This window comes from Vigna unguiculata, chromosome 3 (genome assembly GCF_004118075.2).
Source record: "Vigna unguiculata cultivar IT97K-499-35 chromosome 3, ASM411807v1, whole genome shotgun sequence".
Classification (NCBI taxonomy): Eukaryota; Viridiplantae; Streptophyta; class Magnoliopsida; order Fabales; family Fabaceae; genus Vigna; species Vigna unguiculata.
In genome coordinates this window covers 65,123,988-65,268,166 of record NC_040281.1, presented here as the reverse complement: position 1 = coordinate 65,268,166, position 144,179 = coordinate 65,123,988, and the positions used below count along the sequence as shown (strand labels likewise).

Below are 144,179 nucleotides of genomic sequence, written 5' to 3'. Positions count from 1 at the left end.
GATAAATTTATATTCATTAACAAAGTGAAATATATATTTAGACACATCTATAGGTATGGGCTCACCCGTCCTTCGCTCAGGGGGAATTCTTGCCGCGTGCACTAATGTGTTTCATTTATCCGGTCATATCAAATTAGAATTACATCAAATTAGTATTAATAAGAAATGTAGTAAGAAAAAAACAAAACAAAGATTTATCATACCTTTTAGATCTCTAAGAGTCCTGTGGTCTGCACCCGAGAAAGCTCGTAGCTTAACCTTGCGACACCTCCTTAATGGTATAAATGTTATTAGAAAGTCAGTTATCCACATACAGGTAAACTGATACTAATATTATTGATAACATCATACCTCTCCCATCTCCAAATAATTCAACCGTGCGCACAAGAGCATCTACCTCATCGATGGAGAGTAGTCTCCTTGTTCGACGTTGCCCAATTGTATGACTTGAAGGACCCTCTCGTTCATGGGTTGAAGGAATATGCACCGAGACACTTTCAGTTTGATGCCCTTCATTGCAGAGTTTCTCAATTTTGTCAATCAGTTCTGCTACATGTCGTTTCATGGTGCCGCCCGCTTAGAGTTGCCAATTATGGTGTATGCTGTGCACATAAAATTGGTAAGTAAAAATTGTAGTACCTTTTCAATTAAGCATGGCTTATTCATAACCTGCAATCACGCCATTAACATGATAACATGCAAAATGCATGACATTAATTTAATAATAGAGTAATTTAACATGTAAATCTAACAATTATTTTAATGTACCCAATTAAAGATATTAATTGATAAATTACAAACTTAAAAAATAGTTATACAATTAAATATGTTCTAAATATTTATTTATTAGTATATATATATATATATATATATATATATATATATATATATATATATATATATTATAAACATAATATATATAAAAATTTGAAAGTAATCTAAAAAAAATAAAAATATTAAACAATTTTACAAAAATGGTGGGTCACCCCGCTAGCTCATCCTATGGTGCAGCAAGCTGCAGATTCTAACTCGTTTTCCACTGGCAAACTAGCTTGGTCCAATCAATTTTTGGCAAGTGAAGAATAGAACGAATTAAATTGGGTTGGACAGTCAAAACAAGCTAGACAAACCCGTGTTGTCACCCATAATTTTTCCCCTTTGTATTATTTATAATTCCATTAGTTCTTCCTAAGTCTCTAAAAGCCATGACTTATCTGATTTTGGTAACAATGAGACAAACACAATTTCTTTTTCATATCCATTATTCAAAATAAATATGTGTATGAAATAAAGTTTTATTGTCTTTCAATTTGTTTTTACACCTTTTAAGAAAATGAAAAATAAATTTTTGACAATTTTTTTTTACAAACTTGACAAAGTTTTTATATGTAAAATTAAATTAATTAATTTTTTTGTATTTGTAAATCAAAATAAAATAATAAAAGAGTACTTTTTTATCTTTTTAAACATAAAGTAGTTTGTCAAATGTATTAAAATTTTATTTGTGAAAATATCATACCCTAAGAAAATTTCAATCTCTCATGTATTATTATATCGTAAAATAAAATTCATGAGTAAAATTACAAAAAAATTACTTATTATCCCTTTATTTTCAATTAAACATTATGACTATTTTTCTCTCTCTCCCTATCTCTCTTTTAGAATTACATCTCATATATGATTTAAAATAATTTATCCCAATCATCTCTCACTGCCATTTTTTTATTCCTATTTCTAAGATAATTTAAAAAATAAAATCATAATTAGTTAAAAAATTTAAATACTACAATTCATAATTACATAACCCTTGAGAATTTTGTTATGCATACCCGTAGATATTGTATTGATTCTAAAGAATTCTATCTATGAAATATAAGATTGATACCTAGACCCACAATAGTCCTCGTAACTAAAGGTTCTATTAATAAAAAAAGTTTTGATTACACATCACAATAATCATAAGTATAAAGCACTCAGTTAGCTCATAAAATTGATATAACCTTCTCGTCGTTAATGCTTATATCAAATATAATAACACCTTCATCTAAATACCTGCAAAAACATATTCATAAAATACATCATATTCAAATAAAGGTCAGAACAGAAATACAAAGACTGCTTGTTACCGTTAGTCCCTTAGCATCAATGAACAATTATAAAAGAATATGTATTATTAAGTCAATATATTCACAATGATAGAACAGGCTGACGACCAATCAAGTAATCATCCAAAGATCTCCATAATTAATAAGAACTATATTTAATCACATTCAAGTAACTCTATATATAATAAATTCAATATTTCATTTAATCCTCGAGAAAGTAAAATATTATTTTAAGTCGTGACCATAATTTCAGTTAGTATTCAATATTATTTTGCATGGTAATTATAAATTATCTTGCATAATTAATTATCTTGCACAGATACTTAACTATCATTATTCAAAACATAGAATAAGATAAATTGTTTTTATTTTAACAAATATACCTACATACCAGGCAGTCTTCTAGATTTTATCCATATAGACTCTATCAAAGAGTATGAGCAGTTAAGACTCTATCAAAGAGCTCCTGAGGTATGGGCTCACCCCTCCTTCATTCAGGGGAATTCTTGCCGTGTGCACTAATGTGTTCCATTTATCCTGTCATATCAAATTCGAATTACATCAATTTTTGGCAAGTGAAGAATAGAACGAGTTAAATTGGGTTGGACAGTCAACACAGGCTAGACAAACCCATGTTGTCACCCATAATTTTTTCCTCTTTGTATTATTCAAAATTCCACTAGTTCTTCCTAAGTCTCTAAAAGCCATGACTTATCTGATTTTGGTAACAATGAGACAAAAACAATTTCTTTTCATATCCATTATTCAAAATAAATATGTGTATGAAATAAAATTTTATTGTCTTTCAATTTTGTTTTACACCTTTTAAGAAAATGAAAAATAAAATTTTGACAATTTTATTTTACAAACTTAACAGTGTTTTTTATAAGTAAAATTAAATTAATTATTTTTTTAATTATTTTTTAATCGAAATAAAATAATAAAATAGAACATTTTTTATCTTTTTAAAAATAAAGTAATTTGGCAAAATTGTTAAAATTTTATTTGTGAAAATATCATACCCTAAGTAAATTTCAATCTTTCATGTATTATTATATCGTAAAATAAAATTCATGAGTAAAATTACAAAAAAATTACTTACTATCCCTTTATCGTCAATTAAATATTATGACTATTTATCTCTCTACTTATCTCTCTTTTAGAATTACATCTCATATATGATTTAAAATAATCTATCACAATCATCTCTAACTGCCATTTTTTATTTCTATTTCTAAGATAATTTTAAAAATAAAATCATAATTAGTTAAAAAATTTAAATACTACAATTCATAATTACATAACCCTCGAGAGTTTTGCTATGCTTACTAGTAGATATTGTGTTGATTCTCACATATTCTATCTATGAAATATAAGATTGATACCTAGACCCATAATAGCCCTCATAACTAAAGGTTCTATTAATAAAAAAAGTTTTGATTACACATCACAATATTCATAAGTTTAAAGCACTCAGTTAGCTCACAGAATTCATATAACGTTCTTGTCGTTAATGTTTATATCAAACATAATAACACCTCCATCTAAATACCTGCAAAAACATATTCATAAAATACATGATATTAAGATAAAGCTCATAACAGAAATACAAAGACTGCTTGTCACCGTTAGTCCCTTAGAATCAATGAACAGTTATAAAAGAATATGTATTATTAAGTCAATATATTCACAATGATAGAACAGGCACACGGCCAATCATGTAATCGTCCAAAGTTCTCAAGAATCAATAAGAACTACATTTAATCACATTCAAGTAACTCTGTATATAATAAATTCAATATTTCATTTAATCATCGAGAAAGTAAAATATTATTTTAAGTCGTGATCATAATTACAGTTAGTATTCAATATTATTTTGCATGGTAATTATAAATTATCTTGCATAGTTAATTATAAATGTAAGGCAATTATTAAGACAAATACTTAACTATCATTATTCAAAACATAGAATAAGATAAATTGTTTTTATTTTAACAAATATACCTACATACCAAGCAGTCTTCTAGATTCTATCCATATACACTCTATCAAAGAGTATGAGCAGTTAAGACTCTATCAAAGAGCTCCTGAGGTATGGGCTCACCCCTCCTTCGTTCAGGGGGAATTCTTGCCGTGTGCACTAATGTGTTCCATTTATCCTGTCATATCAAATTCGAATTACATCAAATTAGTATTAATAAGAATTATAGTAAGAAAAAAACAAAACAAAGATCTATCATACCTTTAGATCTCTAAGAGTCTTGTGGTCTGCATCCGAGAAAGCTCATAGCTTAACCTCGCGCCACCTCCTTGATGGTATAAATGTTATTAGAAAGTCAGTTATCCACATACAGGTAAATTGATACTGATATTATTGATAACATCATACATCTCCCAACTCCAAGTAATTCAGCCGTGCGCACAAGAGCTTCTATCTCATCCATGGAGAGTGGTCTTCTGGTTCGACGTTGCCCAATTGTATGACATGAAGGACCCTCTCGTTCTTGGGTTAAAGGAATATGCACTGAGACACTTTCAGTTTGATGCCCTTCATTGCAGAGTTTCTAAATTTTGTCAATGAGTTCTGCTATATGTCGTTTCATGGTGCCGCCCCCTTAGAGTTGATAATTATGGCGTATGTTGTGCACATAAAATTTGCAATTAAGCATGGCTTATTTATAACATGCAATCATGTCATTAACATGATAACATGCAAGATGCATGACATTAATTTAATAATAGCGTAATTTAACATGTAAATCTAATAATTATTTTAATTTATCCAATTAAAAATATTAATTGATAAATTAGAAACATAAAAAATACTTAGACAATTAAATATGCTCTAAATATTTATTTATTAGTATATATATATATATATGTATATATATATATGTATATATATATATATATATGTATATATATATATATGTATATATATATATATATATGTATATATATATATATATATATGTGTATATATATATATATATATATATACATATATATATATATATGTATATATATATATATATATTATAAACATAATATATATAAAAATTTGAAAGTAATCTAAAAAAAATAAAAATATTAAAAAATTTTACAAAAATGGCGAGTCACCCCGCTAGCCTGTCCTATGGCGAGGCAAGCTGCAGATTCTAACCTGTTTTCCATTGGCAAACTAGCTTTGTCCAATCAATTTTTGGCAAGTGAAGAATAGAACGAGTTAAATTGGGTTGGACAGTCAACACAGGCTAGACAAACCCGTGTTGTCACCCATAATTTTTTCCTCTTTGTATTATTCATAATTCCACTAGTTCTTCCTAAGTCTCTAAAAGCCATGACTTATCTGATTTTGCTAACAATGAGACAAAAACAATTTCTTTTCATATCCATTATTCAAAATAAATGTGTATGAAATAAAGTTTTATTGTCTTTTAATTTTGTTTTACACCTTTTAAGAAAAAGAAAAATAAATTTTTGACAATTTTTTTTGCAAACTTGACAAAGTTTTTATATGTAAAATTAAATTAATTAATTTTTTTTTAATCAAAATAAAATAATAAAATAGTATTTTTTTTTATCTTTTTAAAAATAAAGTAGTTTGTTAAAATTGTTAAAATTTTATTTGTGAAAATATCATACCCTAAGAAAATTTCAATCTTTCATGTATTATTATATCGTAAAATAAAATTCATGAGTAAAATTACAAAACAATTACTTACTATCCCTTTATTTTCAATTAAATATTATGACTATTTCTCTCTCTCCCTATCTTTCTTTTAGAATTACATCTCATATATGATTTAAAATAATCTATCCCAATCATCTCTAACTGTCATTTTTTTTATTTCTATTTCTAAGATAATTTTAAAAATAAAATCATAATTAGTTAAAAAATTTAAATACTACAATTCATAATTACATAACCCTTGAGAGTTTTTCTATGCATACCAGGAGATATTGTGTTGATTCTAACAAATTCTATCTATGAAATATAAGATTGATACCTAGACCCAATATAGCCCTCATAACTAAAGGTTCTATTAATAAAAAAAATTTATTACACATCACAATATTCATAAGTTTAAGGGAAAATTTTACACTTTCATAATTAATTAATATAGGACAAAAGGAGAGTCGCTTTTGTAATGTGCGTAAAAAATGTCACATCCAAAAGTTTTTTGAACACCAACACCACAATCGTGGCAAATAATATATTTATAGACACAAATAATAACATGTCAGGCAACATAATAATATCAGCACGTAAAAGATTTAATAAATACAGATTTATCAGATAAAATTATATATATATATATATATATATATATATATATATATATATATATAAACGACACATTTATTTTAATTATAAATAAACATGCATTTAAAGAAAATATTGAATATTTTACAAATGTCATAGTTTTCATATGTAGTTGAAGGATAACATTAATAATATTATCATTTATAAGAGGATAAAATAAAAATACTACATATTCTATTATATATTAGTGAAAAAGAGCCTTCATATAAACCTAAGAATAATTATTATTATATAATAAATAATAGTCTATTATACTGTTCGAAGAGGTTATTTATTTAAAAGTGTAAATAGACTGGAAATAAATTGATAAGAGAATAATAGTAATAACAATAACTATTATTATTACTAGCAAAAATACAGGCGCGAATGTTCGCATTTTTTTATTTTTATAAGAATTTGAGTTAAGATCAATAATATTTACTTTAGAAATATATATATATATATATATATATAATAAATTTTAAAATAGTTATTAAATAAAATAATTGTTAAAAAAAGAATTTTTTTAATAACGGTAAAAATAAAAGATATTTAAAAAATGGTTAAAGATAAACTAATTATAAAATAATTAATTTTTAAAATAATAATTAAGGATAAAATTGAAAAACGAAAAGTGGACTTCTATCGTTTATACTAAAAATTAAATATAAAAATAAAAATAATAATAAAATTAAACAGTATTGTTTTATCGTTTATTTTAAAAAAAATGAACTTCTATCGATTAATTGCTCACTAATTGAATTATGTATTTTATTTTCTCATCTTTCTTCGATGTTCTCTTATTCTAAACATCGCGCACACTTCATTTTTTAATTCAATCACTACGGTGTGAAAGGTCATGCCGCCTTGCTCTCGTCATCTCACCATACCGCCTTCAGTATAATTTAAACACCTCACACCCTACTCAACTAATATGTTTTTGTTTGAACCTTAACTCTAACTAACATTTTATCATTTTCTTATGTCTTTTATATTTTTCTCATATTTTTATACTCATTGCTTCACTACTCCCTTTTTACCTTTTTTTTTCATCGTCTTATAATATTTTTCTTAAATATCTAGGTTTTTACCGATTTTGAAACTCTATGTTTTCCACTTTGACAAAATAGTTATTTGTGTGAAAGGTGAATACAAATCAATTTAAGTTTGTCCTTTGAATTTTTTTTATTGAAAGTTTACAATTTGTTTATGTTATTGTTTATACACTTGCTATATATAATTTGAGGAAAATCATTATGTTTCAATTGTTTAAGAGGGACCTCACTATTATGGTGTTGGTGTTCAAAAAGCTTTTGGATGTGACATTTTTTACGCACATTACAAAAGCGACTCTCATTTTGCTCTATATTAATTAATTATGAAAGTGTAAAATTTTGTGATGTGTAATCAAAACTTTTTTTATTAATAGAACCTTTAGTTATGAAGGCTATTGTGGCTTTAGGTATCAATCTTATATTTCATAGATAGAATTTGTGAGAATCAACACAATATCTACTCGTATGCATAGCAAAACTCTCACGGGTTATGTAATTATGAATTGTAGTATTTAAATTTTTTAACTAATTATGATTTTATTTTTAAAATTATCTTAGAAATAGAAATAAAAAAATGGCAGTTATAGATGATTGGGATAGATTATTTTAAATCATATATGAGATGTAATTCCAAAAGAGAGAAAGGGAGAGAGAGAAGTAGTCATAATATTTAATTGAAAATAAAGTGATAGTAAGTAATTTTTTTGTAATTTTACTCATGAATTTTGTTTTACAATATAATAATACATGAAAGATTGAAATTTTCTTAGGGTATGATATTTTCACAAATAAAATTTTAAAAATTTTGACAAACTACTTTATTTTTAAAAAGATAAAAAAAGTACTATTTTATTATTTTATTTTGATTAAAAAATAAATAAAAAATTAATTAATTTAATTTTACATATAAAAACTTTGTCAAGTTTGTAAAAAAAATTGTCAAAAATTTATTTTTCATTTTCTTAAAAGGTGTAAAACAAAATTGAAAGACAATAAAACTTTATTTCATACACATATTTATTTTGAATAATGGATATGAAAAGAAATTGTTTTTCTCTCATTGTTACCAAAATCATATAAGTCATGGCTTTTAAAGACATAGGAAGAACTAATGGAACTATGAATAATACAAAGAGGAAAAAATTATGGGTGACAACACGGGTTTCTCTAGCCTGTTTTAACTGTCCAACCCAATTTAATTCGTTCTATTCTTCACTTGCCAAATATTTATTGGACCAAGCTAGTTTGCCAGTGGAAAACGGGTAAGAATCTGCAGCTTGCCGCGCCATAGGACGGGCTAGTGGGGTGACCCGCCATTTTTGTAAAAGTTTTTAATATTTTTATTTTTTTTAGATTACTTTCAAATTTTTATATATATTATGGTTATAATATATATATATATATATATATATATATATATATATATATACTAATAAATAAATATTTAGAGCATATTTAATTGTCTAAGTATTTTTTAAGTTTCTAATTTATCAATTAATATTTTTAATTGGATAAATTAAAATAATTATTAGATTTACATGTTAAATTATGCTATTATTAAATTAATGTCATGCATCTTGCATGTTATCATGTTAATGACATGATTGCATGTTATAAATAAGCCATGCTTAATTGCAAATTTTATATGCACAGCATACCCCATAATTGGCAACTCTAAGCGGGCGGCACCATGAGACGACATGTAGCATAACTTATTGACAAAATTGAGAAACTCTCCAATGAAGGGCATCAAACTGAAAGTGTCTCAGTGCATATTCCTTCAACCCAATAACGAGAGGGTCCTTCATGTCATACAATTGGGCAACGTCGAACCAGGAGACCACTCTCCATGGACGAGGTAGAAGCTCTTGTACGCACGGTTGAATAACTTGGCGTTGGGAGAGGTATGATGTTATTAATAATATCAATATCAGTTTACCTGTATGTGGATAACTGACTTTCTAATAACATTTATACCATCAAGAAGCTGGCGCGAGGTTAAGCTATGAGCTTTTTCGGATGCAGACCACATGACTCTTAGGGATCCAGAGGCGGAATTACGTTGGGACTAAGGGGGGCCATGGCCCCCCCAATTTTTTTTTTTGTTACATTTAATTTAATATATGATTTTAAATAATTTTTTTCAAATTTAATATTTTAATAAATATTTACACATTTATATTTTTTATGTTTTCTTTTTCACATTTATTTTTTAAATATTTTTTAAATAAAAATAATTATTTTATTAATATTATTTTCAAATGGTTATTTGTTTAATTTAATTATTTTTTATTTTTTAAAATTGAACCATTGATTATACTAAAATTATAAAAATTATTTATATCTAATTTTATAATTATAATAATAATTATTGTAATTTTATTATTTTTTATTATCATAAAAAAAGTAAATACAATGTTTTGACTAGTTTATATAAAAATTTTAGGATTACTCTTTTTTTCCTATTTTCGTTCAAAAATATTAAGTTGTTCATCTAGTTTTTTTTAATCTCAATTTGGTCCAAATTTTAAAAAATTATGTAATTTTGTCCTTTTTTGTTAAATTTATTAAATCAAATCAATAATTTTTCATCAAAATTCGATTTGCTTTGTTGGTATAATTGGCATAATCGTAGTATCAATTTTGATGGAAAATCTTTGTTCCGCTTGAAAAAATTTAACGAAAAAGATAAAATTGCATTAATTTTATGAGATCGAGACCAAATTGTAACTAAAAAACACTATAGGACCTATATAATATTTTTAGACAAAAAAATGGACCAAATAATAATTTAACCAAAATTTTGACACCCCCAACATATTGTATGAAGTTCCGCCACTATAGAGATCTAAAGGTATGATAGATCTTTGTTTTGTTTTTTTCTTACTACAATTCTTATTAATACTAATTTGATGTAATTCTAATTTGATATGACGGGATAAATGGAACACATTAGTGCACGCGGCAAGAATTCCCCCTGAGCGAAGGAGGGCTAAGTCTATACCTCAGGAGCTCTTTGATAGAGTCGTAACTGCTCATACTCTTGGATAGAGTCTATATAGATAGATTCTAGAAGACTGCCTAGTATGTAGGTATATTTGTTAAAATAAAAACAATTTATCTTATTCTAACTTTTGAATAATGATAGTGAAGTATCTGTCTTAAAAATTGCTTTGCTTTTATAATTAACTATGCAAAATAATTTATAATTAACCATGCAAAATAATACTTAATGCTAATTGTAATTATGATCACGACTTAAAATAATATTTTACTTTCTCGAGGATTAAATGAAATATTAAATTCATTATATATAGAGTTACTTGAATGTGATAAAATGTAGTTCTTATCAAATATGAAGAACTTTGGACGATTACTTGATTGGCCGTCAGCCTATTCTATCATTGTGAATATATTGACGTAATAATACATATTCTTTTATCAGATAAGTCATGGCTTTTAGAGACTTCGGAAGTACTAGTGAAATTATGAATAATACAAAGAGGAAAAAATTATGGGTGACAACACGGGTTTGTCTAGCCTGTTTTGACTATCCAACCCAATTTAATTCGTTCTATTCTTCACTTGCCAAAAATTGATTGGACCAAGCTAGTTTGCCAGTGGAAAACGGGTTAGAATCTACAGCTTGTCGCGCCATAGGACGGGCTAGCGGGGTGACCCGCCATTTTTGTAAAAATTTTTAATATTTTTATTTTTTTTAGATTACTTTCAAATTTTTATATATATTATGTTTATTATATATATATATATATATATATATATATATATATATATATATATCAATAGTTGACATCTTTGTAATTGTTCATGAAATATTATAAAAATATATATATTTGTATAATATTAAGAGTCCTACGTCAGAATAGAATATTATCTATATTTTTAATATCTCCTAAAGATTTTAATTAAAATTATCCATGATTCAATCTTCAGAATATCCACCAATAATATCCCGAACAACTCTCACTGAGTATGTTCCTCTTCTGCTCATGCAACAAGTACATATGAAAGAATAAAAAAAGAGAGGAGTGAGGTTTTTATAAGCATTAAATATCAATCTTAATAAACTCAACAAACAATACGAACACGGGGGACTGGGGGCCTAGAATTGGACCTACAACTCCCCAAATACAAACACTCTGACATTGGTTTAATCTCAACTTATTGAAACCAGACTTAATTGACATAGTCTTGGATATTTTCAAAGGTCATAATAGAATGTGATGACTATTAAATCATGTCATTGTATAAACTATACACAAAGAATATAAAACAACGTTAATTTGTACATGCTATTTTCTTTTATCCAAGCTCACTGAATAAAATAATATTTACTTTTACTTTACATTCATTTATTTATTTATTAATTATAAAATAATGATAAAATAAGACTCAAATCAAGAACTTTAAATAAATAATTAGATAAGGATTAGAATGTTATAAATGAATATAATAATAAAAATATAAATTAAACAGGACTCGTACGTAACTGGAGATATATTAAATGAAATAAATAAAAAGGATTAGTTCATAACTAGAGATAAATAAAATAAAATAAATAAACAGGATCACTAGATAACTGAAAATAAATAAAATAAAATAGATAGTAGGACCAATGCATAAATGGAGATTAAATAAAATAAATAAATAGGACATGTGCATAACTGGAGATTAATAAAATAAAATAAATAAGCATGACCGATGATTAAATAAAATAAATACATAGGACTAGTGCATAACTGAAAATAAAATAAAATAAGTAAACAGGATCAATGCATAACTGGAAATCAAATAAATAAATAGGATTAGTGCATATTTGGAGATTAATAAAATAAAATAAATAAACAAGACCAATGCATGAGTGAAGATTAAATAAAATAAATAAACAGAACCAGTGCATAACTGGAGATAAATTAAATAAAATAAATAAACAGAACTCGTGCATAATTAAAGATAAATTAAAATAAATAATCAGGATCAGTACACCACTAAACTTAAGATAAATTAAATAAATATAAGATGACAGACTTATGTGATGATTACAATTTTCATCTGATTTAAGTAAAATTTAATTGTCATGTCTAGTCTTGTACTTGATTAATAATTAAATATTTTACTTAAATAAAATTTAGTTATCAGGTCTCATCTCGAACTTGCTTGATAATTAAATATTTTTCTTAAATAAAGTTTAATTATCATGTCTAGTCTCAGGCTTGCTTGATAATTAAATATTTTTCTTAAATAAACTTTAATTATCATGTCTAGTCTCGGATTTGTCTGATAATTAAATGTTTTTCTTAAATAAAGTTTGATTATCATGTATAGTCTCAAATTTGCTTGATAATTAAATATTTTTCTTAAATAAATTTTAATCATCAATTATGTCTAGTCTCGGACTTGCTTGATGGTAAATCTTTATCATGTTGACTCTCAAATTCACGTGATAAATAATACTTATACATAAAAATTTAAAATAAAAAAATAATAATGATAAAAAGGATATTAATCAAATTGAAGTTTTTAATAATTTGTTTTTATAAAAAAACTACATAACCCTGATTTCTCATTTTGAATGAGAATACGTAGGAGCAAGGTCAAACACCTTGTCGGGATCAAATATAAAATTTAAAAAATGTTTTCTTCATTCATATTAGTATGTTTTGTTTTGTTTTTTTGGAAAAATAAATATATTAAAAGGGAACCGTCTTAGACGAAGGTGTGGTGCCACACATAACTGACTCCCGGACCTGATACGGTTTCGGAGACCACATTTTAGGTTTTACATAGTTTCCCAAAAACTATGGTGGCGACTCCCCTTTGTATGATTTATATTTTAAAACGATGTTATTTTTTATGTCCGCCGTACAATCGCGATTTTTTTCTGAGGTTGTGACAGTATTAGAATGCAATGTGTAAATATAAATACACAGTTTGTCATATAAGAATGGATCGAAGAAAAATATTCTCTACACATCCGTAATTCTTCCACATCCCCACTCACACATACATACATCCTTTTTATCTCTCTTTTGAAAAAAAAAACATATTGAAGAAGGTAGTAAAAAAGAAAAAAAAATGAGAAAAGATAGTTGTAATGTAAAAAAAAAAGTTAGATTGACATAGAAGAAGAGGAATTCAAGAGTTTGGAAGGTATGTCACTCTTATTTTATTCTTTTGATTTGTGAATTCTAAATTTTTATTATATATTGTTGGTTTAATCATGCCTTTTGTCCCCATTTTGGAGTCAAAATCTCAAAATGGTACCCGAATTTTTAAAAGTCTCAAATTGGTCCCCTTTTTTGTTAAAACGTCCCAAGTTTGCCCTTTCTGTTAAGTCAAGGTTGATGCCGTTAGAGGGAGAGCCACGTGTCAGTTCCTCAAATTTTTTATTTATTTTTTTTTTGAATTTTTTTAAAAAACATTAAAAAATTGCCAAGTGTCAAGCTGTCATCGTGCCATGTGGTAGTGACAGAGTGATGTGACAGTAACAATGACACGTGTTAGTATTATGCCAGGTGTCATTTTCTTAGTCTCAATTTGGTCCCTTTATTTTAATTTTTGTCTCAATTTAGTCTCATTTTTTGTAAACATTAGCAATTTTGCCCCTCTCCAAATTGAAATCAAATTTAATTTCTATATAAACGTACACAAATATTTCCATCAAAATTGATATCTCAAGTTAATATTTTTAACCAAATTAAGTTCATTTAATTAATATTTTACTTTTAACTTTATTTAAATTTGTTTTAAAGTTGTTAATAGAAAAAAATTCATAAATTAACTAGTTCATGTAACAATAAAAAACATATAAATTTAAAATTTGAAAACAATTTTAAGTAAAGTTGAATGTGAAACACAATTTTAAATAAACTTAGCTATGTTAAAAATATATAATAAAAATATAAATTTGAATAAAAATATCAAATTTAATAAAAATATTTTTATAACATCTATATAAAATTAATTTTTGTTTTAATTTGGAGAGGGACGAAATTGAATTATTTTTACAGAAATAGGAACTAAATTGAGACAAAAATTAGAATAAAAGGACCAAATTGAGACTAAGGGAATGACACCTGACATAATACTGACACGTGTCATTGTATTGTCACTGTCACATCACTCTGATACATGACACGATGACAGCTTGACATGTGGCAATTTTTTTGATTTTTTTAAAAAAATTTAAAAATAATAAAAAAAAATTCAAAAAAAATAAAAAAAATCAAGGAACTGACACATGGCACCCCATTTAACGCCGTCTAGCCAGACTTAACAGAAAGGGCAAACTTGAGACATTTTAACAAAAAAGGAGACCAATTTGAGACTTTTAAAAATTTGGATACCATTTTGAGATTTTGACTCCAAAATGGGGACCAAATGCATGGTTAAACCTATATTGTTTTAGTATTGTACATGTTTTTTTTTTCACATAAATTTGACATTTTCTATTAAGGACATTCTTTTCTAATATTCACTAATATTTTACTTTACAAATCATAAGAAAATATTTTTTTCCTATTTCTTTTACTTATCGGTCTCAGCATCGGGTGACACCCATTTTCAAGTTTCTTTTATATATATATATATATATATATATATATATATATATATATATATATATATATATATATATATATATATATATATATATATATATATATATATATATAAAGAACCAAAAATAAAAAAAATATTTTTTTGTTTACTTTTTGTGTTTTCTCGGTCATTTGCGTCGCATGACACCTATTTCAAAAAAATTAAAAATACTAAAATTGCATAAAAAGATTTCAAAATTATAAAAAAATCAAATCAAATCTTTTCTCAAATAAGTTTTTCATACAAACCATACATGTCACCTTTATTCTCCATTATAAATGAGATACTCCATAGGAATGATGATTAATTTTTATCGGGTCCAAAAGAGATAAGAAATATGAAATAAGATATAAGATATAAGAGATAAGAGATGAGATATAAGATGTAAGAGATGAGATATACAAAATACGTGATAAGAGAAAAGAGGTACGAGATAAAAGATAAGAGATAAGTAAGAACAAAAATATTTTTTTGGTTTTAAGGGACCCAACAAGGATAAGTGATAAGTGATAAGTGATAAGAGATAAGAAATAAGTGACAAGTGATAAGCGATATGTGACAAGGGATAAGTGATAATTGATAAGTGATAGTGATAAGTGATAGTGGTAGTGGTAAGTGATAAGTGATAGGTGATAAGTGGTAAGTGGTAAGTTGTAAGTGATAAGTGATAAGTGAAAAGTGATAAGTAACAAGTAATAAGCGATATGTGACAAGGGATAAGTGATAAGTGATAAGTGATAGGCGATAAGTGATAGGTGATAAGTGGTAAGTGATAAGTGGTAAGTGGTAAGTTGTAAGTGATAAGTGATAAGTGATAAGTGATAAGTGACAAGTGATAATGGATAAGTGATAAGGGATAAGTGCTAAGTTATAGTTGATAAGTGATAAGGGATATGTGATAAGTTATAGTTGATAAGTGATATGTGATAAGTGATAAATGATAAGTGATATGTGATAAGTGGCAACTAACTAGAGAGAAGACAAATAAGACACAAGAGATAACAGATAATAGATAACATATAAGAGATAAGAGATAGAAGATATTTTTGCAACCGAAATCGCAACGACATGACAAATTAAAAATAAAATTTGAAAAAATTGAATTTGGAGTCGTCACCATAGTTTATTATGGAACACTACGGAAAAACCAACAAGACAAGGTCTACAAAATACCAGATTTAGAAAAAAGAAACTTGAAAATAGGTGTCATGCGACACTCGGACCGACACTAAAAGAAATAAGAAAAAAAATATTTTTTTATGATTTTTAGAGTAAAATATTTGTGAATATTAGAAAATAAATTCCTTAACAGAAAATGTAAAATTTATGTGAAAAAAAACACACGTATAATGTTAAAACAAAATATAATAAAAATTGAGAATTCACAAATCAAAAGAAAAAATAGGAATGACGTACCTTTCAGTCTCTTGAATTCCTCTTCTTCTCTATCAATCTCACTTTTGTTTTCTTTACATTACAACTACATTTTCTCCTCTCTTTATTCTTTTTTACTACCTCCTTCAACATGTTTTTTTTTTCAAAAGAGAGATAAAAAGGATGTGTGTATATGTGAGTAGGGATGTGCAAGAATTATAGATGTGTAGAGTTTTTTTTTTATCTCTTCTCATATGACAGACTATGTATTTATATTCACACATTGCATTGTAATACCAATGTAATGTTATCCTTAATGGTAATGAACAATAAAAAGAAGGAATTGGTCATTATAGCACTGCATTACGAGAATCAAATCACAACAAATCAAGGCACAATATCAATCATCATCAATAATATTGATTCTAATCATTGGAAGAGATGTTGCTTCTAATTATTAGAATCATATCACTGTTTCATGAACAAAAGGTAGAACATCAAAGAATAGGGGTGAAAATATCTTGGTTTTTGAACTCATGAGAAGGAGTATGATAATTAAAAACAAATTGGGCTCTTCCTTATTTTATTTTTTTCCTTTTTTGGTCTCTCTCTTTTTTGTCTTTTTTATGCTAAAATTAAAATTTGAAAATCTTTGAAGAGACAAGAGATAAGAGATGAGATATGAGATATGAGATGTAAGATATAAGATATAAGATATACGAGATAAGAGATAAGAGATAATAAATACGAGATAAAAGATAAAAGATAAGAAAGAACAAAAATATTTGTTTGGTTTTAAAGGACCCAACAAGGATAAGTGATAAGTGATAAGAGATAAGAGATAAGAGATAAGAAATAAGTGACAAGTGATAAGTGATATGTGATAAGGGATAAGTGATAAGTGATACGTTACAAGTGATAAGTGATAAGTGATAAGTGATTAGTGATAAGTGATAAGTGATAAGTGATAAGTGATTAGTGATAAGTGATAAGTGGTAAGTGGTAAGTGATAAGTGATAAGGGATGAGAGATAAGTTATAAGGCATAAGTGATAAATGATAAGTAATAAGTGATGAGCGATAAGTGATACGTGATAAGTGATAAGTGATAATTGATAAGTTATAGGTGATAAATGATAAATGATAAGTGATAAGTTATAAGTGATAAGTGATAAGTGATAACTGATAAGTAATAACTGATAAGTGATAAGTTATAAGAGATAATAAAATAGTAAAAAGAAAAATGAAAAAAGAAAAAAGAAAAAAGAAAGAAGAGATAAGCGAAAAGAGAAAAGAGATAAGAGAAGAAATATGAGATACGAGATAAGAAATAAGAGATAAGAAATATAAGAGAGAAGAGATAAGAAATATAAGAGAGAAGAGATAAGATATAAGAGATGAAAGATAACATATAAGAGATAACAGATAACACATAATGGATAACATATTAGAGATAACACAAATCAAAGATAAGAGATAAAGATATCAGATAAGATAAGAGAACATCTCATATATCATATTTCATCTCTCATAGATCATCTATTATCTCTCATCTCTCATAAATCATCTATTATCTCTCATATGTTATGTTTTATCTCTATCTCTTTTTTATGTACTCTTATCTCTAACACATTAATACTTTATTATGAGATGTTATAATATCTAGTAATAATATAAAAATACTAAAATATTAATAATAATAATAATAATAAATAAATAAATAAATAATTGAATATTAACATTCTTAATAAACAAAATAATAAATACCATATAATTCTTTCAAAAAAAAGTCAATCTATATTTCAGTACGTCATTAAAATATCTATCTATTACTTTCTCTCATTTTTATAACGTAATAATGGTGTTAGTATGAATTAAAGTTTCACAACATAAAAATAAAAAAGGTGAGCATGATATAAAGATAAAAACTCGTGAGTTTATTATTTTAAAATTTTAGATTCAAAATTATGTAAATTAAACTTCTATTGTATTTTGTCAATAAAACATACTTAACAGACTCATCAAATGAAATATCTCGTGAAACTACACTAACAATCATAAAACTCTTGTGTACACAAAAAAAAAAATGAAAACCTCAACAACGAAATTTAACAATTTTTATCATTATCAGTTGGTCAAATAATCAACACTTATCAAACTTATTTAACGATGTCATGTCCATGAAAACAAATATATTAATGTGTTTAAAAATAGTTACACAAATATTGAACCTCACTAATATTGAGGTAAATTAATATATTTCATTTTTTATATTTAAATATATGTCAAAAGTAAAGGAAAGAAAATTTTAATATATATATATATTTAATATATTTAGATAATAACTTTAACATTACTTATCTTATCTATTGGATAATAATAAGGCACGGTTGTATATTGAAAAAAAGTAACTTAAGAAGATAACAAATTTAAGGCTGTTGAATAATAATTTGAAATATGTAACTTATTTTGAATATTTTTGTTGTCTATTTCTCAGATTCTTTTTTCTCCATCACACACGTGTATGTATATATATAAATATATATATATATATATATATATATATATATATATATATATATATATATATATATATGGTAGGTTTTTTTAACTTTAATTCCACCATGGGAAAAAAGAAAAAAAAAAGATATGATTCTAGTAATTACAGACAATATTTCGTTAATAATTATAATCAGTACCATGTATATTATGCAACGATTTAATCGATTTAATAAGACCAATTCCTCCCCGTATATTTTATTATAATTAAAGATTAGGATGTCAATGGTACCCCAAAAGACCTATATAAGCGCAAAATTTCTCTAATTCAAGAGGACAAAAATAAAAATAAAAATTCGAAAAATCCTTCTCTTTTTTATTAGAGAACACACACAAAAGGAGGTCACTTAAGGTAAATTTTTTTTCTCCTAATGCTTTTCATGATTCTCTTATAACATCAAATATATGATCGTTTGAATTGTTGTATGATTAAATGTGTTTGTGGTTCTCATGGTAGATGACTTTGGGTTTGTCATTGATGTGCTCAACCTTTCTCTTTTGCTTTATTTTTATCTTGGTAATTAAAAAAGTGTTTTTTTGTAGGCTTTAATTCTCTAAAAAAAAATAAAATAAAAAAATATATATTTTATTTATATAAGTTTTGAATGTCATGTCAAGTCTCGGACTTGTTTGATAATCAAAACACTTTTTCAAGGACTTTTAATTTTTTTTTTCGAAAGAAAATTAGTAATAATAAAAAATAAAAAAATTATAAAATCATTTTAAATATCATGTCAAATCTCAGATTTGTTTGATAACTAAATCTTTTATGATGTAGAATCTTGGGTTCTCTTGATGTTAATACAAAAAAATATATATTAAAATTTAAAAAATTAAAAAAACAAAATAATAATATCAAACACCAAATTTTTTTATAAAGAACTACGTTATCCCTGATTTTCCAAATGGAAATACGTAAGAGGTACACTGCTCGTCGGGCCAAAAAATAAAAAAAAAAAATTTTGTTTTAATCTTTAATATTTTTGTATGTGTTTTTTATTTTGTTTGATTTTTTGGAGAATAATAAATATTCTAAACATCAACATTCTACCTTGTACACTTAATTAAAGAGGGAACCGTCTTAAGACGGACATTGTGGATGATAATACCTTCCCACACGTAACCGACTTCCGAATCCAAATTTGGTTGCGAAGACCATTCTTTTTAAGGTTTGTCTGTAGTTTTCCATTATAAACTATGGTAGCGACTCCTCTGTCTGTTTTTTTTTTTTTAATTATTTTCGTCGTCCCGTTACGATCTGGGTTGCGACATGTCACAAAATATTAAACCTAGTATTTCTCTTAAGAGAAAAGGATAATAAAGTTAACTGAAATTTATATTGTGGCAAATAATATATTTATAGACACAAATAATTACATGTCAAACAACACAATAATATATGCACGTAAAAAATTTTATAAATACAAATAAAAAATAAGTTGGATAGCAGTCTATATTTGTTATGGTGTATCATGACCGGGAAGAAAATCATTTGTAATAATATTATAAGTAAGTGTTCATAATTTAAACTATAACATTATTTATATTTATATTATTTAAATTATAACATTTAATTCACAAAAATATCCTTTTATATATATATATATAACAATATATAAAGAAGATTCTCTCTTTTGTATTTACATTTCATAATACGAATTCTACCTTTACAATATAATTATTTATTAAATTTTTTAAAATTAATGTTTATTTTTACCTATTTTTTATAAAATTGTTTTTCTTTTTTTCTTTTTTTTATTCATCAATAATTAATTTCTCTATTCATTTTATTTTTAATAAATATAAATTTATTTTATATATTAACTTAATAACATTACATTATTATGACCTACTAACATACTATCATTCATATTTAAAAAATGCGTAATGCACAATACACTAGTATTAGTCAAACATATTCTGACCTAATTTTCTCTAAGTTACACATCGTGTCTTTTGTCTTCATTCTTCCCGCTTCAAGCATTGGTATGTTGTCTTCTTCCAAGTACATCCCTTAACATTATTCTCTTTCTTTTCTTTGAAATTGGGCATATACATCAAACTTTATATAAATAGTGACGTTTATGGTATGCTTGTTGTCAAATGATGGAATCAAAATAAGAATACTTTGCAGTTGAGGTTTATTATTTGTTTATTTGTTTATATTTTAGGAATCAATCGGAGAAAATGAGCTTGTTGATCGAAACACTAATTAAAGAATTTCTATTGTGTTGAACGTCATTTTATATTTATTTTTATAATTATTTGGACTTGTATAAACTTGAGTTTATTTAAATTTTATTTAAAATTTATGACAGTAATGTATTTTATTTTATTTGAATTTATGATTAAATATTTGTTTTTTAAATAATTTTGTAAATACCGCAGTTATCCGTAAAATCCGTGAATTTGAAAAAATAGGCGGATACTCGACGAATATGGATACAGATACAGCAGAACATATATTTATCTAACAGATAAAATACATGGAAGCTACTACTCGTACCCTACCTATTTTATTGACATCTCTACTTGTGACATCATTGATATGTATCCCAAAATTGTCAATACTCTTAGGACTTCATCCAATTTCGTAATAATTTTAAAAACAGATTCTTTGTGTAAATTAAAAAATAAATCGAACCATTTCCGTGAATTAACGTTTACTGACGTGGGTCAAGCTATATTCCTTCCTCGTCTTATATTTTCTTTTTCTATTTCTCGTTTCTCTTTTCCGAAATATAATAAATAATTTTGGAAATTTTTCCTCTGAAAATCAATCTCCTATTTTTTTACAGAAAATATTTTACGGAAGTTTTTTATGAGATGGGAAGTGAGATTTGATGGGTGCGGAAAGCTTTGACCTGACCATTATGCATTACTAGGAAAGTTGGTTTCCACTGTCCCATGATTTTGAATGGTCTTTTGAGAGATGGTTTATCAACGAAATAATCTTAAGAATCAAGAGAAATTTTTAAAAAATAATTTCTTAAAAATTAAACTAATACAGAGAATCAATAGAAAGGGATTATGACAACCTAACCTGTTCTAAAGCAAAGAGCTTTCGTATGTTCAGCAATATAAAAAAAAAAAAAAAAAAAAATCCCAGATTGTGGATGTGTCTGACATTTCCCTCCTACCATTTAGGCATCTTTCAGTGTCATAAACCACTTGAGTAAGTGTGGAACTACAAAACTTCTGAAACTAATCTGTGTAGTTAGCTTATTTGATTTCTTCTAGCACTGTTGGATTTTGAGTCACTTCGAGCTGTCTTTGCAGACATGCAGTGGCGCACATGAATTTGCCGACATGAAGTTTGGACGGAAGAACTGCCTTGTACATAAACAATCAAAATCACTTCCTTATCTCGGGTGTCCTCATTCCACCAGGTCTGTGGCACGCCATTTGCAGATTCTTCTGGGTTATGAAGATCTTCATGACGGACTGAAATCTCTACATTTTGCTCCGGTTTAATTATGCCGGCAGCTGGAGTAACCTAATTAAAAGACATTTTTAAGTAGCATCATTACCGGTGTATAAACTCCTGGCAGTTCATATAAGCCATTGAGTCCCTTGCCTCAGTAACAAAACTCTCTGTATCTGTGCTTACATAGCACGTTAAGATTACTTACAAGTAACAACAGATCCTTATTTTACTTTATTTATACTATAAAAAAAATCATTGTTGTATTTTTAAGTAATATGAATCATACTGAATATTAAAGGTGTTTTGTGAGTTGTGGGTGGACAAGACTGAAGAGGCTCTCACGAGATCTCAACAGTCACTATATCAAGGATAATTTGATATAGAATAAGAGTCATTGAAAACCAAAGCGTTGTTTAATACAAGAGTTTTTTTTTTTTTTCTCTTTCATTTACAGAAAATGCACCATGTATGTAACACTCATGTTCCTAAGTTTGTTTAAAGGTAAATATGTTTTTAGTACTGTAGAGTAAGTTATGATTTAAGTTTTTGTCAGAAAAAAAAAACGTTTTTATTCTTTCAAAATAAAAATTACTATTTTGTATCCTAACATTATATGACACAAAAAATATTTTAAAGAGCTAAAACTAAAACTCATACATTTAAAAAAAAGTGACTTCAAATTTTATAAAGATAAAAAAACATTTTTTCAAAACTCTGCCTTCTTGATGGATTACCCATTTGGAGTGGAGCAAGTTTATGCTCAAGCTAAAATCGAACTCCAAACTTTAGTTAAGGAATTCATTCTCTTAACATATGTTTGAAAATTGTTTTACTGTTTTATTTTGTACGGGAAGAGGAAGAGGAGAAGATGAAAAGGGACACAAGAATCTGAAAGGGGTGAAGCGGATTATGGAGAATCCAACCCACTAACTCACAATCCATGTCCTGCAAGTTAAGTAACAATGCCGACTCAAATAGACTGTAAACTGTTTAATTTTAGATAGTCACCCAAACTTTATACATGTGGTAGGATTTGCATCTAAGTTCCTTGCCAACTGTGAATAAAAAAGGAAACGATGATTCAAGTAAAAGATACAATACCTCGAGCCATCTAGGAAAGCCAAAGCCACCTCTTGGGCTATAATCAGGTGCCTGTCCATCATTCTTGACTATAGACTGGCCTTGACAAGTAATTTTATATATAGCCTTATCCTTTGTACTTCTGTTAGTAATAAGTAAGAATGAAGTGTCCAGGTTCTGGAGGACTAAACTGTTTGGGCTGACAGTGGCTTCTGGAACATAACATAAATCTTCAAGAATAGATCTTATTTTCTCATTTGATTTCATAATTATCCCAAATTCCTTTCTCCTTATTGATCTATCAACATGGGAAATTCTTACATTGAATTTACACCGGACAGGTTTGTGATCACTATCGGTCACATCCATGCAAGCATCGTACCTGTCAAACGATTTCAGTGATGACAAACTGTCGCCAACAGAAAAAACAGAAAACAGAAAACAGAAAAGCAATGGTGACCAAGTAACATACTGTAAAATTGATGCCACAACAGGACAGTCTAAACTGCACTCAGAAACTGGAGCTGCCCGAGTATCGCGGTATATTATTCTGTCACACCAGGCCGGAATTCGCTTTTTCTCTCCAGAATCATACCCTGAAAAAAGAGTCATTGCATTATAGAAACTGTCACCTTCGTTGAGTTAATAATTTGGAATCAGTTCGAGGAACCAAATTGAAATCAACATTTAACAAACAAGCACCAAAAGCAGTACTTGACATGCCATCTATTTACCTCCTAAACCTGGTTGATGTCTCTCAAATTTATATGTAGGAGGAAATTTGATAAGTGCCTCCCGCATTCCCTGGAAAACTTTTCCAGCTTTCATCTCTGCCCTCAGCTGATCCTTTTCTCTAAGCCAATCAAAGCATCTTTGAGAAACAAAGTCCCTGGCTTCATCATAAGATATACCAAAAAGGCGATAGTTGAAATCACCAAAAAATACCACCATATCAGCTTCAGATAAATCAGGTTTTGGTTCCTCAGAGCTTCCAGCAGTAGTCTACGACACAAACAATGGACCATGAACTGCTATGAATTTATGATGAAGATATGGATGGAAAGGCGTGAAGATGGACATAATCAAGATCTAAGCTGTAAGCATGAGACTCACATTGGTACCACGAAGCACATGAACAGCAGTAGAGACGCCAGCTGTAACAGAGAGGACCAATGGCAAGCCAGAAGAGTAAAGTAGCCAAAATAAATATGTGGAGAAGGCAAGAGAGCAAAGCAAGAACAGGTATGGTACCATACCAGCTGCAGTATTAAGTAGGTTGGACGATCGGGTGAACACCATATTTCGATAAATGTGATCAAAATCAGCATTCCGCCGATTAACTGCTTCCAAATGTGCAGCCAAGTGACAATTCACAAAGCACATTATCCTGTCATACACTCTGATTCTCAAACCCACTCCTCCCTGATCGATCAATATTTACCATGTAATAAGTGTACATTTCAATGACAAGAAAAAAAAGCAAAGTTCATAAGTGAAAATAGTTCAATGGCAGAATATTTTTTTACTTCGTCCCAATCCAGTTTTTGTACAAGCAACATCAATATGACTTCCAGGCAAAAAATGAATTTAAACGCACTACAAAATGGTAACTCATTGTTGCAAAAACAAATACTTAACCAGAATAGTGAGAAGCATTCCATCTGGCATGGTGCAATAAACAGAAAAGGCAATCTATGTTCCCTGGCTGTTTCTTCTATGACAATTCTTTCAATCTGTATTTTCTCCTCTCACCGTGCTTTCTCCCAGTTAAAATTGTAACTAGAGCATATCTAGTTTCCTTTTTCTTTTCCTTTTTTTTTTTTGTTTTCTACGCTAATAAATAGTATGATTTCGTAAGTACACATCACTCCGAAAAACACCCAATTACAGCGGTCTAAAATTTGAAATACTATGCCCAATTCCGTAACCAAGATCAGATATAGGAAAACTAGATTTTGCTTAATTGGATAAAATTTCGCAGCTGACATTCAAAGTTAACCAGAATAACTACAGAATATACACCACACGAAATCAAGAAATAAATTAAGTAACTAAAGAGAAAGTTCTTAATCACTTTAGGTTAACCCCCTGAACTTCATTTGAACAAATGGCTGAGATCATAATTATTTATAAACTTTAAAGTACTGCATTTGATTGACATAACTAAAGCACCAGGTTCTTATCAAATAATTAAGTAGTTAGCGAAATTGATACAAACCTTATTACCAATTGCGCGTCCAAAACCACACGGGACAGCCCCAGCATCAATGTCCCCAACATGTGTTCTAAGATTCTTTCTTACCCTAATTAAGAAATGTCAACTCATAAAATAAGAATGGAAACTATAAAGATAGATATTCAAAAAGTATATAACAAAAAGAAAATAGGAACAGGAATTTACTAGGCTAAATGGATTAATTTGGAACACACTTTCATTATAATCACTCACCAAAGAGATACAAGCAAGCCAGCAAGCTGCCTAGAGCCCATGCGTTCGAAAGCTTTGCCTTCTTCTAAAGCCTTTCCTATAGTATCCAGCCACCACTGCCCCATTGCACTTCCTTCAAGACCTACCTACAATTGTGATATAGGCAGTCAATGTATGAATATAATATACGCATCACACAGCATAAGAGGTTCTGGAGATTTATATAAATACAATACGTCATTAGAAAACTTGTGATTGGTTACTGTTAGGATACGGGCATTCATATTGTACACAAACTAACTCGATTTAATTCTATCAATCAGCATACTCATTCTCATTATCATTTCATTTTAGAGCAAAACAAAACCTTGTGTTTACGAAGAAAAATGATAAGGTTAGATAAAGCCGACAAATGAATGAAATTTTATCTTACAGTTTCTTTGGCGGCAGACATTGCAAGAAAACCAGCACCCATCTCCACTTCTTGCAAACCAACGACAACAATGCCTACATCTGAAGCGATGGAACCCAGCCATGAGGAGAGAGAATCCTGAGAAGCTCTACCTTGACCGACATTCCATGTGCCAATTAAAATTCGGACATTGTGTCGTCGGGTATAAATGAGTTCCTTAGCGGCCAACTCGGATCTTATCATGTTGTCAACAGGACCTGGAGATGCAATAATCCAGCCCCGCAGGCCACCATGTGTAGCCAAGCTGAAAACATAATCAGAGCCAACAGCTAATTTGATGACGGGACCATTATGAGCAACCCATGCTGCAATGAGATTGCCTTCGAGGTCAAGAACTTGGATAATACCACTCACATAGCCAACATATAAGCGTGTTCCAAAAGTACAGAAGCATTGGATAGCACAAGGATGGCGGTTAAAATCCTGCACACGGGAACCGGTGCCATCCCATTGCACAAGTAAGCCATTGGTACATCCACTCCAAATCATTCCATCGCTTGTTTGCACAAGAGCTTCGGTTCTTTTGGTATCGTCCACAAATGCCCCAGCTCCCTTGGTTGCAACTCGACGAACGGCATCAGCAGCTCCCATTATGGCATTACGTGAGCGCTGTAGAAAGCTAGTACCCTGGGATTTCTCCTTTTTTGAGGAGGAAACAAACTTGACCTTCATTTCGTCTTCAATGGCTTGATCCTGCTGCTGGACGGATGACATGTCAACTCGATTTTCCACCTGACCTTCAATGTTGAATACTTTGAGAAGCTCCTTTGTACGGGCATCCCAAAGTGAGAAAGAGAGAGGGCCAGCGCACCAGATTCGACCTCTCACATGATCACACAGCAAACACTTGACATCTTGAGAAGAAATGCTGCAAACGCCGTTGACGGTGACTTGGCTTCGGAGGTCGACGAAGGACCTCTCAACAAGCAAGGCTGCCATGTGTCTTTCTTCGGGAGAGAGGGAGAGAGATTTTTCGACGGATTCCCATGGCCAGATCTTAAGAATACCACCTTCAGAACCAGACCATAGATCGCCATAGGAACTCAAGACAATGGAAAGAACGGGACCTCTATGCGCCTGCCAAGAAAGACCTTCCTTGAAGGGGGTAGCAAAGCGTTGATCCATTTTCCAAGACCTGATCTTGCCATCTTTATGGCCACTCCACATCAACCTATTACCATTGTCAACGGCCAAACACAAGGTGGGAGAGGTATCAGCTGATTCACAAAAGGGAGCAGCGTCTTCGTCGCCCCTTCTGACCTTTCCGCCCAGACCGCTGCCGGGTTCGTAGGAATTATGAATTTCCCATACTCTCACACCACCCTCCTGACCAGCCCACAACTGTGTTTCCGTACAAGCAATGTTCCTAAGGAATTTTCCAACCTGAGTCTCCCTCAAGGGATGGGGTCTTAACTCCAGGCACGGTGGTCTCGCTGGATGAACGGATGCTCTAAAAGGAGCCTTAAAGATCCCAGTGCCTCCCCCGGTGCCAATGAATTCCTGCAATGGCTGATATTGTGTCACGTCATTGCCTTCATTGTACTCTTCCTCGCCACCACCGGGGTTTGTAGAGGATGAACGGGAAAATATGTCGTCGTCGGAGTCAGAGTCGTAAAACGAAGACTCAATATTGCTGGATATACGGCTGTCGTCCAGACTGTGCTTTCGGACTCGATGATGTCGTTTGTGCGTGGAGGCTCCTCGCAGCTGTTGGCTATAGGAATGGGCTTTTCGGTGAGGTGGAAGAGCGGTCAAGCCCGCCAACTCCTTGTCATTCTCGTCCTCGTCGATTCGGTCATCCATGGCTCACTAACTGCAACTTGTTTGTTCCAAGTTATGGTACGATGGGAAGAGGAGAGAGAGAAGATGAATAATGAGGGAAATGGTCTCAAGGGGTTGCCGAGAGAGAGGGAAGCACGTAAGAATTTTGACAACCGGGAAGTAAGGCGCCACATACTGCAAGCTTACGGACACAAATCAATGTTTCCTTTCCTTTCTTAACACATAATGAATGAATGGGATCATCCAAGCCTCTTGAAAAGCTTTCAGAATGGATTACTCTCTCTTTCACTCTTTTTTCCTATCAAAAGTATTTTTTGTAAAATAAAAAAAAAATGTTTGCTCCTTTCTTTTATGTGAGAGTTATCTTTAAATGTTTATATTCGAAATTCAAAATAAAAAATATTTAAATATCTAAATATACATTGTTTTAAATATAAAGTCTTTCCTATTCATTAATTATAATGGTCTAAGGCTTGTTGAATACCAACCCAAAAAATGTGTACAATCTTAAAAAAATAATAGACTTATGATTTTTTTTTATGAACAAAAGCTTCAAATAAAAATATTTTTTCATTAATAAATAACTCAAAAACTTAGTCAATCCATTCAGAGAAAAGTTAGTTGAATGGGAAATAGAAAATATTTAATAATATCATAAACAAATTAAGGTACAATTAAATAATTAAATGATAATGTAAATATTTTTAAGTATTTAAAATAATTGATTACCTTTTATAATAGGTTTCTCTTAAAGATAATAACTTATATAATTCAACAGATCATATGGCTTAATAGTTGTTTAAATCGTTGCTCATTAACCGTCTGTTTTTGTATTTGGTGTATTGTTCACAAGTATTTTTAATTAATTTCTATTTCTCTCGTACCACATAAGAGTTTCTGCATTGCAAATAGAGAAAAAAAAATGTAATTTTACACAATGAAAATATATGAAAAATGTTAATTCAACTTTGAATCATGTTTTATGTGTTTTATGTTCATTCATCTTCTTATCTTCTTTAACTGTGATTTATAGTCATGTAAATATTATTTTTTTTATTATTTTTGGATTCACATCGTCCATGATCAAAACTATTGACAATATCATATCATATGACCAAATTATAACATATCATAACATATATAATTTTCGTTTTAAAAGTTAAAAGTTATTTTTGTAAGACATAGAGTTAAATTTAAAGTTTATTTTTTTAGGATAAATTGATAATCTAGTAAATGATACTATCAAATTAATTATACTTTTCCAATGCAATTTTAATATTGTCTTGTGAGTAGATATGAATATTAGTCGAGGTAAAACTAACAAGTTATCTTCGCCTAAACATGAAATTGATTTAAACTAAAATCAATTCTTATAAAGAATACATTTGAGGGTTAGGAATATAAAACATAAAAAATAGATTTATGCAAATAAGAATAAACAGTTAGAGTGCTATGCATAAATTAAATGAAAATAAATAAATAAAACTAAATGATAAACTACCTAAATGCCTACAAGGGGATTGTTATGCAATTAAATAAACAAGTGCAAAATGGATTAAAAGATTTAATTTAATTATACGAAATTTAGTTGATTTTTTTTCTTTTTCAGATTAGGATTCTTCATGATTTCCAAAATATTATTATTCAATTTAATTTAAAAGTTAGAAAACTTAAATTAATTAAAATAACCGCTCAAATAACTTTGAAAAACCTTATTCATTCCACTGTACATCATGAAGTACTTTACTCTATGATTAAAGTACCAATCTTTTCTTTTTATTTATCTTTTTATCAGGAAAAAAAGTTGTTAGATTTCACTAATAAATTCATTTTAGTTTGTCTCACTTATTCCACAATATATAAATAAAAATAACTAATAACACTTATTTTGTTTCACCATATACATATATAACAATTACAGTTTTACTAACATTAAAAATTATTTATTTACAAAATTAATACGAGTTCTTATTAATTACTACTCATGAAATTGAGTATCAATATCATTCCAAAGCAATAAAAAGAACTCAAGATAAAAAAGGGAAAAATTAACTCTAATAAATAAATAAATTGAATATCTTGTTACTTATTTAAAATCTCATAATCCATTATTTAAAATTACAAGGAAACCAATATAAGAGACTTAGCACTCTATACTCTATGGAGATATTAAAAAATGGGTTAAATATGTTTTTGGTCCTTCAAGTTTTAGTGAAATTTGAAATTAGTCCATTTTTAAAAATTTTAACCAATTTAGTCATTCATCTTTAGAAATACATGAATTTAGTCATTTTAACCAAACTTTGTTAAGTTTATTTGACGTTTCAAAAGCGTTTTATGATAATATTTGAGTTAACATTGAAGAGAAAATATGTCAGTGTAAACAATTCAAATACTATCATGAAATACACTTGAAACATAACATAAATTTAACAAAATTTGGTTAAAAGACTAAATCCACACATTTATAAAGATGAATGACTAAATTGGTCAAAAGTTTCAAAAAGAGACTAATTCCAAATTTCATTTGCACTTGAGGGACAAAAACATATTTAACCCTTAAAAAACATGATGAAAATAGAAAGAAAAGGAAGAATTAGGTGTTTGGACAAAAGTTGTTGCGCAAACTATATAAGAGAGTGATCCTACGAATGCCTTCCTTAAGTCTTTTTTATTTAGAGTTGAGCTAGGACCTATTTGTAATTTTTGTAGCTCTAAATCTTTAGAGTTGGCTATGAATATGGATTATGTTGATGAAATCTTAGCAGATAACTTCTGAATATTTAAGAAATGTTCAAAGATTTTTATGTTGCTTTGGATATTTGAAGAGATTTGGCACCGTTTTGAAAAAAATTTGGTAAATTTGTTTATATTTTCTAATATAATTAAACAAAATATTTATGCAGTTAAAAAATTATTTTACCACATTTTTATATCTTAAACTAAATTAGCTATTTAAAATAAACCCTAATTAAAAAAACAAACATTTAAAGCACAAAACTCAAATAAAAAACTAAGTTTAGAAATTAAATGAGGACATAAATTTGTATTCATCAATGGTAACAAAGCTTATCAATCACTTATCCATGAGATTTGCTAGAGTCTATAATGTCACCCTTTATCCGACTCTTTTCTTTTCTCATGCTTGATGTCTTAGGTGTGAAAGGATTTGTGAAAGATCTCACATGGACTATATATTTGATCAAATTATAATATGTAAATGAATGCAAATATTATTTTATTAAGTTGATTTTAAAGTTAAATTAAACTTAAAATTCACTTTCATTAGATGATATCAGTGCTTATTTTAGAAAGATAAAAGAATATCTAAAGATCAACTTGAAGATTCCATCAGAATTTTTCTCATGAAGATGTTGACGCAAAGAAACTCAAAATCAAATGTCTTTGTTTAAAAGAGTACCTGCTTTAAAGATAAACAAATACACAATTGAGAGAAGATAAAAAATGGAGAAAAAGAAACATTTAGAAACAAGGAAACAAAACTTTTGAAGATTTTGTCAAAATATTCATTTGTAAACATCTAAGATAAAAATGATGATACAAAATTAATTGTTTCTATCTCAAGCATCTAAATGTCATTATTTCTAACATTATCAACACATATTGAAGAAACAAGTATACAGAAAAGACAATGGAACAACAATGCAATAAATACACAACTAATGAGAAAGAAATAAAGAGATACAAAAGCCTAAACTTACAACGTCATACTACAATGTCTAGTTTGTGTAAAGAGTGTGTGAAAAAAGTCATTGTAATATTTTTCACTTTTTGAAGTTTAACTCTGTGATCTTTTTTTAAAGTTTAACTTTGTGATCTTTTAACTATGTTTCCTTATTTTGAGAGTGTTCTCTTTGTTATTATATGAAAATATTTGTGAAACTCCATAATAGAATCTCTTAAGGTATACTCAAAAGGCCAATGTGAATAACTTTCTTATCAACAGGTAACTACCATGAGAAAAAGATGAAAACAAAAACGAAAATAACATGGTGGGAGTATTCATACTTGGAATAAATGAAGTGGAAAAGAACAATGATAGGAGGAAAAAGACTTCAAGAATGGTCTAATAAATTTTCTATAAGTCAAACATGAAAAATGATAGGCAAAAGTGACCTTAAGGCCTTGTTCTCATGCGATGAAAGACTATAGAAGCATAATGGAGAGCGATGAATAGAAGGAGAAAGAGATGTTATTTTTCTGAGAAAGGCAACGATGGAAAAGCGAATGTTAGCGGGATTAGTTGATAAATGAATCTCTCTTGTCTGAAGAGATTTGAGGGATAAAACTGACAAATTACCATAGTGTCCTTATGAAAAAAATCATGTAGTTGCTCGTAGCCATGGGTGTTTTGTGATGTGCCACCAGCCCTCGACTTCAGCTCCGATTGATGTTTCATTCATTCCACTTTCATTCTATGTGCCTTCACTTATGATTTTACATTTTTCATACTTTTCATACAATTCCATGCATGATACATGAAGAAATAGTTGTATCCGATTTCATTTTTGCACTACCATTTGTGTATCCGGTTACAAATGGTTGTATCCGAATACATGTTATTTGTATTCGATTACACACCACATGTGTATTCCATATTTGATATGTTACTGTGTTAAGTTGTGGTAGGTTCTGTCAATAGTTGTGAAGGAGTTCACACTCTATTCTTCTCACATAATGGTGTGGTTGGAAATATTTTTTTTTTTTAAATTAAAATATTAAATTTTCTAAATGAAATATATTTTAATATTATTCTTTTTGAATTCATAAATATTTATAATATTTTTATTTATGATAATAATATATGAAAAACTAATTACAACTTATCTAAATATCATTTAATTATACTTTTTTAACACCAAGGACAAATAGGTCATTATACATTTTCATCTATTAAATTAGATTTCTTTTAGTCACATTAGTCAAATCTTTCACAAATTTTCATGAAAATTACTCTTAAATACATCCCACTATCACTCTCAAATCCATAAAAAAAAACATAAATATCACCTTCTAATCAACCCAAATCAATCCTCAATAATGAAACATCCTTTGCATAAGTATCATATTTGAGAATTATCAAACTCCCTTCTCACAGAAAATTAATGACACATTCAAGCACATGATTACTTGTAAAGACGAACATTAAATGTATTCAGTAATGATTTATCATAAATACACATTTTTATACTAAGCCAAATAAATTTGTTTCAATCAAATATAATAAATTGCTACAAATCTTGTTAGGAATCCAAGTGTGAGTCTAAGTCTCACATTCAATAGGATGAGAAAGTAGAGCATTATATAAGAATAAAAGACCCATAAACCCAATGCCTTAAGATGTTGGGTTGAGAGTGGTGTCAATGCCTTATGTGATTGAGCTCAAGTCTCATTGGTGTTTTTCCCCCGGTGAAACCCTTCTATAAACCTAACAAATCTCTATACATAATTTAAAATTAATCATCCACCCACCTACCTAGTCATGTTAATTACTTATTTAACTTTCGCGACTTATGTACCTATTCATTTTCAAGATCCTTGGAATATAGATTATACTCCTTTTTTTAAAAACTTTAAAGTAAATCTAGAAATCCAATGTTCAATAACTTAATCAATTGAGTAACCAACTTAGAATCGAATCTAATAGTTAAATATCACTACAAGAAAATGTTTCTTTAACAACCAATTTTAGTGACTAAAAGTTGTTAGTTGTTATGAACAAGGCAATAAATGAAAGAATAAAGGAGAGAAAAATAGACACAGAGAATTTAACGTGGTTCGGCGTACAATGTGTATGCCTACGTCCGCGACTACTCTAGGAAGTATTTGTATTTCTAGTGTATCTTAAAGCTTTACATAGAGTCTCTTATATAGTAAAATAGAGAACCACATCTCACTATTCTAAGCGATGTGGGACTAAATCAAGCACCATAATACTAACAATTCTCCCACTTGGGGTTTGATTTATAATACCACCTAGTGTAGTGCCTTCATCATCAATTTTCTCGAAGGCCAGTTGAGGCAATGCAAAGCCTCAACTTAGTTGTTGTGACAGTCTTGGTCAACATATCAGCTGGATTCTCTGCACCTGGAATCTTCAACAAAATCAAATCTCCATCATTTATCAAGTTTCTGATAAAATGATACTTCAATTCAATGTGTTTGCATCTGGAGTGATGAATTGGATTTTTAGCAAGACAGATGGCACTTTGACTGTCACTGAACAATGAAGGTTCATCTTGCCATTTTCCTAATTCTTTTAGAAGATTCTTCAACCATATCATCTCTTTTGTTGCTTCTGAGATAGCTATATATTCAGCTTCAGTGTTTGAAAGGGAAACTCTTCCTTGAAGTTTAGACTTCCAACTGATAGCTGTGCCACCCAACGTAAAAATATAACCTGTTGTGCTCTTTCTACCATCCAAATCACCTCCCAAATCTGCATCAGAAAACCCCTGTAAAGTGAGATTACTTCTTTTAAAGGACAAATGCATTTTTGAAGTGCCCTTCAATTATCTCAATATCCACTTCACGCCTTTTGACCAAAGCTCCCACTACTTCTCTAAACTGAGATCCCTAAGAAGAAAAATAGAAACCAAATCTTTTATGATGTGGAAGATCAGACAATGCTGCAACCACAGAGCATACTAAGAAAAATGGCTTTGATACCAATTGTTAGGAACAAGGCAATAAAGGAAAGAATAAAGGAGAGAAAAATAGACATAGAGAATTTAACGTGGTTCGACGTACAATGTGTATGCTTACGTCCACGACTACACTAGGAAGTATTTGTATTTATGGTGTATCTTAAAGCTTTACATAGAGTCTCTTATATAGTAAAATAAAGAACCATATCTCACTATTCTAAGCGATGTGGGACTAAATCAAGCACTATAATACTAACATTAATCACTGTAGTGACCAATTTATATACTAATTTTACAAAATAAAAAATTATGAGTTACTAAAATAGTCATTATTATGAATAAAAAATCATAATTGATCACTAATTAAGTAGAGACTACGTTAGAAACTAGCAAAAATCTTGTCAGATAATGTTTAGTGACCAATTTTCTTTTGTAGCTAAATTTTATAAACCAATTTAGAGACCAATTATATTTTTTTATTTATAATAGTGACTATTTTAATAACTAATAATGTTTTATTTTGTAAATTGATACTAAATTGGTCATAATAGTGATTAACAACTTTTGGTCACTGAAATTTATTATTAATAAGATATTTTCTTGTATTGTACTTATCAATTCAATTCAATAGCTCCAAAAACATATCAAAATTATGTTTTTGTTCTTAAGTTTCATCGAGGGAGGAACAAAAATTTATACATATGCACCACTTCGAAAAGGAATATCCTTGTATTTCCTTCATTCATTTATTGTCATTATTTTAAAATTGATATTAATTTGAGTGTTTAAGATAAAACTTCATTTTACACTTAAATAATTTAAACATAACTCATCTTTAAAATTCACTAACTCAAAGAAAATATTTTTTATATATAATATATCCAACGAAATATTATATTTTATTAACAATTTCTATTTAAAAAATACATAACGTGTTTAGTAGAAAATTAATAAATAAATATGTAACCCTACTTTTAAGCATATTTCTCACCTTAGATGCTAACAGTCAAGATAGCGACTCGATGGAATAATAGACTAAACAAATATAAAATTTCATTAAGATAGATTTTAATTCATGACTTTGATATTATGTGTTATGAGTTGCATTTTAAGTCTAATTCAACCCTACAAAACTAGTTTATAAGGTGAAGTTTATACCGTCTATACATTGTAAATTAACCTTATGTCTAGTTAATGTGGAACTTCCGACACTAACCTCCCATATTTTTTAAATACAAAATTAAGGAAATTTTAAACATTTTGAGAACTCTAAATATAACTACCACCCAAACGTACTTTATATGTTTATTTTAAAAGCAAAATTCATTCTTCCATTTTAATTATGTGTGTTACTTTTATAGTTACATTTAATGCAAATTTTGAGAAAAAAAATCACAAGATAAATTGCTACAAATAGTATGTGGAAGAATTAGATATGATATGAGCACTTAAGCACCATTTTTTTTTTGTTTAAATATTGTTTTGATCCCTGTTTTGGTGTAGTTTGGTCTCTTTCTCTTTTTACGTATTCAATTTGATCTCTGTTTTGTTAAATTGTATTTAATTTCGTCTTTTTCGTTGATGGCTTTTAAATTGATAACGATCGATAAAGTATACAAGCTAACACAGTTAACATTATGTGAACAATTCTAATTATGATTATTAGTGTTTTGTTCAAATAAGTCCATATTTTAGTTAAATTTGTTCAATTTAGTCTCACAATCCACTTCATTACCCTCAACCTCCTCTTCATCATGACCCTAACCATCCACTCTATTTTATTACCCTTCACCACTACCATCACCACTACCACTGTCGCCACCGCCACCACCATTACACTAAAACCACTTCCACCACCAAACTAAATCCGCAACCACCATCACCACAACCACCTTGCAACCACCAACACAACCAGTCCTTACAACCACCATCACCACCTCACTAAAATCATCACCACCACCGGCACCCCAACCACCACACTAAATCACATTCACCACCTTTAAGCTAAACCCACCAACAACAAGGTAATGTGAACAATGCTAGCTTGTATAGTGGATGGTGAGGGTGATGAAGGAGTAGATGGTGAGGGTCATGATGAAGTGGAGGTTCAGGTAATGAAATGGAGGGTACGACTAAATTGAACAAATTCAATTAAAATATGGACTTATTTGAACAAAACACAGAAAATCATAATTAGATAATGTGAACAGTGCTAGCTTTGTATATTCTGTCCTTATCAATTTAAACGACGTCAACGAAAAGAATGAAATTGAACATAATTTAGCAAAACAGAAACTCAATTGAACTGTAACAAAAAAGAAAAAAAAAAGAGATGATCAAATTGAACAATCTTGACCAAAACAATATTTAAACATTTTTATTATATCTATTTGAAATTATCATTTATTAATTTTCACTCTTTTTTTAGAAATTTAAAAATTATTTTTTATTAAAATCACTTTATTTTATAAAGATTGTCAAAGTGTAGAAACACTTTTTTTCATCAACTCAAAAGTTCAACGGTGAAGATGATTCAAACCCGTTATACTGAATCATTTTGTATATTGAGAAATAGTTGACGCACGGATCAGTAGTAATTTAGTTATTTTTTATGCCATCTTAGAGGCAAGTTCAATCCCATGTCATGGTTTCATGAAGATACCTTTAACATGCTTTATATATTATTCCTTGAAAAAAATTAAAAAAATTAACATGTTCAGAATTTAGTGACTTCATCTTCTCTATCAGGCTTAACATAACATCCTTTACAGGTAATCTTTTCTGACATACATGTTTGGTTGAACACTTTTGTAAGCTGCAAATATGCACAATTTGTTTGGAATAAATAGTAACTAATATGATATTTATTTTACTTATGGCAAAAACTTCATTAAATTATAAAATGATTTTTAATTATTGAATTAAATTATATAATTAACCTGTGAAATAACTTTCACAAGAAGGTAATTATAAAAATAAATATTTTTTATAATTTTATTATAAATAAATTTGTAGTTGTGTAAATAAGTTCTTCATTTTTTATTATAGTTAGTTTTTTATTATACAAATAATTTTTTATTATGAATAATTATTTAAATTTAAAAAGTAATTATTAAAAAAGTAAAAATAAAATGGCCTACACTAAGAAAGAATCTTTATAGATGATATACGTAATTTATTTATAGTATAAATTTTATTTTTTGGGTAGTTATTTAAATTTAAGAAAATAATTACTGAAAGAGTAAAACTAACAAAAAGTTATATAGTCAAATCTTCTCTGTTAATGATTAATAATTAATAGGTTTAATTACTGTTATAGTACCTAGTTTGGGGCTAGTGTGTCAAATAAGTACCCAGTTCTAAAAAAGTGTCAATTGCATCTTAACTTTTGAAAATTGCTTCAATTAAGTCTCTTTCAGATAAAGTTGACTAACGCCGTTAGTCAACGTGCCACGTGTCAATCTGTGATTTTTTTTATATTTTTTAAATTTTAATTTTAATTTTTAATTTTTAATTCTTTTTTAAATTTTTTAAAAAAATAAAATAAAAATGTCACGTGTCAAGTCTCTGTGTGTGACATGTGGCATTGTCAGTGCCACGTGGCATTGCAATGCCACATGTCAATATCACTATCAGATGTCATTGTGTTGATTTCGATCTAGTCCCCATTTATGTTTTTTTGTTTCAATTTAGTACCTACTTATGTGTATTTGATTCAATTTTGACCTAATATTTTTTTATAAAATTAAAAGTAATTAAGTATAAAAGTTGTACAAAAATTAAGTATTTGATATTTATATTAAAATTTAGTGGTAAAAGTCATTTTTAATAAAAAAAAATTAGTATAACATTCATACCAATAGAAATTTTTATTTAAAATTAGTAAGACACAATATTGTTCTATTTTGAAAAAAAAAATTAACAAAACATGAGTACTTAATAAAAAAGTAATTAATAAAGTAATATGTTAAAAAGTCGTTTTTAATAAAAAAAATATTAGTATAACATTTATACAAATAATAAATTTGGTCTAAAATTGAGATAAACATTATAAATATTAGTACTTAATTTTGTAAAAATCTTTATACTTAATTATTTTTAATCTTATAAAAAATGGATTACAAAAATATTTTAATTATTAAAAAAAAAATTGAGACAAAATTGAATCAGATACACATACTTAGGTACTAAATTGAAACAAAAAGACATATACGGGGACTAAATCGAAATCAACATAATGAAATCTGATAGTGACATTGACACGTGGCATTACAATGCCACGTGGCACTGACAATGCCACGTGTCACACACAGGGACTTGACACATGGCATTTTTATTTTTTTTTAGAAAAAAAATTAAAAAAATTAAAAAAGTAAAAAAAGTAAAATTTTTTTAAAAAAAATCAAAAAAACTACAGATTGACATGTGGCACGTTGACTAACGGCGTTAGTCAACTCTGTCTGAAAATGACATAATTGAAGCAATTTTCAAAAATTGGGATGCAATTGACACTTTTTTAAAATTGGGTACCTATTTGACACACTAGTCCCAAACTGGGTACTATACTAGTATTATACCTAATTAATAATATACTAGTACAATGTATTGCATATATAATCATTTAGAAACTTGTATGCATGAATATATTGTTATTATACGTGTAATATTCAAAAATGTTTTTTTAAATCAATTTTTACCTTATTAAATTGGAATGTAAGAAATCTTTTATAATTAAATTAAGATTCAATTAAGTTTTAAGACTTTAATAAATTTAAAAAATTTAAATTGAGTTTTTATTAATTTTTTTAATCTATCTAGTTTTTAAAAATTTAATTTTTTTTTAATTGAATATGAAGTCCACTTTTATTTCGTGATTATGGACCCAATTTCAGTAAAAATGTCAAAGTCAGCCCACTTGTCATTTTTAAAAAAAAAAATAGTTTTTCACTCTATTTGCTAGGTTAGTATATTTTAAGGTAAGGAAAGCTAGGGTTCAAAACTTTTTAAGTGTATTGCATGTTTTTGGTCCCGAATCATGTTTACAATGCCAGTTTGATGTTTGTGTTGTGTGGCAATGAGTTGGGTGTTGTTTTGTTTGTGTTTTTGGGTTTTGCATGCATGAGCAGGTGAGAAATGTGCTATTCTCGTCTCGCCCAAACGAGAAACCCTCACTTAAGCGACAATAGCAGAAAACTCACCATTGTCACTATTTGAGTTTTCGCTCCGACGAGGAGCTTTAGTTTTGAGTGAAGAGCAATCTCGCTCAGGCAAGAAAGTCTCGCTTGAGCGAGAACTCGTAGAACCTCACAGTGTCATTGTTTGAGCTCTCGCGCAGACGAGAATGCTTAGCTTAAGGGAGAGAACTTTTGTCACTTAAGTGAAGACTTCTGGCTTGAGCAAGATTGGTGTAAGGAAGTGTTTAATTACTTGATTTCTTCTATGGTTAACTGTTTTACTCCTCAAAAGTATGATGTATGATGTATGATGTTGTGCATGTATGATATGGTGTATTGGGACTGTATTTAATATGATTAGCATGAGATGATAATGTTCTGAGATGTCATGTGGACTTGGTGTGAGAATTTCATGGAGAAATCCCTTTTGATGATAAAGTAGTGTGTGTAGTGACTAGGGATGACAACGGGTCGTATCAGGTATCGATAGTGCCTACTTGTAACCTGACCCCAAACAAAAAACTTCACCTGTTACCCACCCGTTTATCCGTCGGGTACTCGTTTAAAAATACCCGCGAATTTTTTTAAAACCCGCGGGTACCCGTGAATACCCACGAATATTTAAAGAAAATATATATTTTATAAATTTTGTAAATAAAATTATAAAAATTAAATAAAATATACATTAAATTTTAATTTTAATTAAATTTAACCTAATAAAATATAATTTTAATTTTAATTAAATTTAACTTAATAAAATATAATTTTAATTTTAATTTTAATTTTTTGCAGGTAATGGGTACCCGCAGGTACGGATAGTATGATACCCGCACCCAACCCGTTTATAAGCAGGTATTAAAATACCCCTACCTGCGGGTAATAAATACCTGCAAGTACTAACTACCTGTCGCGGATTTTATTTGCAAATATCCGCAGACACGGGTATTTTTGTCATCCCTAGTAGTGACTTAAGGATTTAAGTAAGGTTGCATCCTAACACTCTAATGAATCAATTAGGCTCACATAGAGTAGACTAGTTCATGTGGTAAGAGTAGTAGGAAATCCTAGTCTTTGGTTGGACATTGTCTTAGATGATGATGGACTAACCTTGTGTATGGTAGGGTGAAACCCATTGGCAATGACTCTGCATAGTACCACCACAAGTGCAAGCAACTAATGAATCCGATTTCATTACATGTATCCGGATAATCGAGTTAGAGGGTCTTTAATTGTTTGTTATCGCATGTTGTTTGTGCTCAAAATCTGTTTATTATATGTTAAAATTTATTTTTACTAACTTACCATTTTTTGTTTGTTTATGGCGTTTTTTTGCAATGATCACCAATTTTTGGTGTGAGCATATGAGGGAGTCCCAAATAATCACCAAGACAATGGAGATGCTGTCGTTTAGTTTAGGATGTTAGATCTTGCTCTTTGTTTAGCATCTTTTGAAGAACTATTTTCCTTTTGTATTTCTTTGTTCTGTTGAGCAATCTTTTGTCAAACTATTATATGTTTTAGGACGTGTTTATGGTATTTTTCTGTGCCATGATTCTTCCGTCAATTCTAATATATCTTGGATGATTGTAATAATTAATTTTGATATTTTTTTTGTTGTATGCTTTATTTTACTATAATTATGTGATGTTTAATTTATTTAAATTTTTTACTAAATAAGATGTGAAAGAGTCTTTTAAGATTTTTCTAACTAATATAATTGTTAATTAAATGATGTGGCTTAATTTTTGTCACCTTACCTATTTTTCATCATATAGATTGTATGATTTTGTAATTAAGTAAGTGATATAATCTTATAATTTTAACATTTTATATTATTATAATTTTTTAATTTTTTAATTTTATAGTTTTATGATTTTATAATTTTATAATTTATAAAATTAAAATTATACATGTATCACATATAATTCTCCAAACTACTATATTTTCTTCAGTATTCCCAAACATCGTGATTATAACTATTTTTTGTAAGGAGGATTTTAACTATTTTTATTTTTGTTTTAAATTTTAACTAAAAAATAGAATGCTTTAGGGAGAATGAATGAGAGGCTGAGGTTGTGATGACAGTATTGAAGTCTAAAATTATTTGAGTTTTTTAAGAATTTAAAAAGGATTCTGTTTATTTTGTTTAGAATATAGTTGATTTTGTTTGTATCAATCTTAAACACAAATCACGAGAACAATAAAAGAGAAGTTTTTAAAATAGGATATTATTATTACTGGAACACCTATATTTGGCGTCGGAAATGAAAGTATCAATTCAAGAAGCATAACAAGAGGTGAGGTCAGGGAGCAGGTTTTCTTCTTCCACCCTTTTAATTTCTCTCTTCAAGCTGTCAGGTTTTCTATCAATTCATCTCTTCCCTCCCTACTGCTATTTATCATATAAATTTCTTTTGTCCTGCCTCTTTTGTTGCCCCTTCCACCAACAGATGCTAATTAACTGCTTGTAAAGCTGTAAAAGCTATTTTTTCTTGAATTGTTATATGCTACTATGTGCAATTCTGATTAATCATCTTTAAGATTGGCTATTGCTCTCATCATATATCTCTGCACCATTTCGATTCTGTTTAGGGTTTATTTGTTCCACACCCGTGGGTTTGACGCTATGGTTTGCATTTGACGCTATTGTTTGCCCTCGTTTGTCTATGCCCCAAGATCGGAAGATTTGAATTCCTCTAATCTCATGTTATGCTTTATAATGTGTTCTCATTAAAATGAAACGGCGTTAAACTAACAATTTATTTTTCATATTCAACATTTACTCCTGTGTTTAGGGTTTTTAAATTCATATGAGGATAGCATCTGGATTTACTTCGAGACTGAACTACTTTTTTTTTTTGTAATTTTTCTGACAAAAAGTTATATTATACTGGAAAACCGCTGATTATTAATTCTGTTTTTCTATTTAGTACTTGCTTTCCCTGAATTTGAAAACCAGAGGCTAGAGTTCTCCTATTCAGTATCTCATGTGCTTTGAAGAATGGCTGTTAGCTTTATTGGGCTTGATAAAGAAGACAGAGATCAGACAGATGAGAACATGACGTCTATCTAGTGGATTGATAATTTATTTGTGATGGATGAGACTGAAGTGGAGAATCCTGTATTCATGGAAATTAAATCTGAGGATAACAAAATTGAATTCCATAGAAATGAAAATCAAGGTTTTGCATCTGAGAAAGGAGAAGGTAGCAGTGTAGTTTTCTCAAGAGAAGCGCCACTTATGAGGAAAGAATCAAGAATGTCTACTTCTTATTGTTGCAATGCCAAGAAGCTCAAATCCAGGGCGGTTTCAATAGATTGTGAGCTGGGAAGTAATGAGAAAATTGGATTGGAGAAGAAACTATGTAGACAAGACAGGATTGAATTGGGTCGGTTGTTTCAGGGTGCAGTGAGTTCCCATGATTGGGAGCTTGCAGAAAGTTTGATTTTGGTTGCTGATCCCCAGACGCTCAATGATGCCTTGTGTATCACGCTGGATTCCATCTGGTTCCTGAGCTCAGAGCTAGAGCTTAATGGGATAATGGGATTTATCAAGAAGATCATTGCTAATGGTGCTTATGACTTCACAAGAGCTGCTCTAAGGACTTCATTCCTTGCTTCATGTGTCTCTGCTTGCCAGAGCAGAACAATGAGTCTGGCTGATACAGTTACTGTAATGGCCCAAAGGTATGACTTGCCCACATCGGTTGTATTTTTTTTATTATTTTTTGTGTCAGGGGAAAAAATTCAGTCACCAATGAAGTAGTTGATTTGGAAGAGTGTTATTTTTGTTTGGAGAAGGGTAGTGATGTTGAGAGAATGTGTCTTTTTAGAGCAAAACGTAAAATCCTAAATATTGGTTTTAAATTAATGGTATTTGAAGTTCATGCATGAACTCTGCTTTTTGCTAGGTTACATGAGCGTCTCCAGGAATGCAATGGAGATGAAGTATTGAAGGCAGAAGCTGGTGCTAAGGTTCAAAAGTTTACTGAATGGGCTTTGAAGTGCATAGGTATCCATTCACGACTGCAGGATGATAGGGAAAATGTGATACACAGCTCAGCTGTTGAAATCCAGCTTCGGTTATCTGCCTTTAAGACATTCCTTGATCTTGCTGGCAACCGCCTAACAGGGAAGGACTTCAGTGAGGCCTTTGATGCGGCTTGTTTTCCTCTTACTCTTTTCTCAAGCTCATTTGATCCAGGCTGGGCATTTGGCTTGTCAGCTACAGTGATCCAAGGGCTGCTGGGCATGCTAGTGGAGGGTGGTGCAGACAATGTCAATCAGTGTTTCTTGGAGGCTTCACGTTTTGGTAGTACAGAACTTGTGCGCATATTATTGCAGGTGATATGTCTACGATCTTTTTCTTTCTCAATCTATGAATTAATGCTTCTCTAGCATGTTTAGTGGGTGTTAGCCAACTTTTGTTACGATACTTAGAAGCAGAACTTTTTCCATGGTGGCTGAAGTCATACTTATAGTTCTGATGCATTTAGTGTCATATCAAAGGATCATGTGGTTTTAACATTGGTGTTATTTTATAACTTGGTAGCATCTCTATGGCATATTTTGGAAGAATTTGGGGGCAAGAGGTTTAGTCATTACCATTTCTTCCTCTTGTGTGTGTGTGTAGTAGTGAACTGCTGTTTTTATATTATAGTCTGCTGAAATTTGTTGGTTCATGTTTGCATGCCTTGCTGGAAATCAAACTATGCAGATTGCACAAAGAAACAGCTTGGATGTTGATGTTGACTTGGCACTGGGTTTTGCCTCCCATTATGGCAAGATAGGAACTATGGAGTGCTTGGTGGAAGAGGGAAATGCTATAGCCTTTTTGGGCCCTTTGATGAGAGCTGCTGAGAGGGGTTGCATGCAAGTTGTTGAGTGGTTTGTGCAGAGGGGTTGCCGAGACATGGAGCTCTGTCTTGCCCTTACAGCAGCCACTTCTAGCTGCCAAGTTCACATTGCAGCTTATCTTCTGCCGCACGTACCTCAGCAGGTCCTTGCAGCACTCAGTGTTGAAATTCTAAAGGCTGCTGGTGAGCGGAGTGGTGGATCTCTCGATGGTGTAGCATTTCTCCTTCAATCTGACTTCTTAGGTGACCCTGCAGCTACTTATGCCGTTGCAGATATTATTGCTAAATCAGAGGATGAGGCTGTTGCACCTGAGCTGAAGACTTTTCTTAAGGAGCATTGGTCAGAAGGAGCTTATAAGGAGGGATTGAGGTTGGGGCAAGAACATCACATGAACATTGTGAGAATCATTAAATGGGGCGAGTCTCCGATTTGCTTGAGAGATCTTCCTGCCCCCCTGACGGTGGCAATTGCTTACCTCCCACTTTATAGAGAGTGTATCAAGGCAGGTGGCTGTTTGTATTCACAACGGCTTAGGGGACAACTGGTTGAAGCCGCTAGAAGGCTGGGGGATAGAGTTTTGGATGAAGTGACCCATGGTAGAGAGCTAGTGGTCGTTTTGGAACAGCATCTTCCTCACTTTTTGCTCCATCCCACCCGCATTGCTTAGCTATATTCGGTTGTCAATACTCTGAATTTTTTATTTCCTTTTGACACCCATCTTTATTACCTAATGAATGGCACCATTGATAATTTTTATCTGGGAGTTAGCTTTAAATGTAGTTTCCCTCTATAGCTCAGTATCTTAAATGTGCATATTTTTTCTCATTTTTTTGTCTAAAGAATAAACCATTGTTTCTTGAAGAATGCAAAGAAAAACAAAAATTATGAAGTATTGGTAGGAGGATGTTGAAGTAAAGGTGAAAAAGGTTACTCCAATTAACGACTGATATATTTTCTATGGGTAGTTTGATATGTAAATTTTAAATGATTGTACCAAATCTTTTATGTAAACTTTTACTAATATAAAAATATCGAAATTCGTAATTCTTATTTAGTTGATTTTGATGAAGAAGCTATAATAAGATAAATTGGTGTTATTCCGTCTTTTATTTTAAAATACGTAAGTAGAAGGAATATATCTAAACATGCATCAACAACTGTGATTGGTTCTCTCAAAGTACTAATTGTGCTAACATCAAACTTTGAATGATTAGTTTTTAATAGTTATTATTACCGATTAATCACTTAATTTTTAGCGTTACCGAAATAAAATTTAAGAAAACCATAACATTATAACGTGGACTTGTTTTAAGTGCCTATTGGTTTTCTATAGAAATCAATAGATTAATCACAAGCCCCATATATGATTAGAACCTTAATGTTTAGAATGCAATTAATATATAAATCTAGTCAAATTTGATACGTATTAAAATGGAATATTTGTTCATTTTTACTATACCAAACAACCATATTAAACAATGTACCAAATCTCATTCATATGAATACATAATTTCCTTAATATAAGAAAATATGAGTTATGTTGGTTATATATATATATATATATATATATATATATATATATATATATATATATATATATATATATATATATATATATATATATATATATATATATATATATATTCAAACACACTTCCTCTTATATACTATAAACACTAGTGTCTAATTATACAAATTATTTAAATATTACATAAATTTTATTTTGCTACTGTAAATATTTCTAAAACATTAATAGTAAAGTCGTAAGTACAATTATATGAATATAACTATAAATCATTATTTAGGTTTAGAAACACATAGTTTTAAAGAGCTAAATACATGATTTAAAAAGACAACTAAAATCTATTTTATATACATGTTCATTAAATATCTTTGGTCGTAACATACTGGTTAACATATCAACAATCATAAAATCTATTTTATATACCTATTCATTAAATGTCTTTGATCGTAACATAGGGGAGAAGGATATGTAAGAAAGTTATCACTGTAATTTTTTTTTTCATCGGCAAGTTATCACTATATATAATTATTCGGTACTTCAGTTAAGGAGTCATTTACTAAGCCCTAAAACAAATTTTAGGATTTTTTATCAAATGGTATAATGATTTTCGTAAATTACCAACATGGACAAATTTAAATAAAATTATCATTTTGATGTAAGTTGTCCACAAAATATATGATTTTCTAATCTATTTTGCTCAATTCAAGTCGTTACATAAACAAAATTTTCATTATTTTTTCAAATGAGTTTTGTATACACGTATCTAAAGTCGTGAGCATGGCATACAGTTTTCAATTATTTTTCTTTTGAAGTTAAAAGTTGTGAACTGACAAAACGAATTCCAAATTTTTGGAACCAAAACATTGCTAATTAATAACGTTTTTACTACATATATACCCACCACTTACTTTTTAATAAATGTTATTTAGAATAATTATTTCAAATATTTTGTTAATATAAAACTGATAGCAATATTTTTTTATAACTTACGTCACTATAAATAAAATATGAAGTCAAATTTAAATTATGACAACCTTAATTTATGTAGGATAAATTATTCTACAAAAATATCTTATTGAAATTATTTATTGTGATATGTAGATCACAAAACTTCTAAAATAATTCAACATATTATTTATTATTTTAGGTAAATACTTATATAGTTTATTTTAAAATTAATATAAAGTTGATGATCTTTTGTATAATTTAACTATATTGGTTATACTCTCTACTTATCAAATATTATACCTTTTAATAAATTTTATTTAGGATAAATTATTTCAAAATGTTTTTTTAATATAAAACTGACCCTCAAATGCATCGTAAGTTATTCGGGAGACTAATAATTACTCATTTTCATAATGAAATTGATCAAATAGTTTAACTTAAAAAAAATGTTCGTATTATCTCAACAAAGACACAATAGGAGAAATTATCTATTTTGTCATTAAAATTTCATGCTTTGTAAATTTTATAAAGTGGAATTAATAATTTCCAAAATTGGATAAGGTGTCATGAATATTATGATATGATTTTAAGCTTCCATTACTTTGATATTTTTCAATAATCAATTTTATTTTGTTAATAGTTTATGTGTAATTATTTATTAATTAATTAATTAATGGTCGTGATAGTTAAATTTTGACTTTTTGTAAAAATATTTTACTTTTATAAGAGAACGTAAATTGTAAAACACTAATCCTGTATTTATCTTAAATATTCAACAATTTAACTTTTAATAATTATTTATTAATTAATTACATATGCAGTTAAAATTAAAATAAATTATATAAGTATTATATACATAAATTAATCGTTGTTATAATTAAAATTTGACTTCTCTATGTATTTTATTTCTAATCACCTTATAAAAAAAATACTAATACCATATTTATATTAACAAAATATTTGAAATAACTATCTTAAATATCATTTATTAAAAGGTAGAATATTTGATAAGTAAAGACTATAATAGTTAAAACATCATCAATAATATAGTTAAATTATATAACCGATCATCAACTTTATATTAATTTTAAAATAAATTATATAATTATTTACTAAAATAATGAATAATATGTTGAATTATTTTAAAAATTTTGTGATCCACCTACCACAATAAACCATTTCAATCAGATATTTTCGTATAATTATTTATCTTACATAAATTTAGGTTGTCATAATTAAAATTTGAGTAAAATAAAATAAATGTCAGGAACAATTTACACCAAACTGGTAATTTTATTTAAATTAGTCCATTTTAGTAATTTACGGAAAACATTATACCATTTTGATAAAAAAAAAAAAAAAAAACCAAATTTTCACATACATAATACTTGAATTGTAGGTTCAAGGCTTGCTGAGTTAATGAGCATGGACTTTTTAATTCCTTTTCGTTATTAATTTCAAATTTCTTCCAATCCGTTCATAACATTCTAACCGCACATAACTATATACGAAATTCATTCCATTTGTTTCCTCTGTCATTCTTTAGATACTGTAATGTATTGAATTTGTCTCTTTTTTAATATAAAATTAAATATTAATGGAGAAAATTAATATAAAAGTATGTATAAAAAATATAACTAAAATGTATAAGAAAGTTTGTTAATTACACCTAATTCCAACAAAAGAAAATTTAGCTATTTATGATATTGAATGACATGGAATCCAACAAAAGAATGAAGAAAAAATGAAGGTGAAAGTCATGCAGGGAATTTTCGATGGATGAGCTTTCTCTTCAAAAGAGTTTTCATAATTAAGATACGGATCTTACGAGTGTCTTTAGAATATCGGTAAAAGTAATTTATATACATTAAATTCTATAAAATATATATAAATAAATTTGATATTAAATTAAATCTGACATAATTATTATTAATATGATTTTATTTTATTTAAAAGATAAAAATGCACATAAATATTGTACATGTGTTTTATATTTTATTTAATATTCATCAATAAAAATTAAAAAATAATTAAATAATAAAATAACTATGTTTAATGTTGCTAAAAAATAAATATAATTAAATATAAGAAAATTTAAATTAATAAAATAACCAAAAAATAATAATATTAAATATCTAAAAAATTTATAAAAACAATAATTAAAAAATTCATTCAAGTCAAAATGTCTTTCATTATTGTTCTTATTTCTATCATTATCTTCATCCAATGTGCAACTTATCGTCTACAAAGCATATTCAAAAAAAAAAATTGAAAGCATAGTATAAAGACAAAAAAAATTCACAAAAAGGTATAATAATTTCATCATCGAAGATTTTTTTCTTTTTTTGCAAAACTTAAAAACATACCTTTCAAATGTTTACTTTACATTTGAAACTTTCACTTTGAGAGATTCTTGAAGTGCCACCAGAGATATAGATTTTTTTCTTTTTAGTAGAGACATTAAAAATTTCAAAGTCATTATTTTATATCAGTAGTTATAACATTTGTTATATGCATTTATATTATCTTAATTAATATATTTAATTGTTTCAATTTTTAATGTAAAAATGATATAACCAATACAAATTAATTATCCTTAATCAGTGTTCTAACGATAGTGATTAGCATTCTCCTTAAGATATTAAGATATTAGGTCAAACTATAAATCAAACCTTCAAGTATGCATTTTATGGGCTTGGCTTGTTTAACAATGATATATAATTTGTGGGAGCAATGAGCTTACATGGCTCCATACATTAATAGGTTAATAGGTTAGTATTATCAACTATAATTTTTTTTTAAATTATGATAATTATTCAACTAATCATTTCCCTTCCTTTATAGGTCTTATTGGTAATTGATAGTGTTTATTATAAGACCCTAGAAAATGACGTTTTAAAAGTGACAGTAGTTTAAAAATAGTGAGACTCGATTATTTTAATATTAAAAGGTTTTAGTATAAATATAATTGTTATAAACGAGTTTCATTATTTTAAAACACACCATCTCTCTAGAAACCACTTTTCTAGAGTTCTCTGACTTCTCTCTAGAGGTTCTGTCTCTCTGGTCGTCTGATTGAAGAACCGAGACCGTAGGATTGATCCTCTCGGTGAGCTCTTCAAATTGGACCGATCAGTTTCTCCGTTCACGTAAGTTGAGTTTCCGCTCTTTTTTTTAGTCTTTTTCTGTTTTTTGTTGCATGCAAGCCCTCTTCCGCTTGCATGCGACGTTTTAATCATCAGTATGAGTCTCTGCTGATCAGTGATCATAACGGTATGTCCTGATCATTCTTGTGATGTTTCTATGTGTAGATAGAGCATCCTGTGGAGTTAGAGGTGTTGACGTTTTTAAGGCGTTGACGTTTATAAAGTTGTCTAAACAGGATAATAGGTAAGGGAAGCTAACTGTTTTACTTGAATTTCATATAGAAATCATTCTGATGACTTTGAATTGCATGATTGATTGTTGTATGAGTGTTTGAATTGTGTAATTGAGTGTATGCTTGGATTGTGCTAGATTTCTTTATTGTTGCATGTGAGAACAGATTGGGAATCTGGTATTTTCGCCTAAGCGAGCAGCTCTCGCTTGAGCGAAAACACCAGAAACTCATCCCTTGTCTCTGCGCGAGATCTCGCTTGAGCGAGAGTCACTCTCGTCTAAGCGAGACAACTTAGCCTGAGTGAGAATTCGCCCAAAGTTTGAGTTGTTCTCTGTTTTGAGCCTCGCTCAGGCGAGAATGACTCGCCTAAGCGAGAGAGCCCTTTCGCCTGGGCGAGACCTTTCAGCTTGGGCAAGAACCCCTGCAGTTGAGTGTTATTTCTTTATTTCTAATGGATGAAGCTATGTTTAAATGTTAAAATATGAACTTAGTTATGATATGCATGAATTGTTATGACTGGTAATATGTGTGGTGAAATTGCATGAAGTTGGAATATGAGAAGAAGTGGTTGAACTAGGATTTCAAGGGAAATTCTAAGAGGAATGTTTTAGTGTATGTAAGGACATAAGGACTCAGTTTTGGTTGGTATCCTAACGCTCCTAGTAACCATTAAGACTCATGTAGAGTATGATGGATTACGTCGGGAGGAGTAGCAGGAGGTCCTGGTCTATGAACCTGATCTGTCATAGAGGTGATGGGACTTACCTTGGGAGTGGTTAGGTGATAACCCCTTGTGTCCAAACTCTGCAGAGTTTAGGAACCGTCACAGGTGCAAGCCACCAAGAGATCCGATGTCGCTTACACAATCCGGATATTGAGTTTAGAGTCATGTATATGTGTTGTGGTGGTCTATATGATTCTGGTGATAATGAGAAAGATTGCATGGTTTCTGTTTATAATTGAACTGCATGATTCCTTAATCAGATTAGCTTACCCTTGTTTTTTGTGTTCCTGTCTTGTGTTGTATGTTTCCTTTTGCGATGATCACCTATTCGGTGGGAGCAGATGTGGTTGCAGTGTCAAAGGCACTTCTGGAGGATGAAGAGTCATCGTGTTAGTGTTGAAGAGGAGGTTTCCAGTGGGAGTTTTAGCAGTGGTCAGTAGTACAGAGTTTATTAGTTTAGTTTAAGTGTATAAGTGATATATTTTTATAGTCATACCTTTTGTAAGACTGTATTAATATATCGTGTACACTGGATTATCTGTTTTGGAACTATGATGAAACTCCTTATTTTTATTAGTTTTAAGATGCTGAAATTAGAATGTTACATTTATTCTTTCATTTTAGATCTCGTTTTAAGTTTTAAATTATGTTTATTTTTTACTTTGAAACGGTTTATTATGTATTGGACATGAATAATTTTAGTTATTATTATGTTTTAGAAAATTTTCTTTATTACAGGTTTTAGTTTCGTGCAAGAATAAAATTGATATAAAAAAACATAGTAAACATAAGTTTATGGTCAACATATTTAAAATTTAAGTTTGTTATTATTGATAAATTTGAAATTTAAGTCGGCTGAATCTAAGCCTATTCGAAAATAAATTTAAAAAATCCAAAATAACATACTTAAAAAGTCTGTTTTGTACTAATAATATGTGAAATTAAATTTTGTTTCTCTTTCAAACTTTGTTGAAATTTGATCCTTAAACTGGATATAGTCTTTGTGAACTAATAGTCTTTAAAAAGTTTGTAACGTGACAAATAGTAATAGTTGGACGTTAAGGGTGCTGGAAGATGAAGGTAAATGCTAAGATTTGAAGAGGATGATGATAGGAGATGTATTAGAGAGGGGAAAAAAAAAGATAAAATCAGAAAATTCTTTAAAACCACGTATAAAATGTATAAACACCAGCGTGTATCTCCATTTGTCACGCCACAAAATTTTCAACACTCTTAATTAACAATTACTAAATTTATTTACTTAAATTTGAACATAAAATTTATCAAAATTAAAAAATGGACGAAATTTAATTTTACATCATACTTCATAAACTAATAACATAATTTTTAGGTATTTTTTTCCTTAAATAATAGACTAAGCTTGATGAGATCAGACTACGTAAGTAAATAAGACTAAGAATGCATGTTCTAAAATAATAAAAAACCACCCATTAAATTCAACACGAGACGATTTCTTTTATACTATATTTTGTTACGACAATAAATAAATTACAAGGTCAGATTCTTTTTTTATAAGAGAATTTATTTACAAGTTTTCTTTTTATCATGTAAACATAAACATCAAACAAGTATATAACAGAATGAAGTTATCAAAACATGGAAATAGATATAAGAATTAAGGAATATGTTCAAATTATAGTAACTTTCTTCCTTGATCTTTGTATTCAAAAATATTTAAAATTATAAAATTATGTCAATAAATTATTACCTGAATGTTCGAGTCTAGTTATTTTGTTGAGTTTTTTTTTTATTATTCTCAATTGAGCATTAAAAATACACTATTTTGGTATTTTAGAGATATTTTTAATATATTTTAAAGAGTTAAATACGTGTTTGGTGGTCTCTTAACTTTAAGTAAATTTTGGAATTAGTCCATTTTGAAACTTTTGACCAATTTAGTCATTTGTTTTTCAAAATACGTGATTTTAGTCATTTTAATCAAATTTTGTTAAGTTTATTTGACATTTCAAGCACATTTCATAATAATATTTGACTTAACATTAAAATAAAAAGGTGTCAAACAGTATAAACAACTCAAATACAATCTTGAAACGCGCTTGAAACATCAAATAAACTTAACAAAATTTGATTAAAAGGACTAAATCCACGTATTTCGAGAGATGAAAGACTAAATTGGTCCAAAGTTTCAAAATGGACTAATTTCAAAATTTACTGAAAGTTAAGGGACCAAAAACATATTTAACCCTATTTTAAAACTTCAAAATCAGTGGTCATTAGTATATTTTGAAGACACAAATAAAGAAACAACATATAAAAACAGTAGGGAATCCAAATTCTAAATGTTCATATGATGCTTATAAGTAATGGAATCAAATCACTAACACAAAATAGACATTTTATGTTTGCGATTTTACATCTGACTCACTAACATTGGTGGAACATGCATGTGACTAAGGGGAGCCATGCCTCCCACAAAACTCTTTAATTTTATTTCTTATATGTAATTTATATATTTTAAAATTATATTATATATATATATATATATTTTATAGTTATATTATATTACATATATTAAGTTTTAAAAAGTTTTTATCATTTTATTTATATATATTATTTATTTATGTAATTTTATTATTTAAAAAATAAAATAAAAATCAATTTGATGGATGTTCGTTAATAAAAAAGAATAGGATTTTGCTTTACATAAGGTTCTTTTTCAATAAATTATCAAGAAAGTATGAAAATAAAAAAAAATAAAAAAGATAATCGGGAAAGAGATTAAAGAACAGATATATTGAGGAATGCATTATTACAATATATCTCATAAATCAATATTAATATTCTATTATAATTTATGTATCTTAAATTTATGATTCTCTTATTCCTATTACGATGTTTTTCCCAACTTAAGTTTTCTCCAAATTAGTATGAACCCTAATCAAGATTTTAGGAATTCTTTTATGAAATTAGCAGAAACCCTGATTATAGTTTTCCTCACATTAGTATAATTATAAATTATGAAATTTAGGGATTTTGTATTTTCAGTTTAAATTTGTAAAATTTTATGAATGTAATTGGGTTGCATTACAAATTGTGTTACTTATAATAAATTAGTTGAATAGTCTTAAATTGGAATAGAAAGCAACAATATTAGAAATTGAAAAGTACATAATCGATGTGAACAAATAACTTAAGTAGAGGAAATGAACATTTATTTAATTAATAAGAATAATTTATATATAAAAAGTTTAAATTTGGTACCCCTCAAATTTTTATCCAAGTTTCGTCACTGCCCACTAAAATCAGACATAAAAAATTATCGATGATAAACGTGTAAATAAGTTATCAATTGTTTACGTCTGGTACCATAGGGTCAGACGTAAATCTCGTTTCTTATGTCTAATTGTACATGGCACACGTAAATTTACATTTGACACGCTATAGTTAGACGTAAATTTACGTATGGCTGAGACAAATCAGACGTAAATTTATGTTTGATTAGTCCCATCATACGTAAATTTACGTATGACTACAACGCGTCAGATGTAAATTTACGTCTGATTTATCTCAGTCAGACGTAAATTAAGTATGACTATAGCGCGTTCGACGTAAATGTTAAAACATAAATCCCTAATCTTCTTCCCCACAGTGTCGTGACTGTGCGAGAAAGTAAATTTGTGGTTTTGCGACTGCACATTGTTTCATCGTGTGGTTGATTGTTGAGAAGTTTGTTTCTCTTTTGATTATGTTTTGGTAGACCTCCATTTACATTGAAACCCCCAATTTTTTGTATACGCAAGAATGACGGTTTGGTGGAAGTGCAACAACGGAGGACTATGGTTCGTGATGTCGCAGAGGGTGTTTGCTCCTGGTGTGGTGCCTCTCATGTGCTTTTTCAACCGTTGTTTGGAGATGGATCTGCAGTGTGGTTTGCATTTCGTTTTCGGCAAGATGGAGTGTTGTAGGAAGTGGATCGACTTCAACAAGTGCTCGTTGTGGCTGGTGGTTGATCTGTGCGATGAAGCCAATATGTTCATGTGGAGGTGGTGGTGCTCCAACGATTGCGTCGTGGTTGCGTGGTGACTTCGTGGAGTACCTGCGATGGTTTGGTGCAGATCTGGCGTGCGGATGGACTATAGTTGTTTTTGCGTTTTGCGTTTCGCGTGGTGGATTGACGATACAAAAGCATGAAAATTTGTCAAAAAAATCATGCTTAAAAATTTATGTATGACACTGTGTACCAGACGTAAATTTACGTCTAACACTGTGTACCAGATGTAAATCAGACATAAATCAGACGAGAAAAGAAAAACGCGTCGGACGTAAAAGACCTTTTTTGTGTTAGTGAATTATAGAAAAATGTCAATAAAAATAAGTTAAGGGACAATCTAAAAGTAATATAATGTGTTCTTGTATGGAACCGATTTGTCTTGCAATTTATGATATTATTTTTCTGTTGCTTGTGAGGATGTACTCCATCTTCAAGATTGAAATATCTTCATCAAATCTGATACAATGAACCACGGGGTAGCAAGTACTTACAAGTACTTTGAAACTTAAGTCAATTGTATGAAATATATGGTAATTCTAGTGATAATAGCAAGGTTAATATATCTTTTACATGATACGACTGAGTCACCTTTGTATACCTAACTAACCTAACTAACGTTTAGATCCCTTCATAAATGCTAACAATTGTTAGAAATATTTTAATATAATTTAAAAAATAAATAATTAAAATAAAAATTCTACTGTTATTCATGTTTTTATAGACCTTTAATTTATGGGTTAATGTGTTTTATGGCTAACGACTATATTCTTATTATACTTTACTGCTTTGTCTTATTTTGCTACTTATAAATACCACCTAGGTGCATCGGAAAAAAATAACAACAAAGACAAGAAACATTAGAGTTTTCTCTAAAATGTTCTTCTTTTGTTCTCTATATTATCTTTAAGACAATGGTGTTCATAAGGTTCGGAGATCCTTTGCTGCACCCGATCGATCTAACGGGTTGTTGTATCTTGGGAGAGAAACGTATATGATTTGAAACACATATGAGTGTGTATTTGTTTAGTCCTATGCAATAGGGCGTTTTCTCTCTAAGGATAGCGCTATGCGTGTCTCAACCCAAAATATTTCTACTCCTTACCTTTTATCTTTTATTTATTATTGTTATTATAATTGTTAATCTCTGATTAAAATTCATTGTTTTATATATTGTCTTAGTATTATTATTGATTTAATAATTATTATTATATTATTTCATATTTATATTATTATTAGTATTTAGTATTATTTGAGTAATCATTTTCTAACAACAAATACATAATTGTAATTATCATAACGTTTAAACATGTGTATTATTGTTTTGTCAAAGCTAGCAGGTCCTTATCCGGATGTATCATGTTTTTTTAAGTCTGACACTTCTCGTTCCATACCTTTGGTCACTTATATCGAGTTAGTGAGTTAGTCAATATATAACCAACATGTATTTATCCTTAGACTCACCAAATTTATTTTAATTAAAATTTATCAAGTATTTAATGAAGCAGATACAAGACTAGACTCACCAAATTATTATGACCGAGATATACCAGATCAATCTTGGCTCAAAAATATATCAAACCCACTTTGACTAAGATGTATGAGTCCCTATGCAATGCATAATGCATTTCCCTATAATGAATATAATTAATATAATTAGGTTTATACGTTAAATTTGTTACTACTATAAAACTAAAATAACTTAAAAAAAAAATGTTAATATGATAAAATAATCTGTTATTATAATTTCAATTCATGTATTTTATCTCAAGGTTTGAAAATATAATCAGTTTTGTGCCCTTTAAAATTTGTCATGTTTTTGTCTTTTATTTTCATTTTTCAAGAAGCAAAGAGCTATAATAGAAAAAAATATTAAAATAACTTAATTAAGATTTGATTTTATAATAAACTTAAGTATTTTTAGTTAAATTTCTATTAAAAATGATTTTATTAACATATTCAAAATTTATATACCAGTCATTGTCATTTTGCAGTTAATTTGAAAGTGATATAGATGATATTTTACATGTTTAATTTTTTAGAAAATAAAAAATAACTTAATTAAACTTTAAGTTCATATCATATATTTTAATATTTTTACTTAAATTTTATTAAAAAGTTGTTATATTAAAATTTTGAAATTTTTATATTCTTTAATTATTTTTTATTAATTACGGTACGATGATATGTTATTTAAGACCAAAATAAAATAATTCATGACAGAAGAAAATAAGGAGACTATCAGATTAGATTTTATTTTGTATGAAGCAGGCATGGGAAGAATCTAATGGGGATAGAATTTTAGTTCAATAAGAAACGTTAGCATTTAGCGGTGGCCGGTGGCCCTAGAAATAGAGGTGTAGAAGGGTAGTGGCTTTCATGTTAAAGAGAGAGAATCGGAGGGTGGAGATGGAATCAGCAGCTGAAAACCCTAATTACATCATGGTCCCATCCGCAGGAGCAACTGCGGTGGTTGAGCCACAGTCACAGTTGCCTCTGGCAGTGACATCAACACACAACTGTAAGCGAAATCTCTTCTCATTTCCGAGGAGGCCAGCCCTCAGAGTTACATCCGAGTTCGACAGTGAAAGCGCAGTCTTCTTCCATAAAATTTCTTGCAAGTTGTTGGACAGCCTTGCCAAGTTCAAGTTTTCATTCAACCACAGCGGTAAAGGCGACATCTCCGAACCCCAAATCAGCTTTGTATCCAAGCACCTTAGCCTCCACTACGACCTCGAAGACCATAATGCTCTCGTTAAGACTTCTCTCGATGTTGGTCCCAGATTGCAACTCACTGCTTCTCACGATGTCAAGGTCTTATTTCTACCTCTGCATCTTCCATTCTTTAATTCTTCACATTCTCATGTCTCTCTTCTTTCTTCTCCAAAGGCTCAACAAGGAGAGGTTACCATGCTTGCAAACCTCGCCCCTCCTGGCTATTCACTTCAGCTATCAACTCCAGTTCCATCCGTTGGATTGGTCTGTATTCGAATCATCTTATCTTGGAAAAAACAAACGCAAAAACACAATACTACTATTATATTTCATCATTTTCTTGTTTGAATTCTATCCACAGCCGAAAGCAACCTTAAGATTTCCTCTTGGTGAAGTTTCTCTGCAAGAGAAAGAAGACGAGGAGGTCAAGAGTTTGTTGTCTGTCAGTGGGATTCTTAAAGGACAATTTTTGAATGGAGTCTGCTCCGCCCAGTACAAAGATGAAGAAGTGAAATTGAGATACTGCTACAAGGTACTTTCCTGGTTTTAGGATTATTGTTCGTGGAGCATTACTACTTACTTCCCCATCATTGTTATCCTGACAAAAGGGAAGTGCTGATAACACACTCTCCACGCTTCTTCTAAGACTTAATTGGTGGTTAAAAGTTTTTGGAACTATGAAATCTTGAGTGAGACCCACAAAACATTGTATTTTTAATAGTGTAAATTATAATAGAGTGTCGTTCTTCGTGTATATCATAAGTGTATCGCTTTGGGTATCAATTATTTTTCCCATCATTTGTATTTGGTTGTCAGATACTACCTTGTGCCTACTGTTGAATGTTTAAATAAATGCAGGACGACGAAATGTCATTTCTTCCAATACTTTCACTTCCTTCAAATGCCCCATCTTTTGCCTTTAAGCGTCGGTTTGGTCCTTCTGACAAATTAAGGTTATGACACTTTCTTAAGAACCTTTCATTTGTGCATTCACTGTTTTTGTTGCACTCCAATTTCTCGGTAGATGATAGATAAGTTCCTTTTAACTGAGTTTGAAAAACTATGCACGTTAATGGTAACTACATAATGTACGCCTTAATTATTGAGCTATAATTGTTGTCATATCGTATATTCTTAAATATTGGGTTCCATTTATCCTATCTACACATAACATGAAATAAAATCTTTGAAACTTGCTATGATACCTGGCTTCATCTTCACAATAGCATAAGATCCATCTAAAAATCCTTTTAAAACTGGATTCCACAATACTTTTGGAATATCTACAAATTGACCTTGTGAAGGTACATCTGGAGAAGAAATTAAGTTGCAATTTAGCTTTCTCAATTTTCGCATTTATAATTGTAATCTTGTAAGTTATGCTACAATCCCAGTTTGTTTCGTCATAGCTGCTATTGTTTTATATTCCTATTTAATTAACTAATTCAGATGTTGATTACCTGCTATACATTTTATGCATTATAGTATTTCAGTGACACATTTTAATTGAAAGAATCAGTTTGCCTATTTATTGATGTGTTTTTTTTAAATGCTTAATGTATAGCTACTGGTATAATTGTGATTCCAACTATTGGAGTGCTGTGTACAAGCGCACCTATGGTAAAGATTTTAAATTTAAAGCTGGTTATGATTCAGAGGTTCGCCTTGGCTGGGCATCTCTTTGGGTAAGTGCTTCATTTTTCAATTATGTAATTCATATTCAATATCATTGATACCCCTTGTTATGATTATAATTCCTAGTTTTTAGTAACAGAGTCTTTTTATTTCTCAAATATTAATGCTTAATATGCAATAACATACATACTTGCACCAAAATTCTTGTCTTCAATATTTATTTGATACAAGACGTAAATCTGTCAAATGAAGTAAAATATCAGTGGAGTTGCATACTTCCAATGGTAGTTTCATACACTGTCCCAGATCCCTTCCTCAATGGAGCAAATCGTTAAGTTAAGTGACCCCAGGGTTAATTAGTATAATAATTTGAGATTTAGTAAGTTTTGGACTGAGCTAATTAGAGAGACAGCACATGTTGCCTATAAAACAATTAAAGGGTTGAAAAGGAAAGGATTTATCTTGTGTTTCGAGAGACAATTCATATTGTTGTTGGAGGAGTCCAGGCCTCTTGAAAGTTCTGCAAATCATTTGTACTCTTTTCAGTTGATAGAACTCTGACCTAGTTTCTATCATATTATTAGCTAACTTTTCGGTTTGAGCACTTACATTTCAGAATATAATTGTAGATAGCTTTCGAAATACATTAAACCTGCATTGTTGTTTTACATTTAGGCACCACTGAATACTGTCTCCTGCACAAGGGATGCATGCATGGACTTCTTGAACCATGGAAGATAGTATATCAATATAGGAAAATGGCTTATTGGTTTACCTTTTTTTCTTTTCTTGAATGTTTAACTAAATTCCTTTTAATACTTTGCTATTATCTTCTTTGTACCAAGACTTTTGTTGGAATTCCAATTCTTGATTGCTTCAATCTATCTCTAAACTGTTAGATTATGATCCGCTTTTCAGTAGTGAGAAAATAGTCTGTCAAGTGTATGCAGATAAATTGTGGATGGTAGTGGATTCCACCTGAAGTATTTTGTTACCTGTTTCTCGGAGTCACCACTTTAGTTTCATTCAGGTTGGAGATGAAGGTGGGAAAGCTAAAACAGCTCCGATGCAGATGAAAGTTCAATTCATGCTTCAGGTGCCGCAAGACGACATCAAATCTTCTGTTTTGATGTTTCGAATTAAGAAGAGATGGGACTTTTAAGGCTCGAGTGGGGGGGGACTTTACCTGTTTTCTATGTATAAAAACTTGGGTATCTCGGCTTTGTGCAGTTCCATGGCGTCGTAGTTTCATCCCTCCATATTCCACATACTTTTGCAAAAGGGTATTGATCATTTGACAGTTTGATACTTCTCCAAGGCAGCTAATTTCTTAGGGGTATAGCAGGTTGTAATTAGCTTCTGGTAACAATTTTCATCGTACAAAATTTGTAAAGATAATTTTCCGATTTTTAAGTTGGCAGATAATTGTTATCGGATGCTGGCAATCCTGAAATGATCAGACTTTTAAAGCCCGTACTACTTTGTAAGTTCTTTTTGGTCTAAACCAATTTCTTTCCTGTTTTTGACGGGATCAAATTACGGGCAATTTCTTTTAGGACCCCCATACTGTCTTTTTTTTGTGCCTACGGAAAAAGTTCAAATTGTCCATGAGTGAAAAACATCATAGACCCGATTACTTCCTGATGTAACCGAAATCGCGACGAAATAGCGAAAATAATTTAAAAAAATATAGAGGAATCGTTCTCATAGTTTATTATGAAAAACGATGGAAACATCTTAAAATAAATCGTTTTCGAAATCAAATTTGTGATCGGGAGTAGGTTACGATGGAGAAAGTATTAGCACCCACAGTCATAAGACTGATTTCATTTTATTAAGCATGCAAGATAAAAAAAGTAGATGTTTTAAAATATTTATTGTTCCCAAAACTGAAATAAAATAAATACATGTAATTAATAAAGATAAAAAAACAAAATTATCTTTTATTTTTTAGGACTCGACAAGGTTGATATCTTACTCTTACATATTTCCTTAATTTTTTTTTGAAAATCAGGGATAATATAGTTCTTTGCAAACATAATTGTTATTTGATATTATTATTTTTTTTTTAATTTTTAGATTTTAATATATATATATATATATATATATATATATATATATATATATATATATATATATATATATTGTATTAATATCAAGAGAATCCGAGATTTATCATGATAACAAACTTAGTTATCAAGTAAATCCATTACTTGACATCATATTCAAAAATTATATAAAAAATAATATTATTTTTTATTTTTAAAAAAAATTAAAAGTCTATGAAAATATTTCTAATTACCAAAATAAAAGAAAGAGAAGGGTTGGACATATTAATAACCTAACATTCAAACCCAGATACATTTAGTCATACAACAAGTCAATCAATCATAAATCCCAAACACATTTAAGGTGATCCCTTTTGCGTGTGTACTCTAGTAATAGAAAGAAAAGAAGTTTTTCGATTTTTTTGTTTTATTTCTCGCATTGGAGAGGTGTTGTGTTTATATAGACACATTGAGATACCACTGAAATCGTAGTCTTTAATTATAATAAAATATATGAGGAAGGAATTGGTCCCAATAAAACATATCATAGAAATTAGATCGTTGCATGTTGCATAATATTCAGGATATTGATTATAATTATTAACAAAATATTGTCTGGTCTGTAATTACTATAATCATATATTTTCTGGTATAGGTACATGAAGATCTTGATCAAATCATAATATATTATTCATATAATTAATTCTAATTATTACAAGGAATATTTTATTCCAATTATTAAAATTGTATCATTCTCTAAAAATCATTATTATCGAAAATATGTGCTTCTAATTCTTAAAATAATATCTTCAAAAATCAATGAAAAACATCACATAAACATAAATTCAAGATATTTATTCTAAATATTATGAATAATATTGCTCCTAATATTATAGATGATGAAATGTCCTTTTCTGACATGTCATGTATGGAGTGTGTAAATAACAAACAGTGTGAGGGTGAAAATATGTACAAAACATTTGGGCTTATGAGAAGGGTGTGATAACAAATTAAATTCTCCCTTCTTTTTGTTTTTTTATTGTAGAAATAAAGTTATAAAACCCATCATCAATCGAAAACATATTTTTTGTTTTATTTTATTATTTGTTTAACAAAACAAATGTATTCATTCGGACGAAATTGAGTGTTAATATCTGTATCCGTAAATTTTGTAATTTTCATTTTATTTTTCATTAAAAGTATATTAAAACCCCTAATTTGAGAGGTGGACACATTCTCTGACCCTTCTTCCTTCCTCAACACCGCTCTCACCTCTTTCCATCCATTTCTTTTGTCCTTGGCCTTCTCCATTTTTATAGGTGCTACTCTCCACCTCCATAACTTAAATAATGAGGTGGGTGTAGTGGAAGGCTAATTGGTTATAAGTATAGAAAAAGAATAAGGGATGTGGACAAGGACAAATGTTGGAAAATGTGAGGGGTGTTTAGATTTTAACAAACTATGTTGTGTCTTCCTCTGTACACATGTATATAAACTATGAATAATAGAGGTTATAAGAGCTGTGAATGATGGGTTTGTACACATTATATAAACCTGAGAGTGAAAGGTCATAACAGCAGTGAATGGGTTGCAGATGAGTGTGTTAAGAGTATTAGAAATGCATTTAATAGCATTAGGAACATCCAGTCTGAAAAGTTTTATTTAATGTATTCTGGAATATACATTTTCAATATATTTCTGAATTCGGAAATAATTCGAATGTATTTTTTTAAAATGTATTTAGAATGGTTAATTTGGTAGTTATTTCTGAATTCAGAAACATGTTTTGGACAATCTGAAATAATTTTAAAAAATATATTTTGGATTATACATTTTTAAATTTAAAAATATCTTCTGAAATATATATTTTAGAATATAATTTTTTTAATGTATTTTGGATTGATTAATGCGGAAGTTACTTCCGTATATGAAAATATACATGTGAAATATAATTTTTAAATACATTTTGAATTGTATTTTCTGAAGTATGTTTCCGGAAAATATTTGGACTGCATAGTATTTACAAAGAATGTTGGATAACTTTTATTTGGATAACGTAACGTCTTATTAAACTCATTTTAATAGATAAATCTATTTAAATAAAATATCCTATATATTATTATATTTAAGTGCGTCAGATAGGGATGGCAACGGGGCGGGGCGGGTACGGGTATCATGATCCCATCCCCATTCCCATAATAAAAATTCATCCCTATCCTTATCCCCAAACCCAACGGGTATACAACTTTTGACCCATCCCCATCCCCACCGGGTAACGGGTATTCTCTTATACCCATACCCATACCCATTTTTTTATTGTTCCATATATCAATTAAATATTTTTTATAAAAAAAATTTAAAAATCACACCAACGGAATCATGATACTATCAAAATATTCAATATTAATTTTGATTTTCATGATGTCAAATATTAAGAAAAATATTATAATAGTATAAATCTCAAATTAAAGTATCAAATAACAACTAAATAAAATTCAAATAATTATATAAAAGTTAAAAAATTACACATTACTAAAATTTTATAATAACCAAAATATTTATTAATTTTACAAATGATCAGTGGTTTCATTTGCATTCGATCCACCTACACATAGAAAAAAAATGAAAAATTAGATATGATATAATAATTGAAATTGAAAATTTTAATTACTAGAATATAATGTACCTTCTTCATCAGATTCATTTTCACTCATGAGAACATCTTTTCCTTTTAATTTTTTAACACCTACAAACACCAAATGTAGAATATTAGATGAGAATTCACAAAAAATACTAACAAAAAATATTAATAAATTTGAGTAACTAGATGGTTTGAGTTCCATATCCAACTTCTTGTACACATCAAAGCCTCTATAGTAATATGATGAAGTCGACTACGGTGAGAAGTTAATATCTGACCACCAGTACTAAAAGCAGATTCAGAAGCTACAGTTGTTATTGGAATAGCTAAAACATCCCTTGCAATTGCTTGAAGGGTTGGAAACTTTAACCCATTTGTTTTCCACCATGATAGGATATCAAATTCTTGTGTAACCGGCAAATTATCTTCTTCCAAGTAATAATCCAACTCTGTTTTCATAACTGTAGTTCTAGATTTTTTCTTTTTTGCCATAAACTCTAAAAATTCATTCGCATCATTATCAACATCCTTTCCCAACTCCAATGATATAGCTCTATAAGAAGAAGTTTCATTCTTTTTTGATTGATATTCCAAAACCAAATCATAGCACATTTGACGAATCCTACTAAGTTTCAGATCAAAATCATTACCATACAATTTATAAAAATAATATTCTAACATGTCCATCTTGTACCTTGGATCTAAAACTGAAGCAATTGCCAATATGTTATATAACAAAAAACAAAGAGAATGAGAAATATGTTATATATATATATATATATATATATATATATATATATATATATATATTATATTATATTATATTATATATTATATTACTATGTATATATATATTATATGTGTGGATATCTTATGTTTATATATATATATATATATAATTATTTATATATATTATATTATATTATATATTATATTATATATTATATTATTATTACTATGTATATATATTATATGTGTGGATATCTTATGTTTATATATATATATATATATATATATATATATATATATATATATATATATATATATATATTATAGATATATATTTATTTTAAGTATATATTATATTATATTATATAATAATATAAATATAATAATATATATTATATTATTATGTATATATATTATATGTATATGTGTAGATATTTTATGCTTTTATATATATATATATATATATATATATATATATATATATATATATATATATATTTCTTTTAAATTTTTATAAATTTGTAATGTTATAAATTTGTTTATAAAAGATCTCACTAGTTAAATGATTAATTTGTTTTATACGTATATATTATATATATTATATTATATTATTATGTATATATATTATATGTATATTATATTATATTATATTACATGTATATGTGTAAATATATATATATATATATATAAGTATATTTTATTTATATGTATATATACTATATTATATTATATTATATTATATTATATTATATTTTATGTGTAAATATATTATTTATTTATATATATTTTTTAGATTATTTAATAAATTATAAATAGTTTAGTAATTTAAGCGGGCACGGGTATTTGGGCGGGTATATATATATCCCCATCCCCATCCCCAGTTGAAAATTTCGGGTATTACCCATACCCATACCCATACCCAGTCAAAGCGGGGATTCCCCGTCAAAACGGGGACGGGTTCGGGTGATACCCACGGGCACGGGTTTATTTGCCATCTCTAGCGCCAGACTTAAAGTATAAAGATTTCGCAATCATCTAAGTATTCAATGAAGAAAATCAAGGTATCCCAATGTGCCCTTAACCCAACACAGAAAGATTTGACAGATGACCAAAAGCTTGTTCATAAGCAATAGATTACAATATAATAATGGCTCTTCAACGTGGGTTCAATAGCGGCCCAACACTAAACCATGTCCAACTAAGCTGCAGCATCTCCGTCGCCGCTGCAATCACCAGGAGTTCTCACATCTACTCACATTAATAAATTGATGATCATCGCAAAAGGAGAAAACCACACACGAGACACACAAGCAAGAAAACATAAAGGGTAAGCTAGGGTGGAAAAATGTTTTATCATACAATTGCATACAATTTTAAAGTCAAAGATACATAAATCAACCAAACATGTGATGACCAACAAGCAAGACTCTAAGACTCGATTATCCGGATACATATAATCAGTCGGATTCACTGGATGTTTGCACTTGTGGTGGCCTCTACTGCTCTACAGAGCCAATTGCCAATGGGTTTCACCCTATCACGCACAAGGTTAGCCTTCAAACGTCTAAGACCATTATCCTACCAAAGACTAGGGCCTCCTGCTACTCTCACCACTTGAGTAAGTACTTTCTACGTGAGACTAATTGACTCTTTAGAGTTTCAGGATGCAATTCTTACTTGAATCCTTACTAAATTATATAATGAGGCACCACCACGAAACCTCCTTGGAATTACGTCCTAACCATGAGGCACCACCATGAGCTCCTACTAACAGGGGTCATGGAATTACGTCCTGACCATGAGGCAACACCACAAGATCATCGTAGAATTACGTCCTGACCATGAGGTACCACCATGAGATCTCACTTAGAGATCCATGGAATTACGTCGTGACCATGAGGCACCATCACGAAACCTTCGTGGAATTACGTCCTAAACCATACCAAAATTATGCATCATCAACCCAACATTGAATTATAATACATACCAATCTCATGCCAATATATAACCAACTATCCAACCATGTTTCATATGCATATCATGCCAAGCTCATCAATTCGAGATCCCAATATATCATATAGAACATACAAGGCATCATACTTGAATTGTTGAAAGCAACCAATCATTCAATCATGTGAAACATACACGTATCCAACTAACCCTGTCAATCTCGCTCAGGCTAAGGAGCTCTCGCTCAAGCTACCAGCTCTCGCCTGGGCGATACTGCATACAAAGGGCACGTCGAGGTCTCACTCAAGTCAGCTTCTCTCGCTCAGGCGAGACTACTCTTGCTCAGGCGAGTGTCCTTCGCTTGGACGAGACCTCGAATCAGAGAGAAGGGTAGGTTGCAGCAGTTCTCGCTCAGGCGAGAGCTTTTCGTTTTGAGCGACCAATAGCTCACCTGGGCGAGTTCAGCAAAACCTCCTATGCTCTCGCGCGTGCCAAGCTAGAAAACCATCCATAACAACATACATATCATTTTCACACCATCAAAAGCACATTAAAATCATTTGGAGCACCAAACAGAAACAAACCAAGCACTATATTTATAAAAGCATGAAAAACCTAGTTTTCCTTACCTGGAATGGGGCTAAACGTAAGTACAACGGTCCTAGGGGAAGAGGGGAGCAATGTAACTCCAACCAATGTAGTAAATTGAGAAAACAGATGCACGGAGGCTAGCACAAGGTTTCAACGTCAACCCAAAGTAGAACCTAGACACTGGAATGGAACGAAAGGGATAAAGTTTAAGTTCAAGTTCAACTTACCCGGAGAAGACGTTCGAGTGAAACAGTGGGTGCTCTGATTATGCCCTAGCAAAGCTCTTTCCAGCAGTGGTAGGGGAAAATGTTCCTATTTTCTAAGAATGGGACAGGGTAAAAGGGGTTAAGGCTGGAAAAAGATTTTGGGTACCCTATGGATTGACTCTTAGGCCCAATAGTTAAGGCCAGACCCTTAAACATAAGAGTAGAAAAAGTGGGTCTTACAAATAACTTTTATTTTTTATTATAATCTTTAATTTTTAATGATGAATAATTTAGTATTGATGTGTTTTATGGAAGTGAGGGAAGAATAAAATAAATGCAAGAAGAAAAAACCCATTATAGATTGCATATATCCTATGTTTCAAAAATATATTATGGATTAAATAGTTTCAAAATAAATTATGAATTATATTAATTTAGAAATATATTTTGGATTACATATTCTAAAAATATATTTTAAATTATATGATTTAGAATCTAGAATTATATTTAGAATTACACAATTTAAAAAATATTTTTATATATATAATATATAATATATTTGTGAATTTTGTCTTTCAATCATTTGAAGTATAGGTAATTTAACCTTTCTCCAACATCTTATAGATGTACACGAAGAAACTAAATAATCTGAAGTATAGGTAATCTAATCTTTCTCCATCTTATGGGGTGTACATGAAGAATGGGAGAAAGAAATAGTTCGAAACGGTGTGTCTTTTTGACAAAATGCTGGACGACAGAGATAATTAAAAGTTAAATAAATTTTTAATTTTTTAAATTTTAGTAAAAATTGTAATTAATTTTTCTTAGACTAATTAAGTTTTTTATTTTTAAGAATACATAAATTTAATTATTTTAATTAAATTTTATTAAATTTATATGATGTTTTGAACTTATTTTTTAATTAATATTAAAACAAAAATATATTAAATAATATAAACAATGATTTTTCTCTAATATATAGATTAAAATATAGATATAGAAGATGGTAAAAATGTTTGATATAAGAAGGAGAAAAAAATACCAAATATATAGATTGAAATATATGAAGGTGCATTTTTATTTACTGCATTAAAACCGTACGATAAAGTAGAGGTAAAAACGAAAAGTATGGTTTGTATTTGGGTTTGTTTAATATAAAGTCCAAAAGAAAGTGGGCCCCAGGTCCTCAGTTGGGAGGTTCTCAGCCTTTGCAGTTTTGAGAAGGAAAAGGGTAACATTTGTTTAGGATTGGATTGGGAAGGAAAGCAGAGGCAGAGGTTGGGGAGGTGGAAAAAGAAACAAAAGAATAGAAAAAGGTGAGGAAGAAATCGAGGAAAAGGAAAAAGGAAAAGGAAGACGAAAAGCGAAGATTGTAGTTTAGGAGGATTAGGAAGAAGGAATGAGTGCAACAGTGACTCTAACTCTGAACCTATGCCCTAGTTCCTCCATCGTCACCGCCTCTCATCTCTCTCCGCATTGCTATTCCTTCAAGAGCATACCAAACCCTAATATCAATGCCTTCTTCAGCTTCTCCCTCTCTCTCTCTCTGTTTCATCACGGACGCGTCGGTACCTGCAAGAAGCTCGTACCCAAACCATTCCCCTCAAGACGGACGGTATCTCTCTCTCGCCCCATCTTTCACAATTTTATCTATGCAACTTTGTTATCTTATCGCTTCAAAACTTGTTGCTTTTGAATTTTATTGGGAATCCATAACTCAAAGCTAATATTATATCACGCATTAATTCTATTGATTGATAATTCATTGTATCATTGAGTGCCGGCCTTGTAAAATACACACACTTGTCAATTGTATTCTAGTTGCATTTTCATGTACCGGAATATTCTGTGGTGATTAGGTTAGTATTACTAGTATTTTCTCCTTTGTTCTGCTCATGTCAGCTTGATCTTGTATCGTTGCCATTCCTTGTGGCTTGTGGGCAGTTGTTGTTCACTAATTTTTACTACCAGGGACTCTGTTTTTATGTACTCGTATAGTGGCTTTATGGACATATGAATAGAGATCCAGATACAACCAGCCCAAGTTATGAATTGGAGAAGGGGTTGGCCTTATTTGGTTCCGATGAAGAACTGGCAACACAAATTCCAACTCAGGTCCAATCAGTTGTTGAAGGATCTGGGTCAATTCGTGTATCAGAGTTCAAACCTGTTCCTGATGTTGATTATCTGCAGGTTTGTAACCATTTTGATGCACAGCTTATACGGACTCTGAATTAATAATTGTAAAATGTCAGTGTCAATTTGATCACCTGTTCGTGTAAGGACTTTAACCTAATTATCTTATTTCTTGTTGATACATCATTGAAAAGCTAGAGCTTATCGGTAGTACATTAATAATTGTAAACTAGAGCTTATTTCTTGTTGATACATCATTGTGAAACTTCTTTAATAAATTTGTAATACATTATTCGATGATAGTATAAAAATGCTTTTACAAAGTGGATTTTTCCTCAAGAATATCTAATGTCTTAAGGAGGTTTATAAAGATGTTGTCTTTACTTTTGACATTTCATTTTAACACAGCTGACAAATGTTGTAATCTTTAATTATTGCAACCTCAGTTGTCTGCCTGACATTAAATTGTACATTATTTTGAACTAAGATTTCTTTTGGAACAGGAGTTATTGGCCATTCAACAACAAGGACCTAGAGCTATTGGCTTTTTTGGAACACGGAACATGGGATTCATGCACCAGGAACTAATTGAGATTCTTAGCTATGCTATGGTTATAACTGTAAGATGCTGTTATTTTATTAGAGAATATCTTATGTTTGCTTGTAGGACACAATTTTATTCAACATTAGTTATGATTTTTTTTTAAAAAATGCTTGCGTGTCTCAATTTCACATCCTTCTGTTTCTAGAAAAATCATATATATACATCTGGAGCATCTGGGACTAATGCTGCTGTTATCCGAGGTGCTTTAAGGGCAGAGAAACCAGAGTTGCTTACAGTTATATTACCACAAAGTTTAAGCAAACAGCCTCCCGAGAGTCAGGAGCTATTGTCCAAAGTAAGATTTAGTTTGAAGGTTTTATTATACACTTTCTCAAAGGTTGGAATATAAGTGTTATACACCTTTCAAAGAAAAAAGCTATTTTATCTGCTTTGCTTATTGTTAATTGTGGTAGATTTTTCACTGAACATCTGTCCGCTCTGTCTATAAGATGATGTCTATTTACCCTGTTGTAAAAGGGATTCCTTTTGTAAATCTTTTTTTCTTTCATGCCCTACTCAGAATTTATTTTCCGTTAGAGAGCTAGCTATTTTCTGCTAGTTATAGTTTGTATGATATCATATGGTAGCAAGTGGCATCCTTTTTTTTATGCCAAGGCATACCCTCTCCACTGAGCGACTAATGATATAATTAGTACAAATAAGAGTTTGTGCTTTGGGTTTTAAAATCATACCGCCACATTTTAATACATGACATCATATGAAGTCATCATCTGTTCCACGATATTTAGCCTCTGTTTTCTCCTTTTCCTCCTGTTATACCTAAGGCCATGTTCTTTCAACAGAAAGTACAGAACCTCTTGGCGACCTTCTATACTGCAGGTTCAAACTGATATTGTCATTTGTTTCTGTGCTGACAAGTTGTGTATCATTAGATGTGTTAGTAATTTATATTGTTTCCTTATGTCATCGGGTTTGTTTTATAAATATGTATATATGCATACTCCCTGAAAAGCATTCATGATTAACTTAGCTTCAATTCTTTTTACCATGCCTGCTGATATCGATTTTGGTATTTTTTTTCTAATATTGCAAAATACTTGTCCATTTTCAAAGCGAAACCCATGTATTCAAATAAATATATTTTTTTGCTGGTGGTGTTCGATATTTTAAATCAAGATGGATTATGGAACATGTCAAGTGTAGTTGGATATTTAGGATCAAATATCATTTTCAAATTTTTAGTTTTTTAAGTATCCAAAATAGAAAAAACCACTTTTGTGTCTATTAGAATGTTCCCTGGTTTTCTAGTGTGACTGAGCGGATTGGTCCAGTTTTTGGGTTACTAATTATTTCAATGATTTTGTTGAATATGCAGGTGAAAAATGTCATAGAAAAGCCCCATAATGATCATCTACCTCTAATAGAAGCCAGCAGGTTTGTAGTAGCTTTATTCTGTCTTACGTTTTTCGGTAATAGGTGCCAGGACTTTGTACTCACAAACCTCTCATCGACTAACATACAAGCCTATCGATGATACCTTGGTAGTATTATTTATGGGTTTGAGTTTAAAGTTTGTGCAAACATCTTTATTATTCATTTTACTGGAAAAAAACCTAAAGAACAAATAATCTAATTAGGAAATTGCATGTTGAAATAAATGGGTGCTACATTGTAAATTGGTTTTAGTGCTGATTTTGGAATTTCTAATGTGACAATTCCCTTTGTACAAAGAATTTAACCCTTGTAAAGTAACCATGTAATATGAGAAAGTAAAAGTTTATGTTGTTGATTTGAAGTAAGGAAGGAGACTCGAATTCTTAACGAACTTTAGATCCACGTTGAAAACAGGATTTCCTTTTTGCTTAATACTCATCTTAACTTCAGAACAGTCGAATCTATATAGAAACAATCCATAGCAATGTTGTTTCAAAACTTTTGCTTTTTATCAGAATGTAGAATTTGTCACTTTTGGAGCCAATTTAAGCAAGTCTATCAACAACCACTAGAGAAATAAAATAAAAAAAATTACAGAGGTAAAATAATTTATGCACTTGAACTTTTGAATGTGTCGTCTAATTTTCTCGTAACACCTGTTATTTAATAGGTACTTTTTTTACATGTTAAAAATTAATACATATATCAATTTCAAGGTTCTCCCTAGTTAGCTAATCCAAATTAGGCCTTGGTCAAGCACTAGTGTAAGTTTAGTTTTTGTAAGGCTAATGTGAATTCGATGAATAAGCTAAGTATTGATTGCCAACATGGCCAACTCTAATTGTTGTTTTAATTTTTTTTCTCACAACTTTTTTATTATTGCAGTAAAATTGGTGCATTATTCTAACTTTCATTTTTTTCACACGCAGGTTATGCAATATGGACATCATTTCACACGTGCAGCAAGTGATTTGTTTTGCTTTCCATGACAGTAGGTTGCTTATGGAAACTTGTCAAGAAGCAAAAAATTTGCGGAAGATTGTGACGCTTTTCTACCTCGATTGACATTTTTATCCATGTGTATACATTATTCTCTTGCACAGGAGTGGGCTGGGAGAGAGTAGTGCTTATTTTTGGTTTGTAATTATTGTTATAACAATCAATGATATTGCCTTAACTTGCTTTTTATATACACCTGTAAAGGTGTTTTAATTGGGAATGGATCCTCTCCCGTTTTTTTCCGAAACGAGAGGTCCAAATCTGAAAATTTAGAACACGGGGTTCTAATAATAAATATCATGCTGATACGAGGTTTCTTATCTATATTTTAAAAAATATATTTTAATATTCTTTCTGACAAAACAGCTTTTGTATGTGTTTTTTGGTGAACCTTCTCGATGATGAGATAGCAATCTGAAAACCAATGTCATCCCTCGTGAGTAGAGATTCTATTTCTTACTCTTGCAACGGATGGCTTAAGAAATTTTCTTCAACCTTTTGCTTTGATGACCTACAAAGTAAATGTTCGAGTAGAACGAATCATACAATGGTTGCAGTGAATTGACCAAAGCCCGGGTCTTCCTCGGAATTCTCAAGCATGTTCTGTTACCAAGTTTGATAGGAACACGAGAGAGTTGTTTCTCGTTTTCGTAAATTTAGCACTTGGTCGAAAAGTCAAGTCGGTGAATAAATTATCTAATCATTGTTGCTCTTGGTCTCCGGTCTCCCAGGACTGTCACTGGCTGTGGTATTAGAGAAGACACGCTCATCTTGTGGGAGGAAATGAATGCGACGTGGAAATTGTTGAGCTATCTTTTAGATGACCATGCACAACTGAAGAAAGACATATCTTGACATGCTTTTTCTATAATCCAGATTACCAACATAATTATTGTTTGTATCGCCTACAATCCTATGACTTAGTCCCTTCCCTTTTTAGAGTAGATACCATACTAGACATTTCTTTCAAAAATTTTAACAAGAAATTTACTATAAATCACATATCCCTTCTAGTTGTTGTTAGATAAAAGAAACATTTCACAATTTATATGCAATAGTTCTTACCTGGTAAATGAAAATTTTACCTATTTTTTCCGTAATTTACAAATCAAGAAAATATTTGATCTTGTCAAGATCTATCATCTCAAAAATAGAGTTTTAAATTTTGCGATGTGAGGAGAACAAGATAGGAGAGAGAAACAAAATACACGAAAAAAGAAAATGAGTTATTATTTTATTACTAAAAACAAAGACCAAAGAAGAGGGATGTAGTCAATATTTAACAATTTATTTGCAATAGTTTTTATCTGGAAAATAAAAAGTTCACCTATTTTGATCATAATTTCCAAATCAAGTGAATATTTGATCCTGCCAAGATCTACCATCTCAAAAATAGAGTTTTAAATTTCACAATGTAAGAACAAGATAGAAAGAAACAAAATGTACGAAAGAAGATGAATTATTATTATCACTAAAAACAAAGAACAAATGAGAGTATACATACAAACATATTAACTCATATACATTTAAATTACATTATCTAACATCTACATCCCCTTAAACTTATGGTGGGATTATCAACAACCATAAATTTATTTATTGTTTTCTGATTTTCGCAAAAGAGGATCCCGAAATAAGTTTGGTAAAGATTTCACTACTTGATTCATTGTTGGGATGTATCAATTGAATCTGATGTTTCTGCACGTGATCACGTGAAGGTCTATTTCGAAATGCTTGGACTTGGGGTGCATCACGGGCGGGATCTGAAGCAAGGAGAATTGCACCTAAATGATTAGAATAAACCTTTGGTATTCCACCATTGATATGAAGCTCAACATGAAGAGATTGTGTCCAAAGTATTTCAGTAAAAACATCAGTTACATCTGTATTCAGCCTGGTACTACTACTAGGCCGCTTTTGTTTATGGGAGTGTAAGGAAATAAGATTAGTTCCAAGATAAATGCAGAAACCGGTTGTGAATTTTCTGTCTTCTATATCAGTGGCCCACTTTGCGTCGCTAAAGTCGATGATGGAAAGATCAAAGGATGGTTGAAGGAGTAAACCGTGATGCATTGTACCTGAAAGATATATAAGGATACGCTTGGTTGTCCAATGATGATGTTGAGGAGCATGAACTAGGCTTTAATAACAGAAAAAGATAATTTTGTTCCCATGATGATTAAGTCCTGTAAAGCACCAACAATGGAGTGATGAACAGTTGAGTCATCAACTGTGGATTGTGCATCATGATCAAGATGCAAAGAGGAGATCAAAGGAGTCGGTTGAGCTTTCAAATGTAACATATGTGCTTTCTGTAGAATGTCATTGATATCTGGTTTTGGGTTCAGGGTTTATATATATATATATATATATATATATATATATATATATTATATATATATTATATATATATATATATATATATATATATATATATATTATATATATATATATATATATATATATATATATATATATATAATATATATATATATATATATATATATATATATATATATCGTTACTTATTTAATTTTGAATATTTTAATAATTTAAACGAGGACGGAGATATGACGGAGACGAGTATTATGGCGGGAATATGTACATTTCAATTTCCATACCCAATTGAAAAAATCGAGGATTTTCCGTACCCATACCTATACCCAAACAATGCGAAAATTCTCCGTCAAAACAGAGACAGATTCAGATAATACTCATGGGGACGAGTTTATTTGTCACACTTTCACTTAGACATAAATAAACCATGTATATGCATGCATAACCGTTGACATTAAAATCAATTATCCTTATCCTTTAATATAAACTAGCATTTTGACCCATACAACACACGGGTTTATTGAAATAAAAATTCATTAAATATTTATAAGAATATACTTTATTATATATAAAATAACAAAATTCACGTTATATTTATTTAAAACAATAATAAGTTAAAATAGTGAATAATAAAGATTTATGATAACTTTGTTTATAATAATAATGTATGATTTAATATAAAGAAATATGTTGAGTTTAGAACAAATTGAATAATATAGATATGTCCTACATGGTATTGCTTGCAATAATGATCGTGTCTTTAAAATATAGATAAATGATTGAAATAATTGAATAACTTTTATTATTATTATTTTTAATTCTCTTTCAATAGAAAATGAAAAAAATCAACTTAAATTGTTATTGAATAGATATACACACATTTTAAATTGTTATTGAATAGATATACATACATTTTGATGTGAAGTTGTTATTGACATTTATAATTTAAAAATTTTCTACTTAATGAACTTAGTTTCACTATATCAAGTAGAATAACTTAAAATAATATGAAATAATTTGTACATTTTTTCTTTTCCCATAAACAATTATACATAAGTGACTCCATGTGCATCTATGAATATAAGTTTTGAAAGTGATTTATTTTCACTCTTATTTATTGTCATTAAAAAAATATAAATATAGGAAGAGTTGTTTTGAAGCTTAAAGGACAATCCTAAATCAAATCAATTTTTAATATACAATATTTTATCATCAATGTTTTTACTTATAATGATAATAGTAGAAAATAATATGCTCGCTCAAATCTTTCACTTGCAATTTTATTTTATTACGAATATCATTCTTATAATTGGGTGTTTTTAAAGACTATTGTAGGTACATATACTTTCAACTTAATCTAAACAGTTATTGTCATTCAATTATCTGGACACATGTTTTTCATATAGAATTTACTTGAGGGGTGCACATGTGATCGTTCCTAAACCTTACAGAATCTAATATCAAGCAATCATCACCCAACCATATACAAGGTCAATCCCCTTCATGTCTAGAACCAAAGAACAAGTGTGATATATATATATATATATATATATATATATATATATATATATATATATATATATATATATATATATATATATATATATATATATATATATATATATATATATATATAAATTCATATTCATCAGTCAATTACAACATTTCATTAGGTACCAAAAATCAATTGTATAAATTCATACACGCAAATAGTTATTAACTTCCCTTACCGTGACTGATCAATGCAAATTTCTAGAACATCAACCAATCTTCCCAAAGTTCTAGAACAACAACCACTCTTCAACTCATAAATGTTGTATCTACACATAGAAATATCACAAACATAATCAGACCATAATATTATGATCATTGATCAATAGAGACTCAAGAAGAAGATTAAAACCTCACATGCAACTATGAGATAGTCACATGTAGGCCAAATCAAACAGGAAAAATAAGAATAGGCAAAAAACTAGAAGAAGAAGAAATTGATCGATTAGTCTTGATTAGCTGACCACAAAAATCAATCATACAATATCTGATATTAGAAAAGATAAATCGATGGTGAGAAGATTTAGAGAGAAGTGAGAGAATTATGAGAAAAAAGTTTTTAGAGGAATAAAATATTTCTAAATAAGGGAATTCTTTATGAAATTTTTATCTATATTTAAGCTTTTTGTTATTAAAATAATAGTTTCATTTTTTAAAATAATGTCACTCCAAAAATCCAATTTTGTAGGTTCTCACATTATCTGTTTTATTTATTTTTAGAAGTAATTTCTGTATTGTATAATTTAAAAGTAAAAAAATAATTTTCATGTTTATAATTTAGAATTTCTCTTAGATTTTACCATCAACGAATATTTTTAATTTTCAGGTTATACAATTAAAAAATGAAGTAAAAGTGAGAATTTTAATATTCAGAGATACAAAAGAATTTGCTTATGGAGAGTAACTTTATCCGTTGTAGAATACAATCTTTTTTAGGTTAAAATACTTCCTTGGTTGATGTTTTTGTTGAAAAATCTCAAATAAGTTATAAGATTTTTTTTTTCAATTAGGTCCATATTTTTTAAAATGTGTAATAATTAGGCTCATTCTGTTAGTATGGTGTTAACGGTGTTAAGGATATGCCACGTGTCATCTCCTAATTTTTTTGAATTTTTATTTTTATTTTTAAATTTTTTTAAATTTTTTAAATTTTTTAAATTATTCATGCCATGTGTCATATCAATATTGTGCCACGTGTCAAGTGAGTAAGGTGACACGTGTCAAGTCATTGTTTGGATCTCAATTTGGTCCATATATTTGTTATTTTAATTATATTTCAGTCCATTTTTTTTTAATTTTCAATTTCATCCTCTCCAAATTGAGATCAAATAACTTTTATATAAATTTTATAATGATATTTTTATTAAACATTTTAATAATATTAAGTTTATTTTATATTTTGTTTTAAAATTTTAAAATATTTATTTTAACTTGTTACAAAATTGTTTTAAATAATTTATATACAAATGTTAGAGTTGGTTTAAAAGTAACAATTTTATAAATTTAAATATAAAATTTTAAAACAATTTTGTAAAAAGTTAAAATAAATATATTTAAAAAATGGATTGAAATGTAATAAAAATAACAAATATATACCAAATTGAGATTTAGACAATGATTTGACACGGATCTTGACACTTGGCGCAATATTAACGTGACACGTGGTATGAATAATGTAAAAAAATTAATTTAAAAAAAAATCAAAAAAATGTGAAGCTGGTCCTTAACACAGTTAATACCATACTAACAAAATAGACCTAATTGTTACACATTTAAAAAAATATGAACCTAATTGAGATTAAAATAAATCTTAAAACTATTTGAAATTTAAAAAAAAAAACATGTACCAACAAGAATCTTAACTTTTTTTTTTTTAGGGTTAAATATATTTTTGGTCCTCAAGTTTCAGCGAAATTTGAAATTAGTCCCTCATCAAAACTTTTGACCAATTTATTCATCTTTCAAAATGCGTGAATTTAGTCCTTTTAACCAAATTTTGTTAAGTTTATCTAACGTTTCAAGCGCATTTCATGATAGTATTTAAGTTAACATTGAAGCAAAAATGTGTTAAACAGTATAAATAATTTAAATACTATCATGAAATGTGCTTGAAATGTCAGATAAACTTAACAAAATTTGGTTAAAAGGACTAAATTCACGTATTTTAGAAGATGAAGGACTAAATTGATCAAAAGTTTTGATGAGAGACTAAACTCAAATTTCGCTCAAACTTGAGTACCAAAAACATATTTAACCTTTTTTTTTATAATACAAATACGTACAATATTTGTGAGAGGTGCAATGGCGCAGGCAACCAAGGAGCCGTGCAAGAAAGAGGCCTGTGACATTCAAGCTTGCCTCTCCAAGAACAACTTTCTTCCACAAAGGTATGCGCCTTTAACCGAATCTCTCTGTCTCGTGTTTTCTCCTTTCGTTTGATTCTCGGACGTCGAAACCCTTAGGTTTCTTATTTTACCGATGCGTAACCGTGTAATCAAAATCCCACCTGTCTATTCCTTTTTGCTGTGATGGTTTCATAAAATTTCCTCACAGTTTTCCAAACAAAGCATCAATTGAAGCGTAGGAGTAAACTAGGAGAACATTTGTATCATGGTCTCACAATAACTACAAGTTGCAATCAGCACCCCTCCGTTAATACTGATTGTTTTGTGGCAAAGCTTACTGAAGAAGAAAAACGAATTAAAGATAAAACGACATTCTTTCTTTGTTTCATTTGGTTAGCATCTTCGTTGTTATTGCAAGTTTTCTCTCTCGTCTACTACTCAACGGGGGAATCAATTCCTTTGTGTGGAGAATTGATTCCTTGCAACCACTCACTTTGTAAAAACTGACTTTCTCATATGTTTAGTGATTCTTCCTCATGGGAATCAATTAGTCGCTAGGAGGAATCAATTCCTTGACCAATTTGAGCTTAGAAGAAATAGTTTTACTTGAAAATTATTTTTTCTTTTATTTAGAATTCATTTTATATTTTAATGTAATTCCTTGAGATAGACATTGCTACAATATAGAGTGTTACATAATTTCATAAGCCTCTAACTCTTTATCTTCATGATGTTTTGCCCTTTTTTCTCCATTAATTCTTTATAAAATTTGCTTTGTTTTTATGAGTTCCTTTTGCTTTTGGGTTTGTCTCTGTCAAGATTCTTTCAACTATTTATGCCCTGATGTGATGTTCAACTCATCCCAATCTTTTGTCAAAATCCCTCTAGTTTTTGGAAATTCTTAGATTTTATTATGAATTGAGTTTAAGTTCAACTCATCCTCACAATAGTAAGGTGAGATTTGCCCCTACTTATATATTGTAAGTATTGTAAGTTGGTCTTATCTCAGGTCGATGTGAAATCTCTAATGCCCCTCTCACATTGAGGACTAGATATCTCGAACGTGGAACTAAATATTTTTCGGTGGTATGATAGCGGCTCAATAACAGATTATATGATAGGCCCATCAAATCTCATTAGGATCAACTCTAATACCATATTATAAAGTGAGTTGAAGTCTAATCCATCATGAAAAAACCGGCTTATAAGATTAGGTAGGTTTGATCCCTCTTATATACTGTAAATTGACATTATCTCTAGTTCATGTGAGATTTTAAAAAGTATTCCATAGGTTTTTTGTTATGTGACCATTAAATCCATTGATTATTTTCCAATAGCTGTCCAGGCAACATCACATGGAGGTTTAGAAGCCAATTGGACAACCCTTCCCTAAATGCTGCTACTGGAGGAGCATTTATGCACTTTTATGCGTGTCATCTTTCTCAGATGCCAGTTGGCGTGTGGGGACTATGCATTGCCCTTCAAGTCTTTGTTTGTATTGTTGCTTGTCTTACCAAGTTCATTCGTAGTTTGGATGTGACAAATTTTAGGTTGTGGGTTACACATTGTACTAGATGTTCGGTCTCATCTGATTTTCTGGGTATTTAGGGTCATTCTTTTTAGATTTGTGATTTTCTAATAATCTTGTTGGCATGTGCGGTCTATGCACTGAACTGGTATTGTCTTCATTCCACTCCTCATGGAAACCTTGCAAGCCTCTTCATTTTATATTATTTCTTATTCCCTCAATGCTATTATGTTTCTCTTGGTCCCTCTTGGTCGACATTATTGGGTATTGAGTTTTGGTGCCTCACATAACCTAAATAGAAATCTATCTTTGTTTTTAAACTTGTCATCACCCAAAAGTGTGCATTAATCACTTCATGATTCCAAAATTCAAGCTACTGACATTGATCACATTTCCCTCACTATTAATTAATTATGTTTTATTGTTTCCTAATCAATTTAATCTCTATAAGCAAGTTGAGTTGATCATTAAATTATGCCATAACCTTCAGTTATGATTCCTTCTTGATACAAAATTGGATTGTGGGATGGGTTACCGGAGTTGGATTTGAATAGCATGGTCTATACCAAGTACCATGTTTGGTAAGTATTTGAATCCACTATATGTAAGCCGATGAGTCTCCTCATTTGTCTAATCCTCGTTTGGATATCTAAATTTGAAATAGCTCAGTGGCATCTTATCTCCAGTTAGAGTGTGAAACATGATGGCATGGAAAGTCATGCTGTAGCTTCCTTTACTCGTTGTGTTCTCAGGCAAGCCTCACATCCTTTTGGTGTTTGGGTTCTCAGTTATATATTCCTTTTCTCTTAGGAATTAAGTTTATGTTACCTTAGCGATTTTTCTCATTGAGTTGTTCGTAATTTCCAAACAGGTGTTCAGAAATCTAAATTTAAATCGGTAAGGTTATTTGTAATTTGCAAAGTGACAATGCCAAGAATTTTTTTCCTGTTTTTATGACCTTACTTGGATTCATACATCAATCTGGTTGCTTTTGCTACTCAACAGAATAGTTTAACCAAAGGAAAACATTGACATATTGTGGACAACGGTCACATACTGCGTTGTTGAATGCTAATGAATGAACCTTCAAAATCTTGGGGCAATGTTGTACTTACCATTGGATATTTGATAAATTGGATGTCATTCTTTGTTCTCAATAACTGGATTCCTCATTCCATATTATATCCTGAGGATCCCTTTTTGCAACGTTCCTCTATTAGTCCTCCTGTCCTGACTTCGGTTATATTATTCATGCCAAGTGTTTCTTCATGAGTTATAGGTGATGAGAACCTTTGAAGATCACATCAACATAGGACACTCATGTAGAAAATGGTTATCACTATTAATCACTCACTACTCAGGAATTTTTTTCTCCATAACTGTTACCTTCTTTGCAGATACATCTTTTTTTTACCTATTTTTTTTATGACCTCATGCTCCTTTAATTGATCCAAAATCTTTCCCTTAGGTGTCCCCTTCTCCTCTTCTTGACTTTGTTGTCTCTACTCTTTTCGCCCCAAAGATACAAGATTCGTTTATACTAGCCCCTTATCTTGGTGAATGATGATTTAGGCTTAAAGTATGAGCAACGATCGCCCCATGATCTTGCTATTGACCCAAGTGATTTAGACATTTAGACGCGCCTCTAGTTTCTTCTCGTGCTCTTTCTCACATTCCTCACCCTATTATAACTTGCCCTTCTTTTATTGTTTGTCCCTTCCTATTGTACCTTTAGCTTTGCCTTATTTACATTGCTTTTCCTATTTCATCGACAGTGGCACCAAACAATGTTTGAAGAGAGACAAACCTGAGATGGAAAATATGTGAGAAACAAACTCTATGAGCATCTAGCTAACATATTATCTTGAGATCTTACATTATTTTTTGGTAAGTCCATCCATGTCATTTAGGATGTAAGAACTTAGAATCTCTTTCAATTTTTTATTTTAATGATAGATCTCACTTTGTAATCTTAAGTAATTTTATGTAGGTTCCACAATAAATTAATTTTGTTTCAAGAGAGAATATAACATATGATTTATTATTATTATTATTATTATTATTATTATGATTATTGAGATCCTAAGAATTCTTGCAGAAAAAATTGTTGTTCGGGATGAAGATCTTATTTCTTCCTTTAATGCTAAAGTCCCTGTAGTAAGTAAGTAATAAATGTTATGATTAATATTCACTGTTAAACGTGTTCTAAGTGGAGGTCAGATTTTTTTCGTATAAATATGTGAGAAACAAAACATAATTAGAGGTCAGATTAAGGAAGCAACATCACTGGTTTCACCTCCCTCCCATGAATCATCCCTAGTTTCAGGGGCAAAATCGGAGGTGACATGCTGGCTGACGTCACATGCATGACATCACGGATGTTAGAGGGCAGCAAGGGGGCCAATAAACAGTGCCACTTTTGCACCCGATTGACAACTTATTCAAATTGATGTTTTACTCAGTTCAAAGCATCGTAATGTGAGAAGCAACGGTTTTTAACTTTTGAGGGAACATCGATTTAGAGTTTCCAGTCTGAAAAAAAAAAACAGCCTTTTAGTGTGTTTGAATACTCATAAGGGACTTCTAACTAAATTTCTGATAAAATTAACGAAACCCTTATAAGCTAACGTCTCACACTGCAAATAAACCAAGCATAATTTCCAACACATGTACTGCAGTTTATTATTACATTTAACATCTTAAATACTTAGTATACGTAGTTGGGAAGAGCATTGTGTTTTCATTGCATCTAATATCATAAACATTCATTTTGTCAGGTGCCTTAAAGTCATTGAGCTGCTGGATTCCTGCTGTGCCAAATGCAATTATAATTCAACTCACTGCGCTTCCCTCTCCGGACTTTTGAAGCAAAAGCCTAAGGGATATAACGCTACTCAACCCATTCATTAATTGAAGAGTGGTTGAGATGAATGAAAGAAGAAATATAAATTAAAAAACAAAAATGAAGGGCTACTGAATGTTTATTTCTTTTCTTTAATTTCTTTCAAATGTGAGTTATGAACCGTTGACGTCATCGATGTACCTCGGTTACTGTTCTCTTCTTGCATGCGTGGCATGTAATTAAGATATTATAGATTTTAGATGTGTATTTCAGAGAAAGCTGTAATCAACAATAAGAGTAGAAGCTAATTCTTAGAATTTGTGGTACCAATCTTTTATATTTTTCAACAGTTTCTATACCAATTTAATATCCAAATGTACTCGGTTCCTTGAGCACGATGCAAACAAACTTTTTTTTTTATTATTTAAGAGACTTTTTAATTAGCATTTATCAGAGAAAATAAGAAAGTGAAATTAATTTCTCCATCAGTTAAAATTAGTGTGAATGCATAATAATAATAATAATTATTACTATTATTATTATTATTATTATTTGTAGAAGTCATTTCTTATTAATTTATACATAATTTGGTTTTAAATTTATTTATAAGTTAATCTTAATTTGTAAGAAAATCAATTTTATTTTTTTATCTATGACTGAACAAGTTTTCTTTAAACATACTACCAAATTATAGACTATGGTAGTGATACTATACATAGAACTGTCAAAATGGGTAACTCGGTTCGGTTTGACTCATCACGGGTTGATAATTTAGTGAGTCAACTCAGTTCATTTATTAGTGAGCCAAAAAAATTCGAATCCTGTCCGGCCTACTACGGGTTGGTGGATTAAACGGATTGGTTCACGGACTCACTTAACTAAAAAAAATACAATTTTTATTTTCATTCAAAACTAAATTATAATTATAATTAAAATCTAAATAAACTTCAATACACTCTAAATACAACCAAAATCACAAAAATACAAATTATTTATATGTTGACTAAAAATAACTAACCTAATCTGATCCAAATGTAAAACCCATCGTATGACCCTTTATTTGCTGGTTGGTGAGCCAACATGGATTTAACCCAGGTGAGCTGGATCAAAATTCAACTCATTGAAACTTTTAAAAATTTTCAATCCAACCTGTCCGAACCCGTGGTGCGTTAGGTTAGTTTGCGGATTCTAACCCATTTTGACAGCTCTAACTATGCATTAGATATTATAAAACATTGTTTTGTACGAAACATCTGTCGAGCAAGCTGAAGAGTGAACAAGTGAATTGAAAAATTAGGGTTTCATTTTACTTTACTAATTAATGAGAGGTAAAATGATCATTTTAGAAAGTTAGGAAGGTGTATTAAAAAAAGATGGGGTGCACGAAGTTGGAGCAGTTAGACAATATTTGATTGAACTTAAAAGTTGGGAATCGAAGTTTTAACATTTTTAAATTTTAATGACGGATAAATTTAACTAGATAAAAGAAAAATAAAATAATTTAGCCCAGCGGCGATGTTTTGATCGTGCGAAAACACTTTTCACATTGAAGAAAATATGGCGCCGAAAAACAACAAGCTGAAGGCAAAGGCACAATCCGGCCCGAAGCTTCAAATTTCGGCCGAAAATGAGAACCGCCTCCGCCGCCTCTTGCTCAACTCGGCCCGGCCCAACTCTGCGGCTGTCACTGCCACTGCCACCGCAACCGCAACCGCGACCGCGACCGCGACGGAGGGTACTCTAACCAAGGCCCAGAAGGCAAAGAAGCTCAAAGCCGTTTACGACAAGCTCTCTTGCGAAGGTTTCACCAATCGTCAAATCGAGCTCGCTCTCTCTGCTCTCAGGGTACACTGCTCGCAATCCATTCCACTCATCTTGAGCATAGAACTATGGAATTTCAATTTTTCGTCAACATTTAAATTCATTTTCGTTTCATTGTAATTTGTAGGAAGCTGCTACGTTTGAATCAGCTCTTGATTGGTTATGCTTGAATTTGCCGGGGAATGAACTTCCGCTCAAGTTTTCTACTGGAACATACAATTATAGCGAAGGTATATAGTAATTCCTTTTATTATATAATATTGTTGATTTCATCCATTTTTTGGACTTTTGGGCAGTGATAATATAATTGTTATGCCTTGTTAGGGGGTTCTGTTGGTGTTATATCAAATCAACCGAACAATTCTACTCCAGCCGTGGATCCATCTATCACAACTAAAGAAGATGCTCCAGAATCACCACTTTTAATCAAGAGACAGTGGAAGGATGATACATTAGATTCTTGTCTACCATCTCAGGCAGATTGGATCAGACAATATGTGGAGCTACAGGAAGAGGTAATTGGAGTCCGTACATCACTGCATGTGAATGCTTTATGCATTTCCTCCAACGACCTCTAATAGACTACGATACAACCTCTTGATGAGAGAAAGCTTGAGAAGCCAAAGTTGAAACACTTTACAACCTGAGTCTTCTAAATCTTTTATCTCAGTCCATATCAAAGAAAAAAAAATGATAAACCACATACATTTTATATTTCGACTTAAGAAACCTCTTTCTCATCAACTCAAATCCAGCGAAACCACTATAAACAAAGTCCCAAGCTAATTTGATCAAGAAGACATTATTCTCCACCAAAATATTTGTCACGTGCAGACCAATTCATAGTCACCAGCCCTTGCCATTGAATGTTCGCGGTCCAAATGAAATTCCTAATCCATTTCTCAATTTCATGCATTAACTTGAGAGGCCATTTATACACCTAGAAGCTGTAAGAGAGTATTCCAACAATAACTGAATTAACCAATTTGTATATAGGATACATTGTCAGTACTCATGGATGATGTACGTAATCTAATCTATGAAGCATTAATATTTATATGATAATAATAATTTATAATTTTTTATTTTCACAATATATTAGGAATGGGGTTTTAATTTGGATTTGACACAATTGCAATTATATGTTTATTATATTTTAGGAATTTTTATGCATTTTAAAATATGTATTTGTCACATATCATTTCCTGTCATTTTCAAAATAAGCATATCTCCTTATCAATACACATCATATAGTGAGACTTCTCTTAGGTCCTACTTAATTTCCTTGAGAGAGAAAGAAAATAAGATTTTCATTGCCTCGACTCTAGTTTCTTCTACCGTTTCTCTATCTTAATGGATAAAATTTGAGAGAAGACATATCTGTAAGAATGAGAGACCCTGTTTCACGTTACTGGATAAAACCCCTGAAAAACTGCTATTCCCTTGAAACGGGTTAGTTTCAGAAACTGGTCCGTTTAGTCTTCAATTATTTATTTGTGCACTCTATTTTTCATGTCAAGTGTTTGGTTCTATTAGGTGTTTGTCTTTTGGTGCAAAGGGAGAGTCTTAATAATGTGGTGTTTGCAGGATGAATCCGAGACTTGGGAGGATGACATATTTATGGGAAATAGTGCCACAAAAAAGGTATTTCTCTCTTTCTTGAAGATTAACAATGCCTAAACATTTTAGATGTTCATTCCAAGCTCAACCCCTTTTCCAATGCTTAGTATCCCCTCTGGTCCTTTTTGTAATAGAAATGTTGAGTGTATTATTTTTGGTCCTAATTAGTAGATCCATTTTTCTGATGTTTTAATTGGTAAATTCCTTTTGTACTATTATTTTATTGTAAAGTCTATCTAGCGAGACAGTCACTCATTCTCTCTGCAAGTTGATTTATTCATCCTTAAATGACAATTTTTGGAGTGGCCTTTTGCATGAGGGACACCAAAATGATACTTTCTCATTGATGGGAAAAAATGAGACTTGGAATCAAGTATGATTAACTTAAAACACATTTGGATTGTTGGAAGTCCCCATTGGATAGGGATAAGGTGATTTCATAGAATATAAGTGGGTACAAATCTCACCTTACAAGCCGGTTTTTGTTGGGTTGAGTTAGGCTTAAAGTCCACTTCTTAAACTTCTCTATAACATTGAAAATAGTTTATGCACAAGTTAAAAAAAAATCAGGAAAGTTTATACAAGAGAACTTTTGCAAATTAGGTTGTGCATAAACTAGTTTTAACTTATGGGGAAATTAATTAAATTTTCTTTTTATTTCTCTCCTAGAAGTCCATGTGAAATTTGTCCAAACATACCCTTAGTGACATGTATAAGCCATCATTTAAGTCATCTAATTCTATGGGTATTTATTAGAGATCCCACATTGACTATAAGACTAAATTATAATATATAAATAGAGTGCAATCCTTATTTTAAAAGCTGGTTTTGTGAATCGAGTTAGGCATAAATTTAATTACTAAGATGCTATTAGAGCCATTTGGAGAATATTTTAGTCAAGTTCATTGGGACTATTGTTCCACTTGTTATTGAGCTCCTATTAGGCCACCAATGAAGATCTTATTCCATGCTCAAGATGTTCATTCCTTGGCATGAAAGAATGTGTTGGAGATCCTATATTGACTTCAAATAAGGATAAATTATAATATAAATGGGGTGCAATTCTTACTAGCAAAATTTTCTGGGTAGTATGATATGCTGATAATCTTATGGGTCTCATCTTCATAAGAGGATGGAGAGTTCGATATTTTCATATTGTTTGGTTCCTATTAACTGTGGAATGATGGAATAACATTGTTTATTCAATTATGATGAGTTACAAGCTTAATCTATGTCTTTTGTCTTGATAGATTTATGAACCTAGGCCTTATGATGTTATTGCGAAGGAGTATCTTGCTGCAAGATTGGAGGCTACAAAAGCCAAGGAAGAAGGAAAAAAAAAACGCCAGGAGCAGGCAGGCCATATCATCCGTAAACTGAAGCAAGAGTTGGCTGCTCTAGGTTAGTTTGAATTTCATTTTGTATTTCAATATTATTTTGTGAACTATAATTGTCTCATTTGATTGTCATTTATCAGGATTATCAGATGACAGTTTGTCCTTAGAACATGGTCATGAAATCAGTTCTAACTTCAAATCTGAGAGAGCATCCACAGGTCATGAGCCTGTTGATTGCTTTAAAGAAAAAACTCCATGTGACACTGAAGGATTGGCTTCTGACAAAACAGCTGTTGATGGAAGTGATCTGGAGAGCCATAGCATGGTAGAGCATCTTGTTAAGTCTGGTTCACCAGTTGTACTTGCTGAAAAAAATTCTGCTCAAGGGGAGGTTGGAGACGTGGAGCTCGGTGGTTTGTTCTTGGAAGATGATTCATCTAGTGAAATGTTACCTCCTGATATTGTGAAAGTACATAAGCAAGAAAAAATTAGAAGACTATCTGAGAAAAATTTGGATAAACTAGAAGGCATTTGGAAGAAGGTAATTTTTGTCTTGCATTTGAGGTTTCTTGATAAATGAATTTAATGCTGTTCATGTCTTCCTGTTGCTCAAAATAACTTTATGCTTCTCCAAAGTTTGAGGAAATGCAATGATTGTATATGTTGAGAGAGGGAGGGGAAGAATTCACGGATGGATAATTGTTTCAAATCAAGTAGATATATTAATCAAGGTGGATGGGATATTTTCATGTTATTTACCTCTATGCATGTGTGTGTGTGTGTATATATATATATATATATATATATATATATATATATATATATATATATATATATATAATTTTTTCTCAGATATATTAATCAAGTTGTTGAATATAGAGAAAATAGGATTTGAGATTAATCTCCCTTGTGTAGAAAATACACATAGGGACTGTATTTATAATAAAGAAAATATGGACTAAGCTCAAAATACATATGAAGACTAATAATAGTAGAAACAGAAAATAAGATATTAATGATATCTTAACACAAGTAAAATGCCACCAGACCTTACATGAAAATTTAAAACTCTTGATTTTGTATATGATTAGGTATTTGGCTTTTGGTGAAAATAAAAGTGTGGTTTCACTGAGATTTATGACTAGGAACTCTGCAGCTTTGCTCCATAGATTTTCTCTTATGCTTAGGAAGATTCCTTAATCCTTACCCTTCCTTTCTTTGTGTTTTTTTTTTTTTTATAATTTACATATTGATAGGGGGACCCTCAAAAGATTCCAAAGGCTGTTCTTCATCAACTATGCCAGAAATCAGGGTGGGAGGCTCCAAAGTTCGATAAAATTGTTAGTAGAGGGAAGAGTTTCTCCTATACTGTAAGTATATTGCGTAAAGCCAGTGGGAGGGGCAAAAATCGAAAAGCTGGGGGCTTGGTCACACTTCAGTTGCCGGATCAGAATGAAACTGTTGAATCTGCTGAGGTGAGTCATCCTTAAGCTTGTCAACTCCATCCTTCTGTAGTTATAGAAGATTTTTTTGGGTACTTAAGTGGCATCAGAACTTATTTTGTTGGGCAACTTTTTCTTTTTTGCTATTTTCTGGTATGAAGTATAGGCTGTGTGTAGGTAATATTTTAGAGAGCTAAGTAGATTGAATTCTATACTTTTAATATATATATACACACACATGCATATACATATATATATATATATACATATATATATATATATATATATATATGCATATACATATATATATATATATATATATATATATATGCATATACATATACATACATATACATACATATATATACATATATGTATATGCATGTACATATACATACATATATGTATATGCATGTATATGTATATATATATATATGTATATATATATGTATATGTATATATATATATATGTATGTATGTTTGTCAGAATTGTTGATTAATGTATTTTAGGAAAGGTTAAATTTTATTCTGTATACTGTTGATTATTTGTTATTAATGCTAGGATTGTGTTTCTAGAATAAATCCCATAATTATTGGGATTTGTCTCCTTAGGATTAGCTGATTGATATTTCCATAATAGCCACAAACTTGTGTACATATAGGTCCAATGACCTAATTATTTTGTATGAGAAATAAAATATTCTATTTTCTAAATCTGAGAAATCCTCATCTTACAAGTCGGTTTTATGAAGTTGAGTTAGGTTTAAAGTTCACTTTTTAACATGGTATCAGAGGCAGGTTAGAACCTATCCTAGTGAGATTTCTTGGACATATTATTCCACCCGCTATCGGACCACCCATTAATGTCTAGTCCCATGCACGAGATGTCTATACCTCGGTGTGAGGGGGTGTGTTGGAAGTTCCACATTAACTAGAGACAAGGCAATTCACAATATATAAGTGGGTGCAATCCTCACCTTGCAAGCCAGTTTTGTGAGGTTGAGTTAGGCTTAAAGTCCACTTCTTAACAGTGTTAGATATATTAGATATCTTATATTAGATATCTTATATCTTATCTTTTATTCTTTTGTTTATTCGTTATTATTTCTTTTCTATCATTATTTGTAATTTAGACTTAAGTCCATAATTTCTTTCTTATAAATACAGTACCCTATGTGTATTTTCTACACAAGGGAAATTAATCCCATATATATATATATATGTGAAGGTTTGCTATTTTACTTACATCAAGAGGATTAGCAGAATAAAGTAAACTGGTACAAGTTTCAATTAAAGATTAAAATTGATTTATCATCAAATGTTCTAAGGCAATTCTAATAGCAAGAATCAAAACCAAAGGAGAATAGACAAAAATGATCTCTAATTAATAAATTCAAAGACCAACTTGTAAATTACATGATATGTTAGTATCCTTTTTAAAGTTTCTAAAGAAATTAACCCAAGAGATTTAGCGTTCCATGAGGAAGACAATGAAAAACATAATGAAAAAGGAAAAGTAAAACAATGAGGATGAGAGAGTGTTTTTTGATGAATGAATGAATGATTGAAGCTTGCCAATGGTCTCCTTTTATAATGTTTTGGATGGACCTCAACTGCAGTTCTATTGAAGATCCAGGAGTACTAGTTTCAATAGCTAATCTAGGTTCTGTTGCTATAAATATTTGCTTAGAGATTTTGTGCATGTTCTGTGCAGTGATTTTAGGTAAACTATCTACCAAGTCTCTAAATTGTGTTTTTCTTTGTTACTCTCATCTTTGGAAAGGATATCATTGTTTAAGCACTCACCCTTGTTGTCATTGATGATGTTACTTTCACTGTGTCTACACTATTCTTCCATCCCACTGTTGACCATGATTGACCTCTGAACATTTCACCTATTATTATCTTAACCCCTTTTGGTGTTGCTCTACCACTATTCATCACTTATACAGTTGTGAATTCCCTCAGCAACTATGCTAACTGACCCCTCCCTCCCAACATTATCTGTTGCTCCAAATTCCCCTCAACTATTGCCACATGCATAGGAGATTCTCATTGTGCTCCACAAGGGCAGTTAGTCCTCTCTCAATCCTAATTCTTATATTTAGCAGTTCTTGTTGGGAGTTGGCTACTTTAGAAGAAATGGTTGATTTACTAGGAAATGATACTTGGAGACTTGCCCCTTACCTCTATACAAGATTGCAGTTTGTTTTCGCTGGGTGTTTTCTGTCAAAACTTGTCTAGAGATGGTAAAATAGGTTTATTCACAGCTTGCTCGGTGGCTAAGGGCTACACTTAGATTTTTGGTCGTGACAATAGGGACACTTATTTCTGTTGGGTTAGGAATAAACTTAAATTGGTTGTAATTAATGAATTAGCCATTGGAGTTTTATGAGTAGTTAATGTATTAGTCCTTGGATACTTATTGATAGTTAATGGGTTAGTCATTTATAGCTATTTTTATCTGTTTTGAATGCAACGGTAAAGAAATATGAGTCTATAAATTGTATTGTTCATTGTATGAAAAATAACAAGAGGCGAATCAAGTTTTTTCACAATAGAAAGAGTTGTTGTCTACAATTTCCTTGTGCCAATAATAACTTTGGTGTCTTTGTTTTTTGCTATTGCTACTATTTGTGATTGATCCCCTCAGCAATGAAATACAAAGTAGTTCTTAAAGATGATTTCTTATGTGGTGAATTGTAAAAATAAGTGTACATGACTCAACCTTTAAGATTTATTTATTTTGGTGACTATTTACTTGTTTGTTGTCTTTGTAGCTCTTTGTATGGTCTAAAGTACCCCCCTTGTGTTTGGTTCAATTGTTTCATCTTTGTTATGCTTTAGTTTGGTTTGACTGAATATTAGACCTATCACTTTGTGTTTTCTTTTTATTCTCCATCTGGCCTGTGCATTTATTTTTTGATTTATGCTGATGACATTGTCATTACTAGTAATTGTTGTTATGGTATTCTGTGGCTCGAATTCCATGTCCATTGTCAAACAAAATACTCAGTACTTGTTCTTGAACTTCGATGTTGTTGAACATTTCCTAGAGAAAGTATGCTCTAGATATAACAAACTATACTGAGCTTATATATTAAAACCTCTTAATAAGGTGTAATTTGGGTGTTGCACATGCTTGTTAAAAATGAAAAATTTTAATTGGAGGAGCAAAAGAAACATTGCCCCCCCTTTGGAGGACTAAACATATTTGAGCATTTAATAAATTTTCAAAAAACCATGTAACTCAATTAAGTCCATGTGACAAATGCTAAGTAAACTACTGTTTGCCACATCATCGAGGTCACAAATGTTGTGTAATCTCAGGACTAAAAATTGCATATCGCGAAATTGAAGAATTAGGAATAGAATTTTTTAACTAGGGACGAAAAGAAAGTGTCCCAATTTGGAGGATTAAAAACATATTTATGACATAAAATTATATGTTAACAAATGCTTGCTATCTTTCCTTACGTTGTTTTCAAAATCTTTACTTGATTTCAGGATGCACAGAATAAAGTGGCAGCATATGCATTGTACAAACTATTTCCCGAGGTCCCAGTTCATCTCCCAGTTACAGAACCTTATGCATCTTTTATTCTGAAGTGGATGGAAGGTTGCTTTTTTTTATCTAATCCATTTTTTGTTTGTAAAGCTCATTGTTTGGGTAACAGTGCCCACCTGCGTTGTGAGAAAATATTTAGTTGTATAAATTGTATTATGTGAAACATTTAATTTTTACCATTCTTTAATTTAGGTATCATGAAGCTATTGCTGTAGATATTTAACCGTGTATATATGTGAACTTTTGTATCGAAGATATGACATTTCATAACTTGCAGGGGAATCATCAAGCAATCTAGAAGACAGTGAGAAAGATCATAGATCTGGATTCGTGGATTCATTATTAAATGATAGTATTTCTGGTGCAACTGCATTTGTTGATGTTACAGATTATAAGTGTCCCGAATACTTTGATGGAGTCTATGAAAATAATTGTTCAACCATTGCCCATCATCAACAATTTGCTCAAAGTAGGTTCATCCATGTCTTATTTAATATAATTTTGAATTATATTTCCATTCTTTTCAGGTAGTTTTTCTTTTTGTTTTTCTCAATTTGAGTTGGCCTTATTCGTACACTGTCTTATTTAGGGATATGAAGTTGTTTGGTATGAGAATACGTTTTCTGTTTACACCATGTTTCTTGTTTTCTGATGTAATTCTTTAGGAAATGAGACACTGTGACCCTATATATATATATTGATGCAAACTTGCAGCTTTTGTTATTGACAAAAAATCTACATTTGGGTACTATATGTTTCTTGGAGAAGTCTAGTGATCTTGAGAAGCAAAAAATAGGGTAGAGTATCTCGTTATAGTGCAGAAGCTGTATTTTGAGCCCTTGTTTATAGTGTGTGAAGGACTCTGGATGAAGGTCATACTTGATGACCTTGGAATTAAGGTTGATATCCCTACGCAATTGTACCTTGATAACAAGTCAGCAATGAGCATTGCTCATAATTCAGTCTAACATTATAGAACCAAACATATTGAAATCGACATGCATTTCATCAAAAATAATCTTTGACAAAAGCCTTATGGTTACAACTCATATTCCTACAAGATTTTAGATTGTAGACATTTTCACTAAAGGGCTTCCTCAGGACAGATTCCAAGATATTGTAGGCAAGGTGGGATTGATTGATATTCACTTACCAATGAAATCCTAAATGCTATCATAGTAACAACATGTAAAAACTACTTATCGACTTTTGGCAAAGTGCATTAGTTTGGTTAGTAAATTGTATGTTTTGGCTAAATACATTGGTTTTATTTGAAAGATCAATACAAACGCAATACTCAATATTGTCATCTGATTTTGTATAGTAATTAATTAGTGTTTAGTATAAGAAATATCATATCATTAGATATGGTATAGATGTGCTGATAGTTTAGCTTCTTTTGGTATTCACTAGAGTTTTTACTTGGTGGGAACAAATGCCTACTATTGTGAGTCATAAGTTGGTTAGAGATAGACTTGGTCTATCTAACTTTTGGTTTTCATAGTGGGTTTAGTTTGATCCCTCCACTATCTTGTCTTTTGCTTTGTTATTTCTTTTCATAGAGTTTTTGATGTGCTGCAAATAATTGATAAACGTTGAGATACTAACCTATTTAAAATCCTATTCTTGTATAATGATGGTTTTGCACACCTTTTATTAAAAAATGGTCTGTTGATAAATTCCAAGTGGATAAGGCTTATTTTTTCCTTATACATGTAATTGTTGTCTTTCTTAGTTTCTCCTTCCTGAAATTTGTGTTCCATTGTATAGGAGAAACAGATATCAAGGAAATGGAGAGTGCTAATTTGAGACAGATGCAACATATTAAGATGAGAACACCAAGATACCAGGTTTGCACATATTTTTGTATTTTTGACTTTTGTTTGACACTTTTTGGAAGTTGTATCGCATTGTTGTAAATAGTGTATTATTAGGATAAACATATCCTTAATATGTCAAGAATAATTAGAAGAAAATATATTTTTCTTAATTTTCCAATTCATTTTAATATAATTTTGTTTCCTTTATTTTGGAAAAATTGATTATTACAAATAGAGATGAGGAAAATATAATTGGTGTGGTAAGTTATTAATAAAACAATTCTTTATCTGTCACAGGAGCAAATGTCTTCTTATAATCCACATCATAAGTTTGAATAAATACTTTAGCAAATAACCTTGCTTTGTAAAGTTGTAATATGCCATCGAATTTATACTTTACATTATAAACCCATATGCATTCTACTGCCTTTTTATCCCAATGGCTTATTAACAAGTTTTCATTTGTTGTTCTTTTCTAAGGCACTGATCTATTCATCATGGTTTGAACCCAATTTTCATCCTTCAACGCTTCATGTAAAAGGAAACCCTGGTGCTGTATAAATAGGTTTTTGGTAGTGACAAAGTGAGAAATAGGATACTTGGTACTAGACCGAGTTCCTTTTCTCAAAGCAATGGGCAAGTCAAGGTTAGGTTCGCAATTAATATTAAAGGAAATTTTCAAAGGTTAAAGGGTGTCCGAAGATGGAGCACTTACCCCTAGCCAGATCATTGGTGTTATTCTTAAACTAGGTTAGGTTGCTTTGTCTTCATTGTAGTGTTATCGGTATCGGATAACGGAAAATTTCTTTATAAAGCTATAACAGAAACCATAACGAGTTATGACGAAAACATTCCTTTCAAAAGAAATATAATACCACAACATGTAATTCTGATGCAAAAGTAATGATACTATACTGAAAAAAAAAGTATTTATTTTTTTTGAAAAATAATTATAGTGAAAGTGGAGAAAAAGAAAAAAAAAATGAAAATAAAAAAATAGGCTTGGCCGGAGGCGCAACCAACAAGTAGTGATGGCAACGGTGGCTGTTGGTTGTAGTAAGTTAGGGCAGCTAGAAAAGAGTAAAAGAAAAAGTGTTTTAAAGTTAGAGTGGGTTTTAAATTTTTATTGGGCCTAGCCCAATTTTTAACTGTGTTAAACACAAAAAACAAATAAGGTTGGAGAAATTGTGCTGCCCCTTCCTTCTCCCACTTTGCTGGTACTTTTCTCAATGCAACAATCATCTTTCATTTCTACCCCTATTTCTTCTGCCATTGCCGTTTTGCCATCGCCAACTGCTATGCAAAATGCGGCCGCCATGGACCGCCACGGAACATCCGTTTCGTCACCGCCTTGTTGTGGTGGTAGGTCAGAGAACCGCTATTGGTTTCTGCCATGGCGACGCCATGGTCGAAATTTGATAACATTGCTCCTCTGATATTTTATATGGAGAATTCTCTAGACAACTAATTTCTAGAGTTGTCCCTGACTCAGGAATAGAGTTGGTCTTGTTAGGAGCAACTTCATAAAAAATGGATAATTTCTGTAGTTGACCCTGACTCAAGAAGAAAGATGCCCTTGTTAGGAGCATTTTTAGAGATATCCATTCGAGATGTGTCAGGAGAAGTATCAGGAGTACCAAGAGTAGTAAGACACGATTTTTGAATGAAAGGGATAAAAAATAACTGAAGAGATTCAAAAGACTCATCTTCAAAAGAATGGTCTCCTGAAGTCGAGGACATTTGTAAAAGGATTTAGTTTCATCAAAAAGTGATATTCATGGAGGTAAAAAATTTTCCACTTAGAGGATAACGTTATTCCTTTTTATTGGATGCATAACCAACGCATATGCATTTAACAACTCTAGGATCCATGATTGTCAAACTTGCGAGTTAACTCAACTCGTACAAGTTTACATTTTTACCCATACCTTTCCCGTTAACTAAGAAGCAAACTCGTTTTAATGTAGGGTTTCACTTCTGCATTTGCTTTTGCGTTTGCCTTGGCTTCATCTCTACGGATCTCCATTGCTGTGTTGTTGTTCACTTTCTGCTCGATGCGTCGCTGTCCAGTCGTCGTGCCGCCGTTCGCTTGGCGCTCGATTGCATCTCCATTGTTTTGTTGTAGCGTTTAGGAGAGGAAGGGAATTGTTGCGTTGCACTTTGTAGGAGGAAAAAAATTTTATTGTACTGCTGTGCTGCAGCTTTTAAGAAAGAAAGTAATATAATATATATTATATTATTTATAAATCATTGTTTTAATTGAATTCTACAGCTAGGTATTAGGGGTTTCAATTTAAGATTTTAATTAGGAATTAATTTTAATTATTTAATAATTATATAATATGCTCTTTTTTTTCTTTTTTAATTTTGTAGTTGAAAATTGAAATTAAGGATCAATTTTAAGTATGTCTTGGAATTGTTAAATTCAATTAAGAGCAATTCAAGTGCATTTTCATTTATTCTACTTGATTATTCTATTGTAATATTTGAAATTATTTTTTTTTTTCTTGAGAAGCAAACTCTTATGAGTTAAGTTTACAAGCCGAATTTAATGATTTTCCACAAGTTGGGTTTGACAACTTTGCTATGATCTAACTTTTCATGGAATTGACTATGAATATGGGCAAATACAACACATCCTAACACTCGACAATAAAGACCAGATAGAACAGGAACAAAGGGAAAGAAGGAGATATGAACTCAATGGGTCTCAAACTATCATGGACTCAGGAGGTTAGTCAATTAAGAGAGGACAACCTCTCCCCAAAACATAGAGATTGATCGACACTTTATTAAAGAAAAATTGGATAGTGGTCTTATCACTACTTCATATGTTCCATCTAGGCTTTAGCTAGCAGATTTGTTTCCAAGAGGTCTTTCAACTGCGCAATTTCATGATCTCTTATGCAAGCTGGGAATGATAGATAACCATTCACTAGATTGATGGGGAGTGTTGTTAATAGGACATTAAATATTCTACTAGAGGTTTTTAGAAGTTGTTAGAAGCTGGTAGAAGGTTCTAGAGCTCTTTTTTAATTGTTACTTTAGGGTTGGAGTTCTCTATAGATAGATAAATGTTGGTGTGCTGATTCATATGAATCAATTTGAATGAAATTCTTCTTTCTTTCATATTAATTCTTTCAAGTCAAATGTTCCTTTAAAGAAACTGGATCTCCAACTCAACGAAGAGAGTCAACAAGAGACTTAATATGAGAAAGAAGCTTAGTAACCATGCAATTACTGAAAGAAGAATGATGTAACTCAAAGTGCTACTATCTAGCCTTTCTCCTAGTCTGATGAAGAAAATAGGCATGCATTCCATATTGAATCGACAAAAAGATGTTATCCATTATTAGAGAATATACAAGAGTTAGTGAACCTCTTAAAGAACCCATGTATATATGGACTGAGGAGCACTGCATGAAGAAAGGCGATTGGTTTTTAAAAGTTTGCAACTGTCAATCAACGAAGACAACATAAAAATGTTTTGAAACTATAAGCAAACTAAACATTATAAGCTCAGATATGAGGTGGAAGCTTATAAAAGGTTCTATATGTATTAGTGTATAATATCTTGTGTAATATATCCGTGGTAAAGGATAGCTAAAATATTTGGTAAGATTTTCAGAACAATTGACTTATTCTATAGGGAAAAAGAAAATTAATCAATTCTGAACTGGATACTTTATCTGCTTCAGGATATGCTGAATCTTAGAGCTACACTTCCTATTGCAGCTCTGAAGGGTGATATATTGCAATTGATGAAGGAACATGATGTTCTTGTTGTTTGTGGGGAAACAGGCTCAGGAAAAACAACTCAGGTGACAGATTTCGAGTATAATTTGTGATATTTTTCCTCCTGTATTTTCTAAACGTCTTGTTTTCTATCATTTGTGCATGCACAGTTTCCTTTCTGACTGCCATTTAATGTAGGTTCCACAATTTATATTGGATGACATGATTGAGTCAGGACATGGTGGATACTGTAATATAATTTGCACACAACCACGGAGAATAGCGGTAGGTAATAGATGTTGTTCTTGCATATTTGTCAATATATACAACATCTACAATAGTTTTCAGCTGTAATCTGTACAGTCGTCTGTCCCATATTTTTGATGGACTAGTTATTTTTACTCATTACATTGGTTTCCTTCCTTACGTGCATGTGAGGGCAAGTTTTTCCTAGTCATCAAGGTTTGACGAAGAATACTGCTTTTTTAATTTTCTTACTGACTGTACACTTGCACTGGATGAAGCTGCCAAACTGAAACTAAAAAAATAATTTTGGATTGGTTGCATAATCTAGAAACTTAGTGAATACTCATGAATTTAATGTATGTTTTTCTGCATTCTATTACCTTTGGTTTTTGTTTTATGCCTTATGTTTTAGGCTATTTCTGTGGCTGAAAGGGTTGCTGATGAGCGATGTGAACCTTCACCAGGTTCACATGGTTCTTTGATTGGTTATCAAGTTCGTCTTGACAGTGCCAGGTACTCATTTGTCATTTAAAGACTTCAATTTTGCAGGAACATGCTTAAGTGCAAATTGCTTTACAAATGTTCTCTCTCTCTCTCTCTCTCTCTATATATATATATATATATATATGTATATGTATATGTGTGAATATATACAATTTTCATTGACTGGGGAATTAGTAATGACACATTCATTGGGTACATGCATGGTTATCAAACTTGCAATTCAACTCGTAGAAGTAGAATCATCCGAGTTTGCATTCCCACACCTAGCTCCTGAGAGTTGACTTTTGGAGCAGGTTCGTTAGACTCACGGTGAACTCGACTAAACTTGCGATCTAGCAACTGAGTTGGTGATTCATTAGGCTGTCATTTTGCTTACAAATATGTCCTGTAGGGGTATTTGATATTTGATACACAAACACAATCTTTTCTTTATATTTGATACACGAACAAATCTTTTCTGTTTCTTTGATATGAAAAGTCTTACATGTAGGCAAATGAAATTTTGAAGGAGCCATTTACATGAAAATTTTAATCAGTGACCTGTCCACCAAAACACTCCTTTGAAGGACCAATTTAGGTATTTACTATTTGTTCCTCTTTTAATCCTATTGAACAAAAATCTTCATTTTCTTTATTTTTTAATTGAATAAATATCCAATTTGGTTCCTTAGAGATTAAGGCGTGGCTGTTGTATTATTTTTTTTTATGTGAATCAGTCCTTCTAATTTTTTCTTTCGTCTATTTGAATGCCAGTGTCATTTTTCACTTCTATATGACTTCGATATGGCTCGTAGGTGTGAGACACAGTGAGATGAGAGTTAAATGCTCGCAAATGGGTCATTGAATATGTACTAGTTTACATCTAAATTCTTCTAGTGCACAAGAAATACAATTCATAATTTCATTCTATACAACTCTTCCATGTTAGCAAAAATAAAGGAATCAATGAGTAAAAACACAAAAAACCTAAATCAACACACAGCAGAATAATTTCATACCATACAGACCTTGCATGTTAGCAGCAATGGGCATTGGGATGAACCAACCATACCCAAAAAAAGAAACTTAAAGCCATAAAGTTTCTCTCCATCAACCTATGCAGCCAATAATTTTTAATCTAAACAAAACCTAGCAGCCTGATACACACCATCACAACATAACCTTTTCCACCACTTCCAACACAAACTCAAATGACCCCCAATCCTAGCTTCCAAATCTCTACAATTGTCACCAACCCCACACCCACAACACGATATCTCCAAAATAAGCACTTTTCGACAACCCAACAACACAAAACAGACTACTGTCAAAAGCCATGAAGAATCAAAACATTTTCCCCACATTTACTTTTTTTTTTCTCTTCACAGCATGCAAAAAAAAAACCTTTGTTTTCCTTTTAGTATATCGTTTGTGTGCTATGTTCTCAAATTGAACAACCCCAGAGGAGCAGTAGAGGTAAAAAGTGATGAGGAATTTTGGTGTACAAAGTGATTAGGAATTTCGGTGTACGTCAATGGTTCTTTGAAAAGATTTTAAAATGTGTCGGAAAGACTTAGAGGCAAAGTGATGAATTATTCAAGGACCCATTTACATGTATTTAAGTCTCATTTCGATGTATCTTACACATAGCAGCCATGCAATAGCCACATAGGAGTGAAAAATCTTCCACTGGCATTTAACTGCTATGTGGACTTCTGTTAAATGTCCCACTAGGGGAAAGACTTAGATGCACTATGGAAAATGTTTTAAGGACCCATATGCATGAAAATATTATTAAGGGACCTATCATCCAACACCTAAGGTACCAAATTGAGTATTTACTCTTTTTTTTTGGTTCCTGGTTCCTAACACTTCCTCCTCTAATTTTTCATGAAAGAAGGCATTTTTAGCATATAATTGATGCATTTGTTGACCAAAATGTACGTCCGAGAGGATGATCTGTACTGTATTCATGTTGTCAGTGCAATTGTCTCGTCATTATCAACCTCATTTGTTGGGGTGTATCCTTTTGCTAACAATCTTTGCTTATATTGGTCAAATGTACCATTGATTGATATTTCGCTCTGTATATCGGTTTGCAATCTGTTTTCTTTTTACTTCGGATATTTCTATGATCTTCCAAGTCTCATTCTTTTTCATTCATCTCTTCAATCTTGTCTTCAATCCAGTTCTTATCCTTTAAGGCTTATTTTACTGACGTAAATAGATGTAATGAAACTTTAGTGCTGCATAGAATGTTGCTCGGTAAAACATTGAGATTTAGGATACTTGACACTGGGATCTTTTCTCTTTTTCTCAAGGGAATGGGTAAATCAAGAATATTTAAGGATTTTTTGAGTATGACTACTTGGATGTAGTTCAGATGATTGGACTAGGTCGGGTTTTTTTTTTTCTGCACTGATGCTTCAGATGCATTGAGATTCTGTTTTTGATGCTGGTACTGGTTTAGGTGCCTTATGATTAAAAGAACATGTTCTAGAAAATGTTGTTTTTTGCACAAGTGGAATGGATAGTAACTCAAAGAGGCTCATCGAATAGGACCATGAGTTGTTATCATAAGCAAGTGAAGTGGCCTTGTTATACTCATATTGCTTGCTTTGTTATCTTCATTCATTTAGAATTTGGACCTTGAATTATTAAATATTTTTATAATAGTTGAGGATATTTATCAATACAAACCAGCATCCACTATCCGGTACCTTGGACTTATGAAATTGAATGCTGATGCTTCTTTTTTTTCACCCTTCACATGTCCCATGATCCATGGCACCAAACTGATGCTTTTCTTTCTGTTATGTTTCTTAACTGTAAGTATTAAGTCCTTGACTGTTTATTTTCTTGTTAGGAATGAGAAAACAAGGCTTCTGTTTTGTACAACAGGCATTGTTCTAAGAAAATTGATGGTATGTTATTTTTGTTTTAATAGTATAACAGTTCTATATCTCTTGTTGTCTTCAACTTTATATATGCATCATTTGATTGATAACTATTATCACATTAAATGATATAACAAGGTTAACATAATATTTTTAAGACAATAAAACTTTTTTTTTTTTAATTCGGAATGTTATATTCACACATCTCCCATGAGTACACTTTTGTGGAAAACGTAGGTAAAAGTCATTTCTTGGAAAATAGGTTTCTTGAGAATATTATTTTTTAAATAATAAACCAAACATGAGAAATATACATTCCTAAATTCAGATTAATTAGAAACTAATAAATCTTCATGTATCAAAAGTTCCCGAATAAGAAACACGCAGCAACAACCAATTATAAACTTTTCTTGAGCAGGTGGAACAACAATTCATATATTAAATTCTAAAGCTACCATCTCATCAAGTATTGACGGTTTCCACCCAGAATGCAATATTGCTTCTTGAGTATTCTTAGGAATGGTAACTGATTATAAAATAGAAACAAAGTTATGGTTGGCAGCTGATAAGTGGTGGTAACTGAGAAATTTATGTATAGGATGAGCATTGAGACTGAAATGTTTACTATCAGGTGGAGCTGCAGTTTGAGAAGAGATTGGTGTAGGATATGAAATATCTTGTCCTTGACAATGCTAAATGTCTGAATAGTTTTATTATCGTTTTTCTTTTGTATTAGTTTTTCCATACCTTAGTCTTTTGATATTCTTGATTTTTTATCGGAGAGAAGTTATTTTAAATTTGATGAGATCTTAACTGTGTAACACTATCCTAGAAGCTTTTAAAAGAGATAGTTCACTATTTACTTTCTTGACATTGCTTCATTATAGGACATCTGGACTAGGCCATCCATATTATTTTTATACGAGACAATTTAATTATTACTCTCTCTCTGGTTAACACACATTATAGAAGAAATTGATGGTCCGTTTTATTAGTTATTTCATTAAAACATTATATTTCATTTCCTTGCCTCTTTTAAATAGTATGAATGTGTGTTTTTCATTAAAGAGTAATACGAAGGAAGTCATCAATAATGAGAGTAAATTTGATATATTGGTAAGCATTTCTTAAGAAAATGAACAAAATCAGTTGAATTAATTACTTTTATTTGTTTATGTGGTTCTGCTAGAAGGGTCTTACATTAAGGATCAGAGGAATTTTCCCATAAATGTAACTATACGGTATTTAAATCATTCTTAAGTTTTATTTTATTAATTTTTAATTTATTGTTTACCTTGTTGATATTCTAGGGGGATCGAAGCTTGTCAGGCATTACTCATATCATCGTTGATGAAGTTCATGAGAGGTCCTTGTTGGTGAGTTGAATCAATTAATTTGCTATAGACAAGCTTTTGTAAAGTTTACATTGAATATAGTTCACATTATTTATACCTGGGCTGATTGGTTGTGTGAAAGTTCTCTCTAAGATGACTTTGATCACCAATCATTTGCAGCTTACTCTGATAGTATAAAAATAGAGGCAAGAAAGACAACAAATTTGTTTTGCACCAAAGCATGCAAGCTTATCAACACAATGATTCCCTTCTCTATAAATATGAGAAACATGAAATCTCATTTTTAAATTTAAATTTCATATTGAGCCATCTAGATTGAAGGAGACTTTATTTTTCTAGTAGAAGAAAGGGGGTGAAAAGGATGAAAGCCTGGACTATTGGACCATTGAGGCTTCAATATATCATAAACCAACCATCTCAAAAGCTTAAGCTGTTATGTAAAGATACATGAATTGTTTTATATCATATTTTCAGTACCATGCATAAATATTTAGGGTTATTATCCGCCAATCATGACATTTTAGGGGTCCAGTGTTGTAAAATGGTATTATAGGAATTGTGTATAAATTTTTAATAATCTACCATGTTCGCATAATTTGTTTAATTAAATATATGAATTGTACATTATAATTTAACTTTATATTTTCCTTAAATAAATTGATCTAGCTCTGTCCTTAGTTGACAAATATATTACCATTTCAAATCAAAGCTTACAAATATGTTTGTTATTGTCTAATATACTAAATTTTAATTCCTTAATAATAAGTTATGGTTTATATTTTTACTTTGGTAAAAAAGTGAACACATTAAATTATAATCTTGTGTTCATTATATGTTGCAGTATAAAGTTAATTGAAAACTTAAAATGAATTTATACAACACTGAAAAAACTAATAATCAAGCACAGAACAATATTTTGTATTCTCATCTCGTTTGAATTCGAATAAAAGGGGGCATAAAACAATACACGCATTTAAATCCTTTTATGAAAATTTAATAAAATAATATTGAAAAGAAAATTACTTTTGTTAGATATTGTTAATGTATAATGGAGAATGTCCATTTGGTGTGCCTGCTTTACTGTTCAACAAATATGAGTATTACAAATATTATATATTATCCTTCAACTGCTCAGTGAAACAATACATCTACAAATTCACACTATTCAATTTCAACAATTTGTTTTTTCCAAACTTAATGCACCACATTATTCATTTCAATCCAACAAAATTTACCATTGCCATCCTTCATCCTTTGCCGTCTCCTTATTGTGAGTCTCCTAACCACGGTGAATATTAGTTATGATCTCTCCAAGAAATCTATCAGTAGCAAAAAAGGTATTAAAGAAACGAATAAAGTAGATGTTGGAATTTTCAACTTTTTTTGTGGTGTTTGAAGTATTATTTGTCCTCTGTTTCTGCAATAGTCTATCTTTCTAATCTTATATTTTTAAACATATAAATGTCATGTATTTTCCTTTTCATGTTTTACAGGGTGATTTTCTTCTAATTGTCCTAAAGAATCTAATTGAGAAGCAGTCAAGCAAAGGCTTTAGAAAACTGAAGATCATTCTAATGTATGCAAATTTGTGTTTTATATTGTTACAGGAATTAACGGACTAAACTATCTTATATTAATTTGCTTTGAGCCTAAATTTTTCTGTCATATATGCAACTATAATGATCAGGTCTGCAACTGTTGATTCAAGTTTATTTTCAAGATACTTCAGCAATTGCCCTGTAGTTACTGCTGAAGGCAGGACTCATCCAGTGACAACATACTTTCTTGAGGATATATATGACAAGATTGAGTATCGACTTACTTCAGATTCTGCAGCTTCTTTAACAAATGGGGCATTTCCCGGACGACAGGTAATCTCTGATCAGCTTTAGTTACTGTTGGATGTCTATGACTGTGATTTAATCCCTATATTATATATTCTTTATACTTTTTATTATTTGCAGCATACACTGTCTGAATTATATTTTAGTACGAATTTTCCTTCCTCTTATTCGTGAAGCATTGTAATCTAGATTTTGCAGAGAGATGTTGTGACAAAGAGCAGGGGTAGGAAGAATCTAGTCTTATCTGCTTGGGGTGATGAGTCTCTGCTTTCTGAAGGACAAGTTAATCCATACTTTGTTCCAAGTTGTTATGAGTTTTACAGTGAACAAACTCAACAAAATATGGTAAATCATTTTTGAGCTGTGAATCTGTATAGTATTTGAAAACGGCACGCTGATTTGACCCTTCAATATTTTTTCATCCAGAAAAGATTGAATGAAGATGTTATTGATTATGAACTGCTTGAAGATCTAATATGTTTCGTTGATGAAACCTGTAGTGAGGGTGCCATCCTTGTATTCCTACCTGTAAGACTACTTGGTTATGCATTGAGTTGATATGTTTACCTGTACTTTTTTAGTGCAAATAGTTATATTTTTTCTTATAACTTGTCTTGATAGGGAATGTCGGAAATAAACTATTTACATGATAAGTTGGTTGCATCTAGACAATTTGGTGGGCCATCTTCTGAATGGATTATTCCTTTGCATTCAACGGTTGCGTCAAGTGAACAGAAAAGGGTGTTTTTACGCCCTCCAGGAAATATACGTAAGGTAAGTTTTATCTGCAATATGTTTATCATCCTGTATTTGTATTGTTAGATGTGTTAGTTATATTTCATTTAGAGTGCATTAGAGATGTTCATGTAAAACATTTAGTTATTCAATTGGATGTTAGCTTTTTTGTTATGTTTGTGTAACCTCTTTTGAGCTTATATATGCCCAGCTTGTGTACTCTTTCTGATTAAGTGAAATAATATTCAGTTATGCTTTTGTTAAGTTTTTCTCTGCCTTTTCTTCATATCAAAATTCTGATAGAGTGTAACTGTTCATTTAGTTTGTAAATGACTGCTGAGTCAGCATTCTATAACTGTTCAGTTAGTTCATTTTATTTTCAATAAACTAGATATCTCTCTGTTTCTCTGTCTCTTTCTCTCAGCTACTTTCTGAAATCAAGAAAAGTAATTCCATAGTTATTCCTTACTGCCTTCGTATTTGTTCGCATTTTGTTCTCTCCTAGGTTGTTATAGCAACAAATATAGCAGAGACAAGCATAACAATAGATGATGTTATATATGTAATTGATTGTGGAAAGCATAAAGAGAATCGCTACAATCCTCAAAAGGTATGGTTTCTTTCTTCTACTCAATGAGGCAATTTTGTAAAATAAATTTGTTTATAGATATGGTTTGATTGTATTTATGGTTGATAATAGAAATTGTCTAGCATGGTAGAAGATTGGATTTCGCAAGCAAATGCAATGCAACGACGTGGTAGAGCTGGGCGTGTAAAACCTGGCATTTGCTTTTGCTTATACACTCGTCATAGATTTGAAAAGCTCATGCGTCCATATCAGGTATTTAACTTAATATGAAATGCTTAAAATTTCAAAGGATACCCAAAGGTGCATTTAGTCTGTCTTTTGTCATGAAAGTATATACCTTTCTTAAAATATATATATTCATTTTCATATTTTCCTTTGTAAATCCTTGAAAGCATTAAATAAAAGTGTATCCTATGGGATTAGTAAATAAAAGAAGAATTATATGATGTTGTGTGTAGTGAAAACCACATAGTATCTATTTATACTAATTTCCATAATCAAATACTAATAATGATCCTAATTTCCTCGAATCTGTAAGAGCTAATAGTATTTGATTATTAGTTAATGACTAATTACATTCTAACACTCTTGCTCAAGCGGAAGCCTATATGTCATACGCACCAAGTTTATTACAAATCTAGTCAATCTGAGGACCTCTAAGGGTCTTGGTGAATAAGTAAGCCAACTGGTTACTAGAATTGAGAAAATCAGTTGTTATTTCTCTAGAGAGCACTTTTATTCTAACAAAGTGACAATCAATCTCTATGTGTTTGGTGGCCTAAGAAGGGTTTCACTGGTGGCCTGAGATTTAACAATATAGTTGTGAGGATAAAATTCAAAATAAGCACCATTATCAAGGGCGAGTTTATTGACACTCGGAAGATTTTTGGTAATGGAGGGGACAAGCAATGTGTTGTGGACATATAGAGAAATTTGAGTTGGTAGGATTTCTAAAACAAGTAGAACTAGAACCAAGAACTTGCAAGCTTTCATTGTTGCCTATGTAAATTTGATCTAGGCCTTCAAAAGGCTAGAATTGTTGAATATTTGAAGAGTCTCCTGTATCATGGAAAGAGGTGCTAGAATTAGGGATCTAAGTAGTGGCATGGTCCGAAGTGGACATATTGGCTAGCATAACACATGGCACATTAGAAGCAGGACCTTCATAAGCAGGTTGAGTGGCCAAAATAGGAGACTGGGGCTAAGGTTTGGAGGTTGTTGGAGGGACATGCAAAGGTTGATTGGTGGTCAAATCATAAAGAACCAAAGATTCAAGTGGTTAAACAGACGAATGAAAATGGTAAAAGCATACGTTAGCAGTGTGATTGTATTTTAGGTTTATATGACACTTGAAGTTAGCAAATCGACCTCCACAACCATGATCATGACTACCGCAGGCACCACCATGTATAGAGAAGCTTGATGTGTGTCCTAGAAATCCCGAAGACGTGGATGTTTGAAGACATGGATGTTCAGAAGCGACCAAGTAGTGCTCAGAATAAGAGAAGAAGTTCTTCTTATGCCGAGTGGTGCGTGACTCGTTACCAAGAAGGAGAGCCTCATCCTCAATGATCAAGGTGTTTCGTACTTACTTTTAATGACAAAATTGATTACAACATATTCTTGTAGAAGACCTTCAAAAATAGCATCAATTTATTCATCAAAATTTAGTGGACAATCAATGCTTACAAGTTCATCAACAATTGACTTAATTTGGCCCATGAACTCTTGCATAGACTTGTTCTCAAGCAACTAGGCACGAAGATCAATGCAAAGTTGGCGCCCAGTGGGTTTTCTTTGGGTAAAAAAAGGATCATAAATATGCTCCCATGTCTGATAAGAGTCAAATGCTCCAAGAACTCAAGATAGAATGTTCTTGGATAGTGTGGATTGCAACCAAGCAAGTAAAACTTGGTCCGGGATCTCCCATTTTTCATATGCAAGGTTAATAGTCCTAGATTCCCAGTCTTCTTCTATGAGAAACCGTGGATGGATAACTAGTTTGACAACAAAATGGTGGAATCTATGAGCCTTAGTCACAGGGTCAAACTCCTAACGTAGGTTATTGGAGTCATCCAGTTTTTTGACTGTGGAATTTTGAAAAAAACTGGGAGGGGGATGGGAGGGAATTTGGATTAACCAATGTGGATCCACAACTGGCTCTTGATACCATATTAGAATTGAAGAAAGAGATGAATTTGGAATACACGAATGGTTAATCTTTTGACAGTTATAATCTATGAAACCCGGACACTCATATCAATGGTGTGTCCCATGTCTGACACATGTTAGTAAAATGTCCAATTTGAAAGACATTTTTTTGTCTTTGACATGATTTTGACATGACTCCAACACAATGTTAATGACCACAAATTTAATGATTTTCTAAAAAGCTCATAAACTTGTAAACTTATCACTTAAATTTCTATTATGATTATAAAAATAAGGAAAAAAATCTTATAGGATCATTATTTTTCACTTTTTTGGATGTTAGATAGATAGATTAGATTCATTTTTGTGTTAGTTGACAATGTATTAATTTAAAAATTAGCACAGGTTATGTATATAGAGCTCCCAATTTCGTGGTCCCTAATATCTTCTCTCGCATTCGTGTGTGTGTGTGTGGAGGATGTGCTACTCATGATGAGCAAGACAATTCTTAGATACAAGAAGAGACGAGAAGAAAAATTAGCACAGGTTATGTATATAGAGCTCCAATTTCGTGGTCCCTAATATCTTCTCTCGCATTCTCCCCACTTTTGGTTTGTGTCTAGCTTCTATTTAGAGTCTGAGAAAAGTGGTTGTCATTTAAGTGCATCCACTCAGCACCTCATAAAACGCTCAGCAGATTAAGTTTCTTTATGCTAATGACTTCTTTCTGATTCACTGATTGGTTTGTCATCTTCTGTGTAAGAAAATAAAGTATTATTTTATTGCTAACAATCACACTGATTACATTATCATCATCTCTATTTGTAATAATCAAAACCTTTGAAAAAAAGAAATAGAAATATGCTGAAATGAATGGGAAGATATTTTTTTACTAAATACTATGGTGATATTGAGAATATTTTTTATCCTAATAATCTATTGTTTACGACAGATTTTTTCCTGATCACTATGTTGATATTAAGAATATTATCCTAATTATTTGTTATTTGCTATACATGGATGTATGTATGTATATGTATATTATTGTCCTATGTTTTTATTATATTCTGCTTGTGAAGGTTCCAGAGATGCTTCGGATGCCATTAGTGGAATTGTGCTTGCAGATTAAGTTACTGTCTTTTGGATATATCAAACCATTTTTGTTGGAGGTAAACTCTTTTATTCTAAGACAAACCTGATCAGATTATCTGGACAGTTTTCTTCAATACATTTCCATTACAGGCATTGGAACCTCCCAAGGTTGAAGCAATGGATTCAGCAATATCTTTGTTGTACGAGGTAATTTATGGTTTTTTCTTACTGTGTCACTGATTTCATTATATGTGCAAAAAAAGTGAAAAATAATACATAGTTTATTTTAAAGCCAAACTGGCTAGGTTGCAGTCGCATTAATGGCAGAATATCATATTTATTTGTTCAACATTCGGCATGGCTAATACTGTTCTTGTCCATTAAGGAATGGCAGATTTTATAGATGCCTTATACATTTTAGGTATGCTGCAAATGACTGATTTAGTTTGGAGTCCTAACCTTTTTTTTTTAAATAAAAAAATCTCATGTTAGGCATCACTGTGATCCTTGGCATCTTAGCTAGGCTAACATTCCAAAGACATCTATCATTTGCCAATCACATAAAAATATTATTAAAAACAAAACGAAAGATACAAAGAACTCACGGGGGAACCCAACCAAAACCCATGAACAAGAAACAAGCCAGCTATAAAGCTATACACTGGCTAAGAAGCCTTGTACACAGGAAAAAGAAACCTATTATGATAAAAGTACAAACTTATAACAATTGGCATAACCATATACCAGTTAAACACTTCTCTAGAAGACAGGCCTAAACTTGCCAACTTATCGGCACAATGATTTTCTTCTCAAAAAATATGTGACACCTTATCATCAATATCTCTACAAAACTTAATGCATTTCCTGCAATGACCTCTAATAGACCACGGTACAACTTCGAACTAGTCTTCTAAATTTGACTCTTCTAGCATATTTGATGGCATGGATGGCTCCCATGAACTCAGCAAAAAGGGCATTCTGAACTCCAAGAAATGCAGAGAAACTCCCAATGTGTTCTCATCCTAGTTGGGTTTTCATTCACTTGAAAGAATTAATATGAAAGAAAGAAGATTTTTATTCAAATAGATTCATTTGAAACAGTCTCTATTATAAGAACTCTAACCCTAAAGTAATAATTACAAAGAGATCTTTAGAATCTTCTAATAACTTATATTACCTTCTAGAAATACATTTAATTTTCAACCAACTTCTAATAATGCATTTAATATCCTACTTTTAAAATACATTCTATATAGTGAAGCTTTTGCATACCTAGTTTTTGTAGCTAGTTTTTGCCTTATTTTCTTTTTATTATATAAATTTAAGAATTTTGTTGTAGATTGATGCATATTGCGTTTTTGTATAGTGATTCATATTTCTTTCCCTAGTATTTTTCTTTCCCTAGAAGCATATGTGCCCAATCCTACAATCATGTGTTTGGAAATACTTGTGCAATCATATCCTTTTTCTAGCAGTACATAATATGATAGATCGAAATGTTTTCTGATCTTTGTATGCGTTTGCTTTCATTGAAACAACACTGTTTTAGGTTGGTGCTCTTGAAGGGGATGAAGAACTCACACCTCTTGGTCATCATCTAGCAAAACTACCTGTGGATGTATTAATTGGGAAGGTGTTCACCAAATTTACCTTTCCTCTTTTCTTAAAATGTTTAAATTCAAAATTTGTTTTTCAATGTAGTTATATCTTAAGAATTTGTCAATTATTATATTGTGCTTTTCTTTGTTTTCATCATTTTAAGATGATAAAGATTCCAAGAAAATGAGAGAAAGGGATGTGTATGAAACAAGAGGAGAATTTTTTTGAATGTGCTTGAGAGTATTTCTCCACTATGCTAATTGATTACAAGGTGCAGGTGGGTGTTGGTAGTATCTAGTGCATAGGCTATATGTGCTGATGCTGGCAGCAGCGCATGGTGTTTTTGTAGGTGACAGGACTCTTGGTGTTGTGATGACCGATGTGGGGCACACCTTTCTAATCCATCACTATCTTCAAGGATAGTGGTGGCTGTGAAAGCAAAGCCCCTAGATTAGGAGCTCTAATACAAGCTTGAATAATGAGAGGAAATAAAGAAGTATATTATTAATACTATTAATATCATTACATTCTCAGCTGCTCTATTTGTAACAATTACACTCTTAAATAAGGAAAATAAATCCTATTAGAGTGAATTTGAAAAATATATTTTATTCTAACTAATAAGGAGATATTAGACATCTTTATTCTAATAATCCCTTGATGACAGACACTTTAGAAAGAATCGTCAGCCTCACGATCTAATCAGTGGAAATCTTCCTTGAAGCTTCCATACGTCGATCCACCTGTGGAAATCAATGAACTCTCGCAGTGGAAGACTTTATCAAAGACGTCATCCTCGAATCTCAATGACATTATGTGAAACACTCTCGCATTCTAGTTGGAACACCTCGGTTTCAGAAACCTAGGAGGTGAAACCTCGTTTAGAAAGTGAGCTTTGACAAATGGGGGATAAACCACTCTCTATTCATCAAAATCTATCAATAAAAATAAGAACTTCCTTTTTATAAGATAAAGGCAGTCGTGCCCTAACCCTAACAAAGAGACGTAAAGGCAGTAGCCGTGTAAGAGAACTAATGGAACTTCCTAACAAAGAAGAGAGGTAGTGCTCCTTTGTGAGGAAGGAACCCTAGAACCCTAACCCTAGCGAGAGAACAACCCCTTTGATCTCGAGTTGTGCAGCTTGAAGAGCCGGAAACACTTGGGACGTTGTTGATCACCTAGGCGTTGATTGGCATGCTTCTTTACTGACCAAAGAAAAAGATGCGTGACGTGTTGGACAATGATTTGGGATGCTGGAAGACGCTGGAATCTTAGCCCAACAGGAAAAGCATCCCTGCTTGGTCCATGCAGCCACAATTAAGAGAGTGCTCTTCCCCCACGTGTTGTAGTCTAGTCTTCCACTTGATGTGTTGCTGGAAACATGATCTTTGGGCCCAAACCATAATGCATGTTGAAAGCTTTGTTTGTGTGCGCATTGTTGGCCCAAATAAATGCAAGGAAATAAAAGTGGACCAAAATACAAGCCCAAGAAAATTACTAATTACACCACAAAACACTATACCTATACATTTATCTAAGTATTTAAAAACATGGAAATACCAATGGGCCTAGTCATTGGCATTGAAAGCCTTGTAGGGTGATTTCTATCGTCCTCTCCATCTTGAAAAGGATCTGACCTGAGATAAAGATGGTTACACTTTAAGGCCCACATCATTGAAAGCTTTGTTCCTCCTGGATCAAAATTACGTCTTCAATAGTCATTAAACAAAATTTCATTTTATTTTTGGACACCATGCAGATTATTTGTACTTGAGATGCGTAAAGATGGGCTTTTAATTTTGGAAGAATTTTGTACGAGACCCACTTTACAGAAGTACTGATTTACACTTGATAAGAAAATGGTAATTTTAACTCAATGTATTTTAACTCGAAATAATTGAAGAAAATGGACTCAAGGTTTTTAAAAGGAATTAAGACAAGAATTAATGAAAAATGAAGGAGAATTTAAAGATGGGATTACTCCCTTTTGAAACTTGATCTCCTTTTCTTTTAATTTTCTCTCAAGCTCCTCCTCTTGTCTTATTCTCTCTTTTTCTTTATTTTTCGTCCTCTTTTGCTTTCTTCTGCAACTCTATTGCTCTTATTTCTAGATGTGTTTCTTCCTTTTTACTTCTTTCAATCTTTTTTTTCTCCTTATCCCTCAAGAGCTTTAAAACACTTTCTTTAAACTCCTTTTCTCTACAAAATAACTCTTTCTCACTTTTAATTAAGTCTACCCATTTCCTCGATTTCTCTCATCTCCCGTTTCAGCTCTTGGTTTCTCTCAAAAGGTGGAACAAATTTTCTTCTTATGCATGCCCTCAACTCATACAATCTCTAATGGACAATGTTCTACCACTTCTTACACTATATTGTCTTTGCTGCCACCATTCATATGCATGCCCTATGAACCTAGAAGCGCACAAACTGACTATATGATATTTACTACACTTTACAATGAATGGATGCAGCCTTTCAACCTTCTTCTCCTAGGCTAGGTGTGACATTGCATCAACTTTTCTACCAAAATGTGGAATGTCATTCTCAGCTCTCATATGTTGAACAACAGTGGTCAAAAAATTCTGGGGGGAGAAGGTAGGGAATTGTAATTGGAGTGGCTATCTATTGTGGACCATGAACAAGCTCTTGACACCATAATAGACTTTGGTGAGGATGATGGAAAGAATAATAATACAAGATAGTAAAATGCAGTTGTGTGACCGGAAAGATATAGGTTGTACTATCAGTCTGAAAAGATAAAAATTACAATTTTGTTCTATTGCATAACATATAAAGGACCAAGAAAAGTTACATACCAATGGAGAGAGGTTACAGACAGTTACAAACCAGTGTAGCTTCCTAGAACTACAATTAGTCTAGAAAATAAAACACAGCTGTAAAATAATTAAAACAAACTACAGAAACATATTGTTAGAAGGTGAACTTTAAGCCTATCTTAACCCCACAAAACCGGCTTGTTAGATGAGGTTTGCACCCCACTTATATACTATGAAATTGGCTTATCTCTAGAAACAACTTTTGTTGTGATTCACCATATGAGTCAACAAGTGTTTGTTCAAATTTTGTAGAAAAACTTTGTTTATTCTAAAAATCACAAAGATATCATTAACATATTTGGTTTCAATATTTCTTTTCGCTATATTTTAGTTTCATTTTTTTTCAAAAGGAATTTCTTTCAAAAGTTTCATATAATATTAGTCTCATTTTTTACATATGTAACAGAAAAGGTAGGTGTCATAGAAAAACTATTCTAACAAATTCGATGTGAGACTTCCAACACACCCCCCTCTCACGCTGAGGTATATACATCTCGTGCGTGAAACTAGAAATTAATAGGTGGTCTGTTAGCGGCACGATAGCGGGTGGAACAGAATGTTCAAGAAATCGCGCTAGGATAGACTTTTTAAACAATGGCTCTGATACCATGTTAGAAGGTAGACTTTAAGCCTAACTCAACCCACAAAACTGGTTTGTTAGATGAGGTTTGCACTTCACTTGTATACTATAAAATTGTCTTATCTCTAGTCGAAGTGGGACTTCCAACACATATAACACTATAGATGAACAAATAACACTAATACATCTAAAGCATGATGTTTTATTAGTAAACATATATCATGGTCAAAATATGTAATATAAATAACTTAGGAATGGTAATAATAATGAATATATAGCATTAAAAGTCATAAAGATTGTTTATGGCATAATATGTAATAAACAAAATAAAGCATAATATATATAATAATATAAACAAAAGCAAAATTAAATTAAAATACAGAAGTCACTTGAAATTTTTATTTCTTGTTTGTAAGATCTTTATTGTTTATGCTAAAATAAGACTCTTCTCCTTAATTGACATTATGTCTGGTAAATGATAATACCATATATCAAATTTACTGAAAATGTGGTGCTCGCTATGTCCATTTGTATGCTGCTCTTCTCTTCACTGATGTTGAGAAAAATCTGATATAAGGCACGCTGAACCATCCACGGAAGGAATTGTTTGTGTAATTGCAGATGCTTCTGTATGGTGCGATATTTGGTTGTTTGTCTCCTATTCTCTCTGTTGCTGCATTTCTGAGTTACAAGTCTCCATTTGTATATCCTAAGGACGAGGTATTCCATCTGTTCTTTCATAAAATTTTCCCAAGCTTTACTTCATATTAGATTTTAAATAAACTGCTATGCTATCTTCAGAGGCAAAATGTTGAAAGAGCAAAATTGACACTGTTGAATGATAAGATAGACGGGACTGGCAACACAAATGATATTGATCGACAATCTGATCACTTATTGATGATGACAGCTTATAAAAGGTGGCAGAGGATTTTTACTGAGGTCAGTATGTATTTGCAATTTCATTTTTATGCATCCTGTCAATAACTTTCATATCATTTTACCTTCGTAGCGTGGTTGAGGCACATACAATATAACTTTTAAGTTATATGTTACTTTTTTTAGTGCACAAACTAACAACACACATATAGCAACCCTATAAGAAGAAATGACTACAATTTTGTTGTTCTAAAACTCATGTTAGGCATCATTATGAATTTTAACATCTTAGCTATGCAGACAACCCAATAGGCATCTATCATTTGTCATGACATAAAAATTTATTAAACAAAAAGAAAAACAAAGAAACAAAAAACATAGTGTAACCAAACCAAACCCATGCCGAACAGATGAAACAACTTCGCAAAAAGCCTATACAAATTTGAATATGGGAAGAAGAATCCTATTATGAAAAAAATCTAAGCTTATCACAGGAGGAAAAATCGAGAACCATTTAAAACCTTCTCTGTTTTCCAGCCCTAAAGCTGTCAACTTGTCTACGCAGTGATTAACATCGCGAAAAATATTAGAAACTTTAAAATCCATGGATTTACACAATTGTAGCCATTTATGCCATCTTCCTCTATGTCTTTAAGGAACAATAGAAAGGGTTGTAAAAGCTAAACAGACCAAAGTAGAATCACATTCAATCGAAAGCTTTCTAAATTTCGCATTCCAAGTATATTCCATTGGGACTCCCATAGTTTCTGCATAAATAGTATTCTGAACTCCTAAAAAATATGAGAAACTACCAATATATTCTCCTCTATTAACCCTAAAAATACCAGCACAAGCAGCCATACCTGGAAATGACTACAGTTTAGGTTGCCAATAAATGGTATCTATTTGTGGGGTTAGGGAGGGAGGGTAGAGAACATGCTTGGATCACATACAATCAATTATCGTGATTATGAAAAGGATTTACTTATCTAGTGGTGGATCAAATACACTGTGTATATTTATCCATAGAAACTTACACATATGTGCATATTATTTTGAGTACGTTGTTTTTTCAGAACACAGGTTTAATTGCTTAATAATTTCAACCCTGCAGAAAGGAGCTAAAGCAGCACAGAAATTCTGCAGTTCAGTTTTTCTGAGCAGCTCCGTAATGTTTATGATAAGGTATTTTTCTTTCTATCTACATCTCATTCAAGTGACGAAAGAGGTTACTTCACATTTTCTTCTCCTGTATTCTTAACTTCTCCCCTTTTCTCTGTTAGGAGTGCAGTTCAGCTACCACTTCATATTGTTTCATCTGTTCTTTATCTCGATATTGATTGCTGTAGAATTATAGAAACTGAGAATTGAAAAAGAAAAAAGTTCTTTTACAGATTTTTTCTGAACCTCATGTAGGATTCAGGTAACTATAGTAGAGATTAGAAGAAGTTTGTGTAACTTCCTGTAACAGAATGGACACCTTACTACTAACTACAGCTAGCAAAGACTAGTCTAGTGATTAAAACTGAAGTTAAAACACTTGAGGTTAGAACTGAGTTTGTTGCTTAGATTGAAGAACTGAGCCTTTGTAAGAGGCTAGGTGGGAATGTCAGCAACTTGCTCTTGAGCAACAAGATCAACAATGAGAGACTTCTTGAGAACCCTCCGGAAAAAGAATATCTGGCTGCAAGTGCTTGCTCTGAGTGTAGCATGAGATTGTGACTCAGCAGCGATACTAAAATAGTCAATGTAGATAATAGGAGCTCAAACTGAAACCTTTAGCTCATGGAGAAGGGATTGAACCGAAATAACTTCAGAACAGGTCAAAGTAGTAGCCAAATTAATTTTCAAAATCTATTGCAAGCCTTTTAGTGAATCCTCTAACTGCTCCATCGGAGTTGCATTTAACCCAAACATTAATTGAAGGTCTCCAGCTAACTTGAATAATCTTGACAAATTTCCTAGGATGTTCAAATACAACAATGACTTTGGTTATAGCAAATTCCTTAATGTTATTTATGCCACCACCAGCTCAAATGCTACCTACAAGATTAGGTTTGCAAAAGTTTTATGCTTAATGTAATGATAATCTATCTTACAAAACCTCAGTTTATTTCTGCTGAACCATATTTTGTTAATAATACCAATCACAGCATCTTGGATAATAGTCCTGCCTGACTTGATCATTTCATCTCCTATTTGTAACAGAGCAAATAGATTTGAGAAAAGAGTGATCAATAGGAACCTGATAAAATGGAACTGCCAACTCAATATAGATGAGAGGATACATTAAGAATATGCATAGCTTATTTATGATATTTTGATGTTTAGTTTATTTTTATCTTCCAACCCTTAGTACTAATTTACATTAAGCAAACAACATTTGATGACTTGTTAATTCAATCTCTTCTTCGTAAATTATATTCTTTATCAACTCTTTTCAGTAGCTAGTGTATTTGATGTCAGGGAGATGAGGACGCAGTTTGGAACTTTGCTAGCAGATATTGGTCTCATCACTCGTCCAAAAGATTATCAGGTATGCTTCTTTTCTTATTTTTAAGTTTAAAGGATGTTGTGTTGTATGGAAAAAATTCTTATACATTATTTGGATCACTTCAGAAACATGGAAAAAAAATAGGGAGTCTTGACGATTGGCTTTCTGATGCATCACAACCATTTAATATATATGCGCATCATTCGTCAGTTCTTAAGGTAAAATTTTCATATTAACTTCATTACAACTTTTACGTAATGTTTGCTTCTTTGTTTTATTAAGCTTTAAATTGATATATTTTACAATCATTTTGACGTTATGTAATTCATGTTGAAATAGAGAAAGATAGATGGAAAGATGCTGAAAATTCTGAATGGGCTGCACACAGCAAAGTTCATCTTATATAAGCTAATGACAATAAATACATGATACGACTTATCTAAAAATCATAATTTAATATGGGTGAAGCTTCTTAAGAAATTGATAGCATTTGTTGTCTTCATAAATGTGTTGAATAGCACATAATAACTCCTTAGGGACACCGAGGTGTAAAATGGCAGAATGTTCTGCCACAGATTCAGAAAATCAGAGTTATAATGCTAAACATACATAGATCCTTGCTGATAATTGGCAATATCAATCTGACCTTGAAAGTACTTGGCTGTGTTGTTCTTGCGGTAAATTTGCTCCAAGTAATCCACAGGTTTGTAGTTGTTGAAAAGGAGTGTAAGAGGTTCTCTAGTATTCATAGACCGTTTATGTATTAGACCGTCCAGATCTTAACATTTCCTGCCACTGCTATCTCTCTATAGCGGTTTTGGGTTGTGATAGCTATCCGCTATTAACTATATGAGGAACCAAAAGCGGATGAGTCTTTTCTTTATTATGGAATTAAAATGTGAAGTTGTTATTGTGTTTCCTGCATAATGCTATTTATGTTTCTAAATGTTATTTTTATTAGATATTTTTGAGTTTACAAAACTTTCCACATTTTAATTTAGTTGTCACGTTTGACTGCCTTGATCACCACCATTCTTTTTTCATAGAAAATCTCTAAGTGCACTCCTGCAGGCTATATTATGTGCAGGTTTATACCCCAATGTAGCTGCTGGTGAACATGGCATTGTCGCAGCAGCTCTCAGCAGCCTTAAGCAGTCTTCTAGCTCTGCAAATTCTCGTCATACAGTCTGGTTTGATGGAAGAAGAGAGGTTCATATTCACCCTTCATCTATCAACAGTAACTCAAAAGCATTCCAGTACCCCTTTCTTGTCTTCCTTGAAAAGGTTTGCTGATACTTTTGTCTGCAGAAGTTTATTAATTCCTTTTAGCATCAAATTCATGGTATTTACATATTTACAAATCTAAAATTACTATGAGCAAATTGTCGCTAACTTTATTGACCTTGAGAATTTTGATCAACAGAATTGATGCATGTTAAATTTAACATTGCAAAAGTTTGTTCATGTTCCATTGGGTCCTTTGCTAGTATTTCTTGATGTATTAGCCACTCATGTTTCATACAATTATTATATAATCTTTTAAGTGTTCTATAATCTTTTAATGTTTCATATGATTCTGCATGAATTATGTATATTTATGCACAATTACTTGCAATTCAATTCTTGAGATTTTAGACAGATTGTTTATTGGTGAAATGGTCAGGTTGAAACAAACAAAGTATTTCTTCGAGATACTTCTGTCATATCTCCATACTCCATTTTGCTGTTCGGAGGGTCAATCAATGTCCAGCATCAGGTACATGTTACTCTTTTCCCAACAAATGATATGTATTCAATGGAAAAAGTACTAAATTGAAAGGAAATAGTAATGATTTTTGTTAGGTGTATCATGTACTCGGGATTATTAGAACCCAACTGCATTAGCCTTACTCTACTTTTTCAGCACATTTATCTGTTTTGTCAGTCTGTTAGGGACAGCTTGCAATCTTTAAGTTTCTTAGTATTAGCTGTGATAAACTATAACTAAAAGACAAGCATTGATTTGAAACCCCATATCTCTATGGCAGCACAAGTGATTTATTTATATTAGGAAAAAGAAATCAATACAATAAATAGAGGAAATTTAATACCCTTTAGTTATACAGATATCATCCTAGAATAATACAAATGTGATCTTCATATTTCTAATTATAAAGATATGATTTTGATATATGTTATTACAGACATAGTTATTGTTGGAAGTCCCATATCGACTAAAGATAAGGCCAATTTAGAGTATATAAATGGATGCAAACCTCACCTTATAAGCCGGTTGTGTGGGGTTGAGTTAAGCTTAAAGACCACTTCTTAACATAGTATTAGAGTCATTATTAGAGTCTATCCTAGCAAGAGTTGTTGTTTGTTGGGCATTTATTTCACCCGCTGTTGGGCCGCTATCAGACCATCCATTAATATCAAGTCCCACACTCGAGATGTATATACCTCAGCAGAGGGATGTCTGTTGGAAGTTTCACATCGACTAGAGATAAGGTCAATTTAGAGTATATAAGTGAGTGCAAACTTCATCTTACAAGCCGGTTTTGTGGAGCTGAGTTAGGCTTAATGTCCACTTCTTAAAATGGACTGTTATCGGACCACCCATTCATGTCTAGTCTCATGCACGAGATGTATATACCTCGACGTCAAGGGGGTGTTGGAAGTTCTACATCCACTAGAGATGAAGCCAATTTAAAGTATATAAGTGGGTGCAAACCTCACCTTACACGTTAGTTTTGTGTTAGGCTTAAAGTCCACTTCTTAACAGTTTCTCATACGCAAAATCATCTCGACAATCCCAATAACCACAGCCTGACAAATCAACCTAATTAGAGGACTGCATTGTTTTTTAGAAAAACAATAACTAAATCAGTAGAAGCAATCATAAAGTTCCAAAAGTATGTTTCACCCACAACCAGAACTTCATGGCCACATCGCAATCAAAAAAGAGATGAAAAAGAGACTTTTTTTTCGCATAAGGAACACATGGAACAAAGAGAGACCCCCTTTCTTTGGACAGGGTCATCAATTGGATGGAAACCTCAAATGCAAAAGTTTCCATAACATAAGGGATTTGGCTGGGGAATAACACCATATCAGACCCCCAAATCAAATCCAGCCACATGCACCAAAAAACACTTCCTATCAGCTTTTTGGTCCAAAAGACTTGATTTTTCTAGTTTTCAATTTGGTATGTCCCTTTCCTCAGTGATAACCAGGAAAGAGAATTTGCATTAACCCTAAAAAGAAGGAATATCCTTCCATTCAGAACTTGTTCAAGCATCCTCAACCAGTGAGATAAGCTTAATTCTGTCTTGAAGAGGCATTCTGGCCAAATTAGATATGCTTTTAGAGGAACACCAAAGATCGTTCCATAAGTTAATACCATCTCCCTTGCCCAGCGTCCAAAAAGTATTTTCCAAAACAACATCATACAAATCTCTAATCCATGATCATATAGAAGAGGAATGATAAGCCACATACTTTTATTTACACTTAAGAAACCATTTTTTCATCATCTCAGTCCAAGAGAGAACACTACACACAAAGTCCCAAGCTAATCTAAGCAAGAAGGCCTTATTCTCCACCAAAATATTTGTTACCTGCAAACCACCAAACGATTTTTGCGCACAAACCCAAGTCCAATTCACAGTCATCAACCCTTGCCTTTGAGTGTCACCAGTCCAAATGAAATTCCAAATCCATTTCTCCATATCATGAATCAACTTGAGAAGCCATTTATACACCTGGAAGTTCTAAGAAAAGATTTCAACAATGGCCGAATTAACCATGAACTTAAGGATCTATTGTAACTTTTGTTAGAAATGGGTTTTAAGCCTAATTCAACCCCACAAAACCTGCTTGTAAGGTGAGGTTTTCACTCCACTTATATACTATGAAATTTCCTTATCTCTAGTCGATGTGGGATTTCCAACAACCCACTTCTAACAACTTTTAATTTATGTAATTAACAAGGACAATTCTATAAGAAATTCTAGATTAGCTAATGTCAGAATTCCTTGATTTATGCTGCTGTTAATATTTCCTTGTACAGTTTTAATTACATAATTAGGAGATTTAATTACATTTCATAATTAGGAGGATTAATAGGTTGACAGTATATTTTATATTTATTGTACAAGATCATTGATCCTGGATTGTAGGAATATATTATATCCATCATAGATTACATTTTTCAGTTATTATGTCTGTGTATTGTATCAGAAACAGTGCTGAAATTGCTCCTCCATTTTAATTGAAAAAGTACCAATCTATTGAAATTTTTGTAGTTGGGTTAGTTAGGGAACTTTGCTTAAAACAATAAGTATTTTCTTAATGGGAACGTGTATTTTGGTTAGATTGTTTAAATATGCACTCTCCGAAGTGTAATAGATGTTTCTTATTTTTAATTTTCTTTGCTTTTTGTGATAGACTGGTCAGGTCATAATTGATGGATGGTTGAAATTGACAGCACCTGCCCAAGTAGCTGTCTTGTTCAAGGAGCTGCGATTAGCTCTCGACTCCATTATGAAGGAGCTTATCAGAAAGCCAGAGGTGCCATTTTAAGCTTTATTTCCATTGTTAATGATATTCTGTGGTGGATGGCTAAAATTATTAAGCATTTTTTACCACTGAAGTTTAATGGTCAAAATTCTATTCACTTCCCACCTATAAAGGAGTTCAAGTTTGATTTTAAAAACATCAAAGATATTCTGTGGTGGGTGGCTAAAATTATTAAGCATTTTTTACCACTGAAGTTTAATGGTCAAAATTCTATTCACTTCCCACCTATAAAGGAGTTCAAGTTTGATTTTAAAAACATCAAAGATATTGAATGCAATTAATCTATACTTCTCAGGATTTGAGAGTGGCCCCCCCATATTTGGTAGGAGTTTGGCATTGAGTTCCATGGATATGTCAATAGAATTTGAATTCATTTTCCCAATTTCCTTCTAAATATTTAATTCATACTTCCTTTGAGATACAAAAGTTCCCTTGAATTGTGTTACCTCAATTCCCAAGAAATATTTAAGTTTGTCAAAGTCTTTAGTCTAAAAGTGGTGACAAAGGTGTTGCTGTACCTAAAAGATGTCATAGTGATCATTGCTTGTAAGTACAATATCATCAACATGTATTACTAAATAAATACACCCAGCTCTTGAGTGACGGTAAAATATTAAATGATCTACTTCATTCTGAGCCATATCAAATTGTTAAACAACAATGCCAAATTTTCCAAACCAAGCCTTAGGAGATTGCTTGACACCATATAAAGATTTGTGGATATGACATACCAATCCAAAAGACTCCCTCTAAGCAACAAAACCTAGATGTTGCTCCATATAAATTTCTTCTTGCAAATTATCATTAAGGAAAACATTTTTGACATCCAGTTGATAAAGAGACCAACATTAAAGAGCAACCAAGGCTATACTTGAGATTGATAAGAGAAAAAATACATTTTTGCAGGACTTAAAAGAGCCCTCTTATGATCTTCTATTTATTTACAATGATAGAAATCTGATACAATGCGAAGATGAAAGATCAAAAGACTGCACTAATAGTCTAGGTATAGAACCAGGTACAACGCATAGATATAGCAGGTAGTAGCTCCCAACACTTCTACTTTCTACCCAGACTTAATACTAATTCAAACCCTCCCCCACAAGCTAAGCTGGAGTATACAAATTTGATGTTCCAAACTTGGAACAGATAGACTCAATTTGAGGTCCCCTTAAGAACTTGGTTAACACATCTGCAAATTGATCATTCGATTCAACAAACTCAATACAAATTTCTTTTGACAATCAATTTTTCTCAAATAAAATGACAGTCAATTTTTGTGTTTATGAAAAAATAGGTAAATACAAAGAGATGAGCCTAAGCTTCTTATATCTAACAAGAAGCAAATAAAATTTGTTAAATTTTGATTTGGAATTAATATTGATATGATTGTTGAAAATTAAGGAAAGAAATCAGAGTCAAGAGATTTGATATGCGGAAATCAATCAGAAAAATTATCTGATTTATGCTGTTAATAATTTTCCGGTAACTACAGCAGTTATATGAATAACTATTTTCCGGATTTATCGGCCAGATTAGTATACAGAATTATTCTTCTTTTCCTATTTATTCCCTCGTTGTATCAATGATAGCCACTTTTCCACAAAATGAAATCTACGTAATTTAACTGTGAAATAGAGTGTGCAGAAAATCCTTTAACAATAGTGAGGATGAAGAAAAAAATTTAAATTATCTCTCACAACACCCTGGAATGAAATAAGAAACATTTTTTTGCGCAATAAGGGGCTAAACACCAAAAGAAACAAAAGTAAAAAGTCATAAGGAAAATCAAACTTGCATTTTCCTAGTAAAGCAAATTAGTTTTGCTATCTGGACTGTCCAAATAAAGTTAGACCAAACTGTCATAACTCCATTTGCAAAACACTTTCTCATAGCTTGACCAAACTGGATGGTCTGACTTGAAAGAAAAAGAATTTGTATGTTAATTGTGATCTACACTCAGTATTCTCCCTTTTAAAGGATAGAGATTAAAAAAGAAATAACTGAAAATACGTAAACAAATATCACACACGTCTCATCGGTCTGGCTATAACCTATTTCTAGAATATATTCTGGTAGTTGTAATGCTTCTAAGTCTACTGTAAGTTCATAGCTGTTTTAGTTAAATATGAAATTCAAGCTTCTAATCACCAGTCACAATCATAATGCAACCAGTTTTATCAGTGTCTACTGTTTCCCTCAATTGGCTGAATTTTGAGCTAATTTTAGCACTTAACTATTAGCCGCATTTGAAGTATTCTATCAATCTGTGACTGCTTTCAATACGAGAATAATACTTGTGTTTGTGTTTGCTTTCAGAATGCAACTGGTCTGAATAATGAGATCATTAAATCAATCATCACTCTGCTTTTGGAAGAAGGAAGCACGCATCAATGATTGACTATCAACTGTCAACTCATGTGAGCAAACTCACTTCATTCAATTAAAGCTGCTCTGGTTATCAAGCATAGAAGGCTGATTTCTACCTGATATAATCTGCTATTCATCCCCTTTGAACCTGTTTATTTCTTTGCTGTCTTTGGACGAGTTCAACCATAAGGTTGACCAGACCTGCTCTTAGCTTTTATGTCCTGTGTAAGGAAATAGCAAGTTGTATTTCTAGATAGGCAAAAATCAGACCTAGATGCTACTAATATTTGTTTAGGTGTCGATAACTGCTATTGTCGAGACTGTTGTGGTTGCAATCATATTACAATACTTCGTGAAATGCTAAATCAGTAGCTGAATTGAGGAGGCTACATTTGTAATCTACAAATTGCTTAGGAAAATATCACACCCACAAAACATTACAAGGACACCAGCAAGTGTTTTACGTTAATAACTAATATTACGTAATTTACTTTTCAATTCCCAAACAATATTTTTAAAACAAACATAAAAACACCCTTTAATTAAACCCCAATTTCCCAAACCACGTGCCAAACCTTAAAGATCATTACACTAGCCACAATGCCAATTGTCCCTCAACAGGCACAAATTCTAGCCGAATATCAACGTAAACATTTAATCAGGCCATTTGTTTAAATTACCAACGAATACAAACAATGATCTTACGGTAGTTTAAGTTGATGATGCTTTCATAATTCTCTTATCAGCAGCAATTTAAACAAGCTTTTCAACATATGAAAGTTTACATACTAAAGGTCTTCCTATGGTTTTTATATCCGAACAAGAATAAGACACATACGTACAAAAACTTTAATAGATACAAGCATCTCAGTAAGCTACCCCTGTCATCTTTTCTTAAAACCATACTTTATGCGTTCATAAAATAAATCAGTTTTGGCACTCCCTAAATTAACAATTTTGGGGCAACCATCTCTATCTTTCTCCTGTTGCGTGCATTCCTTACAGTAGTAGGCATCAGATATTCCTACTCCTCCTTATATGACACATCGACCCTGAAACGACCCATAGTTGCATTCGTCACAAACGGGGACAAGTGTACAAGGACGCACGTAAGAGTCACAGATCACACACTTGCCATCACACTTCTCACACAGTCGTCCAATGGCAATCCCTGGCTGCTTTCGACACATAATCAAATCAGGATGATGCTTGGCCATGTTTTCAACAACCTGCTAGACAACACTGAACACATGTATATAACCAGTAAGTACTATCTACAATCGACATCTGAAAGTTGAACAAAATATGAAGTAAATCAGTATGTTAAGGCACTCAGATGCGACTGGAGAGGGATCTTGGTTATAACTGTTGAGAATAAAGAAGATAGGGATTGAGATTAATCTCCCTTGTGTATAAACCACACATAGGGTAATCTATTTATAATAGAGAGAGGTACAAGTAAAAAGAGTAACTGAAAATAAAAAGATTAAATAGAAGATATTGTTTGATATTGTGGTTATCAATATCTAACAATATCTTAATAATATCAAACTATATCTAACACTCCCCCTCAAGCTGGAGCATACAAATCGTATGTGTCAAGCTTGTTACAAATATAATCAATTCTAGGCCCCCGTAAAGACTTCGTAAAAATATCTGCTAACTGATCACTTGAGTTAACAAACTCAGTCTTGATGTCTCCAGACATAACCTTTTCCCGAACAAAATGACAATCAATCTCAATGTGTTTAGTCCTCTCATGAAAGACAGGATTAGAGCTAATATGAAGGGCAGCCTGATTGTCACATACAAGTGTCATTTGAGTAATATCTCCAAATTGTAACTCTTGGAGCAATTGCTTGAGCCAAACAAGTTCACAGGCAGCTGAGGCCATAGCTCTATATTCTGCTTTTGCACTAGATCTTGCTACAACACTCTGTTTCTTACTTTTCCACGAGATCAAGTTACCACCAATGGAGACACAATACCCAGATGTAGATCTTCTATCAGAAGGAGATCCTGCCCAATCAGCATCTGAATAGCAAACAACTCTTGTATGGTTATTAGAACCATATAACAATCCTTTTCCAGGAGATTTTTTAATATACTTCAAGATGCGAATGACTGCATTCCAATGATCTTCACATGGAGAATTAAGAAATTGGCTTACCACACTGACTGCAAAGGAAATGTCAGGACGAGTAACGGTAAGATAATTCAATTTCCCAACCAATCGTCTATACTGCTTAGGATCAGATATAGGCTCCTCCTGATTTGGTAGAAGTTTAGTATTGGGATCCATGGGTGTATCAACAGACTTTGAACTCATCAATCCAGTTTCCTCCAGAATATCCATGGCATACTTTCTTTGAGATATAACAATACCATCATTGGACTGTGCCACCTCAATACCCAAGAAATATCTGAGTTTGCCAAGATCTTTGGTCTGAAAATGGTGACAGATATGTTGTTTCAACTGAGAGATGCCATGGTTGTTACTCCCTGTAAGAACGATGTCATCAACATATACTATCAAGTAAACACATCCAGCACTCGAGTGTTGATAAAAAACAGAATGATCTGTTTCACACCGAGTCATACCAAATTGTTGAACAACATTGCTAAACTTTCCAAACCAGGCCCTAGGAGATTGTTTTAGGCCATATAGTGATTTGCGAAGACGACATACCATCCCAGAAGACTCCCCCTGAGCAACAAACCCAGGAGGTTGCTCCATATAAATTTCCTCTTGCAAATCACCATTGAGGAAAGCATTCTTAACATCCAGTTGATAAAGAGGCCATTGTTTAAGAGCGGCCATGGCGATAAATAAACGAACAGAAGCCATCTTTGCCACGGGGGAAAAAGTATCTCCATAATCCAACCCAAAAATTTGAGTATAACCTTTGGCTACAAGACGAGCTTTGAGGCGATCAATAGTACCATCAGGTCCAACTTTGATAGCAAACACCCACCTGCAACCAACAACAGATTTCCCAGACGGCAACGGGACCAGTTCCCAAGTTCCACTATTATGAAGAGCACTTAATTCATCTGCCATGGCCTGACGCCAACCAGGATGGGCTAAAGCGTCACGGACAGTTTTTGGAATGGTCACAGAAGAAAGAGAGGAAAGACATGTATAAAAAGGTAATGACAAGCGATGATAACTCAAAGCAATATAATGGGGAGAGGGATTACGGGTAGAACGCATACCTTTTCGGAGGGCAATGGGAAGGTCAGACTCAGGTGTCAGAGCCGGAGGAGACAGAGTAGTTGGCACTGGAGTGGAGTCACATGGTGGTGGTTGTGATCGATTACGGCGACTATAAATCTGAAGAGGTGGTGGAGGAGCAGGTGACTGTGGAGCAGGAACCGAGGGTGAAGAAGACACAGTAAGAGGGTCACAAACAATAGGAACGTTAAAGGTATTAGAAGAGTTGTCAGGATTGGATGGAGTCAGAGGTGAAGATTGACTCTTAAAATAAAGGGAGAACTCATTAAAGGTGACATCTGCAGACACAAAATAACGGTTAAGAAAAGGAGAAAAACATTTGTATCCTCTTTGTGATCTTGTAAACCCTAAGAAAACACACTTATGTGATCTAGGAGAAAGCTTGTCAAGACCAGGACTAAAATTATGAACAAAACATGTAGACCCGAAAACTCTTAAAGGTAAGGGATGAAGAGGTTCATGAGGGAATAAAATGGAGTGAGGTATGTTATTCTTTAAAACCGAAGAAGGCATACGATTAATGAGATAACAGGCAGTAAGAATGGCATCACCCCAAAAATGTTCAGGAACCTCGCCATGAATTAAAAGAGTGCGAGTGGTTTCCATAAGATGTCTATTTTTACGTTCAGCTACACCATTTTGTTGAGGGGTATAAGCACAAGAAGTTTGATGCAGAATGCCGTGAGAAGCCATAAATTGTTTGAAAGAATGAGAAAGATATTCACGGCCATTATCACTACGCAAAACTCTAATAGAAACACCGAACTGAGTTTTAATTTCATTAAAAAAAGATTGAAAGATAAGAAATAATTCCGAACGATGTTTCATTAGAAATAACCAAGTGCATCTGGAGTAATCATCAATGAAAGTAACAAAGTATTGAAAACCTAAAGTAGACTTAACGCGGCTAGGACCCCAAATGTCAGAGTGAACCAAGGCAAAAGGGGACGAAGCATCACGTGTGACACTACGAGGAAAAGAAGTACGAGTATGCTTGCCTAATTGACACGACTCACAATCCAAACGAGACAACTTGGACAAGGCAGGGACAAGCTGTTGTAACTTGGCAAGGCTTGGATGACCAAACTGAGCATGAATAAGAGAGGGAGACTCCATAACTGCACCAATGTGTGTAGAGGGACGAAGATGATAAAGACCATGAGACTCATATCCTGTGCCAATCACCTGTTTCGAACTCCGATCCTGTAAACAGACAGAATTGTTGGTAAAAGAAACAACACAATCAAGAGAACGAGTTAGGCGACTGATGGACAACAGGTTAAAAGGAGACCCAGGGACATAAAGAACATTATCAATGGTTAAAGAAGGAAAAAGTTTAACAGTGCCAACACCATGAGATGAGACTCTAGAACCATCAGCGAGTGTAACAGAAGGTAAAGGATTAGTAGAGGATAAAGAAGAGAACAAATAATATGATCAGTGGCTCCTGAATCAAAAACCCAAGGACCAGGAGAAGAAGATTGAGTCAGACCAACAAAAGATGTACCTGTGTGAGCAACAGATGCAGTGGAACTAGAAAACTGTTGATCCTTATACCATTTGAGAAATTTGTTGTACATAACAAGTATATCGGATGAAACAGAAGAGAGTTCAGAACGGAAAGAGGCAGCGGAAGACGCCATAGAGGAACTGGAAGACACGCGGCTTCGAATGCGGCTTCGAATGGCGCGTGAGGGATGATCAAAACTGTATGGTCGCCGGTCGGAACTAACACTCCGGCGACGACAACGGTGGTGGCGACTTCGGCGGCGGCTCCGGCGAAGGCTCCGACAGCGTCTCCGGCGACGGCTCCGGCGACTACTCCGGCGGCGGCGCCGGCAGTGGCGCCGGCGGCTCCGGTGGCAGCAGCGGCGGTGGCGGCAGTGGTGGAGGCAGCGATAGCGGAAAAAAACCTTAAGCTCAGATACCATGTTAAGAATAAAGAAGATAGGGATTGAGATTAATCTCCCTTGTGTATAAACCACACATAGGGTAATCTATTTATAATAGAGAGAGGTACAAGTAAAAAGAGTAACTGAAAATAAAAAGATTAAATAGAAGATATTGTTTGATATTGTGGTTATCAATATCTAACAATATCTTAATAATATCAAACTACATCTAACAATAACAATCTTGCTGATAACTTGAGGATAATACCTCGTAAGAATGATGAAAAATTATATTCATAAATAAGTGTATCATTATTACAAAATAAAAAAAAAAATGAGATTTGGTCTAGTAATAACTACTGTTACATGAGAAGAATGAGAAGATAGATGTTGGTTGGAAAGCCACATAAAAGTTTTTGTTTGTTGGGTTCATATGCCAATTGCATCAAGCAGGTTGGAATGCTGAGATACTGAGACTAAAGAATTAGCTACAATTGCACCACTTGCAGCAACTGCCGGGATTCCAATGCCAGGAAAGGTGGAGTCTCCACAACAATAAAGCTGTGGGATGGGAGTTGAATGTCCAGGAAAGGTATCTTTGCCAGCTTGCACAGCTGGCCCGTATGTTCCTCTGTTCCTCCGAAGAAACCTTTCATGTGTTAGTGGACTTCCAACCAACTTCACTTCACATTTCTCCCTGCTGAAACCTCCTCCCACTGCTCTCTCAACAGCTTTCCACATTACCTGATTCAACAAACACACTTATATGCTATGTTACTACTAAGCATACATAGATATCATTATCCACATATCATATGAATACCTCTGATCTTTCAGCTTTCAGATTTCTGTATTCAGCACTCCTACGATCAAGTCCTTCCCACAAGTCAAATGGTTCAGTTCCTGGCATATAAGCATGTAGCACATGTTTCCCATGCGGGGCCAGATTAGGACTAAGTACACTAGGTATTGATATCAGCACAACATTCTGGTCTGCATCAACTCCTCTTTCCCAGTCATTTACAACTATATGATGAATCCCCAGATCACTGGGTATATCCTGGTCAATCAGATATTGGAACATGTTATCAACTTCAAGTAGTTTAAACGGTGGATGATGACAGACAGCTACTTGAAACTTGAAGATGCAACCAGCATGAGTGACATTACTTGTTTTGTGCTGCTACAACTTTGAGGACATAAAAAAGGTTGTGGTTCAAAGATAAAACAGTGTTTTGTGAGCTACCAACTACTTGGAATGCAGTTCGTGAACAGGATAAACACACGAAAACTTTGGCTGTAACATGGACCTTCCCCTTTTATTTATCAATTGCTTCAAGAGAAAGACATTACAAACAAATGAAACCAGTCACCAAAATGGCAAACCTCTGCATCAAATCCCAAATGGAGATGCATGAATGAATCACATTGAGGAGTCGTGTTGATCCTTTCTGAAAAAGACTTTGCAACAGCTTCTTTAGGTAGCAATTTTAAAGTGTCCCACATCGATGCATTGCTGACAACAGCCTTTTTAGCACGTAGGAACTGCAGAATACATAAATATTCAATTAAAAATTAAAACGCAGATGCTAACCAACAAAATTTTATCATTGAGCCTTTTCTTATCAATCAAAATATATTCACTTGACCACTCCTCAGCTTGACTCCAATGGCTCTATCATTTTCAACAACGATATTTTCCACGTGACTTTGGAGAGAAATTCTTCCCCCAAATTTCTCTAGTCCTCGCACGAGAGCATCCACAATAGCTGCACTTCCATGAAGGGGGTACTCAAGACAGCATCCTGGTTTGTACCATTCTGCAAACATGTAAACCTGAAAATTTGGGGGGAAATTTGTTTGGGCATTCATAAATAGAAATATTTGGTGAGCATCCGAACTTGATGTGCTAGTAAGAGGGATGTAAATTATATCATCAAATTAAAATTGATATCTGTTGTAGAAAAAAAATGTAACAGTCCGTAAGGTATAATGATTAATCAAACAGGTGAAAGAAGAGTAGTTAGGAACCATCTCAGCTGAAAGTACAGCATTAGCTTTGACCCCAGCAAGCAAGAATGAGAGGAGGTCAATCCAATTCCGTATGAAAGGGTCTTTGAGTTGCAAATCGTCAAGAATTTCGGAGAAAGGTCTGAGAAGTTTAGTGGCCCCTAGAGCAGTTCGAGGTCCCATTTGAAGAAAGGATTTGAAGAGAGAAGGAGCATATCTAGCTGCAGCAGTGGAAAGCACACCCCAGTCTCCTCGAATAGAGAGAGGGGGAAGAGCCATTGCAGCTGCAGATAATGGAAGTACGGCATCCTGTGATGTGAAACAAATTACGATATGTTTGAAGTGAAGAAGAATATTGGGAAACATAAATTACAAACAATAACTCACTAAAAGTTTGCGCCACTCGTGTACAGCATTAGGACCTGCGTACTGTTGAAGGTCCTTGAAAAAATCCGTAGGGCCAATGCGTGACAAGAATTGACCTTCAGGTATGTGAACCATCCATGAATCATAAGTGGCACATGGAAGAGTCTCGCCCAAGGCATCCAAAACCTGTGCAAGAGGATTAGCCTGAGGACCCCTTGATTGCAAACCAGAGAACAAAGATGGCCCAGAATCAAATTTGTAGCCTTTGATATCAAAAGAATGGGCAGCACCACCGGGTTGGTCATGGCTTTCCACCACCAACACATCTTCCCCGTATCTTGCTAACAGTGCTCCACAACACAGTCCACCCACCCCACTCCCAATCACAACCACATCAGCTTCACCCTCCGCCTTGCACTTCCACTTTGACTTCATCACGCCATTTCTGTATGAACTGTAACATCTCACCAGATTAGGTGCAGCCATCATCGTGGACATGCTCGCTTCAAATTCTCCCTTCTCATCTTAACTCACCCAATTTTAATTTTGCTTTCTTTGTTCTTAAATTAGCCACGTCACCCTCAACTTCCTCCCCTTCATTTTCTTCCTCCTCCTCTCATCGTCCTCTCATCTCATCACTTCCTAATGCATTTTCATAAATTCTCCAATTATTTCAAAACATAATTGTACAATTCACAATTTTCAGATATCAGAATACATCATCGTCTAAAAATATATTCTCAGGTGAATTACTTAATTTAAAATATTTTTTATTTCAAACAGTATTTTAAACTTATAAATAAGCTAATGGAAATATATTTTTGAATTATACTGAGCTTATATAATCTGTATAAGTATTTTATATATATTGTGTAATTTGAAATACAATTCTTTAATCCAAAAATATATTTTAGTCTGCACAATCTATAGTATATTATTTATAAATTCTTAATTATACAATTAATAGATTATTTTTAGTTTATTTAATTCAAAAATATATTTTTACTTTTCCGCATCTACTAAGGTATTAAAGAAATTTTGGAATTGCAGAAAGAAAGAGCTTGTAAGTTGTAACGGAGAGGGATTGAGGGAATACTATCCTTTCTTTTGGCAATTTTAATATTATCGTCTGTAATGATGAATATGAAAGTGTTATATGTGCTTTGTATGCATATTTAAATATTAAGTATTAAGTGATCAATGTTTTTTTAACTGACTAAACATTCTAAGTTTCTTTAATACAAGTCATCTTACAATGATGAGTTTAACAATTAACTTTAATAACATTGCTGTGTTGATAATTTAACATTTTTTTAATAATCAAATAATATATGTTGTTAATCAAATAATACACATTGTTGTGAATGCACCCTACCAATAAACATCCAACGCCATATTATACACAATTACCAAACTACAAAGAAAGAAAAATCTTAACGGAATTGTCAATGAAAATGATAAACATAGATTGAAAATAGGCGTTTTAAAGAGGTGCATCAAAATATAGCAAAAATAGTGAGATTTAAAAACTGATCAATATCAACATATACTGAGCTGCATTGTTTTGACTTACACAAACAAACCTTAATTGACTCACGATTAAACTTCACAGATAGATTTCGTCTCCATCTACATTAAAATATATCAAAAAGTTATAATGAAGTATTCAAGTTTTGAAAATCATCTTCAAATGTTTTTAAATACCAAAGGAATAACAGGCGAGATTCTCATCTTCTACATTTTGGTCTTACCACCTGCATGGAAGGTATTTTTACATGCAACGAGTGATAGTTTGTTTTCTATTCTTTTATAACTAAAATTATAACTTTATAAATCTATTATCAATTTGAGGTGGGATCGATAAAATACTAGTTTTATAATACTGAAAAAGAAGGGGCAACATGCGTATGTAATCACATACAATATGGATTCTTCCTTATACAATCCCAACAAAAATATGAAGAGAAGAATTCAACACATTTCTAAAGAGTCTAAGTAATTAATTAATCACAAAACTTCTCCTGTCTTTCCTCCTTGAACTACCCTGTTACAAGGGCACCGGGTGTCAATCCCAGTTGATAGGAGAAAATAGCATTGACATTGAAGTTAAATCAACATCAAGTTGTTTTGGAATGCTAGTCTCCATCCTTAAGGGATTTGCCCGGGTTAACCCATGGCTCTTTTATTGGGGGGAAGGAGAAAAACACGAACCCCTCTATTACCATAGATGCTTAGACCCGACATAAAAAAATATGGCACTTGTATTTGTCTTGCTATCATTAAAATTAAGGTAGAAAACTAAATATTATGAAGTTTCGATGCGGCTCAAATAAAGTACGTACGGCTAACACTTCTTCACTGTTAAAGACATACGAAAGAAAACCGAACCCTACCAAAAACGAAGACACATGACAAAAGCTGCAGCCTCTTACAAGGAATAAATTTCACTTAAAGCACTTAGCATCCAGAAGAGCCTCGCCCTCAAAAGGTTCGAAATCTTCTATCATCTGATTGACACGCTCCTTTTGAGCTTCATCAGATATGTCAACCTTCGTCCACTCGTAAAGCTCCATGTCATAGCATTCATCGATCACAAACTGCGGAATTTCTTGCCCACGGAAAAGCCACAGCCCCTTCACCTTAAAGGGTGGATTTGATCCAATCACTAGCATCTTTCCAAATGCATACTTGCGAGCCAAATCCATCCGCTGAAGAAATCCACCAACCTTGTTCAATGTCACGAAAGAAACAGTATTTTCATCATTGTATTTGTAATCACAGAACCAGAGAGAGTATCCCTCAGGATCATACATGTCCCAAAATCCTGCAAGATAAAAAGGTTTTAAAATGAACCTGTGTCTGCATGTCATAAAACAAATAAAATTCTACTCATAATCACTGTGCAATGATCATAAACTATAATCGTTATACACTGGGTAAAATTCAAAATAATGACTCCAAAGGGTTACAGAAACATTACCTTTAATAGCAACCTCCCTGAAGTTTGTTTTAGTGTTGGAGTACAGTCTTTTCCACTCATCCAGTATCATTGGACTTGGAGGGAGAAGATCAAGGGGATTCTTGGGTTTAGGCTTAGGTGCCTCTTCTTCTGCTGCTTCTTTGGGCTTTTCTGGCTCCTTTTTGGCCTCTTTCTTTGGCTCATCTTTGGGCTTAGGCTTAGTTTCTTTTGGCTGGGAAGGCTTCTTTGCAGATTGAACAGGTGGAACAGACTCGGCCTGCTTGACCTGCCCAATTATCTTTCGGAAATTTGGTTGATTGACCAAGGTCCAAAAGTATCTCTCAACATGAGGAAACTCAGAGGTGAAGCTCTTAATAAAGATGTTTGCGAAACCAAAATACAAATTGCATGTCAATATGATGTCAGCCAGGGTCACAGAATGCCCAACCACGTAAGTATTGGATGCAAGGTGAGTGTTCAAAGCACCCAAAGCTCTCTTTAGTGCAGAAATTGCAGCCTCCTCAGCCTTCATTCAGACGCATAATTAAAATCAGGCCAAAATATCAGGGTAATATAATGTTTAACAAGAACCAAAAATATTGAACAACAAAAAACACAAACTGTTGGCAGAAGAATTGAACACATCCCCCTTTTCAATGCACCGTTTAATTATTATAATTTTACCAAAAGGACTAAAGAACCCAACTCACATCTTGCATGATAGATCAAGTCGAAATTTTTTTCTAAATTACAAACTTCTTTAATATTAAAAATTCTTTGTAAACAACTGACCGGAGGAAGGTATGGTGCTCGTCCAACTCTTGGGGAATACCACACAAAAATATTGGCATTAATCTCAAGTGATGCAAAATCAATCCATTGTTCAATCTGGGCCTGAAAGGTTAAAATAGCAAAATATAAAAAAAAAAACATGAAGACATAAACTAACAGCAACAAAAGCAGCCATTTGTAGACGTCATGTACACAGTATGAATACTCTACAACAATAAACATTTGAGATAATTTTGGGTGGATAATAGACTAACGTATTGAATCAAAGATGAACCGTACAAAGTGCTGTCAGGGCTCAGCCGGGCAACTGCAGCAAAACAACCTCAACATCAGAAAAAATAAATCGCAACAATCCCCGTACTCAGATGAATGCAATGCACGATGATAATAAAAAATGAACATCATTAAATTATCTCATTTAAACCCTTAAATCATGGTGTGGGGGTTTCGAAAAGCGAACAAGACAGGCTATTTACAAATGATATTGCTTACCATAGCGAGCAATGGAATTGCTCTCACACAGTGGACCATCGGGTGTTTCCAAGACAGGAACCTGGAAGAATAAAGAAGCAGAGGTGAGATGAAATGAAAGTAGGGTTTTAATTAGATTTAGGTATAGAGGTGCGGATAAAGACGAGACCTTGCCAATAGGATTCATCTGGAGAAATTGAGGAGTTTTATTGGATACACCCATCTCAAAATTTGGAGCAAATTCAACTTGGACGCCGGCGTACTCCGCTGCAATAAGTGTCTTGTAGGAATTTTTGTTTGTTTTGCCACCATGCAGGATCTAGAAAACAGTCCAATTGATACACAGGGAGTGGATTATTGAGTGAGTGAGTGAGTGATCGAGTGTAAGTAAGTGAAAACCTAAAAGAAAGAGTGATATTATTGAATAGGAAGACTAGGACTCACCAGCGGAGCCATGGTTAAAGAAAATTGAAGGAAAAAGGAGGTCCCTCTTCTGGTGCAGAGTTGCGATCTGTACCTGCTAATCGAGAAGAAAAGCGTAATGAAAAGGAAATCTCACTGAAATGGAAAAAGGGAAGGGAAAGGCAGAGGAAGATGAAATCTTACGGTGGGAGGGAAGTCCGAAGCACGGCTGGTGCTGTGAGAGAGTGTGAGATTCAATCCAATGTAACTGCTTTCAAGTCTTTCTACTTACTTATTAGGGTTTTGTGTCATTGCCTCACCGGGTCGGCCCATTTCTAAATTCTACCACCATGAGTAATTAGTAAATTCAGAAATAACGTTTCAAGATTCGCTAACTACTTAAAAGATATTTTGGTAAATAATCTATACCTATATATTTACACATAAATACAAAATACTGTGTATCTATATTTGGTTTCTTTTACATTTATTCTTTAAATAGTTTGTTTTTAAATTAAAAAACTATGTTATCAATTTTACTATTTTTTAAAATTAACCATTTTCTTATCGTTTTTTAAACTTAACTTATTTTTTAATTATAAAATTACTTAAAAAATAAACAAAAAATATTTATAATTAAGTTATAAAAATTATTTATATCGTATAATTTATAATATTTTCAAAATATATAATTTGAAATTAGTTATGATACATTTTAGATTATATGATTCAAAATAATTCAAAAATTTATGTTATCTCTCGTAATTTAAGGAAATTATGCCGCTTTACAACGGGACTTTAGATGAGGAGTTGTAACAAATTTTTTCAAGCCCTAGTCCAATTCTGAAATTAAATTAGCAACATCGGGAATTTGGGATAAGATAACTTGTATATTAACAATACACATGCTGGTAGGGTATTTGAATTATATTTATTTGACAAATAATACCAATTGAGTTTTGGTTGGTTTAGTTAAAAGGAAAAATATTCAGAATTTTTACCTTAATAATATATAATGTAGGAAAGCAAATACATGTAAGTAAAATATATACAGCGTAGGAAGTGGTTAGAGCGTGGCGTGACATATTATTGGAAATAATATTTATTTAAGAAAAAAAAAAGGAGGGTTGAGTTGAGACAGCTGGAGACAGGCTGGAGACAACATGTGTGTGTATGATTTGGAATTTGGAACAACACAACACACAACACAGGGAGAGTCATTGGATTCTCATTTTTCACTTCTCCTTCATCCTTCACTCTCATCTTCTAGATCCATCAAATCCAACACTCTCACCGTAAGTTCTGCATTCCTTCCTTCTATCATTTCTTGCTTCTTCACCCTTTCTCTTTTCCTTTTTTTTTTTTTTTCATTTTCTAGTCCCCTAATACAAACCCATTTCAATTTTGATTCAACCAACTAAGTTTCAGATTCGCTAGCTTAGTTTCTTACTGAAGTTATTGTTTTGTATTCCTCTCTGTCAGAGTCAGAATCAAGTTTATGTTCAAACCCAGTTACTGCTCACCCTTTACTCTTTCTTATATTCAACTTCACCCCCAATCAATCATTCATGCAAATATGCTGCCTGCTTAATCAAACAATTTTTTTCTTATGAAATACAAGTTAGACACCAAGCGAAATTGCATGTTCAGTTGTTTTGTTCCAATTTTACTTATGCGCTTTTCTTTTCTTAGGTACTTCACAGCACACATGTTCTGAGGTAGATGGGTCTCGTTGCCATTTGGCCTCGTGAAAGGGAGCTAGTTGGAGTCATAATGAATGTCTGATCTGTGTTCCGTCATTGTCTTGTATTATTACTACCGAGACCTGAGCGAGTTAAAGTGGGATTCTGAAAAGAATTTTTTTATCCATGCTATCAGAGAGCATGCTTGGAATCTGTAATTCGGGTAATGCCCCTGACGAGATTTGCTGCCGATGCATTCAGTGTGGTGACAATTTGTTTAGTAGCCATATTGCTTATTCTGGGCTTGATGTGCATTGCATACTCATTTTACTTTCGGTCTCGTATTAATAATCGGGGTTTTGTTCAGCTCAGTTATTTTAGTGGTCCTTGGATCATCAGAATAGCATTTATCTTGTTTGCAATCTGGTGGGGTCTTGGTGAGATTATTCGGTTAAGTTTGTTAAGACGTGCCCTTCACTTAAAATGGCAGGAAACGATCTGCAAATGCTACATTGTATCAAATCTGGGGTTTGCAGAACCCTGTCTCTTCCTCACACTCGTGTTTCTCCTCCGTGCACCCTTGCAGACGTTGGATACTGGAATTATGAACAGAAAATGGAATGGGAAAACAGCCGGCTATATTCTGCTCTACTGCTTCCCAGTTTTTGTTCTTCAACTTTTTGTCATTTTGGTTGGACCTCACTTAAACAAGAATAACAATGGTTCTGGAGAAAAGTTGCCTCATTATTTTACAAGTACAGCTACTGCCTCTTCAATTGCTAAGGAACATGACATCGCCCTCTGTACTTACCCTTTACTCAGTACTCTTCTCCTTGGCCTTTTCGCCATTATCCTCACCTCCTACCTTTTTTGGCTTGGAAACAGGATTTTGAAATTAGTTATTAATAAGGGTTTGCAGAAGAGGATTTACACACTGATACTCTCAGTTTCAGGTTTCCTTCCATTAAGGGTTCTTTTCCTTGGTTTATCTGTTTTATCTGGACCTGAGCATTTTATGTTTGAAGCCTTTGCTTTCTTGGCTTTTCTTGCCCTTGTGTGTTGTGCTGGGGTGTGCATGTGCATGCTTGTGTATCGTCCAGTTGCAGATAGTTTGGCGCTGGGGAATTTGCCAGATTTAGATGCTTGGAGACTGAATGTTGATTATAATGATACCATGTCTCTTATTGCTAATCATGGTCACCAAGAAGATAATGATGTTGAAGGGAACAGTCCAACTCCCCGTCCCGGTCATGGCAGGTATTCTGATGCATCAACTAAAGGTGGTTCAATTTCATTTCGGACATTGGAAAGGGACAGGAAATTTGTTGAACTAAGCCTCTTCTCTCCCACCCAAACAGATTTCTTTGGCTGATCATTATTTGTGGCAAAGGAAACTAAGTGCATATAGGCTTTTAGAGTCAACAAGTCTCTAATTCTTGTTTTGTCTCCTAATTACAACCGTAACGTATTTGCTTTAGAATTTGTAGTGAGTAATTTTTTATTTCTTTCCTGTACCATCCATCTCCACAATTTTCTTAGTTTCTATTCTATCTGAAAGGATTGAATACATGTGGCTTAATTTTTACATTTAGTTTTTTTTTTCTTTTATCATGGTTATTTCTTGAATTTGATTTTTTCAGTTTTTGTTTTAATTATCTTCATTTATCAGTTTTGGTTTCTTATTAACTTTAATTATCTAGTATTTCCATTCAGTAGTGGGAATGTCAGATGACAATAATAAGGAAATTTGTTATCCCAGAAGTAGGCGATCATTGGACAACCACGTGTGAGAACCTGCTAACATAATTAATGATTAATCTCTTTGAAAGGGAAGGTTTCTCACAAATAGTTTATCAACTTGTAAGAAAGGCTGGTACTGCAGAATTAAGGGCGTGTTATTTTGTTTGGATGAATCTTAGGGAGAGTAAGAAAATGAATTTGTGTGTATTTGAGTAAATGAATATGTATATTTTTTTAAAGTAAATTTAAAGGATAAAGTAAGTGAATTTGGAGTTAAGTTTTATAAAAGTTATTGAGAAATTTGATTGATGTGATAGATAAGATAAATTATAAAAGTAGTTAGAATTATAAAGTTACCAAAATATCTTTGATGGAAAAAGAAAATAATTTTGTAATTTGATGTTAAAAAATAATTACAAATAATTATTAAAAAAATATTAAAATTATATGAATTTTTAAAACAAAAAAAATAAAATTTTTATGAATGTGAAAAAAGTTATACAAAAATTAATAATAGTAATTATTATATATATTATTATTTTTTAATAATATTTTAATTAATATTAATTATTCTACATATTATAATTTTTATTATTATTAATTATTATATACTTAAAAATAATAATTATTTTATATATTAATTATGATATAATAATATATTAATTATTATATTTTTGACAATATTTAATTTTTATATATATTATTATTAATGATAATTATTATTATTAATTATATATAATAAATTATAATAATAAATAATAATATATTTATATATTTATATATTTATATATATATATATAATAATTAATATATATATATATAATTATTTAAAAATGATAGTTCCATAAACAATTTAGTGGTTTATTATTATTATTATTATTATTATTATTATTATTATATATAACAACATATAAATAGGTTTAGTGAGTGTAACATTCATAACATATAATTAGTCGCGTATTTGTTAAATTGCTTGATGAATTTGATCCACAGAGAGAACACACAAAAAATAAAAGGTTTAATTACTCGTATAGTACCCAGTTTGGGACTAGTGTGTCAAATAGGTACCCAGATTTAAAAAAGTGTCAATTGCATCCCAACTTTTGAAAATTGCTTCAATTAGGTCCCTTTCGGACAGAGTTGACTAACGTCGTTAGTCAACGTGCCACGTGTCAATTTTTTTGATTTTTTTTTTATTTTTTTTAAATTTTTTTTAAAAAATAAAATAAAATGCCACGTGTTAAGTCCATGTGTGTGACACGTGGCATTGTCAATGTCACGTGTCAATATCACTATCAGATATCATTGTGTTGATTTCGATTTAGTTTCCATTTATATTTTTTCGTTTCAATTTAGTATCTACTTATATGTATTTGATTCAATTTTGACCTAATGTTTTTTATAAAATTAAAAGTAATTAAGTATAAAAGTTTTACAAAAATTAAGTATTTGATGTTTATATTAAAATTTAGTGGTAAAAATCATTTTATTAAGTCATTTTTAATAAAAAAAAAATTAGTATAACATCCATACCAATAGAAATTTTGATTTAAAATTAGTAAGCCACAATATTGTTCTATTTTGAAAGTAATTAAAAAATTAACAAAACATTAGTAGTTAATAAAAAAGTAATTAATAAAGTAATATGTTAAAAAGTCGTTTTTAATAAAAAATATTAGTATAACATTTATACAAATAATAAATTTGGTCTGAAATTGAGAGAAACATTATAAATATTAGTACTTAATTTTGTAAAAATATTTATACTTAATTATTTTTAATCTTATAAAAAATGGATTATAAAAATATTTCAATTATTAAAAAAAATTGGGATAAAATTGAATCAGATACACATACTTAGGTACTAAATTAAAACAAAAAGACATATATGGGAACTAAATCGAAATCAACACAATGACATCTGATAGTGATACTGATAATGCCATGTGTCACACACAGGGACTTGACACACTAGCCCCAAACTGAGTACTATACGAGTAATTATACAAAAATAAAAAGTTGAGTTAAAATCCATTAAGAACGTAGTACATTGAGAGAGATGATCATTAGGGAGATTTAACACAAGTGAGACATGAATTCAACATATACATAAGGGATTAACATAATTTTTAACAAAAATCTCATGACAATAAATTTATGGATTTTCATCCTTATATAGTGCTCAATAATTTTTTCATTTTTATTCAATATGGGACTTAGACCCACATTTAGGTTCTCAACATTTTTTCATTATAATGTTTTTATTGCAAATATATGTTATATTATTATAGTTGACTTTTTAAAAATATTTTGACTTCTTTATTTATTTATGTATTAGAAAGTTAATTGTATTTTTGTGAATTTGTAATTGTAATAATATAAATTTTGATTAATGTTTTTTTTAAATTAAAAGATTGTTCCACAAATAATACATGACAAAATTGTTTACATATCCTAAACGGTAACTAATTCAAACCGTAAAGGTTTGATTTAGTTGGAATTCTATAATTAATTTCAATTAAAATTGTTTTTTTTTCTTACTTAAACTTCTATTTTCTCTATTTGATTAGCAAAAAATACAGTCGTTATCGCACCTTTGTGTTTGTATTTTTTAATTTTTATAAAAAAATAAGATTAATACAAAATATATAATTAATTTTTAAAATAATTGTTAAATGTAAAATTAGAAAAATAAAAGATGTACACAATTTTTTTTAATAATGGTTTAAGATAAAAGATGTTTCTAAAATAATGGTTAAAGATAAATTATTTTTAAAATAATGAATAGTAAAACTGGAATAATGAAATGTGG

General features: G+C 31.4%; 9 protein-coding genes and 1 pseudogene across 17 annotated transcripts; 6 read left to right on the top strand and 4 right to left on the bottom strand.

The window, feature by feature from the left end:
* Nucleotides 1-22,097: 22,097 nt before the first annotated feature.
* Nucleotides 22,098-28,412, bottom strand: LOC114177553 (type I inositol polyphosphate 5-phosphatase 12-like). Of its 2 annotated transcripts, XM_028062946.1 has the most exons (9): nt 26,387-28,412; nt 25,975-26,099; nt 25,744-25,828; nt 24,782-24,947; nt 24,639-24,679; nt 24,260-24,527; nt 23,998-24,121; nt 23,547-23,907; nt 22,098-22,514 (listed from the first exon to the last, which is right to left on the bottom strand). In XM_028062946.1, exons 1-9 carry the CDS (start codon nt 28,226-28,228, stop codon nt 22,236-22,238), a joined length of 3,291 nt encoding a protein of 1,096 aa, XP_027918747.1. In that variant the 5' UTR covers nt 28,229-28,412; the 3' UTR covers nt 22,098-22,235. The 2 variants fall into 2 exon arrangements, with proteins under 2 accessions (XP_027918747.1, XP_027918746.1); XM_028062945.1 differs by having other exon boundaries at nt 24,639-24,947.
* Nucleotides 28,413-42,228: 13,816 nt separating this feature from the next.
* LOC114177724 (ankyrin repeat protein SKIP35-like) lies at nt 42,229-45,681 on the top strand. Of its 4 annotated transcripts, none has more exons than XM_028063213.1 (4): nt 42,229-42,346; nt 42,980-43,736; nt 43,961-44,393; nt 44,767-45,681. In XM_028063213.1, exons 2-4 carry the CDS (start codon nt 43,144-43,146, stop codon nt 45,571-45,573), a joined length of 1,833 nt encoding a protein of 610 aa, XP_027919014.1. In that variant the 5' UTR covers nt 42,229-42,346; nt 42,980-43,143; the 3' UTR covers nt 45,574-45,681. The 4 variants fall into 4 exon arrangements, with proteins under 4 accessions (XP_027919014.1, XP_027919015.1, XP_027919013.1 ...); XM_028063214.1 differs by having other exon boundaries at nt 42,270-42,363; XM_028063212.1 differs by having other exon boundaries at nt 42,279-42,407.
* Nucleotides 45,682-57,742: 12,061 nt separating this feature from the next.
* On the top strand, nt 57,743-61,353 carry LOC114178869 (outer envelope pore protein 37, chloroplastic). Of its 2 annotated transcripts, none has more exons than XM_028064993.1 (6): nt 57,743-58,326; nt 58,402-58,491; nt 58,589-58,759; nt 59,086-59,180; nt 59,792-59,912; nt 60,538-60,869. In XM_028064993.1, exons 1-6 carry the CDS (start codon nt 57,892-57,894, stop codon nt 60,601-60,603), a joined length of 978 nt encoding a protein of 325 aa, XP_027920794.1. In that variant the 5' UTR covers nt 57,743-57,891; the 3' UTR covers nt 60,604-60,869. The 2 variants fall into 2 exon arrangements, with proteins under 2 accessions (XP_027920794.1, XP_027920793.1); XM_028064992.1 differs by lacking the exon at nt 60,538-60,869 and adding an exon at nt 60,893-61,353 and having other exon boundaries at nt 57,744-58,326.
* Nucleotides 61,354-69,245: 7,892 nt separating this feature from the next.
* On the top strand, nt 69,246-73,485 carry LOC114179854. The gene is made up of 6 exons (XM_028066334.1): nt 69,246-69,642; nt 70,026-70,220; nt 70,667-70,783; nt 70,913-71,062; nt 72,104-72,162; nt 73,092-73,485. The coding sequence occupies exons 1-6, from the start codon at nt 69,427-69,429 to the stop codon at nt 73,225-73,227; spliced, it is 873 nt and encodes a 290-aa protein (XP_027922135.1). The 5' UTR covers nt 69,246-69,426; the 3' UTR covers nt 73,228-73,485.
* A 5,823-nt stretch (nt 73,486-79,308) lies between these two features.
* LOC114176790 (cx9C motif-containing protein 4) lies at nt 79,309-84,156 on the top strand. Of its 2 annotated transcripts, XM_028061950.1 has the most exons (3): nt 79,326-79,436; nt 82,698-82,745; nt 83,700-84,156. In XM_028061950.1, the coding sequence occupies exons 1-3, from the start codon at nt 79,351-79,353 to the stop codon at nt 83,830-83,832; spliced, it is 267 nt and encodes an 88-aa protein (XP_027917751.1). In that variant the 5' UTR covers nt 79,326-79,350; the 3' UTR covers nt 83,833-84,156. The 2 variants fall into 2 exon arrangements, with proteins under 2 accessions (XP_027917752.1, XP_027917751.1); XM_028061951.1 differs by lacking the exon at nt 82,698-82,745 and having other exon boundaries at nt 79,309-79,436.
* A 1,107-nt stretch (nt 84,157-85,263) lies between these two features.
* LOC114177199 (DExH-box ATP-dependent RNA helicase DExH7, chloroplastic) lies at nt 85,264-126,220 on the top strand. Of its 2 annotated transcripts, none has more exons than XM_028062457.1 (34): nt 85,264-85,609; nt 85,713-85,815; nt 85,910-86,100; nt 87,173-87,229; nt 88,456-88,606; nt 88,683-89,083; nt 89,799-90,017; nt 93,492-93,603; nt 93,830-94,021; nt 95,323-95,402; nt 99,071-99,193; nt 99,306-99,392; nt 99,766-99,866; nt 102,703-102,760; nt 104,044-104,109; nt 105,582-105,664; nt 105,776-105,959; nt 106,131-106,277; nt 106,359-106,460; nt 106,554-106,706; nt 107,173-107,277; nt 107,368-107,508; nt 110,487-110,576; nt 110,650-110,706; nt 112,049-112,132; nt 116,137-116,235; nt 116,317-116,457; nt 117,509-117,579; nt 118,861-118,930; nt 119,014-119,106; nt 119,960-120,172; nt 120,552-120,644; nt 123,317-123,439; nt 125,768-126,220. In XM_028062457.1, exons 1-34 carry the CDS (start codon nt 85,322-85,324, stop codon nt 125,843-125,845), a joined length of 4,356 nt encoding a protein of 1,451 aa, XP_027918258.1. In that variant the 5' UTR covers nt 85,264-85,321; the 3' UTR covers nt 125,846-126,220. The 2 variants fall into 2 exon arrangements, with proteins under 2 accessions (XP_027918258.1, XP_027918257.1); XM_028062456.1 differs by having other exon boundaries at nt 106,122-106,277.
* Nucleotides 126,221-126,590: 370 nt separating this feature from the next.
* Nucleotides 126,591-127,155, bottom strand: LOC114175108 (annotated as a pseudogene).
* Nucleotides 127,156-131,224: 4,069 nt separating this feature from the next.
* LOC114179162 (prolycopene isomerase, chloroplastic) lies at nt 131,225-133,994 on the bottom strand. The gene is made up of 6 exons (XM_028065399.1): nt 133,343-133,994; nt 132,977-133,264; nt 132,590-132,781; nt 132,332-132,490; nt 131,769-132,005; nt 131,225-131,689 (listed from the first exon to the last, which is right to left on the bottom strand). The coding sequence occupies exons 1-6, from the start codon at nt 133,817-133,819 to the stop codon at nt 131,375-131,377; spliced, it is 1,668 nt and encodes a 555-aa protein (XP_027921200.1). The 5' UTR covers nt 133,820-133,994; the 3' UTR covers nt 131,225-131,374.
* A 1,233-nt stretch (nt 133,995-135,227) lies between these two features.
* Nucleotides 135,228-138,314, bottom strand: LOC114179163 (elongation factor 1-gamma-like). 2 transcript variants are annotated; one of them, XM_028065400.1, is made up of 8 exons: nt 138,150-138,314; nt 137,988-138,060; nt 137,713-137,862; nt 137,565-137,625; nt 137,327-137,379; nt 137,073-137,174; nt 136,302-136,806; nt 135,228-136,145 (listed from the first exon to the last, which is right to left on the bottom strand). In XM_028065400.1, exons 2-8 carry the CDS (start codon nt 137,997-137,999, stop codon nt 135,766-135,768), a joined length of 1,263 nt encoding a protein of 420 aa, XP_027921201.1. In that variant the 5' UTR covers nt 138,000-138,060; nt 138,150-138,314; the 3' UTR covers nt 135,228-135,765. The 2 variants fall into 2 exon arrangements, with proteins under 2 accessions (XP_027921201.1, XP_027921202.1); XM_028065401.1 differs by having other exon boundaries at nt 137,988-138,063; nt 138,150-138,225.
* Nucleotides 138,315-139,100: 786 nt separating this feature from the next.
* On the top strand, nt 139,101-141,233 carry LOC114179184. The gene is made up of 2 exons (XM_028065426.1): nt 139,101-139,240; nt 139,638-141,233. Exon 2 carries the CDS (start codon nt 139,854-139,856, stop codon nt 140,997-140,999), a length of 1,146 nt encoding a protein of 381 aa, XP_027921227.1. The 5' UTR covers nt 139,101-139,240; nt 139,638-139,853; the 3' UTR covers nt 141,000-141,233.
* The last annotated feature ends 2,946 nt before the right edge of the window (nt 141,234-144,179 follow it).

Bases quoted from the DNA above. Each gene is read 5' to 3' on its own strand.
- LOC114177553 (XM_028062945.1), bottom strand. From the start codon at position 28,228: ATGGATGACCGAATCGACGAGGACGAGAATGACAAGGAGTTGGCGGGC. The intron at 26,100-26,386 runs GTAAGATAAAAT...TCACAATTGTAG, and splicing joins TGTCTGCCGCCAAAGAAACT to GTAGGTCTTGAAGGAAGTGC. The intron at 23,908-23,997 runs GTATGTTACTTG...ATCGTTTGACAG, and splicing joins GTTGTGGCATCAATTTTACA to GTACGATGCTTGCATGGATG.
- LOC114177724 (XM_028063213.1), top strand. From the start codon at position 43,144: ATGGATGAGACTGAAGTGGAGAATCCTGTATTCATGGAAATTAAATCT. The intron at 43,737-43,960 runs GTATGACTTGCC...GCTTTTTGCTAG, and splicing joins GTTACTGTAATGGCCCAAAG to GTTACATGAGCGTCTCCAGG. The intron at 44,394-44,766 runs GTGATATGTCTA...CAAACTATGCAG, and splicing joins TTGTGCGCATATTATTGCAG to ATTGCACAAAGAAACAGCTT.
- LOC114178869 (XM_028064992.1), top strand. From the start codon at position 57,892: ATGTTAAAGAGAGAGAATCGGAGGGTGGAGATGGAATCAGCAGCTGAA. The intron at 58,492-58,588 runs GTCTGTATTCGA...TTCTATCCACAG, and splicing joins CAGTTCCATCCGTTGGATTG to CCGAAAGCAACCTTAAGATT. The intron at 59,181-59,791 runs GTTATGACACTT...CTTAATGTATAG, and splicing joins GGTCCTTCTGACAAATTAAG to CTACTGGTATAATTGTGATT.
- LOC114179854 (XM_028066334.1), top strand. From the start codon at position 69,427: ATGAGTGCAACAGTGACTCTAACTCTGAACCTATGCCCTAGTTCCTCC. The intron at 69,643-70,025 runs GTATCTCTCTCT...GTACTCGTATAG, and splicing joins CATTCCCCTCAAGACGGACG to TGGCTTTATGGACATATGAA. The intron at 70,784-70,912 runs GTAAGATGCTGT...TTCTGTTTCTAG, and splicing joins GCTATGCTATGGTTATAACT to AAAAATCATATATATACATC.
- LOC114176790 (XM_028061950.1), top strand. From the start codon at position 79,351: ATGGCGCAGGCAACCAAGGAGCCGTGCAAGAAAGAGGCCTGTGACATT. The intron at 79,437-82,697 runs GTATGCGCCTTT...TTTCATCGACAG, and splicing joins AACAACTTTCTTCCACAAAG to TGGCACCAAACAATGTTTGA. The intron at 82,746-83,699 runs GTGAGAAACAAA...TCATTTTGTCAG, and splicing joins AAACCTGAGATGGAAAATAT to GTGCCTTAAAGTCATTGAGC.
- LOC114177199 (XM_028062456.1), top strand. From the start codon at position 85,322: ATGGCGCCGAAAAACAACAAGCTGAAGGCAAAGGCACAATCCGGCCCG. The intron at 85,816-85,909 runs GTATATAGTAAT...ATGCCTTGTTAG, and splicing joins AACATACAATTATAGCGAAG to GGGGTTCTGTTGGTGTTATA. The intron at 112,133-116,136 runs GTGTTCACCAAA...GTGTAATTGCAG, and splicing joins TGGATGTATTAATTGGGAAG to ATGCTTCTGTATGGTGCGAT.
- LOC114179162 (XM_028065399.1), bottom strand. From the start codon at position 133,819: ATGTCCACGATGATGGCTGCACCTAATCTGGTGAGATGTTACAGTTCA. The intron at 133,265-133,342 runs GTGAGTTATTGT...TTCACATCACAG, and splicing joins ACGAGTGGCGCAAACTTTTA to GATGCCGTACTTCCATTATC. The intron at 132,006-132,331 runs GTTTGCCATTTT...CTGATTGACCAG, and splicing joins ATTTGGGATTTGATGCAGAG to GATATACCCAGTGATCTGGG.
- LOC114179163 (XM_028065400.1), bottom strand. The intron at 137,380-137,564 runs GTAAGCAATATC...GTTTTGCTGCAG, and splicing joins CAATTCCATTGCTCGCTATG to TTGCCCGGCTGAGCCCTGAC. The intron at 137,175-137,326 runs GTTAGTCTATTA...TTAACCTTTCAG, and splicing joins GTTCATCTTTGATTCAATAC to GCCCAGATTGAACAATGGAT.
- LOC114179184 (XM_028065426.1), top strand. From the start codon at position 139,854: ATGCCCCTGACGAGATTTGCTGCCGATGCATTCAGTGTGGTGACAATT.